We start from the raw sequence: 144,179 nt of genomic DNA on the forward strand, positions 1-144,179 counted from the left end.
ATCCAATAAATCCCCTTGCTAGGTCTTTGTCCACATATTGCTGCATCTCCTCCTTTTTAAGGGGGGACATAGCATACATTCTCGGTCGTGGGAGTTTGGCTCCTGGTAACAGTTTGATGGAGCAATCATTGGGTCAGTAGGGAGGCAGGGCATCACATTCTTTCTCACTAAATGCCTCCGCTAGGTCCTGATACTGACTGGGGATGAGTGGTTTGCCTGGTTGCGATAGGGCACCCATGTGCTCATTGGGTGGGATAAAGTCTACTGTAGCATCCATTGAAATAAGTGGGGGGGGGCGCTTGGGTCCTATAGGTAACCTCACAGTCCTCATTCCCTTCTCCTACCAGATAAATGGCTTCCATTTGTCCAACCAGGCTAATCCTAGGATTACAACCTCAGTCATTTTCGGAGCCACCAGGAAACGAATGAACTCCCAGGGCTCACCTATTTCTAAATGTAGGGTTCAGTCAATTGTGGGAGTAAAGTTCTTGCTAGGGAGCCATTGTCTTGCTCAAATGTCAAGGGTTTGGAGAGCAGCCTTGCTCGTATGCCCATTTTCATGGCAAATGACAAGCTAATAACGCACTGGGAGCATCCAGAGTCAACTAGCACTTTCAATTCTGCTTGTGCTCCCATCTTAGGGATTATGAGTTTGGCAGGTAGTGAGAAAGGTGGAACGTGTTGACTCACCATCGGGTTGTTCTCTCCTTCATCATCCCTGTCATAGGAGGTATTGTTATGTCTAGCTGGATGCTCATTCACATCCTCCCCTCCCCAGCGTGATCTAATTCTAAAAGCGAATAGAAGAAAATGGCTACATTTCCATCTGTTGTCAATGCAAAAACATCCAATGTTAGCAGCATTGACATATAGGTCCAGTTGTAAATTAGGCCTTTCCAGTATTATTATTTAAGATTGTTCAGCATAAAAGTATATCATGTTGCTTCTCACTCCCACAGAAAACAGGAGTCAACTTCTCCTTTTCCACTGCCAACAGATTATATATAAAGTTAAGTATAAAACTATAACATCTGCTAAGATTTGTTCAGTACACTTATACAAATAGCACCATTGGCAACCTTGCATATTGCACAATCATCAGAAGATAAAGTATGCAGTAACCCAGCAACATTATTAGACTTTATGGCATTTTGTACATAACAGCACAATATTTTCTGATGAATGAATGGAATGTCACCTAAGCTGGATAAAGGCATTGTTTTGGAAGACAAATGGAATTAAAGACAGGAGCAGCTACAGATATACATGTACAAGCGCAGCTTTCAATCTTAACCTTGCAATGGCAGCTGTAAAGGTAAAGGTAAAGGTTCCCCTGCACATGCGTGCTAGTCATTTCTGACTCTAGGGGCTGGTGTTCATCTCCGTTTCAAAGCTGAAGAGCCAGCGCTTGTCCGAGGATGTCTCTGTGGTCATGTGGCCAGCATGACTAGACGCCAAAGGCGCACGGAACGCTGTAGTGTTAGTGTAAAACACTGAATGCCTGCTGAAGACACTCACAAAGTTTCCGACTGCTGTTGAATCTTGAAAAGTTTTGTTTACCAAGCTAAATATTCAAAGATCTTTGTTCTATGTGAAGATTTCTAAATTAGCTAAGTCCATGGTGATTGGGTGGTTTCCACATTGCCCTTCTTCAGTGTAGCTCTGTACGTGATGTATACAACCTCTGTGTGGACATACAATTTGCATTCTTAGCTTCAAAGCCCTACATAACTTGAGGCCAGGCTATTTGAAGGATGGCCTCTCCCCTATTACATCTATCTAACCCACCAGGACAGGAAGGCAGAATATGTAATGGATCCTGTCAATTAGGTATTGTTATCTGGCGGGGCCACAGAAAAAGTGGCTTCTTCCTTATGGAACATAATTCCCCTCCTCGCAAGGTACACTGTTGCTTTTTAGAAAGGCCCTAAAATTTGGTTTTGTCAGCAGGCCTGGGGACCAGAAATGGAGATAGAGCCAATCAAGTAGTTAATTTGTATTTTTGCTGCCATGGGGTGTGGGGTGAGGTGTTTTTTAAAAAATATTTATAAGCCATCTGGAGTCACCTATTGTGAATTGGGTGCTACAGTATATACATTTCTTTAATAAATAAAATAAACAAAATCAGATAAACACCCCCACCTCCACTCCTGAAAAGCAAACAGCTTTGCCTCTGGAAGTGGATTCATGATGTTTCTCATGGCATACTATGCATAATTTTAAGTCATTAAATGTAAATTACATAAAACATGCCACCTCTTTGCTTATGTTTTCTGCTGCAGATATCTAAAGATCCTTGCTATCTCCATGGTTGAAAGACAAGCTTTGCTATTGCCAGAAGTGGAGACAGAAAATTTACCACAGTTAAATGATTATGTGGGGGGGGGATGCACTCCAGGCAACTTTGGCTGTTTCAGACTTGCATGATTTGTTTTCAGGTGATTGCTGTAAAAACTGTGAAATGATAAGTAATAACTGCATAATATTTTATTGCTGACTGGCTAAGATAATTTCCAAAATTCCAATAAGCTGTTGTGATTCAGGGTCAGCCTGTGGGTTCGGCAGTTGGGTCGGACGACTCAGAGGAGGAGGGGGGTGTTGAAGAGCTTGCTGAGGGGGTTGGAGAGCTTGCTGATAAGAGCCCTCAGCCAGGCCCCTCCCACCTGGTCACGACGCAGACTCAGCTGTGTGAGCCTGACAGCGTGGATGAAGATGACCCACAGCTGGCCCTGTTCAAGGACCCCCGACGCAGGAGGCAGTCAATCAGGAGCAAACAGAGGAAGGCAATGGGGCACCTCGGAAGGAGGCAGAGAGAAGCCACGCCCTGAACTGTATAAAAGGGGAATGCGTGGGAGGGCTGGTTTGCTGAAGGCAACCGCTTGAATAGCTCCTGTTTCATGGTTCGTGTCTTGTTTGCTTTTGTATCCATAAATTTGGTAGGCTTAGTTCCAGCCTCTTGCCTTCTTGTAAAAGGGGTTGTCCCTGCCTTTTCTGCAGGGCCGGTAGCAGGCTGGTACAGAACATAAGCATCATTTTTTCTGTATATTAGAACCTTCATTCTTTCAGTATAATGATCAAACCTCATAAAATAGCTGATTTTTTTTAGATCAAATAATGTAGTTCAAATATTTGTGCAGAGTAGGGATCCTGAGTAAAACATATTAACTCAATCATGTTCATATGTATAGGAAAATCTTTCAAGTCAACATTTTTTTTTGAAACGTTGAATTTAATTACGGCAGCAAGACTCTTAATAGGCCAATATTGGAAGAAGGAGGAACTGCCGACTGTAGAAGAATGGACTTTAAAGGTTTCTGACCTGGCAGAGATGGCAAAGATTTCGGCCTATTTGAAAGATCACTCGCAAGAACGTTATGTTATGGAGTGGAGAAAATGGATCGAGTATATCCAGAACAAATATGGGACTAAGAAGTTTCATGTAGCATTTGAATAAGTCTTCCTTTTTTTTCTCCTCTTTTTTTCTCTTTTCCTTTTTTATATATCTTATATTAATAGTGTTTGTAATTACCTTATATGAGCTAGAGAGAGATGGATTTTAGAGTTTATGGTTGTTAGCATATGAATGTTTACGATTGGTTTTTTTTTGTTCTTTATACCTTGTACTTAGCTCTGGGAAGTCGGGGGGGGATGGGGGAGGGGTAGGGAGGGAGGGATAGGGGAGGGTTAGGGGGGATTGTTAAAGATAAAATGTATGATAAAACTTTTCAATTAAAAAAAACATTTTTTTTGAAACATCACTTCTCTAATCATTTTGGCACGTATTCCATATTGGACTTCCTTTAAAAGGAAACTTGGCAAATGAATATGCCATGTACCTTGCAACATGTATTCCTCCTCAGTTCATAGGAATAGTTGTAGCCGGAGCCAGGCTTAAGAAAATCTGGGTGAATGGTGAAGGTAAGCCAACAACTCCAGCTTGTTGCTGCATGAATGTAATGCAGAGATAAGCATTTTTTCCTTTGCACCTATGGAATTTGGATAGCATGCAATGCATGGGAAATGACTGCCATGGCAGCCTTTGCTTATTTATTCACAGAATACCTGCTTCACAGCTACCTTCACCTTGGTAGACTGGGCAGTTTCTAAAACTAAGATGTTTCCTACCAATGCAGAGATATCCAACCCTTTCTGAAAATAAAGGCAATGTTAGAAGCTGATTTTCTAGCATGTCTCAAGGGAAGCTTCTGAAAGTGCATTTGTGCCCACAGCACCTGGCTGCATTTCCCCCCCGACTGAAGGGATCCTGAGGAGGCTCTTTAATAGCTCAGAGGCCACCACTGCCAACTTTTTCCTCAAGAGCTGAGAAGCAGGAATCCTTTTATTCAGGCATGATTCTCCGGAGTTTGAGGGGTCCTTGTTCCCTTGCAAATGTTTCATTACCCAAACTAGGTAACATCATCAGTGCTAGTAAGGAGTGCCGTTTGCTGTCAGTTTATATTCCGGTGGCTTGTCTGTCAGTGTAGGTGGTTTTAAAGATTCTTCGATTGGGCTGTTTATTGTTGACTCTTTGGCAGTTTCTTGATTGGTGTTTTGTTTATTTAATTGTTGGTCTGAAGGTGACCTTGGAGTTAATCTATGCTGAACTGGGTGCGGACTGTTGGTGGAGAGATGGAGAGGTCTTTTTGTTCCCTTTTGGACTGGTTGATTATCTCTTTATAGTCTATAGACGTGTTAATGTCTATGTGTCTATTGATGGCTAATTTGTCAGAGTGCCAAGCTTCTAGAAATTACTTGGCATTTTTGGACTTGGCCTGGTCTAGAATTGTCACATTTTCCCAATTAAAACTATGGTTAAATCTGTCTATATGTTTTGAAATTAAAGAATTTTTATCATACCTTCTGACTGCTACTTGGTGCTCGTGGATGCCTTCTCCCAGTCTTCTGCCTGTTTGTCCTACATAGTGGTTGCTGCAGTTCTTACATTGTATGTTGTAGATGACTCCTGTTTTTTTGGTGGGTAGGGGTTGCTGGATCTTTTGGTTTGCTTAGATGTTTTGAAGGGCTTTAGTTGGCTTGCGTGCTACGCTGATTACATATAGTTATAGTAGTCTGTTGGTGGTTTCTGAGATATTCTTCATGTATGGCAGTGTAATTCTTTTTAGGGTTTGTGTTGGTTATGCTGTATTGGGTTGAGTGGTCAGGGACTTTTTGATAAAGTTGTGTGGGTATCCATTTTGTTGGAATGTGTTGTATAAATGCTCCATTCCCTTTTTCTGCTGTTCTGGGTTGCTGCAGTGTGTTTGGGCTCATTTAAACAAAGTCCTTACACAGCTTCTCTTGTGGGAGGTGGGGTTCTTGCTTTGGTAGTGGAGTACCTGGTTAGTATGGGTGGTTTTTCTGTAGACTTGCATTTTTAGTTTGCCATTGTGGTCTCTGCTGATCAGGATGTCCAGGAAGGGTAGCGAGTTGTTGTTTTCTTCTTCTCTAGTAAACTGGGTTCTTTTGAAAATGTTATTGATGGTTCTATGAATGTTCTGTAATTGGTCCTTTTTTATTATGGTGAAGGTGTCTACATACTGATTCATATTTCCGGTTGTATTTTTGGAAGTGCTATGGCTTCTCCTGAATTTCTTTAAGAAACCTTAGCCTTAACGTGGAGAAGAACAGATTTAGAATCGTTCAAAGATGGAACAAGGTGTTCTGTACCAGCCTGCTACCGGCCCTGCAGAAAAGGCAGGGACAACCCCTTTTACAAGAAGGCAAGAGGCTGGAATTACGCCTGCCAAATTTATAGCTACAAAAACAAACAAGACACGAACCAAGAAACAGGAGCTTTAAGAAACAGGAACTATCTAAGCAGTTGCCTTCAGCAAACCAGCCCTCCCACACATTCCCCTTATATAGAGTTCAGGGCGTGGCTTCTCTCTGCCTCCTTCCGAGGAGCCCCATTGCCTTCCTCTGTTTACTCCTACTTGACTGCCTCCTGCGTTGGGCGTCCTTGAACAGGGCCAGCTGTGGGTCATCTTCATCCACGCTGTCAGGCTCACACAGCTGGGTCTCCGTGGTGACCAAGTGGGAGGGGCCTGGCTGAGGGCTCTCATCAGCAAGATCTTCAACCCCCTCAGCAAGGTCTTCAACACCCCCCTCCTCCTCCTCTGAGTCGTCCGACCCAACTGCCGAACCCACAGGCTGACCCTGAATCACAACACAAGGAACTGAAAGGTCCCCATCTGAAAAATGGACAAATCCTACTTTTGTTGTTTGGTAAATGGGGAGCTTTCAGCTCCTTGTTCCATCTTCGCACAACCTATATATTACTAAAAGCCACACTGTCCTGATCTTTAACTGGGTGAATCAATGCATCAATTTTTCAACCAAGTTATTTCAAATGGGCTAACTTATAGAATGTGTTCAAAATCTGGGACCCATGTTTCCTCATTGAATGAAATTTGGGGAAGTTGGGGCTGCTTCAGTGCTACCGGCTGCTGCTGCTTTATTGGACTGCTGCTTGGGTCATGTGATCTTCATTTTCAACATACTGTGACAGTTTCTCAGCCACTCTCGCAATCTCTCACTTTCTCTACCACCTAGTACAGAGGTCTCCAACCTTTTTGATTTGGCGGCCCGGAAAGGGAAGCAGGCACCACTACGTGTGCATATGCAAATGGGCCACATGTGTGCACATGCAAAAATGAACCCTGTGCATGTGTACACTAATGGGCCACACATGAGTGCATGCACACATTCAAATGGGGCTGTGCGGGTGCAAGTGCTGCCAATGGGGCGGTGCTAGGTAGGACGCTTGGGGGTGGAGTAGCGCTACCGTGTGCACATGCACTGGCCATCCCTTCACACGGCCTGGTGGCCAAGCGACCATGGCCCAGTAGTGGGCCGTGGCCCACAAGTTGTGGACCCCTGATGTAGCAGCAAGGAATTGACTCATACAAGATTACCATAATAACTGGAAGAATGAAAACTATCTTGATTGTTTAATGTCGAGGGAGCTTTGGTTCTCTGTAGCCACAGCTTTTCTTTCAAGGAATGGAAGCATCAAACAAGGTAGGAGGCCTCATCAAACCTACTTTATAAGCAGGAGCCAAAGTCATCTACTTTCATTCTAACTCCAAGTCCCAAGAACTGATAAAAAAGGTTCCCAAGGAAGCATCTTTACAGGATTTGAAAAATAGTCTTTGAAGCCAAAACATGGATGGAAATCATATCACCAAGAGGCTTGGAGGCATTTTTTTCTAGTGTGAGGAGTCTCTTTTATTCTATTGGGACACGCAGACACATCTACACACACCCAAACCCTTCCATTCAATCACCATGAACTAAGGGACTTCCTCTTCCCGCCATCGTAGCGGCACAAAACAGAAAGACTGGGAGAGAAGTTGTCCAGGCAAGAGCGGGGCCGGGAAAGAAAAGTTGTCCACCCTTTCCCAGTTTTCCCGGGAAAGTTCAATGGAATAGGCTTCCCCCCCTGGAGGTTTTCAAGAATAGGCTGGACAACTATTTGACCAGAATGGTATAAGGCCGTGGTGGCAAACGTATGGCATGCATGCCACAGGTGGCATGGAGAGCCCTCTCTGTGGACACTCGCGCCATCGCCTCAGTCTTATGCCTTCAGCTGGGTTTTATAAAACCTTTTCATTTTAGGCCTCCACCACCATGTGCAAAAAAAAGGTTCAATCCATCAATCAATTTCAACTTCTCTCAGGAAAAAAAAAGATCTCCCAAAGTTGGAATTGATTGAACTTTTTAGCCCCACCCAGTCTGCCATTTCCACTGCAGCCATGCTCACCCAATGGGCCACGCCCCCCCAGGCCCCCCCCCATGATACATGTGGGTTTGGGGTTGCAGTTTGGGCACTCGTTCTCTAAAAGGTTTGCCATCACTGGTATAAGGTCTCCTGCCTTGAGCTGGGGGGGGGGGGTTGGACTAGAAGACCTCCAAGATCCCTTCCAGTCCTATGAATCTCTCTGTTCATTGCCTCAGCGGTCCTCCCCTCAAGAAAGGGAAGGGGAGCTCCTTTGCGCCGCATCCCATCTTCCCAGCGCTCGCCCTCCTCACAACTGGCGGGAAAGCAGCAGCAGCAGCAAGCGGGGGTGGTGGGGGTGGGGCTGGCCGCCGCCGGGCTCTTCCGTGCCTTCCGCGAGGGCTGTTCCTGAGGGAGAGAGGAACGGGACCAAAGGCAAGGCCAGCTCCACTCAAGGCGGAGGAGCGGAGGGGAATCCACCGCAGGGCCAGGCTAGCCGGGGGTGGGGGGGCGGTCCCATCAGCAGCCTCCCCGCTCTCCTCCCTCTCCGGGCCGAGCGCTGGGGAGGTGCTCGCCGCCGCAGCCCCAGCCTCTCCGTCCGCGGCTCGCCCAGCCAGCGCTGCGAGCGGGGTAGTCGGACAGCGCGAGGTTTGCCGCCGCCGCCTCTCCTCGCCCCCCCCCCCCCGGCAGTCTCTCCGGTGCTGGCGCTCGGCGGCATGGCGGGGCTCAGGGCGGGCGCGAGCCTCCCGGGATTCCGCCGCGGGCTGCCGCTGCTCCTGCTCCTCTTGCCGCTGGCCTCCCCGCAGTCGCCGCTTCAGCGGGGGAACGTGTGGTGCCCCAGCCGCTGCCTCTGCTTCCGCACCACGGTGCGCTGCATGCACCTCATGCTGGAGAGCGTCCCGGCCGTGGCCCCGCAGACCACCATCCTGTAAGTGGGAGCGGCTCTCGGGGCGGCGGCGGCGGGGGAGGAGAAGGGCGCCGCCGATGCCGGGGTCGTCCTCGGTGAGGCCCTTTGTTCGCCGCCCGAGGGGCTGGGGGGGGGAGGGAAGCTCAAGGAGGGAATCTCAGCTGTGGGCTTTTCTTTTGTTTGCTCCGGCCGCCACTTTCGCGTTTTTTGCTCGGCGAGTTCTTTGGCCGCCATCCATCCGCTCCAAAACTTGGAAGGCGGGGAGAGACCCACGACCCGGCGACATTAAAAGTAGCCTTTCAGCGCGGTGTTAACTGTGGGAAGGAAACTCGGAAAGGATTCAAAGAGTTGGAGGCTTTCCGGATAAAATAGCCTTTTTTTTAAAAAAAAAAAAAGCTAACCGCGTTTGTAACTTGGCTTGGCTTGTTTCCACTGCGTTCGGTAATGGCAGGGGCTCCAGTTGAATTTGTGGTGGGCTTTCGCTGCATCAACTTCCATAGAAAAAGCCTTATGTGATTTCGTTTTTCTTTGTCGTTTGGCTTTCTTTTCCGAGTGTTTGACCCGTAAAGATCTTTTTTGTCTTTTTTAGGCACTTAACCGCTAAGGCAAGCTTGTGGCATCTTTTCCAAAGTCTTTGAAAAGTCTTTGTTGTCCAGTAGTGGCTTTCCACTTATCTGGAATTCAGAAGATTTGTGGAAAGGTCTGATGGGATATTCTAAAAACCTTACAGCTAGGCACCATCCTAATCGGTATGCATAGTATATATTCTCATAATGGGAATTGACCTTTGTATATATACTGGTATGGCTTGCATTTGGGCCAAGTAGATGGGAGTTTCATATCTGCCTTCAAAGTTTTTGTAAACAAAACGTCTGACATGAATATTTGTGCATTAATTTTAATTTTGCCCTCTTAGGATTGTGTGTGTGTGTTTAAAAGCATCTATATCAGACATGTCAAACACAAGGCCCGGGGGCCGGGTGCGGCCCACAAAGCCATCCTGGAAACAGTGAGGGAATGGCCCCCACTGCCTTGGCCCTGGCCCAGAGACCCTCCCTCCTTCTGCCAGAGACCCTCAGATCTGTCCCACTCCTGCCCAGGCCCCCATAGGCACCCTTGATGAGAACGATGTAGAGCTGGCCACGCCCACCCAGTAGCCCATACACACTCTAGCCACGCCCACCCAGTAGGCCACGCCTATCCTGGCCATACCCACCCGGCCCCCTGAGGGCAACTGCAATGCTGATGCAGCCCTCAATGAAATTGAGTTTGACACCCCTGATCTATATGAAACACAAGCCCATTAAAAAGGCTGCAGAAGTCTGCTGTAACATAAGTGCTTGACTTCACTCTTTGGAATCACACCCATTGGTATTCAGTTATCTGGAAGTGAGACTGTGGTCTCAAATACTGAGATTCATCTGTGTCTATTTCAGAAAAAGAAGCATAAACCACCTTCTGTTTGTATATTGTATAGATGTGAACAAGATAGTTCCACCTTTGTTACAAGCAATCTAACCTAAGTCCTAGTCACTTAAGAAACACAATCATATAGTTAACTTGGCAGCAGTACAGAAATGACTTGTCATTGCCTTGTCTAAGTCTTTTTTTTGTTGTTTCCCTGTCTAGTCTCCAGTCTTGTGATTGAAAACTAAAGACATCTGCTTTTTCATGTTGTGGTAATACTAAGCGGGCCATCACTCTCACAAAAAGGCATAGCCTGAATTGACTTTTCCCAGTTCCAATTGGGATGGACTGTAATTCCCAACATTTCCAGCACCCAGCTATATTGGCTGGGAATTTAAACTATGTTGTCCAAGTATGTCCCAGCATATTTGGACAACAATGGAGAAAGTATTTGTGTACTCCATATGGAGAATTGCTTCAAATTCACAGGAATTAAAGTCTGCAAAAGCCAGTTCTTTACAGGCTGCTATATAAATATTTTAAATTTTCTGGCAGCTAGGTATCTGAGATTTTCCAAGAATTGTCTTTTGGCATTTTCTTTTTTAAAAGTTTTTCAATTCTTTCTCTTTTTTAAAAAAATATAACATATATACAAAGCTATTGATTTTTTATTATTTGTAATGTTCATGTGTCTTGCATAGTAACAAACTGCAAGACTCCAATGTTCAATGTTTTGACTTTTCAGAAGTATTCTTGTAAGACAATGATTGTTTTTTCTTTATTTATTCAGAAATAAATCCTCTACATTTTTTGAGATATTTTTTCCAGATAAATGTGCCTGGAACTGTATTTACCTGTGAACATTATACTAATTAACTATATTGTAACATTTTATAAATCCTGGTGAAAAATTGCTTTTGAGATGTTTAAATTTCTTTAAGAATATTTTGCTTTGTTTCACAAAACCAAAAAATAAAAAGTGATATTTTTCCATTAACTGAGCCTTTGGCTTAATACATGAGCTTTTCATTGGATGTTCTTCAAAATTCTATAAAAGTTGTAAAATAACTGATTAATGTGGAAAATGGGTGTTTAATGTTTCTTGGATTGCATTGAAAAACCTCACTGGCAGACAACTTTTTTATTGCTTGAAGCATTCCTTATGACATTTCCTGTCATTCCCTTTTGTGAATGAACCTCAATGAGGCTTTATGTTGAAATTTTCTGTCAAGTCATAAGTTTACGTAGATGTATGATTAATAGTTGATTGATAAAAGTACTCATACAGATAGTGCTTGAGTTATGACCACAATTGATCCTGGAGGTTTGGTTATAAATTATTGCATTAATAAGTCTTTATGTGAGTCTTATGGCATATTCTGTAGATCAAGAATTGACAATCTGGTGTTATCTAGATGCTTTGGATAATAACTGACATAATCCTAGATTATAAATCATGTTGACTGAGAGTTGGAGTTGTAATGCAAAATATTCAGAGGGCATCATATGTTTACTCCTGGTAGAGAGACACCATTTGTTGAATAGTGAATAAGTTGTATTTGTATGCACATCTGCTCAATAAATCTGAAACACCTTCCATGTTATATTATCAAAGTCTAAATTTTTAATTATGATATGGACGTCATGATAACACTTGTGTTTCAATATTAAATTATCACCAGATTTAAAATATATGTATGTCATAAATTATGTGTAAAACAATCAGGTTTCTTCTTGTTTCCTTACTACTCAGAACAGAAGAAATTTTATTTGTTTTTAGTTCTGTCTGAAGGTTGTCCATGATATTAGATGTCATAGTTTGAAGGCAAATCACTATGACTGAGATAGGAATTAAGTATTGTATGCATTCCAGCAGAGTGTATTTTATGCAACAGCAAGAAAAAAGTGCCATCTTCAGTTGAGTTCTGGTTTAATGAAATCAAACCTTGTTTCATTACAATTTGCAGCATTCTCATTGAGACAAAACAAAATCTAACTTGGTCCCCCCTGAATTTCCTATGTTATCTAGTATAGGTTGCACCTTGCTTATTATTGTCAGATTACTAGTAGGGACTAGTTTGCAGTAGAAATTTTTGTCTTCTTTTAATCTTAGCAATTTCAGCATTTTGTTCTGACATCTTTCTTCCATTTCTTAATCTTTGGCAATGTCGTTTGATATTCGTCCTTGACGACTTCCTTAAGTTCATTCCACAGTTCCTCTGGTGCTTGATCAGTGAGGTTCAGGACTTCAAAGTGATTTGTGATGTTGTCTCTGGAAATGATGGTTGTGTGGTTAAAATCAAATCCCGGAAACTTTAGCTTAAATTTGATTTTTCCATACTCCATTTGGTGATATCTGCATATATAAGCATCGTTTTGGTTGTTTTAATTGCTAGGATAATAATATAAACAGACTTCAGTACCAGTCACAGTGTATCCTTCTGGATCAGATTAGGGAAGTAGAAGGCACATTGTTGTGGTCCACTTTTCTCCAAGATTGCTTCCAAGCTATGTTGGTGCAGGAGGAAAAGTCTAGCCCAGAGGTCCCCAATGTTTTGGGCACCGGGGACCAGTTCTGTGGAGAAAGGTTTTTCCATGGACCAGAGCGTGCGTGGTTTTGTCTGCTGCCTGCATCTCGCGGATGGAGCTTTGCTTGTTTGTGCGTACTGGTTGCTGGTATGCCGCGGCCCAATACTGGTCCATGGACTGGGGGTTGGTGACCCCTGCTCTAGCCCACAGTTTACAAGATCTCACAGGCTCCACCTTGTCCTTAGTCCTGTTTAACAACTACATGAAGTTCCTGGGTGAGGCCATCCATCGAGTTGAATAAAAATATGATATGCGATCTGAAATTTTAAGAGTGAAAATAATAGAATAAAAATAACTGCATTTGTATCACAAGATGAGCTACTCAGAGGAGTTTGGCTAAATTTGCAAGTGTTTTTCCTTGCTCTTTATCGAAAAAGGATTTGTTCAAATGTTGATGGAGAGTGGAAATGGAAAAAAAACTCCTTTATTAAGTGAAGAACAGGCAAAGCAAACGTAGAGCAACTAAAAAGGAGTAGCCTCTTTTCCTCTCTATACAAAGAGAGCTACCTCATTTTACAGAAAAGGTTATGTGTATAGGTATGTGTGAGGAGATGTTAGATGGGCTGGTGTACCCCTGTTGAGAGAAAGAAGATGGGCCAAAAAAAAAGTTAGGAAAGAAAATAGGCAAAACAACTATTGAAGGGGAACAGAATCATGTGATCCCGATGTAATTGATTTAGAACAAGTATGATCAGTGCTTAATTTCTGAAAAAGGGAATATTGAGGCTTTAACTTATATAGGAGCCATGCTTACATTATGTGAAATATGTACATTTCTGTACTATACTTCCATACTAACCTCCAAGTTTGTACATGATAAATAAATGCATTTCCACACATTTGTATTATATGACCCTGTGCCCTGGATCTTTTCAGTGATTAACAATGCTGCTGCGGCATCTTTCTCTATTCTTTCTTTATTCAGTCAAATCCTCAGGCCGCTGAGCAAACAGATCTAAGGTACAGAGCTTGTCACGTGCTTTGCAAATCTTTTTCCTCATGCAGTAAAAAAAGGAGTGTGCTCTTATTTATGTATTGATCCAGAGTAAACCAATACCAGATATCATGCCAGGCATGGCAGTATACCTCAAATACTCAAGTGGGGAGGCACTTCACCTTATATTCTGGAACTTTTAGGTTTCTTCTTCAATTCTAGGATTTTTCATGTCACCTGTTTAAAAAATGTGGCTGTTGTTTTCTTGGTGTTGAATTGGGAAACATTTTCTTTAGTATTACAATAATATAAAGATGGATCTAATGGTATATCACATCTTTTCAGCATTGTAAATGCAATTTTCTAGATGCTGCTTATTCATAACTATTGGCTAAACATTTTATCAGTATGTTTTTGCTATTTTTTCCTGATTCTTATCGTTCATGTTACATTTATTTCTGATTTCTCAAGGAGCTCCTTGTGTAAATCAAATAAATTCCTGGATAAAAAGTAAATCTAGTAATTAAGAAAAATCTAATTAATTGTAGCTTATGTGAATATAATCTATTATATCTCTCCATACCTTCTTCATATATTAGGGCATGCATGGATATATATATATATATATATATATATATATATATATATATATGTGTGTGTGTGTGTGTGTGTGTGTGTGTGTGTGTGTGTGTATATGTGTGTGTGTGTGTGTGTGTGTGTGTATTCTGCTCAAAAAAATAAAGGGAACAGAAAATAAGACATCCTACTATTAAATATAGTACATTGTGTTGCTTAAGTGTTCCCTTTATTTTTTTGAGCAGTATGTATATATGTATGTGTATGTGTGTGTGTGTGTAATATAATATACATGTGTTAATATATAATATGTATACGTTATATATGTTATAATATGTTATACACACTAAGCCATATACCGTTTGATTGTCTGCAGAGAATTTTCTAACTAACTCCTATTTAAATATAATTTGATTTTATGTCTGCACTGATGTGTTTTATTTGCAAATTTTCCCCCAAAATTTTTTTTGACATAACTTTTGAATTTTTTCCACAGTTCCATATCAGAGCACTCAGTGCTTGGACAGATATGAGCTGGAATTGGTCATGCCTCACATAAGGGGGTGTGTCCTAGTCATAAGCATTACAGGCCTAAAGTTAAGTATTCCTACTAGTCTGCAAAGTTACTTGTAGCATTATAGAGTACGTTAGCAGAGTGGAATTTTTTAATGTGAAAGATATATGTAGCTTTATGTTAGGATTTTTCTAATGTGGGATCGCATAATTTTTTCTTATCATTTAGGTGCCTGGCTCTCAATTACATCACAAGGAGCCTTGCTGACATGATCGCCATTTGCGATCTTCCTTGCCAGCTTCTACAAGCAAAAGTGGAGAAGCCGCAAGCAAAGTTGTCTCTTCCTTCAACAGCCCCCTTTCAGCAGGTCCTCTCAGGCCTCCCCCAGCTCACCTGAGCCTGCTTCAAGTCCTTCCCAGCCTCTGACACAATCTGCACTGGGCCTTCCTGGCTTCCTCAGTGGCACTCCCTCCCTTTCTTTATCTGGGACTCCCACCACTTTCCATTTAATGATTTATATGTCTTGGGGTTACAACAGCAATTAGAATTGCTGTTGCTAAGCAATGTGATCACATGTTGTCGTGCTTGGTGATCACACACAATCCCTGTCCCAATTGCACTTATAACCCGAGGATTCTCTGCTTAAAGATTGAATTTATTCTGTCGTGCTTTGGGGTTTTTTTAAACTCAGTTTTAACAGCTGCTATTTAGCTATATCTGTGTCTGTCTATAGCTATACAGCGTGTTTTTGTTTAAAATCTAAACTTCAGAGTGAGAGGGGGGAAAAGGCAAGATCTAGTCAGGATCCAAGGCTAGGAGGAAGCTTCAGATTATCCTTTTCAGGCAACAGTTACCTCAGGAAAGATCAGTTTAAAAAAAGTCTAGTTAGCAATATTGCATAAGATTAGTTTTATTCTGAAATGTGTTCTAGGCCTAATGATCTCTGATGTCTGTTGTCTCTGATATTTGTGTCTGCACATACTCAATAAATGGTGTGATGATTATGCATCTTGGCACCCTGCTTTATCAGAGAAGTTTCTTTATTAGCAGATCTATCATCTTCTGTCTGCCATGAACATTATCTTCTCCTTGGTAGTTTTCTGTGGAAAATTCCATTAAGACTCTGGCTGTGATTTCAGCAGCCCTATCCTTTTATCTCCCTTACTATTGGATATTTTACCTTTGACTACTTAAAGATGAGAAAAGATTTTTCTCTTGCCTTTTCTTTTTTAATGAAGTAATTTTATTTATTGTTTATGAGATTGCTCTATCTCCAAAAGAAAGGGGGCTGTTTTCCCTATCATATGCTGCAAAGTTAAAAATGCTAGAAGATGGTATCATAACATTTATTTCATTTTAATCATTTTTTTGGGAGACGATACTGTACTTATCTGTATGGCTATAGGCTATGGGACTCTTATTTTTTTGACGTGCTGGTGTTAGAGGAAGGACACCAGGTAAAATCATCCCTTGACAAGATAGGTAATGGCAGCAGTAAATACCCAGGTACATGGGAAAAAGGCAGGGCCAAGATGTGTAAAACCCAGAGTATTTTGGGAGAGAGGAGGACTGAGAGCTCCCACTAGTCACTCCGCTTCTACAAATGTGTATGTTCACAAACAAGTCTACCCATGCATATAGTCATAATTGTATTTACACACACTGTTTCTTCGCCTTGCATGTTTTTTCCCTGGTCATTTTTCTGTGTGAGATGAGGTAAATTGAAAAGAACATTTCTGGGTGAGTGTGAGGTATCTCTTGGTGCAAACGAAAAAGTTGTGCCAATCAACGTGCATAAATATGCTGGTAGAACCACTGTAGTAGACCCCTCCACCCAATGACAACGCTCCATTATCATGGTTTCAGTTAGACATAAGAGAAGTTGGGAATAATGTAATGATGGCCATAAATTTCAAGGTAGTCCCAAGCAAAAGCAAAATGAATCCTGGTTCAGCAGGAATGGAACTTTGGATTCTTGTTGTTCTGGGGCACTTGTTGCTAGGAGCAGTTGATTCCTTTCAAAAGAGAGCTGAGCTAAATGAAGGTCTAAGATCCAACCGGGGAGATAGAGAAAGCCTGCAGACTTCCTTTCATTTGGACAGCTGCGACACTACAGTTGTTGTAGTCACTTATTATCTTCTGCTAACATTCTTCTAATTTGAGGGAAAGTTCTTTTTCATCAAGTAGTGCATATAGCATATTACTATTAAAAAGCCTAGAATGGAAGAGAATTGTATCACGTTGAAAGGTGGGATAAAAGTTTTATTAAAGTATTAAAGGGCCACCTGCATCAGCCTTACATTGAAGGACTACTGTTAGGTTTCTATGCAAAGAACCTTTTTAGGTTACTGAGCGTGATTCCCACGTTAGAATAGCTTGCTTTGAAATTTAAAATTGGGAAAAAAGCTCAATTCACTAAGGTCTGCCCCTTGTCATGTTAGAATTAGTGCTGAAGAAAGGGTCACTTGTGCCTATTACATAAGTCTCACTTGTGCACATGCAGAACTAGAGATGCTATCAGGACAGGAGAAAGCTGCAGAGATGAGCTTCATTCTGCAGAAGGAACAGTATGGACTCCGGATGTGTCAGAGATCCCTTACGACATTAATGTGGTAAATCCCCCATATGACCATTAAATCCAGAATTAAAAATTACATAATGATACTAGTTTGCCACCTTCTTGCCTAAACAACTTCTGATTGTAGCTTTACGTACTGATGAGGTCTGTTAATAACCTTCTGTTGTCAGATCTATTAGTTAAGCTTCATTGCTAAAATACAGTGAATAATATCAACAGTACCTATCTGCTGACTGAACTTCATCTGCCAAAGAATGGATTTTTTCACCCCTTTGTTGGTGAAATCTTCAGATTTACTGTGACTCTGATGTCAGCAAAGGGAAAGCGGAGTGAGGAAAAGATTGGAAGGTCCTTTATGAAGGTAGCCTAGGGACTCCTTTACATTACTGAATGTTTGCATTGTAAATGCCCCATTTGTATCCATTCCTTTTTTTCCCCATTCTAGAGTTATCCTGTGTGGTTAGTTTCCAAATTGTAATGATGGTATAGTTAAAGTTAAGAAGATGTACCATTAGCATTTCAGGTTATGAAGTATTCTGCAAGCAAGGCGGACAACTTTTCATGAGACACCAGTGCATCAGTGCAGTTCAGGTGAACAACAACACCTGGCTAAACTTGGTTCACTTTGGGAAAACTAAACAAGGTCAGACCTGATCACTACTTGAATGGGAAACCACCAGGCTAGACTGGACTGAGAAATTGAAAAAAATATATATAGCAAACCTCTTAAGTTTTACTGCCAAGACTATTTATGATTGTGTCCATGAAGTCATCAGAACTAAGCTTGGTTTGAAGAAGACTTTCAATTGTGAAGAAGTTCAAAGTAAATGCAAAATGCAAGCTGAGTTTTCAGGTGAAAACAGTTGGAAACCCTATCCTGAAGGTGTTTTTTTTTAAAAAGGCAACTGGACTTTCTTTGTTTTTCCTTGAAGATGTTCTGAAAAAGCTTCTTGGATGAGAAGCGAAACATCTTCAAAGAAAAAGAAAGTCCAGTTACCTTTTGAAAAAGGACAACAGGGAGGGTCTTCTCAGGGTGCCACCGGTAAGAGATTGCCGGCGGGTAACACCGAGGGATAGAGCCTTCTCAGTAGGGGCGCCTGCCCTTTGGAACCAGCTGCCAGTGGAGCTGAGGACTGCCCCCGACCTCCGTTCATTCCGCCGGGGCCTGAAGACCTGGCTCTTCGAGCTCTCTGGCCCAGGCTGAGGATCAATCTTATTTTAACTGGGGTTTTATTTGACAGGGGCACATACAATTTTTTCTTTTTAAATCTGTTTTAACTTTTGTATTTTGGTTTTTTTAATTACCCTGTAAACCGCCCTGAGTCCTTCGGGAAAGGGCGGTATAGAAATGTAATAAAATAAATAAAAATAAACCATGACCTGGATGAGAATCTCCATAGACGGTTGGAAACCGTCGCTGTCTCAGAAGGTTTCCCTCCCCCCCATGCCTATGTTCTCTCTGCATTTCCTCTTTCCCAACCTTTATGGGAAAAGGGTTTTGTGGGATTTCAACTCTTGAGGATTCTAGAATTTATTCGGGAATAATTATTCCAAGACGGATGAGAGAAGTGTCTCTTTCACAATCCTTTCTCCTGTTCTGTTTCCTATTTTCCCAGGCTGCTTTGTTGGAAATCCATTCGGAAACTTTACTTAAACTGGAAAGACTGCTATAATTTTGGCTTAGTTTACTTGTTATCTTTTTCATTTCATTAAAGAGCCCTAGTTGTAGAAAGGGCATCTTAAATGTGGATGTAACAGCAGCACAGAGTTTCCCTATTGACAGTAAACCAAGCAGCGCAGCCTCAGCTCAGCAGATACTATAATTCTGAAGAAGAAAACTTCGCATTTTTAATATAAATAGCTGGTGACTCATGCACCTTAAGGACAAAAATGTTTATTATGACACTAACGTTAAAGAACCCCGTTTCATTTTATCAAACATATGAAGGCTATGCTGGCACAACACAGAAAACTCAACAATCCCTTCTTCTAGTCAGGATATTCAGTTTTCGTATCCTAGCAGCGTGCAACCCAGGATGTATGATGTATAATGTGTTAGTCATTTTTTTAAAAAATTCCCAGCTGCCCAAAAAAGACTGGGAAGCTATCACTTCCTGTTTCCTGAATTTAATTTTTTTCTTACTTTCACAAGAGAAAATAATGTTCAGAAGACCATTGTAACACAGTTATAGTTGACACCACCATTCCAGATGATACATCACACCACACACCACACCACACCTTGTGTAGCTATGAAGGATAAAAGCTATTTAAAAACAGCGATAGGAGCTTGTATAGAGGTCTCTGTAGGATATTGGCTCAATTTTAGTTGTTAGATATCCCGGCTCTGCTAAATTAATGTATTGCAGGCTAAGAAACATTTTTCAAAGTTCAAAGCTTAAATGGTAGAACTGTAAGTCTTGATGAACTCACTTCAGCAGTCTCCCTCCAAATTCCTTTGTATGAGAATGGCACCTTTATGTTCAGATGTAACATGTCTTGGAGTGAGTTGAAATGTTTGCCTATTTGATTTTTAATATTACAGTATCTGATGCCTTTTTTTTCTTTTCAAATAGATGGACATGCTTGACTTTCATAGAATGCAGAAGAATGTCATTTGAACTGAAGTGAACTGAATACCTGATGTTATAGATGAGTCCCTTTGGTCCTGTAGATATTGCTAGAGTAAATAAAGTGTAAGATTCCCATTTGATTTAATTAATGAATTTGATTTTAAAAATTTGTAAAATTAAGTTTAATTCATTTGATGAGTTTTTTGACATACGAGCCTAATGGCCAGGCTCCATTAGGTTTGTACTTCGGGGACTACCTGTATAAGTGATGTGTTTTGGCAATTTATCCTCTTAAGTCAAATCATTAGTCTTGGTATCACACTAGCGACTCTGGCTTTGTTATTTGGTGTCTCCCTACTCATTCTTAGATAGATACTGTAACCTGAAAAATGACTAATTGAATTATTTAATTGTGAATATCTGTGTTAGAATTGTAAATAGATATATGATTCAGTAAGTAGAGTCAGTGTGCTAAAGTGGTTAAAGGATTGGACTAGGACTGCAAAGTTCAAGTCCATTCTCAGCTACTGAAGCTTCCCAGATTATTTTAAGCCAATTACCTCCTCTCAACTCAACCAATTTCATAAGAATTGTGGGGGGGGGGGAAATGGAAGAGGGAATGCTATGTTTGCCAGATTTAGCTCCTGAAAGAAAGACAAATAATAAAAGTAATACCTATATCTCTATTATGTTGGTGTTGATCTTTAAAATCCAGTAGAGGGCCTATCAGGTATGGGCCGCAGAATTCCAGATGACCACAAGATAGTAGCAAAGAAGTGCTGGAAACGCTTTATTGCCACCTAGTGATCATTCACAACCCATAGTGCTTGACCATATCTGAAGTCCTGGAGGTCAGAGTATTTAAAGTGGAAATAAGAATAAGGGCCAGCAGTCATAATGAGAACATAGAACATGGTACATAGAATCATATGGCTGGAAGGAAACCTGGAGGTCGTCCAACCCAACTCCCTGCTCAAGGTAGGAGACCTGGTTAAATGGTGGTCTGGTCTATTTTTGAAAACCTTCAGTGATGGAGCAAAACGCAGGTAATTCAAGAACTATCTCCTACATAGCTGTCTACTAGCTCATCTTCATTGATTCCCTTCAGAAGTTCCCTTTCCAAATGAAATTAGACTGATAACACAAAAATGAATTTTGGGATTTCACATAACATATATTCCCCAGATTTGTCTGCTACCATGTTGCAGCAGTTATTTTTTTGGCATCAGAGAAAGACAAGTTCTAGAGATTTTAGATATTAAAGTTAGTGTAAAGTTTAAAATCCTAAAATGGTTACTAAGGTGATAGCATTTACCTACTTTATGTTATACATCTCATTATATTTAGATAAAACTAGCCACAGTTATGTTCACAATTTCAATGTACATTAGATTCCTTCCCTAAATCAACTCTCTTATCTGGGAAAATGGGTATATATCAAAACACTGTATTGTGAGTTAATTCTGTAATTTGCTATATTGTTTGTGAACATTTAACTTGCAGTTCCTTTTCTATTTGTCCAAACATATATCATCTCTAAAATATCATTACATACAACACGATGTAGCCTTTCTGTAAACAATGACACTTTTATTGTATTCTTGACATTACTGAAAGCAATAAAATCTAGAGAGTTATTTGCTCAGGCTCTTGACTAACACAACTTTTATTGAGCTACTGCATTTCAGCCATTGGGTCACAGTTCAGAGATTCTACACTCGAGTTTTGTTTTCTTTATAGCCAGAAGCTTTAGTTTTATCTTCCACTCTTCTTTTTCTGTAGCAACCATTCAGTCAGCTCTGAAGTTTTACGTCTGGCGAAACAGCTGCATCACTCTGATATATCAAGTATTCTTCTGTTCCACAAAATTAGTGACTTGCATATTTGCATTTAGTTCCAATTTTAGAATACCAAATGTTTGCATCTGTTTTTGACCTTCTTAATTGTTGCCAGGACACAAGTTGTACTCTTGAGTAGCATGTTCTAATTTGCACTCAGACACAGTGGATTAATAGGCTGTTAACAAACATATATGAGACTAAGAAAACGGTCTTGGAAATGGCAGACACAGCTGTGGAATTTGCAGGAGTCATATTTTCCCTCTGGCTTTTTCTGTGGGAGAATATTCTGCGCAGATTGGGAAAGTAATGATAGAGAAGAGGCTTTGTATAACACTGAATTGCTCATTACGTACAGTTCTAATGGAAGTGGGATATTTCTAGTGAGGGAACTTTGATCTACAATGTATTCCATCAAAATGCACCAATTAAATGACACTCTGGCCATCTTTTAGAATATCTTTAGATAGGACTAGCCACGTTTATGTTAACAATACATTAAAATGATTTGAATCTTTTTTATATAAAGCAGTGGTGAACGTTCTTATTTTTTTTAAAAAAGCTGAGCATTCTCCTTAAATTCTGTCTGAATACCACAGCAAATACTGTCCTGGAAATAAGAAAAGGGCTCATCTTGATTTTTTTTAAAAAAAATCACTAGAAGATATAAAGCAAATGTACTCTCTGGTACTGTTCATTCAACAAAGGAGACACTGTATTGAATTAAAAGCTAAACATATCAGTTTAGATGAGAAATTAATAATACAATAGTGATATAAAATTAATTTGAGAATTATTAACTGTTCTCTAAAGATTTTGACTGGTTTTTTAAAATTCTGGGACTAAAATAACTACCGGTATATCTCTTCAATCTACTGATGGCTGTTTGCCTTTTATAGAGGCCTTGTTCCTTGGATGAACTCTCTTGAGTATTATATTTATTTCTTATTTTGATTGATTTTATAATTTGATGAGATTGTAGTCCACCAAGAGTCTTTTGATTATCAGGAATTATTTAATGGATGAGTAGGCAGATGAATGAATCAGTGAGTGAATGAATGAATGAATTTATTGATTATTGTTTGTGTGCCAAAAAGTCATTTTTGACTTCTCACAACCCCATAGATTTTCTTCAAGAAATGAAAATATGGGGACAGTTGCTTGGGAAAATCCAGTGAAAAAGACAAAGGCAATGTATTTTCAAATGGTCAGATCTTTCTGCTTTTCCAAATACTTGAGGTACATAATCTAAGAAAAGTCTGGATTATTATACATACAAGATTCTTGAAAGTTTCTGCTAGTCTTGTTGCCTACATCCTATCTGCAGAATCCACGGTTGTATACCCAAAATGTCAGATAGGAGGAACAATGGAAGACGATTATTCTCAGGCTCTGCAGGTGAACTTCTTAGATGAATCTGGAGTCCTTGACATCAGGCAAAATCAAGTATGTGCAGAGGCAGTATGTTTCTGACTGTGACTTTTGAAAACAAAAATAGTGGTCTTTTGCTCAGTGTAAGACCTCCTACCAACTAGACAAGACAATGCCAGACTAACAAATGTTCTTGGTCTGGAGGTGCCAGATTCTTCTGAGTTTAGTGAAAAATAAATAGCTGTGTGTGGATGTTCCTGACAGATGTTGGTGATTATAATTATAATTATTCATGGTTCATAGTATGTGTGCAAAAGAAACATGTTAGGTTCTTATGCATGAGAGAGAAATAATGCTACACTGATTAATGTAGTCTCCCTTTGGTTCCCAATTTAAATATAGGAATGAGATTAAATCTACCTTATTTGATATTTTCTGGACTCCAGTCCTTGACAATTTAAGTTTGGATGGTACTCAGCTTTATTTCACATATTTGGGGGCTAAAAATTACAACGTCGTGGAAACCTTTTGTGAGGATATCTGTTTCTCCAGGTGATGAATACTTGGGCTAGTTAAAATTTATTTTTGTCCTTGCATTTTTCTCTGAATTAGCTATGGGCATCAGTTGGTGATGACAGAGATAATGAACATTCAAAATATCTGGAGGGACCTAGATGAGGAAAACTTGCTTTGTCTCTGGAGAAACAACACAGCTGTCCATACAGTATAATTGAACAACTTTATTTGCAGCTGATTGTGGGATATTAGCTCTTTTGTATTCTGCAGCTTGAGTTCTATGGAGTTACTAAAAGAATAAAAAGTAAAGGCTCCCCCAAACTGAGTTTGATTTCTGGTGTCTATACATAGAGGTTTATATGATCTTTTTGGCAACAATATGGAAGTGATTTCTAGTTGCCTTCTTGTGACATATTTTTCAACTTTGCAGGCTAGGGATTTGGAATTTCCTAGTAATGTTCCAAGTTGATCTAAGCTTATTTAGTTTGATATCAACCCAACCAGGTAGGCTAGATGTTGTGACATAATAATCTCTACTGGATTACAACATCTTTCTGTGCTGCCATGGCCCTGCTATAGTGTCTATTTCATTATAATTTTTGGGACTTCTAGGAACAAGTACAGGTAACAACCACAATTGGGAGTGGCAACTCGGTCAGTAAATGACACAACAGTTAAGCGAGACAACACAAGACAGTGATACACATACAACCTAATTTCTGCCATGGTCATTAAGTGAATCACTGTGGATTATTGAGACATCATATGAGTGCCACTTGTGATTTTACTGTCTTCATTGACTCCTTAGCAACAACCATTGTGTAGCATGCAAATGACCAACACGTGAGCGTGGGACACTGCAACAGTTATAAATGTCCACTGGTTGGGAAATCCTGATCTCGATTACGGTACATGACCAGAAGGATGTTGTGATGGTCATAAGTGCGAGCACCAGTTGTAAAGTTATTTTTTTCAGCACCATTGTAACTTCAAATGCTTGCTAAAAAAGGCAGTTGTCGACTACGGACTACCTGTAAAATAGCTTTTACGTTCATGGTACCTCTAGAAATTATTTGTCATAATTCAGAGTTTCTTTAAGATGCCTAGATTCTTAGTAGTGTTTAGTGCTAATCTGAAGGCTTTGAATTTTATAGACATGTTCTTTGTTCATTATCCCATTGATGTTTTAGCACCGACTGCTTATGCCAGTGGGATATGTTTAAAAGGAGTCAAGTAAATCTGCTCCAAATTTCCTTTACTGATGAACTTTTGTGCAATATTTTAGAAAAGAAGGAATAAATAAATACTGTAGTTGTAGACTGGGTCTAATTTAAATACTCTTGGAATATGGTGCTCTATGATTGTTTGCAGTATTGGCAATGTTTCTCCTCTGCATCAAATCTATGTCGCCTCAATTTTATAGGCCTATATATGTTTTTTGCACTTGTGTCCTGTTTCCATAACAGTTAAAAGAAGAGACTCTGTTGACAAGAATTATGCATTCTTTTCCCTTCCCTTGAGCATTTGGTGTATTGTTGCCCAGAATATTTTTTTTTATTTTTGTTGGTTGTGATATTTGTATGTGATCCAATAACGAATCACCTAGCTTATATAGCTTTTTGTCCACTTTTCTTTAAATTAAATTAAAATAAAATAAATTGAAGCATCAGTATTACTGGCAGAGGGAATATTTGTATGTCGAATTTATACTATTGTAGGGAAATGTCTACAGCTGAGAAAGTCTGGCATATGTTGGATTTGTGGGAGAAGTAAGACTGTTTCTTGTTATTGTAAAGAGGAAATACCTCTGTAATCAGTGAGTCAAAATAAGAGGAAGGACATCTAGTATTCTAAATAGGGATGTAAGGAACATAAGGATGCCAAGTCAGAATGACCAACAGCTGACCTCTTGAAATCCTAAAAATTCCCTGAGAAGAATTCCTAGATCCCCTCCACAACCACTTGTTTGTTAAGCACTTTCTTTAGGTGTCTCCCTTCCACCCAGCGTGATTGGAAAAGTGCTGTTTTCTGATGTTTTGTACATATAGCGTGGAATTAGAATTATTCAGAACAGGAAAACTAACAGAAGCAGGTGCAAGCTAAATTAACATTATACAAATACTTGATATATTTTAAACATTTAGTTGCTAGAAGAATTGTAAATTAATTATGCTTCAGATAAAAAGTAAAGGCACCCTTGAGTCCAGGTCTGTTCCTGTTAATGATTGCATCTGTACTGTTTTGTTTTTTTTAGAAGCATTGCAGAAGTGTTATATTATTGCCATCATCTGGGATTGATTATTGATTGATATCCATTCAATAGCCTTGGAACACCTAGGCCAGGGGTAGGGAACTATGGCCCTTTTTATGATTTGTGGACTTCAATTCCCAAAATTCCTGACCCAGCCACCTCTGACTTAGGCAATCTTCCATGCAACTATTAACCAGGGCTGATTCTATTTAGTATTTGAGAGCAGCAAAGATTGGTTAACTGCTACCATACCATATGGGCCTCCCTATTGCATTATTGTACTGTTGTGTGAAGCCACAAAAACTCAAGTCCATAAATTTAATAACATTTCCAATTGCTGGAATATTTCATATGCAAATAATTATGCAAATATTGTGTGTAGTTTCTTGAAGGTAGTAAAGTAATGCTAAAACAAACTTTTAGAAGGAATATATGAAATAAACTGAACACAGGTTTAGAAACCAGTGTTAGAACCTAACCAGAATTAATTAGACCTTTCTTGATTAATATATTGACAATAATCAAAATTGCTTGTGTTGCGAATCAGAAGCCGTGTAATTCAAGGACTGAAAAAGTAATTTACCAAGGTTGGGCAGGTTACTTTAATGGAAAAATAACTTGGATATCTACAATAAGCCTAGGAAAAAGGTAAAACCAAATGGCTGAGCTGGTAGAATATTGGCTGAAATGTATAATTTTTCAGACCATCAGAAATGATTGTCTCTTTTTCAAATGCAGAATGCAAGTTCTATGATAGTTGGTGATGAAGCTATACAGTAAAGCTATTAAATAAAGAATATTTGTAGCTCAAGGTTGACATGAGGGGTCCTTGATGCTCTGTGAGCTTGTTTTGTTTTCTTGCACACATTTCATTACCCAAACTAGGTAATATCATCAGTGCTAGTAAGGAGAAATGCCACCTTTGGTTAAGTTTCCACCAATTTTTCTTCTAATTTCTTTATAACTGTAGCCTTGTTCACTTAATAATACTATTTTACATCGCTTTCTGAGCAACCAGTCAACTCTTTGCACCATTACTTTAATTCTATTACATTTTACAAGCTCACTAAATGAAAGAACACAAAAAAGCTCAACCAACCTGATAGCTATCACATAACACATTGACAAATGTCCTCCTCTCAGCTTTAATACATGACATCAGTAACGGAATCCTACTGAGATCTGATTGGCTCATTGCTAAAACAAAGTGACACCCAGTTGTCTCTCTAAATACTCATGCTCATTGGCTATAATCAGATGAAGAAAAGCTACTTGATATCAACCTAAGCACGTTGTGCTTCCTTTTTCTGGTTATTTGGCTATACCTTTTCATAGAATACAGTACAGATAATTGAACACACTTTGTTGTATTGCATTCTTGATTAAATTATCTTTCCATTGACATATAATTTTATGGTACTACTCCAAAAAAAGTGGTGTTATTAGCCATTAAACCTCAAGAATACTTTTCCCAAAAGGTTTCCACAATTTTGGCCACTACTGTACTTTAACATATACTTTCAAAGTAGCTCACCAAATCCAGCATTGTATTAGTGACATCGTGTAGTTATGCTGACTTTGTTGTATAACTTTGTCTGGTTTTATATGTACTGTTTTGAGTCTTGTTTTTTTAATTATCCTGATGTCTGTTTTTCATTTCCTGACTCAATGTCCTTGAATAAAAGAATAAGCATACATAAGTAATGTTGACTTGCTGTCTGGGAGTTGAGGATCTTTTATCATTTACTGCAGAAACACAGGGAAGACACAGTGGGTACATTGGAAGGAGGAAGAAAACCCCTTTTTTCATGTTATTATTTTTAGTTGTTTTTTTCCTTCATTTACAAATGGCAGATTATTTAATCTTTCTTCCTAGGAAAACCATGCTGTAAGATACAATATCACTATAGTAAGTAGCTTACCCTTGAAACTTGCAGTGTTATTATTTTAGGATACTGTTTAAATTTTTTCCAGCTAAATGTATTTGTGTGTGTGTGTGTGTGTGTGTGTGTGTGTGTGTGTGTGTGTGTGTGTGAGAGAGAGAGAGAGAGAGAGAGAGAGAGAGATTGGCAAATTGGCATTTTTAATATAGGGAGAGTTGGCATTTTAATATGGTTTGTTTTGATTAAGAGATGGTGATAGTGATGGTGTTTTATTATTTCATATAAAAAGAGATGGATTTCAAAAATGCCCTTTCAGTGTAATATGCTAACATCAGCTTTATAGTTGTGTGGCAATTTTAAGGCATTGAACACCAGCTATTTTGACCGATGAGTGCCAACTTTTTCTCTGTTAAACTAGAATCAAAGTAACCAAATTGTAGTTAGAACTGTTAAAATCAGACTGTGTTAAAGAATAATTCAGTAGCATGGGGAAAGAATAATGAAAATATTGGCTGGGTGGATATTTTTGGAATGAACTACGGTCCTAATTTTTTCTGCCTTATGAAGAATTAATTTGGAGACATTTGAGAAAATAAACATTTGGGGAAAGCATGTTTGTGTACATATGTGGATTTAATACTCGTTAAATTTATACCGGGAGGAAATTTCTTGAAGGGATATTGGCAGTTTTGATATTTGGGATAAGTTAGATTCTGTCTTTGCTTTATACACAGTGCCTGGTCAGCAGGAGTGTTTACATGCCTGCTTCATAGTTATGTGAAACAGTATGCAGCAGCAAACAGTTTGGCTAAGTAAATGACTTATATATTAGATTTCTGAATGGGATATATGTTCCCAGTCTCTGTGTAAAATGTTGTTCAGTTCTAATACTGATAATTTTTGAAGTATCCTTAATTAAATGAAGTGGGAAGTCAAGATTAATTTTACATTATATATTATTTGAAAATTTTGGAGTTCGCTTTCAGAAATCCCCAGAGCTGTGATCTCAAGAATACATCATGGGGAAAAATTAAGGGATAGTCAGTCCTGAAAGAGCATTGTTCTCTTTATTTTTGGAAATAAAGTTGGTTGTCAGCTATGAAGTAGGATTGGAAAAAGACAATGACCAAAGAAGCACATATATCCAAGTTAGGTTTGTTAACTTTTATGATTTAGCACATTATATCTTATTATAATGTAGGAATGTGATGCTATGTCTTATGATCAAGATCTTTATTATAGTATCGTCCTTATTGACTTCCATCTCCTTTAATTCACCATTACATCCTCCATCATCATCATCATCATCATCAAACAATCTTTATTCTGTCACAGGCCAGCAAATATCATCAAATTCAGCACAGGAAGCAATGACAACGTTGAATGTGATCCAGAGCTTTGTTCAAGAGCTACTGCTGGATTTTACTTCTCATTGACTCAGTCCTCTTTCCCCTGAACCTGTGATGACAAGTTTATGGCAGGAAGCAGGAGAAATAGCTCAAGATGGTACACCATTAAGAAGGAAAGAAAAGGGAAAATAGATGGCTTTTAAAATAATCCAGAAGTAAGAGGTAGGAATTGCAATCTTAGTCATAGCTCTTTGGCATCCTGCAACTGGGAGGGGAATGTTTCAGTCTGGTGACATACAACAGACATAGCTGGGTACAATCTTTCGTGTAACCTTTCCTAATTTGGACAGTCTGCAGATGTGAGAATTTCAACTCTTAGCATCCTCAGCAAGGATCATGTTAGCTAGTGAATTCTGGAAGCCAAAGCCATGCGTCAGGAAGGCCCCAGCTTGAGAAGGGCTGCTCTAATTCAGCCATAGCATCTATTTCCTGCAAAGAGAAAGGAAATTAGAGAGTAGGGATCCACATGCTTCAGAATCAAAGGAAAACAGTTTGAGTAATACCTGTCAGCAGCTTCTTTCAGCAGCTGCTGATTTTTCCTGGGATCACATAAGTGCCTTCTATGGCTGCAGTACAGTGAGGAGGAATTGGTTTAAAAAGTTGCCCATACGCTTCCAAAGCACCCTTTTTCCTTTGAGTTAAAGTAGTCCACAGCCTATTTTTCAGTCAGGCAAACATACTGAGCTCAATACAGTATAGTTCTGACGTATCTTGGAGAAGCTTCACACATTCGTAAAGCGTACAATTTGACACATAAGGTCTGCAGTTGAATCCCTGGCATGTTCAAGTAAGGCTGGAGGAATTGCTACCTGTAACCCTACAGCGCTACAGGTAGTAACTATATTTTTAACATGAGGATCAAAATCTGACTTTGTGTGGTTTTTCTGCATTCTTAGTAAGTGCAGTGTTTTTAGTATACATGTGGTAATTTTCTGCCTTGCTATGTTCTCCAGGTATGCTGCTTCATTGTCACAGGGCATTTTGCCCAGCTTAGAAAATTTTAGAGGGTTTTGTAAACGTGCTGCTATTTATTTTTGATTAAAAGCATGAAGAAAAGCAAAAAGCTGTACTGTATTGCAAAATTCCAGCCTTCTGGAAAGCTATCTGAAAATTCTAGTGCAAGATTAAATTGATTTAGAAATGGGATTCCTCTGGGAATGAAGATAAAAGAGTTGAGTTTCCTTTCCCTGGTAATTCATTATAAACCTGTTTTTTAAAAGGATAAAGTTTGAGAAGTGTATTCGTTGGCTTCCTTTTTCCAAATAGGGTTTGGGTCAGTCTGTGCAGAGAAATAAAGAAGGTTAAAAAGGGAAAAGTTTGTGTTTGTAACCAGGGTATAGGTACAGTGTAGATTAAACTAGCCTTTCTCAACAAATCTTGTTAATGTGGTAGTAGAGTGGATAGGTATCAAGAGCTTATCTTTAAAATGCCTTAATGATCTTTCTTTAATTTCAGTTCTGTACAGAGATTTTACTTTTTCATTTGAAGGAAGCTTTTTTTCATGCTACTGTGACTCTTGAAAGAAATATCCTGGACTCAGTCCACTTTAAAGTAATAAAAGGCGACTAGAGTTTGTCTCACAATTTGCTCTGAGTAAAGTTAGTAAATTATTCTGGATTGCTCTTGTTCTGACCTGCCAGGGATAGAAGAATACGGGTAATCCCCCAGGTACGAATGTTTATTTAGTGAGTTTTCACAAAAACGAATTAATTCAGAAAGGGTACTTACATTAGAAATTCAAAATTGTGACCAAAAAGAGGCCTCTGTAGCCATGTGACTTGGATTCAGGCTCTGCTGCAAACAGCCGCCATTTTAACTTTGTGACTTGCCTGGGCCATTCAGTGCTATGAGAAGCTGGAAGGGTGTTTTCTTTTTTTGTGTGTGTGTCCCTGGTCACATGGCCAAACAAGAGCCCAGATGGCACCAGTTTTTGCTTTTGCTGCAATCTGCTACTGCCTGGGCTCGAATGCTAGAATTACTTCTGTAAGTATTTTAAAATATTTTTTTTGTTACTCTATAGCGGAGGTGTCAAACTGCCGGCCCGTGGGCCGGACGCGTCATCAGGAAACCGTGCCCACCCCATTGCCGGCAATGGAGAAAAAGCTCCGATACATCGCATGACGTCACGAGTTTGACATGTCTGCTCTATAGTGCTTATAAACTGTTGAGAACTGTTCTGCTTTTTAAGTGCTGTACTTTGCAAACTATTGTGTTTGCAAACTATTGAGCTTTTATTTTGGAGATTAGCATATATTAGTTTGTGGTTTTTTCCCCCACCCCCCACCAGCTGAAGACTCTAGAGCTGGCTACCAGCAGTGTTGTTTTTTTAAAAAAATAACTAATGGCTGCAAGCCCTGCTTGGAGGCAATTTAGTTCCTGAGCCAGCTCACTAGAAACAGCTAATCGGCAGTGGTTGGGTTTCAGACCAGGTTATGGGACAAAACAGCTTTGGTCACACTTGTTGATGATCTCTGGTAAGAGCAGGATGGAGATAGTGCATCCTTTTTAGCCCTTATTGACCTCTTGGCAGCTTTCAATACCATTGACGATTGTACCTTTTGGGGCCAGCTGCAGAATTTGGAACTGGGTGGCCAGTTTTCTATTGATTTGTCTCTTCTCCAAGGCTGGTCCCAATGGTATTGATAGGGAGCAAAAAGTCCATCCCGTGGCCTCTGCTTTGTGGTGTGCCACAGGGATCAGTACTCTCTCTACTCCTTTTTAAGATCTACATGAAGCTGCTAGCTAAGATCATCTGACATCACAGAACTCTACATCTCCATCCCAGGTGACTCAAGTGTTGTTGTGACTGACTTTTTGCAGGGCCTGGAGGCTGTGGGCTTTTGGATGGGGAAACAACTGGCTTCAGCTGAACCCTGGGAAGATGGAGTAGTTGTGGATCCATGGATTCATCTTTGGTCTTGGATGGGGTTTCACTACCCCAGAGAGACCCTATGCCAACCTGGGGTTTCTCCTAGATTCATGACTCATAGAGGAGCTGGTAGTCATGTCTAGGAGACCCTTCACTCAACTTTGTGTAGTGTGCCAGTTGTGATTGTGAGGCCCTGCAGTTAGTCACTTGTGCCTTGGTTATCTCTTGTTGGATTATGGCAAAGAACTCTACATGGGGCTCTCTTTGAAGCTATAGCTGGTATAGAATGCAGCTGTGCAAAGAGTTCTGAAGTCCCTAGGATGGTGCATGTAATACCGACGTTACAGGCGCTGCATTGGTTGCTGTTTGCTTCCAGGACCAATTCAAGGTGTTGGTTATTACATATAAAAAACTCTTTAGGGCATGGGACCAGGTTATCTGAGGAACTGTCTTGCACCCCAGTAGGATTGGCCAACCCTATCTGCCAAGGAATTTCAGCTAGCGGGGTTGAGGAGGAGAGCTTTTTCTGCCTTGGCTCCTGCCCTCTGGAACATCTTGCCACCAGACGTGAGAGTCATTTCCATCCCTCTGGCCTTCTGGAATCACTTTAAAACCTGGCTCTGCCATTGGGCTTGGGACCCTATGGGGGAACACTATGCTAGAGGTGGTTGGTTGAGTGAGAGACAAAACCCCACCCCCTTACCGTCTGTGACCTTGTTTTTCAACCTTTATTTAATTGTTAATTTTAATACTTTTTAATATTTATATTTTTATGCCATTGTAAACTGCCCAGAGTCACTTTGGATAGTAAGACTGGGGGTGGGAGGGAAGGAGCATATGAATTTGATAAATAATTTAATGAAATTTTTAATTTTGTTTCTCCCATTCTTTGTTTTCCTCTGTTTACTTAAAATGCGTTGTTTTCCATCTACCAAGACGGGATTGCTTTCAGCCAAATCTTTGTGAAATAGCTCCTTTTAAAACACATTGAGAAACATATGCATTCAACTCACATTTTAGAACCCCAAACAACATGTACTCACTGTATTCAAAACATTGATGGAACTCTTTGTAAGGTATATTACTATGTCACAATATAGAATAGAGTAGAATTTATTTTTTTCCATAAAACTAGTATGGATAATAAATAAGAAGAATAAATATGAAAAAAATAATTAAATATAAGAGCAAATCCATTTAAAAACTTTTAAAAATCAGCAAATCTAGAATAAAACAAAAGCAAAAATAAGTAATACCCAAATATCAAGTTCAAAGTTTAAGAGCAAAAAGCAAGACGTTAAAATCTGCCCTACTGCATTCACATTATAATGTTAGATACAAATATGTAAGTTATATAACTCGCATCACAAAATCTGTGAATAGAATCCAACATTTGACATTTATTTATTCACTTATTAATCAAAATATGTAATTCAGTAAGCAGTTAGCTTACGTCAGAACTTTGTATGCCTTTGCCTGCTGGCAGAAAAACAGGAGGAATAGAATTGGCTTAACCTCCCTTGGAAGAGAACTGTAAGCACATTAGAAGTATTCTTTAATGGTCCTGCACATTCAGTTGTAAAAGGGACAGAAAGAAAGACCTCCCTAAACACTTGGGTATAATGATCTTAAAGAAGAATTGATCTTTCAAACATACTTGTCCCAAGATTATTAGAAATGATAAAGTTATTAACCACACTCTATGACTAGAAGCTACTAGCCAAAAAATGTTGGGAAGGTACCAGCTGAAATCTCAGAAATATTTCAAAAGGCAATTTTTTAATGGCATCCTCTTGTAGAACACGGTTTTAAGAAAGATAAAGTGTTACTTGATTCATGTAGCTTTCTTGGGAATGATGGAAGTAGTACCAACATGATGTATTTAATAAAGTGTCATCATGGCCAAGCAAAAGAATTCTAGGAACAATCAAGGTTGAGTTACCAATCTTATCTGTGCAAATTTTTCCAAGCCATACAGATTTAGGACTAGATGAAAGAATACACAGAACCTGGAAACCAGGGTGTTCAAAAAGCTGTATAATCCCATCTAAGGCAGGTTGAATTCTAATTGTCTAATCCAGGGGTCGGCAACCTTAAACACTCAAAGAGCCACTTGGACCCGTTTCTCACAGAAAAGAAAATATTGGGAGCTACAAAACCCTTTTGACATCTAAAATGAAGATAACACTGCATACATCCTTTTTTACCTTTTTGCTATGTATAAAAACACTATAGTGTGTTGCATTTATGAAATCAATGAACTGCTACAAAGAAAATAATTTTTTATGCTGGAGAAAGAGGGGAAAAAAACCCTTTCTCCTTCATCCCAACAGGTGAAAACAATTTTAGTAGCTTATCTACCATCTTTAAATACAGCATAATTATCCCCATACCTCATCTCTTAATTAAAAAAAAATCAAAATATTTCATTAAACGTGCTTTACTAAAAGTCCAGTAAAGACAACATATATTCATATTTTCTCTTCCTCTCTTTTCTCTCCCTCTCTCTCTTTCTCTCTCTCTCTTCCCCCCCCCTTTCTCTCTTTCTTCTCCCTCTCTCTTTCCCTCTCTTTTTCTCTCTTTCCTCTCCCTCTCTTTTTCTCTCTCCCTCTCCCTCTCTCTTTCCTGTCCCTCTCCCTCTTTTTCTCTGTCTCTCTTTTCTCTCCCTCTCTCTCCTCTCTCTCTCTTTCTTCTCCCTCTCTTTCTCTTTCCTCTCTCTCTCTCCCTCCCCCCCTCTCTCTCCCTCTCTCGGATCTTCTGCTTACCTGGCCAGCTGGCCTCGCGCTGTTCTCTGACAAGCTGACATACATTCTCATTGGGCTGGCTCTCCTGCCCTTGGTCTTCCAGTCCTCCTCTCCCACTAAGTAAGTAAAAGTGTGTGTGTGTGTGTGTGTGTGTGTGTGTGTGAGAGAGAGAGAGAGAGAGAGAGAGAGAGAGCTGCTGCTTTCTGCTTCCTGCTGCTTCCTGTGGAGACCCAGCAAGGGCAGGTACCCCGCCCAATAAGCTTGTCAGCTTGTCGGAGAACAGCGTGATGCCAGCTGGCCAGGTGAGCAGAAGATCAGAGAGAGAGAGAAGGGAAGCACAAGTGCCTCTGTCTCTCTCTGCAAATGGCAGAGGACTGGGAGCCGCAGTAGAAGGCTGAAAGAGCCACATGCGGCTCCAGAGCCACAGGTTGCCGACCTGTGGTCTAATCTATCAATTGTCAAAGGAATACTTTTGCCATCTTTGCACTGTTTCTCTCGATTAGTTTGATAACAGCATCATGCATTGCTTTAAACTTGAGTATTTTTTTTAAATTTAGATGGAAAAGAGATATGGAATTACTGTAGGTGTCATTAGGCAGTACACAATCCCTAATGCTTCATTTATTATTTTCCCCAACAGTGTATATGTTAAGTAGTATATTCAAGATAGAAACCCCTTCTGTGGGTTGGCATCAAGAACCACAAAAACCATTGGAAATAACAGGGCATATGGAAATAAAATAGAATAATCTGGAATTCCACAGATTTATTTTTGTATACCACAGTTTCCTTTTTTTGCTTTAATTAGAGTGAAATGCCATTGAAAAGTATATAATACAGTTATTAGCCAATGTTTATTTTCAACTTGTTGAAATGTGGACCATAAAAAATATGACAGTAATCAAGAACTTTTTTCTCCCTTCCTAACAGAGATCTTCGGTTCAATCGAATTAAAGAAATCCAGCCTGGTGCATTTAGAAGGCTTAAAAATTTGAACACATTGTAAGTTTCATCCTTCTTACAACCTTTTTTTCCTTTTGTAAACTGTTAACCATTTTTATTTCCATCTCCATTTGTATTTTGTTTCATTAAGACTAGGAAGACTTGTTTCGATGTACATTAAGTTTTCATTATGTTGGCTTCTGACTAGAGTTTTAAAGCTTTTAAATTTAGTCAGTATTTTGTGGAATCCACATGAAAGAACATAAGAAATCTAGCCATCTGTAATTTTTGTTGACTTCCATATAAATTTAGCTAATTTGCAATCCATGCAACATGTAAAAGAATTGTCAGCTACTGGTCCACCAACAGATTTGCTAGGGATCCACCGTGATCTATCCATCTCTTGTCACTTTTATCTAAAACAAAAAGGGCAATGTATTTTTGAATATATTGAATTTTTGAAAATATTAATGCACTGTTTCCACCTGGACGGCTTTCTAATGATAGCAGAAATAGTTTATATTTTCATTCCTATTGATAGCTCCATGGAGACTTATCTTAGTTTGCTGATTAATTCATAGTACAGGTAGTCCTTGACTTCATTTAGTGACCATTTGAAGTGACTCATGACCATTTTTCACACAACCATTGCAGCATCCCCATGGTCATGTGATCAAAATTCAGACTTTTGGCAACTGACTCATATTTATAACAGTTGCAGTGTCTTGGGGTCAAGTGATCAACTTTTGTGACCTTCTGACAAGCAAAGTCAATGAGAAACACCAGATTCACTTAACAATATTTAACAACTGCATGATTCATCTAACAGCTGTGGCAAAAAAACATTCATTGTAGCAAAACTCACTTAAATGTCTCACTTAGCAACAAATTTTGGGCTCAATTGTGGTCATAAGTTGAGGACTACCTGTATTGATAGATTTTATTTCAGTTTTCCCTATCTGGTGTCCTCCAGATTTGTTGGGGCAGAAGTGTTACAAGTCCAAGCCACAATATATATTATAGCTGCAGTAGGAAATATTAATAGAAATCACAACAGCCAAAATACAAAGCATACTTAAGTAAAGATAGGTCAATCAAATTATTGTTAATAAGCGAGCAAGGTTTTCAATTTTCTGATATTCCATCAGATGATAATAATATTCAGGGAGCAATAGTAGCAATAGCAGTAATTTTGCCATTGAATGTAATAGCATACTTTGAATGTTGTACCTACTCTAGCTATCTTTCTGAAAAATAGGTATTGAGATTGATATTTTGGAATGAAGTATCTGTTCCATACTTCTTTTTTTTCAATAAATCATTTTAAGAAAACCCTGTTATTGTTACTTGCAATTAATCGTTCTTCAGTGGGAAAAAATACCTCTTTTTGTTTTATGTCCTAGACTCCTCAACAATAATCACATTAAAAGAATACCAACTGGAGCATTTGAAGACCTTGAAAATCTCAAATATCTGTAAGTGCAAACATATTCTCGGAGAATATGTTGATATAAAATGTGTGCTATGCACTAGGCCTGTGCATGTCGACTGTTGTTTGCTTGAGCAAGGATTCTTTGGTTACTTTTAAGCCACCCTCTTGTCTATGTCAGTTGCAAAAGCCAGAAGTACTATAGAAGGCAGCCTCTTATTCGCACTCATAAACGTTTTCCCCAAGCTGGAGGAGGCTTCTGTGTAAGAGCTGTATACATCCAAAAGTCTCTTGGCTTTTGAAACTTATTGAGATGTTGAGGAAGGTGAGCAAAGCAATACCTCTTCAGTCTTAGAAGTACCATCTATGCTGTTTTGTGAAGCAGCCTCAAGGCAGGAGTTCACCCAAATCTTCACTAAAGCAAAGTGCTTTTCAAAAAGTTCCACAAACCAATTACACAGCGTGAAAACCCCAAAGAGCTTCAGATGACAAAAAATGTCTGGGATTGCTATAGCATCTTCTTATCTTTTCTGCAGATTTTTCTGTTAATAAAGATTAGTATTTAGTATTATTTCTTAAGGGCTTAACATAATGTTTGTAGCGTAGTATTTTCAGACCATGGTAAAAACTTAATTTACATCATAGTAAAAAGTAATAGGTAAGCATACATATTAATGTTAATGTTAGCATGATATCATAGCAACCCCAAACTATGTTATGTGGGTTTCTGAGTTTTCCATGTATGGTTTTTCAATTAGGGTATGAGAGTAGTTCATTCTCCTTCAATGATCTCATTACAAAGAAGAAAATTAGAAACCAGCTCCAGGGCCAGAATATATGAAAGAAAACGTGACTTACATTTGAATGTAAATAAAATTATTTGGATGATGAGGGATGCTAATAAAATTATTTGGATGATGAGGGATGCTAAGAAAGAAGAAAGCAGCACATTGGATAAAACTTTCCATCAGATCTCCCTGCTCAGCATGGGAGATCTGGGAATGAATTAGTTGAATGAATGTGTCTGTGGGAAGTAGATTCTTCAGAAATGAAATGCCTGCACAAAAAGATAAGTTCTTATACAAAAGCTAGTAAATGCAGGTTTCCAAGCATACAGCAGAAGGCAAGAGCGTAGGAAAAGGAGAAGGAACTTTGGTTTATGACTAAAAGAGAAATCTTGGAATTAGTATGCTTAAAATCATGGCAGAGTAAAGAAGCTTTAGAGAATTTGAATGTTGCTGAGCCCCTTCCCTAGGAATATAGGAATGCTGTCCAGTATTCAGAAGATGGCCTGTAATGTGCTATTTCCGCTGACGGGACTTCTCTGAGCAGAATCAAATCAGAAATGTTACTCTGCTCGATTGACCCGCTCAGAACATGAGTACTTCTGTGGTGGTCTGAGCAAGTTATTCAAGATGTTTTCTGTTAAATACTTTGCCTACAATGTTGTCTGCTTGTCTGTATCATTTCTCTGTAATCTATCCTTCCTTTTGTTTTCAGTGATGGCTTGTTTAAATGTGGGCTGTTTAATAACCTCCTTACACAGTCACACTGATTTTGTTACTTGCATTACATTTGTCTTTCTCATTTAATAGCTTGCAGTTCCATATTTTAAAGAAACTCACATTTTGAATTTCATTTCTCCTTGAATACGTACGGGATAAAAAACCCATTAATGTCACAGCTTTTAATTTTCTTAATATCCTAAATCTCAAAGTGAAATGTTCACTTCAATTCAAAGTCTCCACCACTTTCCAACCAATTCTTCCATGTTAGTGAAGGAAATTTTGTGATAGCAGATCTTCTGGTTTAGTGGCCTACCTATAAAAAGATGGATTTGTTAGCAGATCAAATCAGAAATTTACTAGCTCTTCTATTATATAATGGAAATCTCTTGTGATTATCATGCTTTCCCATTGTAGAAATTGGTAACCTAATCTAGGAAAATATGTTAACCTTCTGTTTAGTATGCTGCTCTATGGCAAATGCATGCAATTACATAGCGATTATTATTTCTTTTTCTTTTTATTTTCATACAAATATGTAAAATTCTGTTTGCTGTTCTCTTAGCCTGATGTGACCTGGTGGTACTGTCATGACTCTAGTTCTGAATATACGTGCATTTAGAAAGTATATTCAAAATGAGTCTTTTTTTTCCTTTTCAACATCTGATTGAGTTGATAATGGTATATCATACTTTCTGTGCCATCTCTTAGAAGCAGATGACCACATCTCTTCACTGGGGTGCTTCAAGTGCATTTCTGTAGAACATTAATTGGAATGAAATGTCCCTTGGAACTGTATTTACTCCTATTATATTGTATCTAGTTTATATTTTTGTTGGTAACAGTAAGAAGTAAATTACGGTTTGACCAAAAAACCCCTGTATAATGGTAAAATATTGGCGAGATGATTTCACAATTGGCTCAATAATCTCTTCCACAGAATGCTCAGGAATGAATCAAAAGCATCTTGGAGAGAAATATCAAGACACGTAGCTCTTTCTGGGCACTGTGCAGTTCCATACCTGTATAAATTACTGAGAGAATTTGAAATGCTATCAAATCTGCAGAGTTAATATAGTTCTAAAGCTAGGTAGGAGTTGTGGCTTATACTTCAGAGGAGAGAAAATTTAAAAAGAGGTAGAACATTAGGTTGAAAAGAATGTGATTGAATTTAACAAGGATAAATATTAAGTTTCGCACCTGAGTAGGAGAAATAGAAGAGATAAGTGGAGAATGGGGAAGACAAGACTTGACAGGGTATAATCTGGATGTCCTCGTAAACCGCCAATAACATGATGCAACTGTCCAATAGATAACAGATATGTTGAAGTGCAATAACAGCCTCTTTCTCAATCATAGGAAGTACGGTAGTTGTTTCATTTGAACTCCACTTACTATAGAGAATTGTAGCCAATTCTGGGCATCCCATTTCAGAATAACAGAAGTTGGAAGGAACTTTGGAAGTTTTCTAATCCAGGGGTCCTCAGCCTTGGCAACTTTAAGACTTGTGGACTGCAACTCTCAGAATTCTTCAGCCAGCTTTGAAGTCCACAAGTCTTAAAGTTGCCAAGGTTGAGGACCCCTGTTCTAATCCAATTACTTGCTCAGGCAGGAGACCCTATTCTATCCAAAATGTACAGTAGCAAATTAGAATCAATTCAGTGGAAGGCTGTCAAGTTGATGAGTTTATGAAGATCAAGTAAAGAAACTAGGTATATCTAGTCTATAGAAGATATTATTGGTGGGAGATAGGATAGCAGTCTTCACATACCTGCGATACAAGATATGCGATATAAAAGTCATGTCACAAAGAAATTGTTGTAAAAAAATGTAGAGAGCTAGGGTAATGGTTTTTTCCCCTACAATCTTTCAAAGTATCGCACAGGTATTTTTAACTATTCAAATGCTGAATCTTAGATACAAGATTACAATCAAATTATTGTCATTAAAAGAAATGGCATACTATTTTCTTTTTTTAAACTGAACACAGTAGAATTTTCCCTTTAGAATAAATTTAGTTTTCACAAATTTAAATTCAGTTCTATGACAATAATACAAATGTTTTTATTCTAATGTTTCTAAACTTTCCTTTTCTTCTGTGAAAACCCTTCTGTTTCTACAGTGTATCTGAACCTGGTTTCCAGCAGGAGATTTGAATTAAATTGGTTGAACTGAATGTACAAAAATGTACAAAAATATTTTAAATGCCCAAAAATGTATTTCTAATCTTTCTTGGCTTATAACCCATTTCCTCAGATTTTTCATTTGTTAACCTGAGAAAGAAAGAGTTTTTCAAGTTGCAGATTAATGAATAATAACATTATAGGGAAATGAAATCAGTAAAGTATATAATGTTATATAATGACAGTAGCTATTCACAAAACATTAGGTGTGATAGTGATGATATTAGACAACTGATTAACAAATATAGTATGATGAGAATCTCTGCTTAATCTGTTTTACTTTCCAGAAACTGAACAGAACTTCATCTACCTCTCCAGTCATTCCTATTGACTGCTATTTTTATTCTAAATATACCATTAATATTAATATTTCATCATTTTATCTATCATTGTCCAAATATAGTACTAATATTTAGGAAAATGCTATAGTCTGCAGAAGTCATAAAACATGGAAATTAATCTTTCAGATAAATGTATTGAGGGCTTCAGACAGCAGAACAGTCTCAGTATGTAATTAACTATTTTGAGATAGAAATGCTTTAATATTGTTCCAGTTGTTTAATATTCTGTGAGCAGGATAGAGAAAAATTTACAATTCTATGAAAAAAACAAACATAATTACCAACATGTTTTAAAGAAGCTAGACATGATAACAAATAAATCTTTCATTTCTGGAAACCACTGTGCTGCTATATTTATTTAGCATTATTCTTAATTTATCTGTGTAAATTATTTTATTGATGTAATTGAACAATCAGTCTAGTTAATAAATACAAAAGGGTTGTGATGGTGCCCACCATTAACTGTTTTCACTGTGTTTCTTGTGATATCAATTTTATTTTTCATTTGTATTTTCATATTTTATATCATGTCAGAGGTTTGCATGTACTCCTGTGGTGAAGTTGTACTCTATTAATATCAGACTCTTATACAGTTCCATTTGTTAGTTGACTTTCTAAATTCTCCGCTATTACATTTTTTGTTCTGTGATTTCTTTAACTTTTAAAATTAAAAGTTAGTTATTTTGATAGAATATTATGCTAGATATCTGATTTATTTGAACTTTCAAATTATTAATGTTTTGAAGAGAAACAACTAACAATCCATTAGTTCAAGTAAAGTTCATTCTCCATACTGAACAGTACTAGAAACATGATTACAAGAAATTGACATAAATTATCTTAGTCCAATGAATTTGTGTATGTGCTTTTGTAATCACACAGATGGAACTTAGTTCTGTGTCAAGATAATTCCCAGGCCTGTTCTGAAATAGAATCGAGAGCTACTTGGTGATTACATTTGAAGTCCAGCATAGTTTTCTGTTTGTACCCTGAAGCTTTTGACCAATACTCTCAAGCAAAAAGTGATCTGTTGTGTATACATGTCTCGTTTTGTTGCTTTCCATTGTGCATTTGAAAAACTGTCCTCACATGTCAACTTAATTCCTTCACGCATTAATGTAACACTTGTTTGTGTATACTAATATTACTGATTATTTCTTGTTTCAGCTATTTGTACAAGAATGAAATCCAGTCAATTGACAGGCAAGCATTTAAAGGACTTGCCTCTCTAGAACAACTGTAAGTGCCTTTTCTCTACTGTGCTGTCATCTGTTTGGTTGCCTCAGAGAAAAAGTGCACGTTTTCCAGTATTTCTTGCCTGCATGCTTTGCATGATTGCACGGAATGGGTCTATGGTCCAGTGTGGTTGCAATCACTGGCATGCAGAAAGCATATTTGTCAAGTATGTCCTTTCTGTGTTTACATTTTATTTTATATATTATTTCTATTTCAAGACAATTATTTATTTATTTATTTATTTATTTATTTATTTCCATTTATATCCCGCCCTTCTCCGAAGACTCAGGGCGGCTTACAAGCTTAGCAGTAGCCTTCATTCTATGTATATGCCTGCTTATTAGGACTTTCGCCCCCCCCCAGTGGCATTATTACAAAGTCAGCTTATTGCCCCCAACAATCTGGGTCCTCATTTTACCTACCTCAGAAGGATGGAAGGCAGAGTCAACCTTGAGCCTGGTGGAATGCGAACCTGCACTAATTGCAGGCAGCTGGTGTTACTTAAGGAGGCATCAGCCCACTACTGCTCCACCAAGTGCCAATTATGTGGCAGTTTCCATAATTTTAGCACAAAATGTAAGAATTAGGGCTTCTGTTTCTACAAACAATTTATAGTTTTGGTTTACATAGAGTAATAAGGAAAATCCAGACAAATATTTCACTGTCTACAGCTTACGTATTTGGCTTATTCCATTGGTCATTCAAATGGTTGAACTGTTTCTGGATATAGAGGGAGTAGGAACTTGTGTTAAAAAGATAATTATACCCTCTAATTTTAAAATTTGATTAAAGATTCAGTCATAATATTGTGAATAATTAGCTTAGAAAAGAGGCAGGCCAACAATATTGCCTTCCTATCTCAAGATATTCACAGGTAATATGAGTAGCAGTTTGCACACATAATTCTTTAGAGTTCATTGGAAGGAACTGATAACACTTTGCTGATTTCTGTCATTTAGTGCCATCCCAATAGAAATGTTTCACTCAATAATATACAGTACATATGATGATGCTTGTTTGAATGAACTGCTGCTTCAAGGAACACTTTGCGTTTGAAGTGTCCATGTTAATGGACATAAGCAAACCATCATATATTTATTGGCTCTTATTGAAAAAAAGCAACCTGTGATTCTAGGTTTCTGGTAGAAGCTTCAGTGACATCATGAACATCATAACATTTTTGAGCAAGTCATTATATCATTTAGAAAAATGAATTTTAGAGCATGTTGAATATATTGTACCAAAATAGCCATATTTTAAAGTGATACCATTTACGTTGATTGGGACTTCTAATTCTCATCACTTTGACAAAAATTGTGTATCATAAAACTGACCAGATTTCATTCTATTCCACCCCATCACTCTGAAAATAAGCAGGAACAGAGAGAAGCGTTCCCAGGTTTTCCCTCTACCTGCCATCTTTTGGTTACTAAACCAGCCAAGGAACAATCACAGATATTTCATTTGGAAATTATACCTTAAACCATTTTTGGGGTATATTTTTTCCATTACTGTTATTTCTTAAAGCATGTGGAGTCTACATTGGAACAAAATAGGATTGTTATTATCATCGCTGTCATTGTCAAAATAGTGCATGCACTTCTGACTGTTGAAGAATTTTCATAGTTTACATAGGATTTATGTGCATTTTAATGAACTCTATTGTGGTGCATACATCCTATTTTCTCTTGCTTGGATCCATCCAGTAGCATGATCAATAAATCATCTAATGCTTAAGATATTATCCTACCTTTTAGCATACTTTTAAAGTCTTTTTGCAAGCTAAACTCATAGGGTTATTCTTTGCTGACAAACCCTGGCTTTTGGACTTGGCATATGTTAAAGCAAGCAATTTTCTTTTCCATGTGCATTCTTAGAAAGAGCCAAATAAGAATGATTCCTTGTAATACTGCATGTAAATACATCACACAATGTAAATTGAAGAAATATTCCAGTATTAAAGTCTTCCTAAGTTTTGTATAGTTCATTGATATAAAAATATATTGGTAATAGTTAATGGATTGGTCTCGAATACACTTTTAAGCACACAAGTGGATTAACTCCAATGACATTCTCATGAAGTTGATCTAAGCCCTATTAGGATCATTTTCTGTGTGATAGAATCCCGGACACTTAATTCTGCCGTGGACTGGTTGATACTTTATTCTGCTCAGTTATTACAAAACTTCCTTCCTGAGTTTATTCACTTTCATTTAGTAATCATGGAATAAATGAGGTAAACTCATAAATGAGGTTGATTAGAAAGGTAAATATTCTTCATGAATCTTTTGTTTTTAAACTTTTTGTTGCAAAACATTTTCCACAGAAGGTTGCTGTTTATTTTGACCTCTTCATCATTTCTCCCCTCCTACAATTTTCAGGTAGATATGGATGAAGAAATCAGATATATCACTTTTCTTCCCCTCTGTCATAGCACCTTCATATGGTAACATGAATTTAACAAGATATTTTGAATCTCATCCTCAGTTCAGAAATGTGCAAATATTTGATTGTTTCTAACATCTACCTCAATTTCTGGTTTCTGATCTTAGGGCCCGTTTAATAAACCCTCAATTTGCCATTACATCTTCTACACTTCAGGTGTATCTATGGTGGAACTCAAATAAGAAAACCAGTAAAAAAATCATGGTAAATCTGAATCTAGGTTGCACTGTTTCATAGAATTAGTATAGAGATGACAAAATGTGTGTCATATGGAGGACTTTATTAAGATCCCCCCACCCCCACTGTGTACGTATTTGTATTAAAATAGAGGGTGGTTCTGTTGTGGAGTTTTTGCTTGCAGCCTGCTGAAATACTTTCTCATTTTTCCAGAAAAGTAGACTGAGATGTATCCCTCATAATAGTTGAGACAGGATACGACAGGCAGAGGAGAACTGCAAGCTGAGCTTTCTTGCAAATTCTCCATCAGTAGCAAACCCTCAAGAAAAAACGATTAATAGATAATATAAATGTAAAAATTGAATGGAAGTAATTAAGCATCCTTTCTATACTTTTTTCTATCAGTATCCCTGAATTCTTATTTCAGCCACACAGATTTGGAAATAGATATTTGCCGTGGATCAGTTCACTCTTTTGCATATCTTCCCTTACTGTTAGCACATTTTCATCATATTTTTGTACTTTGGATGCACCTTTTTCACTCTTCTGAGAACAGAAACCCAATATCTACCAGACCTGCAGCCAATATTACTTAAGTGACAGTTCTAGGAAGAGATCCGTAGACTTTTGAAGGTTAAACAATGCTCCTCCTTTTACATATTCAGGTGTTCCATGGATTTTGTATGTTTATTTCAGCTTCTTTTCCTTTTGGACTTCCTGGCAGTGAGCAGAAAGATTTGGAGTTTTATTTGTGATTGCTTAAATGCAAGAAGAATCCTAAGGGGATTCTGGTTCCTACTAGTTAAGAACCTCTGATTTCTGTGGCAACCTAAGCTAAATGTGACCACGATTGCCTTTCAGACATTAGTGTTCAACCTCATGAGATTGAGAACAAGAAAAGCAGAGCTGAAAACATTGGAGGGGGTGGGTCCCCTTCCATGCTTTTTCCACATATTTTCTCATCCTGTTTGGGCATAATAACTAATACTGTCATAATAGCCACCAATTTAGGAATACAGCTCGTCATCCCATAGAACAGAACAGCAATTCATAGCTTATATTCCATATTCTTCATTATAGCAATAGCACCGGACTTATATATCGCTCCATAGTGCTTTACAACCCTCTCTGAGCGGTTTACAATGTCAGCATATTGCCCCCCAACAATCTGGCTACTCATTTTACCAATCTCAGAAGGGTGGAAGGCTGAGTCAACCTTGAGCCAGTCAGGATCGAACTCCTGGCTGTGAGCAGAGTTAACTTGCAGTACTGCATTCTAACCATTGCACCATCATGGCTCTTATTATTTTCCTATGCTTGGTTAACTTTTTGTTCTTTTGAATATATAAATCTTTCTTATCTATAATTCATGTTCTATGCAATGAAGAATTGGGTTTATATTCTACAAGCATATTCAAACTGAAGTTTTTTGACTAGAGAAGAAATGTACACCTGGTTCACAGTACTAAACCTTAGTTGCTTTTGGCTTAGCACATTGTGGCAAGACAGCCAGTTGTGATTTGAAAACCATGGTTTCGTGATTTAGCCTGTTACATTAACTCAATCAATTGGAGTTTATTCAGTAATAATTAAACAATGTGATATGGAATCCCAGTCATATGATTAAATTTCTTACTTTATCTCTTTTTTTTGGTTGATATATTCTGCCCACTGAGAGTTCTATCTCTGGCTTATTTATTAAAAAAAGAGATAAAGAAGTAAGAAATTTAATCATGTGACTGGGATTCCATATCACATTGTTTAATTATTACTGAATAAACTCCAATTGATTGAGTTAATATATATATACACATAATATACCTATATGTTATCTTTTACCATTATTTTTATTATGTATGCTTAATTCTCAAGCCATTGGTGATGTTTGTTAATTATAAATTTGTGCTGAATGACATAAATATGAGGTAATATTTATATTATATCACTGATTTTCAGGCAAAAGCTGAGGCTAGGATCTAACTTTATTTGAAGATTTTTAAAAATAGGCTTTAGTTTGCTTATTATCATGTTATTTCTTTTTCTATATCCTTTTATTTTTCTCTCTCTAACTTTTTAACAGATATCTGCACTTTAACCAGATTGAAACCTTGGAGCCAGAATCATTCACCCATCTTCCCAAACTTGAAAGATTGTAAGTGTTTTTCTTTTTTCTTTTTTTCCCCACTCATATGTTAGCTTTTTTAACCTATCAAGTAATATAACACTTGGAAACATTATTAAAATTTCTGCTCAAACTAGGCTTAGATCTAAGCTTGTAGGATCTATGCAGATCTATTTTTAATAGTAATTTTATTAATGATTATAATTAGAAAAATAAAAACATACAAGGTGTGGAAAAGAAAGAAATTAGAAAGAGAAAGAGAAAAGAAAAAAATAAGCTAAAGAAAAAGAAAAGAAATATATAAAGAAATGTCCATTTTAATCTTGATCAAATACATCAACTGTATATTCCTTCCTTTTATTTTTAACAGTCTTAATCTTTAGTATTATTATTATTTATTAAATATTTATGCCACCCATCTTTCCTATAAGGTGACTCTAGGCAGTTTACAGATTATAAAAAGATAAATAGAAAACTAATTAAAATATGATTATGCAAAAATTTTACCCTGTACAACAAAATGGGATTAAGAGTCGGACAGCACAAGGATGATGTCTCCTCAGCCAGTCAAACACCTCCAATGATAAGTGCCCCTCAGAACCCCAAGCCAACCAATAAAACCAAGATTTAATACCATTCTGGAAGACCAAAAGCATGGCAGCAGTTCTCACTTCTGGTTATATTAGAATCTCTTACTTATATGCCAAAAGTAATAACATAGATATTTCAGACTAAACCATTACACCCAATCAATGAAAATATCCATTAAACAACACTAGAAGTAACCACCTATTAACCATAATCAATTGCATTTTTTCTTCTATCCAGCAATCATTAAACCCCATATGTAGAGTTCTAACATTTGTTTTTGTCTATCTTTATCTCTTCTCTCAAAGCCCTTGTCAATTTCATCAGTCCATTTTGTAGTTTTAATACAGTCCCACCGGTAAATCTCTAGTATAAAGACATCAGCCGGTTTCTTTTGTATGTATAGTGTAACATCATTTTCCATGTCATTTTTGTAGCCTATCATTTTTAAATCCACTTTGAACTCCATTTCAATCTTATCCGGTAGAACTTGTTCCTTTTCCATAACATCTTTCAGACACAGTGTGTCTATAGAGGTAGTTGCTATTAAAATTAACTTCTACAATATCCTTCAATGTGTCCAATGTTAAAATATTTTACTTCATTCTGTAAGTCAAGTAAGTATTCTTTAACTGTAATCTTTACTTCCCTCTAGTTCCCTCCAGTTTCCAACTTTTAAATCTTACTTTTTTAAAGTTAAAAACAACAGCATTTTCCCATAGGAAACTTTCTTTATAATTAATTCCAAAATTTGATTTCAAATTTATCAGAGTGCTTAGACTGTTTGTAACTTTCTGAAATCAAAGTTTTAATCACTCTTTTGCTTATATATAAACTTTTTTTAAAGACCTTAAACTTGCATTTAAAACTTCTTTCAGTAAGGATTGAAGAAAACTCACCCAGTATTATAAAATGTATCAATCTAAAGGTTCTTAATAGCTGAAAAGCTGTAGCAAGCAATTTCCAAAAGTGATTAGAAAAGGAGGTATGTGAACTTAGTATCCTTTCAAGGAGGCTGACCACATTTTTACCACAATGGCTATTCCATTGTCTCCCAGGGCTCTAAATCTGCCAGAGACTGCTGTCTTGTGGTCTTGTCCAGAGGAGCAGCTCTCTGGAGCACTTATGGGTGATCTCAGTTCCTCTCTTTGTTCCGAGAGGAATTATTAAAGAGCTGGTCCACTTGCCATCTCTTAATTCTGCTGTAGTCCTCTGCTTTTCGCTGAACTATCTTCAGTCCTCTAGTTCTTTCCCAGAAATCCATATTCTGACTTACAAAACCCTACATGGCATGGGTCCGGATTACCTATGGCAACACCTGCGGCCGGCGTCAACTTCCCTCCGTCCAGTGCGCTCCCACAGAGAGGGCCTCCTCAGGGTGCCTCCGATCAAAGAATGTCGATTGGTGGCCCCCAGGGGGAGGGCGTTCTCTGTGGGCACGCCAGACCTGTGGAACCGCCTCCCGGTTGAGCTCCGGATGGCCCCCAACCTTCGCACCTTCCGGCGCGATCTAAAAACTTATTTATTTGAGCAATCTGACCTGGTCTGATGGATTAGGGTTGGGGTTTTAATATGTTTTTAATACTGTTTTAAACTTGGGCTAAATATTTAATCGTTTTTAACTTTTGTATTCTGTTTTTTATATTTATTGCCCTGTACACCGCCCTGAGTCCTTCGGGAGAAGGGCGGTATAAAAATATAATAAATAAATAAATAAATAAATAAATATTCTGCTTGGATCTAGATCAACACTTACCTAAGTGCAGGAGTAGTGGTATGTAACTGCAGAGTTTCACTTAAACTCAGTATAAAATATCCAGTGCTGGTTACTTCTTTCTTATGATGCCATCTGGATAGCTATATTGTTTGTATTAATTTATGTGTTAATTTATTCAGACTACCAAGTATTTATTTATTTATTTATTTATTTTATTATATTTGTATACCGCCCTTCTCCCGAAGGACTCAGGGCGGTGAACAGGGCACATATAAAATACAAAGTACAAAAGTTAAAAGAGAAATAAATAGAAGCCCGAGCTAAAACAATAAATAATAGTATAAAAAACCCACAATAAAAACCCCAACACATCCCCCATCAGGCCAGGCCGGCTTGTTCAAATAAATAGGTCTTCAGATCACGTCGGAAGGAGCGAAGGTCAGGCGCCGTCCGGAGCTCAACCGGTAACTGATTCCATAAGTCCGGGGCGCCCACAGTACCCTATTCAGTTCCTCTGGTTCTACAAGTTATGATTGTGGCCCAAGACTTACCTTACTCTCAATAGTAGACTCTATCAAACTAGTACCCAGCTTAAAGAAATACAAGCTAAGACATATAAATCGTAGCATTTATTTCCATATAAACAATCAATATTCTAATGGAGATTTCTGACTTACTGTTTATGAGATATACACTAATGCACACAGCTCATTTTTTCTCGACTGCCTCTTCCAATCAACATGTTGGAATGAACAGTTAAATTAACCTAAAACGTAGTCTTATTTCAAAGTTAGATTTCTGTAGGTTCTTACAAACCAAGGTTGGTTTTTGGTTTATGGTTCTTTTACATATAATCTTAAAATTGTTCTTTCCACTTGGTAGCTACAGTTGCTCTTGGAAGAATGCTGCCTTAGTGATCTGTATGATTAAATACAGGTAGCCCTCAAATTGCAAACACAATTGAGCCCAAAATTTATGTTGCTAAGTGAAACATTTATTAAGTGAGCTTGCCCCATTTTACAAATTTTCTTGCCATAGCTGTTAAGTGAATCATTGCATTTGTTAAGTTAGTAGCATGGTTGTTAAGTGAATCTGGATTCCCCATTGACTGTGCTTGTCAGAAGGTTGAAAAAATTGATCACATGATCCTGGGACACTGCAGCCGTCATAAATATGAACCACTTGCCAAGCATCTGAATTTTGATCATGTGACCATGAGGATGCTGCAACAGTTGTGAAAAACGGTCATAGGTCACTTTTTGCAGTGCCGTTGTAACTTTGAATGGTCACTAAATGAATTGTTGTAAGTTGAGGACTACCTGTACATTCATTTACAATTAACCAGAACATGCTACAGTTCTGATTAACTGTTCGGCGTGAATAAAAGCAATAATGTAGCTTTGTAAATCAAAGAAGTTGTTTTCTCAATTATAGCTCTCTAACCATTTATTTGTGGTGAAGCCCACTGAATTTAGTAAAAATTTAATATAATACTAAACATTCATGAGTAAGCAGCACTTTTATTTTGTATTAATAGCATTCTGCTGATCTATGTAATATGATAAGAGATTAGCAGGAATTCTTATTATTAGCACAACAGTTTAAGCAGGAAGGTAGGTTCGTTGTTTGTATGGATATGATCCAATATAATAAGAGACTTTGGTTTTCTTTAGTATTATAGGAGAAGATTGAATTTTTCATAATAAATGCAATTTTTTCAACAGATTTTTACACAACAACAGAATCTCTCATTTAATTCCTGGGACATTTAGTAATTTGGAATCCATGAAACGGCTGTGAGTAAAAAAAAATCTTTAAACTTTGCACTTGATATTTTAAACATTTGATTTATGAAATATCTCATTTTGATTTCCTTATCTTTTATTCAGTCAAAGTTCCTGATAATTTTGGAATTGGTCATGTTTAGTCTGTGGCCTCTGAGGAAGCAGTTTCTTCTGGAATTCATAATTACATGTATTTGAACTAGTTGGATTTAACAAAAGCATCGTAGCTGTAAACATGTTTCAACATTTGCTTATAACATATATGCATATTCTCCTTTTTTTTGTTTAGGATGATATGTTTAAAATTTTCCAACAAAGAAGACATTTCCAATCTTCAAAGCTTATTTTGAACTTGCTGGAAGTGTTTCAAAAATGGACGGAGCATTTCAATTTTATTTCAAATTTGTTTTGTTTGCATTTTTACAAGAAAACTGTTCTGATCATGAAACAGTGGTAAAAACTCTTGGGTTGGAATAGGATGGAATGTTCTAGCCTCAATAGGATTTTCACAGCTCTGATTATGAAATGTAAATGGTAGGGATGAGATTATTTTATTTATTTCATTTTTTCAGTATGATTCAATTCATTTTCGGTTCTGCCTGATTCCAGACAGACTTTGGGCAGCCCACAATAAACAGGTATCAAGAAGACGAGTAAACAAAGGGAGGTCTGGCCACTTGACATCAAACCATATGCCTAGTACATCCACCATCCTAACACAAATCCTTGAAAAAGAGCCAGCTCTTCAAGGCCTTCTGGAATATCATCCTGATGGGAGCCAGATGGTCTCCAGAGGGATCTTATTCCAGAGGGCATATGCCACAACGGAAATGGCACATTTCCTAGGTTCTTTCTCTCTTTTACTGAAGTTTAGAAAGTGAGTGAAATTTTCCTTGGAGTAGTATTTACCACCTTACACACATATTTCAATATGGCACATGGTTTGCTTTCTAATATCCCAAATTCTAATTCAGAAAAAAAAGTCACAACCAAGGGATTTGGATTCCATTTTCACATACATCTATTTGTAAGCTGATGTGAGTCTTTTGGGATTTGGCAGCACACAAACCCAATAAAGTAAATATATTTTGTATGTCCTGGCTTTCAGGTTTTTCTCTTCTTCAGTGACTAGGAGGTATTGTAATATGGTTAATAATATGACTGCATCTCATACTTTTCTAAACAAGAGACTTGGAATAAGCCCATGTAGTGCTGAGCCTTGTAAGTGGAAACAGTGATAATTTCTTGTTTTATCCAGACGCCTGGATTCCAACGCACTTCACTGTGACTGTGAAATATTATGGCTGGCAGAGCTGTTGAAAACATATGCTGAATCTGGTCATGCGCAGGCTGCAGCCACGTGTGAATATCCAAGGAGGATCCAGGGAAGGTCTGTGGCCACAATAACACCAGAAGAACTTAACTGTGGTGAGATTGCTTTAAAGTTATAAATATACTTTCTCCATATTTTAGTACAGATATTATACATTTTAGAGCCTGTCTTCACTGTAAAATGCAAATTATACATATATAATGTGTGTGTGTGTGTGTGTGTGTGTGTGTGTGTGTGTGTGTGTGTGTGAATAAATAAATATAAAAATCAAGAACTCATTAAGTCTTTTGATGCAAGAGGGGAGAAGACTACTGAATGTCTTTTGGGCAAGGTAATTCCTTGCTTAGTGACCACAATTGAGACCAGCAGCTCTGTTACTAAGTGGACCGTGGTGGGCTTACAACATCGTTTCCTATTCAGTTGTTAAACAAATCTCACAGTCGTTAAGTGAGACATCACGTGATCAAATTTTACTGCCAACTTCTCCATTGACTCTGCTTGTGGGAAGCTGGTTGTGAAGTATGCAATTGCAGACATTGCAACAGCCATAAAGGCTTTTTTATTTTTACACTGTTATAACTTTGAATGGTAAGTGAGGATAACCAGTATAAAGGCTATAATGGACTGGATGGAATTTTTCTAGAGGAGGTTTCCTAGTTGGTGAGGGATCTTGGTGTTTTACTCCATTTATGACACAATAACTTCTATTTTAATTTCTGACAACAGCTTCACTTTAATTTCTGCTTTACAAATATGATAGCCATTTTCAGCAGTCATAAAAATTCTGATGCTCTTAAATTCCAAGCATACTGGTTGTCATTTTGGCATTAAGGGGCTGATGGTAGAGTTTGGTGGTAGAAAAATTACGTTTTCTGTTTCTGTTCTTCTTTAACTTCTGAACAATATTTTTATGTTATAAAAGTGTTCCATTGCGTGTTGAACAAAAACTCCTCGGCATCATTAAAAATAAAACAGTGTAATGCAAAATTGAGAATCGTTGAATTGTCCTTTTTTCCACCCTATAACACTGAAAAATAAGCATTTTGTTACAATGGGTGAGGGGATCTTAAAGAAAACTTGGAAGTGTAATCATATATAGTTATATTATACTCATCTAGGGCCAGAAACTCTAATAATATTCACTGGCAAAGAATGCAAAAAAAATCAGAAAATCTGAAATTGGACAGTTGGACACTTTTCTATGAAATGATATAAACTTGCATGTTCCAATGTTTATATAATTATTGCACCAATGAGAAACAGTGATTTATACCCTACTTTAAAATTAAGAACTAAACTGTTTTTAAATTCCAATTTTATAGAGCTTTCTTTTCATATGCTTTGTTGATAATCCAGAGAGGCCAAGAATTACATCAGAGCCTCAGGATGTGGACGTAACCTCAGGGAATACCGTCTACTTCACTTGCAGAGCTGAAGGAAATCCCAAACCAGAAATCATTTGGCTTCGCAACAAGTAAGATTGTTTTAAATAGCTTGTGTAAAGAATGGTTCTGATAATGAATCTGTGTGTGCCTTCTGGACAAAACTGTTTTTCACCTCCTTTTCTTGGTTTGAACATATTTGTTATTGAAAAGTGGCAATTCTACTCTCACGTTTCTTTCTCCATAGCAATGAACTCAGTATGAAAGCAGATTCTCGTTTAAATTTGCTTGATGATGGGACGCTAATGATTCAGAATACTCAAGAGACAGATCAAGGCATTTACCAGTGCATGGCAAAAAATATAGCTGGAGAAGTTAAAACTCAAGAAGTAACTCTGCGCTACTTTGGTTCACCAGGTGGGAAGATTTACTAATGCCAACCTTTTGTTTGGTTTTGTTTTAATTCTCTGCTTCTGTGCAAATAGCTTCAGGAGAGCTATTTGCTACTATTGCATTTATTTAGACTTTTCTCCCACCTTTTTTTTTTTTAAAAAAAGTTTGGTCAACTCAAATCAGTGTGCACAATTTTCCTCACATAACAGCTGTGGGGGTGGATTATGCTGAGAGAAAGTGACTGTCCCAAGTCAGCCAGGTGGTTTTCGTGCCCAAGATTAGAACTCAGATTTCCAGTTTCTATCTAAGCACTTTAGCTGTGACACAATGCTGTCATAGTATATACTGGTATAATGGACCTACAGATAAATTATCAAATGGTTCAAAATATTGTAGCAAAAAAATCTTGTATCATAATTTCCTTATGAATCATAAAAGCCCTCTAATACTTAGGACTAATTAAATATGGCTAATTTTTTTGATGTAAGATACAAGGAGAAACAAATTGCTTTAATTGTGAGATAAGCCCCTTTCCCTTTTTTACTGTTATACTCCTTTTACTGGATTTGAGTCAGCTAGAAAGGAATACTTTTAAGAGAAAATTGTAACAGAAGTAAGAGTTCATCCTATTTTTTCTGCCCAACTATATTACACTGCTGAGTTCTTTGTACATGATAAGTGCACTTAATATGCATTCCATATTGTAGCAAATGCAGCTCTTATTTAAAAAAAACATTTCCTCTTTTTGGTGTACTAGTGCAGTGTTTCCTAAGCTTGGGAACTAATAATTATACTAGTGCAGTGTTTCCTAACCTTGGGAACTTTAAGAAGTCCCAGAATTCCCCAGCCATCCTAAGTTTGAGAAATACCATATTGATGAAAACGTATTATAGATATGCTATCTTTTTAACAGCTCGGCCAAGTTTTGTGATTCATCCACAAAACACAGAGGTTCTGGTTGGAGAAAGTGTCACCCTGGAATGTAGTGCAACTGGGCATCCCCAACCACGTATCACATGGACAAAAGGTGACAGAACACCTCTGCCAAATGATTCACGGATCGCCATCACTCCATCAGGAGGACTTTATATCCAGAATGTGGAGCAGGAAGAGGGTGGTGAATATACATGCTTCGCAACCAACAGTCTAGATAGCATCCATGCGACTGCCTTCATTATTGTGCAAGGTAGGCAACACTTTCAAAGGTGGTTTGGGTTTGACATTTATTCCAACCTGTAAATCAATTAACATTTTGAAAAGATGCAAAAGGATTTTCCCCTAATGGAATGCATATTTTCAATGCAATCTCATATTAACCGGCTAATATTTGGAAAGTAAAATTGCATATTGAAAGCTTCGATATTGTCCTGATGCTTCTTTGAGTGTTTGATTGGTATTTCACGTACTGTTATTGTTACCTTACAAATATATATTGTATAGTTGTGACTATGTTGTTTTCTTCACAATATAATTTGTCTTTACAAAAAGGAAAGAAAGCAAGGTATTATGAATCCAAAGACTCGGTTAAATCATTGCTAAGATGCCTTTACTGTGGATTTTTGTTTTCATTTATTTTTCATCCAAAGTCTCAAGTGGTCTAATAATCCTGGATGGTTCCAAGTCTGCATGTGTTTAGCCAGGTACCAAAGATCTGTAATGGAAGTGGTTCTCACTCTATAGTTCAAAGAATACAAAATAAAATATATTTGTGGTGTGTGTGTGTGTGTGTGTATGTATGTATGTATGTATGTATGTGTGTGTGTGTGTATATATATATATATATATATATATATATATATATATATATATATATATGTATATATGTCAAATGTTAACTATTTAGATTACCTTGCTAGGCCCCAAACATGGGGCAAATCTTTATTTCCTGTTTTCAGCCTTATCTCAAAGACCATCGAACAGGCTGTAGTCACACCAGACAGTTCATATATTTGTGTAAATTACTAACAAAGAATTAAGGGAGACTAAGATGCATTTCTGACTCTATATATACACACACATACTAAACTGCTTTCATTATTTGTCTTCCTTTTACACAGCTGTACCTCAGTTTACTGTGACCCCTCAAGACAGAAGCGTGATTGAAGGACAGACTGTTGATTTCCCTTGTGAGGCACAAGGTTATCCACAACCAGTCATTGCATGGACTAAAGGAGGTCAGAATTTAGTTTAAAATAATATACCAAGCTAATATACTATGAACACTCATGATGCTACCTACTTAGGATAATGAAACGTTTTCAAGAAAACAAGCAAGCTCAGAGAGCACCAAGGAGCCCTCATGTCAACCCTGAGCTACAAATATTCTCCTTCATTGAAACTACAGAGTAATTTATTACAGCATGGAAATGTTGAAGAGATTTCTCCGATAGAGCAAAGTTATGAATATTTATTCCCTTGCTATTGCTATTACTTTGGTGTGACTGAATTTAACCAAAATATTCACCATTACTGTCGGTGAATAAGTGAGAGAAAACCCAGTTTTGATTAGTAAGGGAGGTTCGGAGGTTCACATTTCTTTTGAAGTCTCTGAAGAGCCTTTGGAATCCCACCTTTTTCTCAGGAGAATATTGCTGCCCACTACATTTACTCTTAGAGGTGAATAGTTTTGCTCCAAGATTATGTCACATGTTCTCTTTGTCCCACATTTTGTTCCTGTCTTCAGGTTCACCATGAGAATTTCTGACAGGAATAGAAGAAAAATGAGCCCATGTAGCGTTTCATTGGATCTCAGTTTACCAACACTTACCGCACATGCTATATTATGCTGCACATGAAATAGATTTTATTTAAGTACTATCTGTGTTGCTTACTTTGCACGGATTCTTGGCAACATATCTGCGTATTATTAACTTGATGGCATCAATTTTCAACAAGCCTGCATTTCATGCTCACAAATCAGGAGACTAGAGGATACCCATCCTTTCATATGCAGATGATACTCTGGTCCACCTCAGGAGAGCATGAATCTGTCATCCTGTGTAGGAAAACTCTCCTGCCCAATTATAAAATATCCAAAATCATGATTTAGAGTACAAATATGAACAGAAAATCTAGGTTTCAAAGGACCTGTAAGTACCTTGAAGTATAAAAGGAAACACATTATGCCTTTGCGGCAGCATAATGATATTTTAACATTACACACTTCTTTTTCCTCAGGGGCAGATGGTCTTTGCCAGTCTCTTAAAATATTTTTTTAAGCCCAAACACTTATTTCTGATCTTATAAGGAATCCAGGTGGAATCTGTGTCACAGATTAGCATTATGGAAATAGTACTCATGAAATTTTGAAAGCTGTTCTTACTGCCCCAAGAAGTATAGCTAACATTTTTCTGAGGTGTGGATGTCTAAAAAGATGTTATATCTCATATATCTGAAGATCTTGTTGTTTTTTAACCAGCTTATTAACCTTTGTATTGGCAGAGGACCATTGTTCAAGCTTCCAGCTCTGGGCCAGTTAGAATTACTCTGCCACTTTTAGGACACCCACCCATCTCCACACAACTCAGATGCCTTGATTGATTTATCACTGGTTGATGCGATAACCATCATTCTATATTAGATATGTGCAAATATATTGTAGGAAAATAATACCAGAATGTGTGTGTGTATATATAAGGGGGCCTGAGAGAGAGGGAATATCAGTAACACCTCCTTCAGAAAGTATTCAAAAGTTAATAGAGGAGAGAGATATTCACTTGGGTTTATAATTGCTTTAGATCTATAGGTAACTTGGAGAGGATGGGGGAAGAAATTCTTAATCTCTTCCTTGTCAGCCATGTCAGTTTTCAGCTGTTTTACAGACTTTCCAACTGTCTTTATCTTTATTAACTTCTTTGATGTTTGAAGCATGGCATTTTTAGAAGTTTTGCCAGCTCCCAACCACATTTTAAGATAAGCCCTTGAGATGAACAGCAGCTTCTCTCTGTGGGCCTCTCTTCCAATTGAGATAGAGAGAGCTTCCTATTTATCACAAGTTTCCTACTTACGTCATATAGAAAATGGGGGAAATCCTTGAGTCCTTGGAGCACTGCTATTGACTTGTAGCCAGTGGTAGCCAGTGGTGGCAGAACCAGTAGCTAATCTTTTGTTGACTTTGACGAACCAGATAGCCCTTTTCCTCAAGGCGCAGAACGGACCGCTGTAAATGTGTGGAGGCCACTTCTGGAAGTCCATTTTCAGCTGGGGAGGCCTCCTCCCAGGCCTCCGAGGCTTGGAATGGACTTCCGGAAGTGGCGTCCACGCAGAGAACTGGTTGTTCATATATCCGAATCCCACCACTGACTGTAGCTATTTACAAAGTCAGAAGTCTCCGCATGGAAGCAGGCTTCTCTATTTGCTCTGTCTCGGAGCAGGAGTTGTGAAGGTTGATCTTTAAAAAATGTATTTAAAAGTAATAAGTTGGCCAAGTAAACTTCCCTATGCTGTAGCATTAGTGGAATAAGTTGTCCGAAAATAAGGAGAATCGGTTTTCTGAAGCAGGTCATTAGGAAGCTAAGTTATTGTTCTCAGATCCATAGTTTCCTGATTAAAGATTCTTAGGGAATTATTTGTCTTCTGCCTAGTCAGTGATCTTTACTGATGGAATTAGGTTTGGTACGTGAACAGACATGAATGGGTTGGATGCAGCATTTATTGGGGCATGGGAACAGAGGACATAATCCCAGGCTGATTTCACCAGTGATAACATTGCTGGCACCTTTCTCAGAAAGTAATTGAATGTTAACAAGGGAAGGGGTATTCCTCCATATCCTCGTAGAAAAAAACTTAAACAAAGTCTTGTGAATATTAATAGGACTTTTTTCCATCACCTCTTAATTTATTTTCTTTTTTCCTCTTTCTTTGTTGTAAACAAAAGAATATGAATCCGGGTTTGTCTGTCTGTTACATGTGCGGTTCATGATTTAATTTTAAAAATTCTTCTTTCAGGTAGTCAGTTGTCGGTAGATAGAAGACACTTAGTTTTGTCTTCTGGAACCCTGAGAATTTCTGCAGTGGCTTTACATGATCAAGGACAATACGAATGTCAAGCGGTCAACATTGTAGGATCTCAAAGAGTTGCTGTCCATCTGAGTGTACAGCCAAGAGGTAAGCTTGTGTAAGCGAATTTGCATGCAATTCTTTTTTTCTTTTACGTTTTTAAATATTTAAATTTTAAACTGTTTTTAAAAGTTTTTTCCCCTCTTTTGCTAGGGCAGTGATGTCATTTTATTTTAAAAAGTATTTTTAAGCTTTGCTTTCTGTGGCTAACTTACATTTGCCATATTGTAACTATGTTGATTGTATGGTAGTTCAAAGATCTAGCACATGACTTTTTCTTAACTTGTCAATACAACTGGACTTTGTTTTCTGGCAAAAACCCCATTTTGTTTACTGAAATGAATTGACAAAACTAAATGTGCTCTAGGTAAGGGTCCCCTGAAATGGATGAGGACAATTGTGGAGGGGCAACAAGAGGATTAATACTTCAACCCCATACATTTCTTATTAGTACTCTGATCTGAGCCAGGTCCCCAAGCTTCCTTTTGAATGCAGTAATGATATCTTTGCTAATTATATGTTTAAATAACTGAAATCCAAAATGCAGCTATTACTGGGTAGATAGAGAGCTGAGGAGCAGAGAAGATTATATGTGGAAAAATAGGAGAAAAATAGGAACTTCATACCTATTAAATCATAACAATGCATTATTCCTTGTACTAGGAAAGGAATGTTAGCATGGAGAGTTGAAAAAATGGCCAAGAAACTAAATAAAGTCCCTATCCTGAACCAAGTCTTTGGAATGAGCTTACATTCATGTTTTATATAATTATAAAATATAATTATTATTCAGACGATAGACCTAAAAGAAATGTACTCAATCCTTAATTTTAGATAAATTCTATTCTGCACTAAATAATAATAGGATTTTGTTAGATTGAAAACTAGGTGATTATGATTTGAATAAAATTGTTTATTTTTTAAAAAAATCTGCTTGATATTTCGTTCTGGGAATCTTTATTTTAGTAACCCCTGTGTTTGCTAATGTTCCAAGTGACATGACAGTGGAAGTGGGTACAAATGTACAGATTCCATGCAGTTCTCAAGGAGAGCCAGAACCAGTAATAACATGGAATAAGGTACTGCATGCCAGTTTCATATTTCCTAACTTCTTGCAGAGTTCAGTCTGTAAGAAGAATATGTTTGCTTCTTCTCTGTGTAATGTGTTTGCCTTTCCTTTGTCTGAAACCATCTGTTGTAGAGGCTACTCAAAAGGCAGTGAGATTTTAATTGACAGGCTACTTTGATAAGAGTTTGAACTGCTACACTGATCATCTAATCCCTTCTGATTATAGGTAGTCCTTAACTACGACCACTATTGAGGCCAAAATTTCTTTTGCTAAGTGAGAGTTGTTAAGTGAGTTTTGCCTCGTTTTACGACCTTTCTTTTCACAAATGTTAAGTGGTTCACTGCAGTTAAGTTAGTAACACAATTTTTAAGGGAATCTGTTTTCCCCATTAGCTTTGCTTCTAAGGAAGGTCGCGAAAGGGACCTGCATACCGCAACCATCCTAAATATGAGTCAGTTGCCAAGCATCCAAATTTTGAGCGTATAACCATGGGGATGCTGCCACTGTCATAAGTGTGAAAAACAGTCATTAAGTCACTTTTCAGAGCCCTTGTAAATTTGAACAGTCACTAAATAAATGGTTGTAAGTCGAGGACTGCCTGTTCACGTGGTGTATATACACAGTTCATTTCAAATATTGGGAAAGACTATGTGTATTCCCAGGTAGAGCTGGGGAAAAAAATGTCCAGATAAATACAACCACTAAAATACAGTTTTAATTCTATGGCGATTATGGTGGAAATCTTGAAGCCATTTTTTTTCTACGCAAAGCATATATGCCTTGCAAATTACACACGGATAGTCCTGGGTTGTGACAGCCTTGGAAAGGGCGCTTCCAGCTATTATAAAACATGCCATTCCCCTTTCCCCGTGGTCACATGACCACATTTTGGTTGCTTGGCAACTAGCTCACATTTATGATTGGCTGCTGAGAGCCCCGCTGTCACATGGTTGCCATTTGCAATCCTCTCTGCCTGCTTCTTCCCAAAGTCCGTGGTAGCAGGGAAGGTTACAAGCAGAGTGGAAGGGAGCAGGAGCGGAGCTCCTTCCACAGCCCCCTGAAGGATTTCATCTCTATGCATGAAGGGGAGTTGAAATTGTTCGGTGGGCTGAAGGAACCGAACTGGAATTTTTAGGATTTCAGCTCCATTCATTCAGCTGAATGTTCCTGAAGCCCGCCAAAGGATTTCCCCTCCAAGCATGGGGGAGAAATCCCTCAGTGGGCTGCAGGAACAGAGCTGAAATCCTGAAATGCATGGGGGAAATCCTTGGGTGGGATGGAGAAACAATTGAAAGTGAAAGGGCTATCGGACTCGTCCCAACAGGCAGCTCTTTTGCTCTCTCTCCACTTCAGGACCCAAGAGATCACTTAACAATTGAAACAGAGGAGTGCTGGGATTGTGGTCCTTGAGCAAAGCAGTCGTGTGTTTCTTAACCACTTTGTTCAAAGTCCGAAATTCAAGTCAAAGACTGCCTACATTACATCTCAAATAGCCAGATCATAAATCTGTAAGGCCGAGGTGAACTTGTATTTCTAGTCCATGGCAACAACTTAAATCAACTTTTCTAAGGCCAGACCTGCATAACTTAATAACCAGCAAGTCAAATGTACGTTTTCAGCAACTTTTGAGGCTCTCGATAAACTCTCTAAGCTGAGTCCAAACTTAGTTCTGCCTAGGATAAATCTCCTAGAGGCAATCGGATTCAGTCAGAGCTAATTTTGACCATTAACTTAAATGAGTCTCCTCTAAGCGTGATTAAATCTGGATCCAAAGCACAGAGTAGAAACCAAAAGGTCTACTCATATGATGGTACTTTTTCTTTTCTCTCCTACCTCCACCATTCTCTTGTGTATGTTGCATCTGCTATAGAACATTTTCTCCTAAAGGAGCATATTGGGAGGGCATATTCTGGGATGCAGGAAGAAGTGAGGGAATTACACTTTCCTGTTCTGCAGAAGAGGTATTCCCATCAGTGGTGTTTGCTATTTTCCTGGGTGACTTTACAATAATGCTTCTTAGACAGTTTAACCCAATTACAACTTTTCCAGTCTTGAATAATATAATTATAAACACCCCCCCCAAAAAAAAACTCAGATTTTTTTCCCTCACAAACTTCTCAGCAGTAGCAGTCCCAAACTGGATCCTAAATAACAATTTCAAATTGCTCCATTAACTGCAGGATATAACCAAATTACCCCAAGTTTAAAAACCACTGCCTTAGAACATGGCTAGGCTTTCAAAATGCAGATTATGCATATGAATCGAGAATTCCTTATCTGTCAGGTTTGGAAATTTAAATTTTATGTTTTCCTTTGGCCAAATCAAAAAAAAAACCCACAAACACCTTCAAACGATTTAGTTCTTCTAAAACACTGCCTAAGTTATGGAATATCTTGGCCTTTTGATTGCTACAGGATGGTGTTCAGGTGACGGAAAGTGGGAAATTCCATGTTAGCTCTGAAGGATTTCTTACTATTCGAGATGTTGGGCCGGCAGATCAAGGCCGTTATGAATGCGTAGCAAGGAATACAATTGGATATTCCTCAGTTAGCATGGTACTAACTGTGAACGGTAAGATTTATACATTAGAATAGACAACTGCAGATATAATTATTGTGCACAATCATTGAATTATTAAAAATGTTCAGTGTAATGCTTAAGAATTTTGGAGGAATTATTAAATTTGACTTTAATAATCACCTCTCCTTCAGTAACTTTTATTTAGTAAAACTCATAAAGTGGCACTAAGTAACATGTTTGTTGGTTGTGAGTTTAAATCAAGGATAGATAGTCTAATACTTAAATAATTGTTTAATGGAGAATTCTTTAATGTTCAGTGTAATAGTTTATTTCAAAAACTTTGGGGAAATTAGTTACCAGTGGACACAAAAATACGAAAAGAAGATTTGTTGGCAGAAAAAGTTTCGGATGTCTCATATTCATCATATTCCTTTATCTTTTCCACTTTTTTGTACTTTCCTTTGTCTAGAGCAGGGGTTTATTAAACTTCATGGATAGATTTCATGGAATCCATGAATATGAATGGGAGAAATGTCCCAGCTTTATTTTCACTACTTCACTAAGTGAAATTTAGATTGTCTTGTTATTGTTTTAAAGTTTTTTTTTTAAAAAAACAACAACAACCCACATATATTACCGTATTGCATATTTATCGTTTTTAAGAATAATTAGTTTCTTTTATAGTTCGGTCTAGGTCAATGTATTTTATGTTTTGAATATATTTTTATGAGAAGGAATTGGTGGGTTTAATCAGATACTCAGAGGTGGCATGACACAAAAAGCTTTTCTAGACATAAAATCTATAAGTTCTTGTCACGTTTAGGGCATGATGGGATAATGAGTGCAATTATTTTTCTTTTTTAATAATGGCAGCAAATTACAAAGGGAGAAAAACAAGGACATTATACTATTGAATAACATATATTATTTTTCTAATAGTATATTAGATAATAATAGTGTTGCCATGCAACAAAAGGTTGTGCTTTATACTTGCACCTAAAATGAGCACTCCTGTTCAGCACTCCTGATCAATCATTCTTTTCAAGGGCATTCCAGCCTCAATTCTCCACATTGCATATTCTGTAGCTAGAGAGCTTGCTCACTCATTTTGATTGTGCTGAAGAATTTTTTCCTGAACAAGAAATTAAAAGTATATTTTTAAGTTATGGTTGTGAAAGAGTACAGTATTTTTCCGTCTATAAGACAAACCCTTGTATAAGACGCTCTCCATGCCAAACAGCTGAGCTGGCAAATCCGCAAGTTCGGCCGGCCAAAGATCTTGCCCCCGTCGCCCCTCCCATCAGTGGCAAGCCCACAGGGGCTTGACACCTGCACCAGGCGGCATAGCAATGCACACAGGCATGCCCTGGGCTACGGAAGTAACCATTATTGTTCCATGTGTAAGACACACCTGATTTTTGAAGAGGGTGCTTGCAGGAAAAAATAACGTCTGATACACGGAAAAATACAGTAATATTTTTCTCCTAGAAAATTTTGTAGTTTTATAACATTCCCACTACATGATTAATTTTATAGAAAATTGTAAATAGAATTTTATTTTTACTACAAAAAAAATGTTATGTCTAGACTTTAACTGTGTAACTCTGAAAAAATGTTTAATTTCCCCTTTTTCTTTTTAGTTCCTGATGTGAGTCGAACTGGAGATCCATTTGTAGCAAGCTCTATTGTTGAAGCTATTGCTACTGTTGACAGAGCAATAAACTCCACACGCACACATTTGTTTGACAGGTATTGCATATACTGTATAATTGGAAGGATTTGTTTACATCATAATAATATATTGGTTTATCTCTTATTTACTTGATTACTTTACTTGATCTTGACTTGGCATCACTATATTCTAATTCTTACAATTATTGTTTTTTTCCCCAGTTTCCTATCCTTTCACAAATAGACCAGTTCACGTCTTTGTGTAAAAGACTAGATGACAGTAGTCTTTTTTCCCATTGGGTGCTGGAACTTTCCTCCTTTATGTCTTGTGGGTATTTCCATTGGGTCATACCAACTGAAGGGGAGGCCAGTTTAAAGTGAAGGCTGCTAAACATGTGGAAAAGAAAGTTCTTGAAACTTAATATTATAGTCCTTGATGGCTTAGCAAAAGATTCCTCTTGCAGATGTCAGATGCTAATTTTTTAAAAATCTTTTTTTTTATTGGCTTGCAGTACTGGATAATTACTTGAGGTATGTACTGTAAATTGTTTAGAGATGTGTAATATAAGCATTATTACTAATCTTGAATAGCATTAGGATTAAAACTAGAGTTACTTAATCTTATGCTTCCAGACACTATGTTTATTTTTTGTCTTTTTCTTGTTAATTTATTAGTCGCCCTCGATCTCCAAATGATTTACTAGCCCTATTTCGATACCCAAGAGATCCTTACACTGTTGAACAAGCAAGAGCTGGAGAAATATTTGAAAGGACACTACAACTAATTCAGGAACACGTACAAGACGGTTTAATGGTTGACCTTAATGGAACAAGTCAGTGTTTTTCTTTTGCATACTGTAAGAGTATATGACATGAGGCCAGAGTATTTAACTTTTTACCACATCTTCTCTCATCCTGAATTGTGGCTTTTCTGTTGTGAATGTATATATAAGGTTTCATTTCCTGTGATCAGAGCCAGATTCCAATATATTCTTTTTATAATATTTTATTGGTTTTCCAGTTTTAAGTATTTAAAAAGTAATAAACAATAATTCAGTAACAAAATCTTTAGTACAAATCTCAGGTTACATCATCAAATATTTCTTCTCTTTTCCCCCTAACATTTATTATCTCATATTCAAGCTAGTAACAGCGTTCCGTGCGCCTTGGCGTCTAGTCATGCCGGCCACATGACCACGGAGACGTCCTCGGACAAGCGCTGGCTCTTCAGCTTTGAAACGGAAATGAGCACCGGCCCCTAGAGTTGGAAACGACTAGCACACATGTGCGGGGGAACCTTTACCTCTACCTATTCAAGCTAGTATACTTCTAATTATATCAACTCATTGAAAACATCATTATTACATTTATCAATACATTTTTAGCTTATACATGTTTTAATTAATCTTCGTAAAACAATCCATGTCCTGTTAATTTTTACTTATTTTTTAATTTTTAATTTCATCAATATTCCAATCAACCTTTAATATCTATAATTTTCAAACTTTGGGTAACCAAGGTTTCCCTTATTTTACTTCATAAGAAACTGTAATATCCAAAATACAGATTTTACCTTTTTAAATGTAATCTTGCTCTATTTCCTAAAAAATTTCTATTTCCCACCATATTCTACTTAATAATTAAAAAATTCCCTTTTAATAGATCAGAACCATTATATATATTGTCTGGGTTAGTCAATAAATCAAACATATTTCTGATAGTTAATTTTCATTTCCCTTTTAAACCTAATTTTTCAATATTAAACAAATCAAATCCTTATTTTCCACTAATTTAAAACTATTTTGAATTTAATAACTCAAATTCCCCTTGTCTCAGCATCTCCTTTTAACCCTGTAATTGACAATATAAAGTCCCCTCTAATAAATAAAAACCCCAATTTTCAACCTTATTCTGCATTGTTGATTCTTTAGTTGCAATTAAAATTTGGCTTTGTGCATCTAGGTTGATGTCTTGGTCTTTTATTTTAGGTCTCATTTTGTCACAAGCTGCAAGGACAGTTTCATGTATTATTTTTAGCATAGAGAAGATTTTTTGCTGATCTTCATCCATCTTTTGTGTATTTGTAAACAGTCTTTCTAGTAGAAGTTGTTTGTTAAGCAAAAATCAGTAAGGGTTTACGCTCACAGTTTAGGTAGGCCAGTTTCACTGCTCAGCTGTTCTCTTACAGTTGGATAGTGCCAAGGTCAAGACAGTCTTATCTAGGTCTGGGCTGTGATCCAAGTCTCTTTTTAGGAAATAACAAATTACCATACCAAGCTTCACCACAAGATGTCATTGGTACCATTTAAAGTTTTTTAAATCCCAGATTTTACTGAGTTCTTTTCCAATTTTATTTCTTTTTTGCAGATAATAAGAATTTCCAGTAAGAATAGGACACTTTAGGGTCCCCAGGTTTCAAAGGCATATAGATCCAATTCGATTAAAATTGTTCTTTTTGATGCTTAATTCCCTTGGGTAGTCAGATGCCGCTATTCTTGGATTGTGGGGTAGAAATTCCCTTCCTTCTCTCTTCACAGGGGGATAGTACTTCAAGGAGATTTTACCGGAAAGTACATAGGGTAGAGAGAAGATAAGATCTCACCCGGCTTTGTCTGTGTTGCTTTCAGTGTGCTTGGTAGTAAGTTTGACTTTGGCTGTCAGCAGCAGAGTGACGGGCCCTATTGCTATGGCCGATCTTTTTGCTGTCAATTTGAAGAGCTGCCCCAGATCAAGCGGAAGGGCTGCTGCCCTTCCGCAATCAAGCAGGCGTCCTCTCCTTGCTCATCGCCCCTACAGGGTGACTTCCGACCCTTTCCAGGGTCCCCCAGCAGGAGAAAACTGGACGCTGGAGAGGGAGCTCACCTCCATACGTCCGGCTACACCGCGATGGCAAACCGGAAGTCAGATTCCAATATATTCTGTTGCCCATTATGTGACAACGGGTATGTATGTAATCTAATGTCTTTTTTTCTCCTCTCTACTGAATACAGTGAGAGAAATATGTTATCCAGAAGTGCTTTTCTCATAAAATTCTGCCATCAGATGCATAGTCACAAGTGAATGGGATACATGGTGTGGCCAACTTTTTCCTTTTCCATTCTTGTCTCTTCTCATTTTTATATGAGTTTACTGTGTCATCTTTAAATTTTTGAAACATGTCCAGGCTCCTCTGTTAGCATCTGTCAAATAGCCATTTTCTGCTCCATGTTCCATTGCATCTGCACCATGTCTCTAATGTCATTCAGCAGATCTTGAGTACAGAATTGTTCTGTAAAATAAGTAAAAGTCAAAATAGATTTCTAAAAAGAGGAGTGAATCATGAGATTTTCTGTGATTAAAAAGACTGAGTAAACTATAAAAAAGTATGGGCCAGCTGGGGGATTAAATTATAAATACCAGTGCAGTGAGAAACACAAGGGAAGTGAGAGGGGGGAGAGCAAGATGAAACTATAGAAAATAACCAGAAGCAAGGATCATGGTCTTCAAGATTAAGTTCACACAATTGATAGCAAAGTTAATCTCAAATGAAAGAAAATAAATTGGCCTTTCTTAGATTTGTCATATTATTTTATTGGGAAAGTCCCCCCCCCCCAAAAAAATAGATGCTTTGGTATTTATAAAAGCATCCGGTTGCCCTCCGGGTGAGATTCAAGGTGCTGGTGATGACCTATAAAGCCCTAAATGGCTTGGGTCCTGGATATTTGAGGGAACACCTGCTGCCAGCATCAAGTTCCCTTCGTCCAGTGCGCTCCCACAGGGAGGGTCTCCTCAGGGTGCCGCCGGTAAAAGATTGCCGGCGGATAACACCCAGGGAGAGGGCCTTTTCTGTGGGTGCGCCTACCCTCTGGAACCAGCTGCCCGTGGAGCTCAGGACTGCCCCTGACCTACGCTCATTCCGCCAGGACCTGAAGACTTGGCTCTTTGAGCTCTCTGACCCAGGCTGAGAATTTTAACTGGGGTTTTTATTTTCAAGGATAATTTAATCTTTTAATTCTCTTTTAACTTTGTATTTTATATTGATGTGATTTTAAAATGCCCTGTAAACCGCCCTGAGTCCTTCGGGAAAGGGTGGTATATAAATCTAATAAAATCTAAATCTAAAATCTAAATATCAGTTTTTGTTTTGGTACAAACACCCAGTGTTTAAAAAACTAGACCTAAATATTTAGTATATGTCAAATAAAATCTCTGGGATGAGCCAAATTTGGATTTTTCTGCTTAAATCCTAGAAGCAGCAGAAGTTAAAATTTAAAAGCAATTATTTAGTCATTCTTCCATTATCTGCTTCTGAGACAAGTTGCAAAGTATTTGATTTAGACTAAAATGTTAGAGAAGCAAAATGAAAGGGACTTAATTAACAGTCTAGTGTTATTAATCAGATTTAGCATGTGAAAAGAAGTATCTTTTGCTTAGCACACTTCCTGTGTTTTGATTGTTTCTACAACTTTATTTCTAGAAACTGTTTAAAACTTAACTTCAGATTCTAGATTAGGAAATGTGCAAGATTTGTGAGCATCTGCTTTGTCAGTTTGGAACTTCATCCGATTGAGTGACATAAGCTTCCCAAAGATGTCTGCAGCTGAACAGATCATTTATGCAGTTATTTACCACATGGCTGCAAATGAAAATACCAAAGCCAAATTGGTTAGAATAGATTTAACTTGCTAAAACAAAATAAATGCATTTGTAGCAGCACTATTCAACAGCTTTAAAAAAAATTATGAATTAATACAATTTCCTTATTAAATAATTTTTATTTATAATTTTTTTAAAACTGCTTTTTAATAGCATTTATTGATTAATTTGATTTTTACCCTGCATTTATTACTTTTATGAGTAATTTATTTTTCTCTCTTTTATCTGTTTCAGGCTATCACTACAATGATCTGGTATCTCCACAGTATTTGAATCTGATTGCCAACCTGTCAGGTTGCACTGCCCACAGGCGTGTGAATAACTGTTCGGACATGTGCTACCATCAGAAATACAGGACACATGATGGCACATGCAATAATCTGCAGCATCCAATGTGGGGAGCCTCTCTAACAGCCTTTGAACGAATGCTGAAATCAGTCTATGAAAATGGTTTTAATTTGCCAAGGGGCATTGGACCTAATCGACATTACAATGGATATACGCTCCCAATGCCACGTTTGGTATCAACTACATTAATAGGGACGGAAACAATAACTCCAGATGACCAGTTCAGTCATATGTTAATGCAGTGGGGCCAATTCCTAGATCATGACCTTGACTCCACGGTGGCTGCCCTAAGCGAAGCCAGATTTTCAGACGGTCAGCATTGCAGTTCGGTTTGTACCAATGACCCTCCATGTTTCTCTATCATGATCCCACCTAATGATCCTCGGGTCAGAAATGGAGCACGGTGCATGTTTTTTGTACGTTCCAGTCCCGTGTGCGGGAGTGGTATGACCTCCCTCCTCATGAACTCCGTCTACCCACGAGAACAAATCAATCAGTTGACCTCGTACATTGACGCGTCCAATGTATATGGCAGCTCAGAGCACGAAGCGCAAGAGATCAGGGACTTGGCAAGTCACAGGGGCCTCTTGAGACAGGGTATTGTGCAGAGGTCGGGAAAACCTCTCCTTCCATTTGCAACTGGCCCTCCAACAGAGTGTATGAGGGATGAGAACGAGAGCCCAATTCCCTGCTTCTTTGCTGGAGACCATCGAGCCAATGAACAGCTAGGACTCACCAGTATGCATACCCTGTGGTTTCGGGAACACAACAGAATTGCTACTGAACTGCTGAAGCTCAACCCACACTGGGATGGTGATACGATATATCACGAAACCCGTAAAATTGTTGGTGCAGAGATGCAGCATATAACCTACAGCCACTGGCTGCCTAAAATCCTGGGAGTGGTAGGCTTGAAGATGCTTGGTGAATACAAAGGTTATGATCCCAATGTTAACTCTGGCATAACGAATGAATTTGCAACTGCAGCGTTCAGGTTTGGGCACACCTTGATCAACCCCATCCTCTATCGGTTGGACGAGAATTTCGAAACTATTCCTCAGGGCCACATACCTCTACATAAAGCTTTCTTTTCCCCATTCCGGATTGTAAACGAAGGAGGCATCGATCCGCTCCTTAGAGGGTTATTTGGCACTGCTGGTAAGATGAGGGTGACTTCTCAGTTGTTGAACACTGAACTGACGGAGAGACTTTTCTCCATGGCCCGAGCGGTAGCTTTAGACTTGGCTGCGATGAATATTCAGAGAGGGAGAGATCATGGAATCCCACCATACCACGAATTTAGAGTTTACTGTAATCTTTCTTCGGCACACACATTTGAAGATCTAAGAAATGAAATAAAGCATCCTGAAATCAGAGAAAAACTCGCACGGTAAGCTCCCGGTGCTGTTTTTGTTGGTAGGTTATTGAGATACAGAAAGGAGAAGCTGTTTGTGCAGAACTGTATACTGTATACTTGAAACTTCCCACATATTGGTTTCATACACATTTCAGAAGGAGACCCAAATCCATTTTTTTATTATATTAGGTGGAGGTTTTAATCTTCTCATATTTATTTATTTATTTTTATTTATTAATTTAATTTGTATACCGCCCTTCTCCCGAAGGACTCAGGGCGGTGAACAGGGCAATACATAATAAAAAACAAGATACAAAAATTAAAAAATAATTAAACAGCAATGCCCGTAATAAATTAGTACAGATTAAAAAGTTAAGACCGATTTATAAAACCAACCCCATCCTATCAGGCCAGGCCAGCTTGTTCAAAAAGGTAGGTTTTAAGATCGCGCCGGAAGGAGCGGAGATCAGGCGCCATCCGGAGCTCGACCGGAAGATGGTTCCATAAATCCGGCGCGCCCACAGAGAACGCCCTCCCCCTGGGGGCCACCAGTCGGCATTCTTTGACCGGTGGCACCCTGAGGAGGCCCTCTCTGTGGGAGCGTACTGGGCGGAGGGAAGGTGACGCCGGCTGCAGGTGCTCCCCAAGGTATTCCGGACCCATGCCATGTAGGGCTTTGTAGGTCATTACTAACACCTTGAATCTCACCCGGAAGTCAACTGGTAGCCAATGCAGCTCGCGGAGCAGAGGTGTGACATGGGAGTGTCGGGAAACTCCCAACACAACTCTCGCGGCTGCATTCTGTACCAGTTGGAGCCTCCGAGTGGTCTTCAAGGGTAGCCCCATGTAGAGAGCGTTGCAGTAGTCCAGACGAGAGGTCACGAGCGCGTGAGTGACCGTACGTAAGGCATCCCGGTCTAGATAGGGCCGCAACTGGCGCACCAGGCGAACCTGGGCGAAGGCCCCTCTAGTCACAGCTACTATATGGTCTTCTAGGGAAAGCTGTGAATCTAGGAGGACTCCCAAGTTGCGAGCCCTATCTACAGGGGGTAATAGCTCACCCCCCATAGAGAGGGGTGGAATATCCTGAATCTCCCGAGATGCCGGCACGCACAGCCACTCAGTCTTGTCAGGGTTGAGTCGAAGCCTGTTCCTCCCCATCCAGACCCGAACCGCCTCCAGGCAACGGGACATCACGTCGAGGGCATCACTGGGGTGGTTTGGGGTCGAAATGAAAAGCTGTCAACTCCAAAACCACGAATGATCTCACCCAGCGGTTTCATGTAGAGAGGACCGATATACAGGTGATCCTTGACTTACGATCACAAATGAGCCCCAAATTTCCATTGCTAAGCTAGACAGTTGCTCAGTGAGTTTTGCCCCATTTTATGTCCTTTCTTCCCACCGTTGTTAGGCAAATCGCAGCAGTTGTTAAGTTAGTAGCACAGTGAGTTGAGGGAATCTGACTTGCCCACTGACTTTGCTTGTCAGAAGGTTGCAAAAGATTATGGCATGATCCGGGGACACTGCAATCGTCATAAATACATGCCAGTTTCCAAGAGTCCGAATTTTGATCACATGACCATGGGGATGCTACAATGGTTGTAAGTGTGAAAAACAGTCATAAGTTACTTTTTTTCAATGCCATTGTAAGTCAGCCATTAAATGAATGGTTGTAAATCAAGGATTATCCGTACTATAAAAGTGAAGAGCTAACTACTTTGCTTTCTGAGCTGCATTGTTTACCAGAAAATTTCTGGGTTCTAGATTGGTTATTACCTATAAATCCTTACATTGTTTGACCTAATTCTTTGCAGGACTGTCTGTTTCCTGTAGTATTTGCCTATCCTATATAAGACAAACTTGGTCCCAGTGATTAAACACATCACCTAGAGCACGGGGTCGGCAACCCGTGGCTCTGGAGCCGCATACAGCTCAGTCTTCTCCTGCGGCTCCCAGTCATCCTCCGCCATTTGCAGAGAGAGACAAGAGACAGAGAGAGACACTTGCACTTGCCTTCCCTTCCCTCTCCCTCCCTCTCTCTCTCGTGTGTGTGTGTGTGTGTGTGTGTAAAAAAGAGAGTGGCCTAATGCTGTTCTCCGACAAGCTGACAAGCTTATTGGGCAGGACTCCTGCCTTTGCTGCGTCTCCGCAGGAAGCAGCAGAAAGCATCTCTCTCTCTCTCTCTCTCTCTCTCTCTCTCTCTCTCTCTCTCTCTCTCTCTCTCTCTCTCTCTCTCTCTCTCTCTCTCTCTCACACACACACACACACACACACACACACACACAAACACAGAGAGAGAGAGAGTATGGGAAGAGAACTGGCAGACCAAGGGCAGGAGAGCCAGCCCAATAAGAATGTGTGTCAGCTTGTCGGAGAACAGCGTGAAGCCAGCTTGCCAGGTGAGCAGAAGATCGGAGAGAGGGGGGGGAGAGAGAGGGAGGAAAGAAAGAGAGGGAGAGAGAGGGAGAGGGAACCCATGCACAGCAGCCTCTATTTCTTTTTAATTAAACTCTTCAATCAAGCTCCCCTCGCACGCGTGCAAGAGAGAGAGTGCGCATTTTGCAGCTCCCAGTGTTTCCTTTTCTCTGGGAAACAGGTCCAAGTGGCTCTTTGAGCGTTTAAGGTTGCCGACTCCTGACCTAGAGAGACCCAGGGAGCAGGTCTGCAGTGCCTGTCCCCTGGACAGCATCCCCATCCAGGGATTAATTTGGCCCTACCCGGCCCTTCTTCAAGTGAACACTAAAAACATGGCTCTTTCCTCAGGCCTTGGGTAGCATGTCTGGTGGATCCCTCTAGGTTGGCAGTGATGTGGGAAGGGGGGATTGCCAATTTCATTGTTCCCTTGGACAGTTTTCCTTCTTATATAACATTTTTCCTGTTTTGGGTTTAATGAAGATGTTTGTTGTGATTCAGGGTCAGCCTGTGGGTTCGGCAGTTGGGTCGGACGACTCAGAGGAGGAGGGGGGTGTTGAAGACCTTGCTGAGGGGGTTGAAGATCTTGCTGATGAGAGCCCTAAGCCAGGCCCCTCCCACTTGGTCACTACGGAGACCCAGCTGTGTGAGCCTGACAGCGTGGATGAAGATGACCCACAGCTGGCCCTGTTCATGGACGCCCAACGCAGGAGGCAGTCAATTAGGAGTAAACAGAGGAAGGCAATGGGGCTTCTCGGAAGGAGGCAGAGAGAAGCCACGCCCTGAACTCTATATAAGGGGAATGTCTGGGAGGGCTGGTTTGCTGAAGGCAACCGCTCGGATAGTTCATGTTTCTTAAAGCTCCTGTTTCTTGGTTTGTCTTGTTCCGTTTGTTTTTGTAGTAATAAATTTGGCAGGCGTAATTCCAGCCTCTTGCCTTCTTGTAAAAGGGGTTGTCCCTGCCTTTTCTGCAGGGCCGGTAGCAGGCTGGTACAGAACAATGTTCAGAGTCATTTTTGAAGTTGGGTGGCCTAGAAACCGGACAGATAAATAAACCATGTGATGCCTGAAGAGGAGGCTGCATTGCTGGTCTCCTCACCCACCATCCCTGCATGTCCTTGACCTTTCCAAGGGATCTAGGAAATATTAACATTTGAAGTTGGAAGGCCTATAAATGTAAATATCTCTCTGCAAGCTGACAGTTTGCTTCAGAAGGCTGAATACAAACATTTAAGTCACCCAGAAATCCATGAAGTTATGTTAAGTAGAATTTATTACTGAGCAGCTAAGAAGTCATGATGAAAAAATTCTAATAACTGCCACATGTCCAATGCAAATTTGTTTCTTATAGAAATGGTCAAATTCCTTGTGCCTGTTTCTTCTGCTCCCTTTGTGGAGAGGATTATCCGACATTTATCTTATTTAAACATCTCTGAGACAAAGACTCTCTTCTCTTTTGGACATAAGTGTTTGTTTTGGTAACAGCAACATCTAGCCATCCAATTGTTTACTTTTAACCATGTGAGAACTAAATTTCACGTAAGCTTTCATACAACAAATGTTTACCCTTAATTCATGGTCAGTTGGAGATGTATATACTCAACTCATTCTTCATTGTAGCTGTTTTCTCTAGTTTTCATAATTATACCCTGGATTTGAAGGTATTCAGTTTGTATGTCAAAGTAGAGTATTTATTTATTGTCGTATATGAAAACTCCTCACATCTTATATATTATTATAAAGTTATTTTTGAAAGTTTTTTTTAAAAAATCAAATGATTTCCTGCCATTCTAAATGGAAAATAGTATACATTTCACAGTGTGTTCACAAATTTGATGGCTATATAGTATGCAAGCTTTACATACAGAGAATGGTAGTGCACAGATTTTGCCAGATGTTTTCTAGAAAGTTCCTGGAACCAACCAAAGTTTATTATGTTGGATATCATATTCTGTACCAGCAATTCAGGTGTACAGAACCTTGTTTTGCAAATCAGCTTATACTGTATAAGGTCGATGCTTCTTTACCTTTTTAAAAACATTTTTAAAAAGCTAGAGAGCATACTATTTTTTTTCTACCATATGAAGTTAATTTTCATCTCTGAAGGCAGTTGCATTCTACACAGGTTCAAATATTAGTCTTTCTGTAATATGTGCAGAAAACAGAGACTGCTTGTTTTGAACTTTGTAGATTCAGAACTAAATCTAGTGAGCACTGTTTCAAATTAACACATATTCAGAGTAAATGTGTCAAGCAATAATTGAGCAAAAAGATATAAGAAATCCAGAATAATATCTTTTAATTGTAGTTTTTAAAATTCAATATAATACTGAATTCATACTTTGGGTCATCTACAATCATTTATTTTTCTTGAATAGATTATATGGTTCACCACTGAACATAGATTTATTTCCTGCTCTTATGCTAGAAGATCTAGTTCCTGGAAGCAGGTTGGGACCTACACTGATGTGTCTCTTGAGCACACAGTTTAAACGTCTCCGAGATGGAGACAGGTAAGTTTGGTATAAAACTGTTCATTTTTACACTTTGAAGCATTCCAGTGAGAACTAAACATGTAACAACAGTCAGCAATCCTTCTCTTTGCAACTGACTCTTATCATTTGTGAAGAGCCATTTCTTCACAAGTATGCCACAGGAATCGGCAGCAGAGAAGACTTTATTGTGTGAAGTGAATAGCAATAGCATTTAGACTTATATACCGCTCCACAGTGCTTTACAGCCCTCTCTAAGCGGTTTACAGAGTCAGCATAATTGTCCCCAACAGTCTGGGTCCTCATTTTACCTTGGAAGGATGGAAGGCTGAGCCAACCTTGAGCCTGTCAGGATCAAACTGCTGGCAGTAGGTAGAGTTAGCCTGCAATACTTCATTCTGACCACTGCACCACCACACAGTATGTGCAGGATTTAGGATCACAAGGAAACTTTTGCAGGCAAAGCTCCTCTTGTCACGGATTCCTTGTTGCATACCATTATATTGTCATTGTGGACATTAATCCTTTGCTGAGTCAAAGCATGACAGAAGGAATTGTGAGGCCTTGCAACTCATTTTGAGTTATCCATGATGAGTTTGTATTTATTCAGATAATGCCAAAACATATACCTCAACTAGAAACATAGGTATGTGTTTTTAACAATCTAAAAAACCTTTTCAAGAACTATCAGTAAAAGTAACAACGTAGAGAGAAAAGAATCCATGTAGTGCCATTAAGTATACTTTAAACATTCTATTAATGTGAATATATTCCTTACTTTTCTTAGTACTGAATCCTTTACACTGAATACTGACTAAGAATTTATTCTTACTTCCTGTGAGACTACAGGTTATGGTATGAGAACCCAGGTGTGTTTACTCCAGCGCAGTTGACTCAGATCAAACAGTCCTCCCTTGCCAGAGTTCTCTGTGACAATGGGGACAACATAACCAGAGTACAACGTGATGTTTTTAGAGTGGCTGAGTTCCCACATGGTTATGGAAGCTGTGCTGAAATTCCTAAAGTGGATCTCAGGATGTGGCAAGACTGCTGTGAAGGTATAGCCATATGTATTCCCCTGCTCCTTCTTTTTTTCTTTCTTTGAAGAAGCAGGACTTACAGTTTTCAAGTAAAATAACACAGTGAAAGACTTAAACATCCTGAGGAGGCGAGTCTAATAAAGTTAGTTATAAGATTACTTTTCCCATTAACGGTCAGGCTTCTAATCCCCATTCACAGATCTAATTGAATGTTCCGGTCTTAGATGAAGGGGACCTGATTTCATATCTCTCTTAACCCCTTGAAGGTCCCTGGGAGACTTCCTGAATGGTGTGTTATAATTCCTATGTAAACCACTCATTGTATGAGATAAACATTTCCTAAACGTTGCGCAAGAGCTGCCCATATTTTGTAAACAACGCCATTTTCATCTGAGGCAGCTTGTTAGTTCCCATCGTCTTGCTCTTTAAGCTTCAGCAAGTTTACATTTCTGAGCGAGAAATGTCTAGGGTACGGTAGATTATATCAGCCAAACCTAGTAATAGATACCTCAAAGAATCTAGCAGGAGTCTTGGGCCGATCAGCTAACTTCTCGAAATGAAAACTTTAAAAGCCTTTATCTTTTAAGAAATTAAAGGGTAACCAGTGAGGAGTATCCAGTCGAGATAGGAGAGTAGACTATGGCTGTTTGTTAACAGACAAATGAAGTTCTTGATCCAAAAATGATACTTAATGTGCACAGAAATTGTCCTCTTTTCTGCCTCTCCAGTTCCTGAGGTAGAAGGGACTTTAAATCCCATGTGATTCCACAACTTCTCAACATTTCTCATGAGCCTCATTTCCTAGAAAAGATTGACCAATCTTGTTGCTTGCTTCATCTCTAGCAAGCATTCCCCATAATTATGGAGGAGGTATGTTTTGATGTTCCTTAGGTGGGATAAAGTTATGGGAAATGGAGTAGAACAGGGGTGTCAAACTCAATTTCATGGAGGGCCGCATCAGCATTGCGGTTGCCCTCAAGGGGCCGGGTGGGTGTGGCCAGGGTGGGCGTGGCCTAATGGGTGGGCGTGGCTAGAGTGCATATGGCCTACTGGGTGGGCATGGCCAGCTCTACATCGTTGGCATCAAGGGTGCCTATGGGGGCCTGGGCAGGAGTTGGACAGATCTGAGGGTCTCTGGGCCAGGGCCAAGGCAGTGGGGGCCGTTCCCTCACTGTTTCCAGGATGGCTTCTCGGGCCGCATGAGACCACTTCGCGGGCCGGATCTGGCCCCCGGGCCTTGTGTTTGACATGCCTGGAGTAGAATAATAGCACAGGTAACGACAAATTCCCCCACCACCACCTTTTGAATGAAGTCTGATTTAGAAGAAGTGTGAACTCAGTTTAAAAAGCAGCCAGGTTCCTTGTACTGGGAAAGTTTTAGAGTGCTCCTGGTTTTAAATTTGGTAATTAGATTTGTTTGGTTTGTTCTTTAGCGATAAGTAAAAACTACTCACCCTTATGAGATGAAGCAAATATACTCCAATGAACAGCTAGCTGTTGTGTAAATGACCAGCACTTGGTTTCAGAGTGTGTATGTGTGTCTATAGTTATGACTATCTAATAACTATATATCTTTACCCTATTGGAACAATAAATTTATTGATGAAAATTGCTAAGTATTGTTCTAGATTATTTGTGCATGAAAATATACTACAGTACACATTTCTGTAAACAAGCATTCCCTAGTTTGGTATAATTCAAATCCCACAGTTTATTTAATTATTCAGTATTTATACTTGGGCTTGTGTTTTTATGCTTTTACTATTTTTCCTATTTTTTTACTCTTATATATTTTTCCAGTGTTAAAGTATGGGGTGTCCCCCCCCCCAAACATTATGTCTTCTGGAACATTTAAACAAGCGCCAGATTAATCATAGCAACACACATACCAACACACACCCAGCAACTTTTCTTCTGCATAATCACAAAATCAGAAAATGGTCAGCAAATGTATTTCACTGTGTGAGAGTTGCTCAGTATTCCAGATTGGTCTTATTTTCATCTGTGACCACTGACAAGTACTCCCTATCTTCAGCCTTCCCTAAATAAGCTGCTGAAAGCCTTAAAGCTCTGCTTTCACAGATCTACCTAGTTAGACATCCTTGATGTTTGTTCAGACATCACACGACCCAGAACAGTGGAGCATTTTGATGAACAAATCTCCCATTAGTAAGGGATAACAGATTTTCTTACAAAAAGCCATTTCACCATCAACATACCGTACCTCTCAGTATGCCTGGTATGTGACTTTGAAACCTTACTTTCAGATGTTTTAACATTTTTACTGAGTTAGGAATGTTTATTTCTGGTGATTTTAGTGCTTTTATGCTCTGAGCTACCCGGAGTCGCTTCAAAAGGAGATGGGTGACAGATAAATATATAAATAAAGAAATAAATGGAAGGTGCCTATTTATTCTTGCAACTCTGCTCCACCCACGCCTTCATAAGATAAATGCAATAACCTGTGGCAGAATTTATTAGGATTAAATTTAGCTTCTGAACTGAATAAGCCTGTGCCAGAGAAGGTGGAGAGGAATGCTGTTTTGCAGAATTTGAATAAGTTTAAGTTTATTAGATTTATATACTGCCCTTTCCCGTAGGACTCAGGGCGGTTTACAAGGTGTTTAAAACATCAATACAATACAAAAATTAAAAAACAATTAAAAATGAATTAAGTTCGATCCCTGAAAAATGTAAAAATCCCAATTAAAAAACTCTCAGCCTGGGCCGGAAAGCTCAAAGAGCAGGTCCCGGTGAAATGAATGAAGGTCGGGGGCAGTCCTAAGCTCCACGGGCAGCTGGTTCCAAAGATTGGGGTGTACAGAGTTTCGGACAAGTGACCTGAGGGAGGCTGCTTAACATTTAGCTTCTCACCCAAGAAGCTTCTTCAGTTCCAGAACTGAAGAAGCTTCTTGAATGAGAAGTGAAATATTTTCAAGGAGAAAACCAAGAAAGTCTCGTGCCTTGGGAAAAGCACCTTTGGGACTGTGGAATCATAGCTACAATAGGATGAAGAAAATGACATCCAATCCTAACTTTTGAACCCAATCCCATTGGTAAAAATCAAGCCATTATACTACAGTGCCTTCAACCTACAAGTTGTTTTTCCTATAAACATTGTTGATCCTGTAAAAGGCAATCCAAGATGATTCCGTTGCAGAGCTATGTCTGAACTAGTGGTGGAATGTGTCCATTTCTTCCAATATCTTCCTGAGCATCTTCACTAGGAAGGAATATTAGCAGCTAAATTATGGTTATTAATATCAAACGGATCCAGAAAATGTTTTGTAAAGTATCCTATGCTACCATCTTCTACAAGATGTCTTAAAACACCTTTCCTCATTCAATAATGCATTTACCATACTCTGAACCCATACTTTCCTTCCTTTCTTGCTTTCCTGCATCAGCAAGTAGTTTAGCTTGTGAAGCTATGAAAAGAAATGCAGTATATATTATCTAGACTAAATGATTACATGTATTATTAACATGGCAGATTCTTCTCAAAGATGCATGAAGTTTTGCTGAAAAAATGGAAAGGATATATTTCAATGTTCCAATACAGTAGCTTCTATTCTGGAAGAAACATTATTTGTTCATGTTTTTAAAAACTGAAGTCTTAACAAAGTTTGGGATCTTCTGTTTAATTTCAGATTGCAGAACTAGAGGACAATTCAATGTATTTTCTTACCACTTCCGAGGAAGGCGCTCACTTGATTACAGTTTCCGGGAAGATAAGCCTTCAAAGCAACTAAAAACACCAAGAGCATCAAGGTACATATTGAATTTTTTTTTACTTGCTACTTTTAACATTTATTGTACTACTTGTGATTTAGTTGCCTGAAGCATAAAACCCAAAACATCTCAGCAAGTGTTTTTTTTTAATGTGATCTATGTCCAGGTTTTTACTTCGATCAACTTGAGTTGGTTTTTTTTTCTTGCATTGTGTCAATTTTGGGGAAATGTCCATAGTTTGCCAAGTAAGAGGTCAACTTGTTTGATAACTTGTTGGATAACTCAAAAAATATTTCAAAAACTATTCTTAGTTAGGCGCAACATTACAACAATTTTTCAAGATTCCAGTGAGAGAGTCAGGGGGTAATTTTAAGAACTGCATACAGCCTTTTTGGGAAAGGGGCAAACGGGCTATTATGTATTTCACAATGTACAAATCGGGTTTGCTTCCCAAATACAGCCTAGACTAGAGTTCTGTTAATTATTCTTTTTTTTACTTAGTATCAGTTTGAATCCATTTAGGATTAGGGCTAGATTTGGATTAAGCAGTCTAGGGTTGACTGTCAGCCTTCTCTTGATTACGCTCAACACATCATGTCCAGTAGGAGTTGTGATTTTGTGACTCCGCCCTCACATGGGAGGGAGTATGCATGTCATTATCCCTTCAGGGTAATGACCTGGTGATGGCTGCATCCCATGGGGTTGTTTACATTGATGACATCACTGACCGCATTGCACTCCTATCAGAAGAACCAAGACGCTTCCCGGTTGAAGGGATTAGCAGGTGACATCACCATTGCTCAGGTGATGCCAGTTGGGGGTTCCTTTCATGTCCCTGGCAGGAGCTGGAGTGAAGGGTGGGAGGTCACCTCACCCCACGGAAGCACTCGGGTCTTGAATGCAGGCCTGCTAACCTCCAGCCTAGCATCTCAACCATGGTGAGCCACTGTGCTCCCACATCACTGATTAAGCAAACAGATAAGGCACCCCAAAGTTAGCATACAGGTAGTCCTCAACTTACGGCCCCAGTTCAGCTCAAAATTTCCATTCCTAAACAAATAGTTGCTAAATGAGTTTTGCCCCATTTTATGAGGGTTGCAATTCACAGTTGTTAAATGAAACATTGCAGTTGTTAAGTTAGTAAAATTAAACGTGGCATTGATGGATTTTTTGCAACCCAGTTTCCTAACTCTATGCCCCAGGCCCTATCCTCATCATTTCCAAATTTATTCCAGGAAATATCAGAATTCCCAAGAAGAGATTTTGAGATAATCAGCAAACCTACAATAAAAGAAAAGGACAAGGCCATTTCAGTCGGATACAAACCACTGTTTTTTAGACTGAAAAAAGTCTCAGGAATAAGAATTTATTCTGCACAATGGGAGTCTATTTCGGGGAGGGAGATTCAGAAGCAGTGAGCTGTACTAGATTAAACAGTATCCCAAGACAAAATACAAGGGCAATTCGGAAATAAACCTCCCTTTGGTTATCAATGACAGACACTCGCAGATACAGAACTTTTATTATACACATTAGAAAACTATAGCATTACATTACTTTTCAACATAATCGCCATTCAAATTGAGGCGCTTGTCATAATGTCATACAAGATGTGAAATTCTTTAATAGTAGACCCTCGGCACCAAATCTGGACTATGGGAGGGGGGATTGATCAAAAACATCCCAACGGAACTGCTTCAAAAGCTCTTGGGTGCCTCTAGCGGTGTGCGGGTGAGCATTATCGTGAACCAACACCACACCGGAAGTCAGCATGCCCCTACAATTGTTATGGATGACTCGTCTGAGTTTTTGTAACATTTCACAGTAGACTTCTGAATTGATGGTCGAACCACACCATTTCTATGGCACCACTTCCAGTGTGCTGTTGGTTCACGATAAGACGTTGTGACAAATGCCTCAATCTGAATGGTGAGTACTGTATGTCGAAAAATAATGTAATGTTGTAGTTTTCTAATGTGTATAACAAAAGTTCTGTATCTGCAAGTGTCTGTCATTGATAACAAAATGGAGGTCTATTTCTGAATTGCCCTCGTATTTGAGTTCATTCTGATAATTTAAAGAGCTTTGATGTACTTCATTAATCCTGACCTAGGTCCCGCAAGCAAGATCTCTCCTTTTCCAGTCCTGTAAGATATACTTTTCTAGTTCAGGTAGTCCTCGAGTTACGAATGTAATGGAGCCTGCCAATTACATTCGTAATCAGAATTCGTAGTAGTGAATTGCGTAACTTGAAAGCGATCACTCCCTGCTTTTGCCCACGCATCATTAAGTGCACACGAGGTATCTCAGGGTGGGAAAGGCAATGGGGGAGCCTAATGCAGGGACAAGGCCACTGCATCCAGCCACCCCCTACCCATTGAGAAACTTCATGCTCCTCTTTCCACATTTTGGGGGCCCAAGCTGCTTGGCTTTTTCGTCCCCACCCCATTACTGACTGCTAATTTACCCTTGGTGCCATGTTTGAAAGACCCACACTCCCATGCTCACCTCCTGAGTGGCCTTGAGTGACGGAGCTCTTGTCCAGCCAGGTGGAGAAGTGCCAGACCAGTCTCTCTCCTTCCCCATCAAGCCCCAGCCTCTCTCACAAAGGGCTACGCCCCTGCCCTGCCACTTGCTGGAGTGCCGAACCTACCCAGGTTTCACAAATTGCACCGCTGGAGAGCTTCAAACTTCACAAGATTTTTTTTTCCCCATAAGAACTTGGAAGGTCTGACTTAACTTTTTTTTTTAGTCCCACAAACTTCTTTTGTTTCCCTGCACGTTTCTTCCATTTGCAACGCAGCGTTTTGTAAGCGGCACAGCCAAGAGCAGCGGTCAGGCAATGGAAGGTATTCTCCATTCCATTCTTGCTTGGAGGGGAACCAAGGTTACCTGGTATTTCCTTATCTAACCGTCACAAAGCAATGGAGCGCAAAGAACATCTTCACCCAGACATTTGAGGTCAGCCTCCCACCCTCCCTCAGGCTGCCTCCAGTTCCACGTTAGAGGCCAAGGCCATGAATGGGATCCCACACTGGCGTAGTCATGCTTGCAACAAGGAGTGAGCTGGTTCCACCAACCTGCGCTATGCAAAGCTGCAGTTCTGGACTCTCAGGTGTGGCACCAAAGTAGCATGCTGTAGCATCTCTGCGGTTGTTCGTATGAATGACCATTGTGATGCTGCAACATATGTAACTTTGGGGCCTGTTCATAAGTACTTTTGGTGGGGATGTCATAACTTTGAACATTTGCTAAATGAAGTTTGAAACTCAAGGATTACCTGTATTCAGGAGGAAGCATGATGAGATTTACTGCTGGCAACATATTTTCTACAATTAATAGTCTACATGCTCTCATAACACTGAAGATCCATTGTCATATGTCTGTCTTCCTTTTCTTTTCTTTTCTTTTCTTTTCTTTTTTTTTTTTGTCTTGGCTTGGCTGATCACCTACATTCAGCATATGCAGCCAGAGTCAATGCATATTTTTTGGTTGCCATTGTGTTAAAAAAAGTTCATTGCATGTATTGCATGTAACACATAAACTTTCATGAATAAATATAATATACTAATTTTTTAAACTTGTGATTTAAACTGCATGTATTCACATTTCTCACCCAGCAAATTGGGTCCTCAGGTCATCTCCATGGGCTAGTGATAACGCATTAAGGGTAGTCTGTTTGATAACAAGGTAGACAACCAGACGTTTTAAAAAAAACATCGAAGTCTCTTCTGTGCAACATATGTAACTTACTTTTCTTCTTGTTCCAGTTTTACAAGAACAAACGCATTCTTTAACAGCACAACTTCCTCTTTTGATGAGCACAAGAGAACCCCCATAATGAATGATTTCAAAGAATTTGTTGGAGATATGCAAAAAACAATTACAGACCTCAGAAGACAGGTAAGTGCGAACAGTTCCTCAAATAACATTAAATACTAAAATATTTTTGCAGTCAACTTAAAGAGTTAAAAGGATACCTCCTGCCAGAGTAGGAGGGCGGCAATTTTTACTTATTCCCCACGATACCAAAACCCTGCTTGGGACAATTGGTGGGCACACTAGGGTTCCTTAAAGGTGGTGTCAGGGACTGTAGAATTGTGAAAATCAGTAGAAATGTCTGTTGTATCACCATCTCCTCATGGAGGAATTCTGATGAAAGTTTGCATGCTTTAGGACAGGGGTAGGCAACCTCGTCTCTTTTAGGACTCATGGACTTCAACTCCCAGAATTCCTGAGTCAGCTATGCTGACTCAGGAATTCTGGGAGTTGAAGTCCATGAGTCCTAAAAGAGCCAAGGTTGCCTACTACCCCTGCTTTAGGAAAACGTATTTGTGTAATATACAATTGCTTAATGTTTTTCATTCAAGCAAGGTATTCTTTTGAAATATACTAAGATCAAATATTATCCTAGATTAGGTGTTGGATTAGGATTTGGGATTCTTAGGTTCAAGTTTACCTCATTCAGGAAAGCTCACTTTCTCATAACACACTCTAACCTACAGGGTTGTATGGGGAAAAGTTGGAAGAAGGACTATTATATATATACTGACTTGAGTTCCCAGGAGAGACACGTTAGCAAACACATTACTATGGTGCCGAAACTACAATTTGGTTTGAATCTGGAATGAAAATCCAGATTCATATTAGCTTTGTAAAGTTCTGGGAGTGATCTTTAGATCAGTCGCTTTCCAAACAGAATTGTGTAAAGATAAAAGTTGAGGGACAAATTGCACTACAAAGGAGAAGAAAAAATAACCAAGAAAGTCTTTGTCTTTTCTTCCCCATTGTGTTTTTGTTCTACAGCCTTCTTACACTTTGAATCCAAGATACACTTATGACATGCAGAACTGAATCTGGCCAATAGTTCTTACGTGATTAAATGTACTTATGACTGGAGTATCACTGTGTGTCTCCATCACATCCTTCTGGTTCTCTTCTAACTCCTTCTTTAATTAATGGAGAAGCAAAATTTCCCAAATCAGCCTGGTTTAAATCTGTTATTTCTTCTTTTTAAGGATGGAGTGGCGAAACGGGTTTATATCCTAAATGACATTTTTCCCCAGGAGAGGAACAGAATTAAAATACATACTTTAATGCACAAAATGTCAAGGAAATTCCAAAGGGAGCCTGTGATTTTTTTTAGCTACTGAATGCCTCCCATTCCTTATTTATTGTCATGCAAAGTAACTTTACCATCTCATGTATCTTGTGTTGCCATCTTAGTACAGAATTTCTCAGTAAACTGCATATGACTTTACCATGAGAATTTTGAAGGGTGTTCTATGGCTTTGTTGCATTGCACATAAACGGAAACAGAAGTCCTTTTGGCACTAATGCAGGGGTGTCAAACTCAGTTTCACTGAGGGCCGCATCAGCATTGCGGTTGCCCTCAGGGGGCCGGGTGGGTATGGCCAGGGTGGGCGTGGCCTACTGGGTGGGCATGGCTAGAGTGCGTATGGCCTACTGGGTGGGCATGGCCAGCTCTACATTGTTCACATCAAGGGTGCCTATGGGGGCCCGGGCAGGAGTGGGACAGATCTGAGGGTCTCTGGCAGAAGGAGGGTCTCTGGGCCAGGGCCAAGGCAGTGGGGGCCGTTCCCTCACTGTTTCCAGGATGGCTTCGCGGGCCGCATGAAACCACTTTGCGGGCCGCATCCGGCCCCCGGGCCTTGTGTTTGACATGTCTGCACTAATGGATAAACAACATTTCCCCCATTCAGATAAAGAAACTTGAGTCACGGCTCAGTAGAAACGAATGTACTGATGAAAATGGCAAATCTTACTCCAGTAATGAAACGTGGAAAAAAGACCCCTGTACCACATGTGAATGCAAGGTGAGTTTAACATGCTTTTAGGCACACATGAATGCATGTGTTCTTGGCCATGTGTCTCCTGGCATGTAGTGAATCTTCCTGATAAATTTGTAGAGGACTTGCAACTTTCCACATTTATATTCAGGAGCTTCTTTTTGCTTGTATGAAAATGTTAATGTTATCATAGTTTCACAGTGTTTGGGTCTGCCGCTTTGACTGCCAAGGAAACAAGCTATTGCTTTTCAACTGACTGGATTGTTTCCTTGCCAAAAGAATTGCTGCCAGAGAATGTAGAATTGGCAAATTGGGCTTCCTTGAAAATCTAAACTGTTGCTACTTTTTAAAAATTTTCTTAGAAAACAAGGTTTCTAGCCCATTTGGCTATGAAGCTACGTAGTTAATCTTTTAAAAAAGAGAAAGAAAGAAAGGAGAGAGAGAGACAGAGAGAGAGAGAGAGAGAGAGAAAGAGAGAGAGAGAAAGAGAGAGAGAGAAAGAAAGAAAGAAAGAAAGAAAGAAAGAAAGAAAGAAAGAAAGAAAGAAAGAAAGAAAGAAAGAAAGAAAGAAAAGGATTGTATAGTTCACAGTATTCTGGCCTGGGGTTACCACACACTTCAGTACCTGGATTTTCTCTTGTCCTCTTAGTGGTGAGTAAAACCAAAATATATGGTATTGAGTCAGAATAAAGTCAGGCAGTTTGCAGAACTTCTGCATATTAAATTTAACAAGTCTTGAAGACAAACTAATTCTGAATTACTGCCGCTATATTTTCTGTACCCACTTGAGCTTGTTTATTTGAAGGGGAAATCTCTTAAGATTGCAGCAGCCCTGCTCAGAACGACTTGGAAGTAAGTCATTACTGGTGTGACTCGCTTGTAAGAAGACCCTCATAACAATGCATGTTACTCTATTATTGCACAGTCATATTTGAAAATTTGAGACAATGCAGCTGTGGTCTGTATAAAGCTCCTGTCAATGTTTATCTTTCTTATTTATCAGAACCATGACAGCTCCCTTCTCTGTGTGTTTAACGAGGAGGCTTGTGATCCATAAAAGTTTATGCATTTTGAAATTCGTTTCAAGTTTTTACAACGCCCTAGGTCTTGGAGGCAGAGTAGTGTGTGTGCTGTTGCAAGATACTGAAACAACTAGTCCATGGAAACTTTCTGCAGCCCTGACATCAATAACATTTAATAACATAATGTTGTATCTAGGACTTAATGTCCTTTCACAACATATAGACAGATTTAACCATAGTTTTAATTGGGAAAATGTGACATTCCTAGACCAGGCCAGGGAATATCTAGAAGCCTGGCACCCTGACAAATCAGCCATCAATAGACACATAGACATTAGCAACATCTGTAGACCAATCAAAAGAGACAAATCAACTAGCCCCAAAGAGAAAAAGACTCCAGTCTTTAGATTAACTCCAAGGTCACCTTCAGACCAACAACCAAGTAAGCAATACCCCAATCAAGAAACTGCCACAGAGCCATTAGTAAACAGCCCAACTGAAGAATCCCTAAGACCCCCCCCCCCCCACACACACACACACACCCACAGGCAGGCAAGACACCAGAATATAAACTGACAGCAAACAGCATTCCTTGATGTTACCTAGTTAGGGTAACAAAACGTCTGCAAGTAAACAAGCAAGCTCAGAGAGCACCAAGGACCCCTCACTTAATGATGTAAATATTTCAACTTATTCATTTTGTTTTGGGGGGAAGCTGCTAAATGTATATATGTCACTGCATTCAGAATGTCATCATGCTTCCATGGTGCTTCCATTCATGCAAATTACTGAAAACTTGGAAGAACCCTCCTAGTTCAGAGCAAAGCCCATGGAATTAAATATTTTGCCTCACAGAGCTTACCAAAATCATTGGGGAAAAATCCAAGCATAAGAGCATGAAAGTCTTCAAATAAAAGTGCAAAATATATTTTAATAGATTCCTGACTTTTATAAAACCACGAAGTACCCAATGATACTTCAAGAGATGGCTAGCAGTCATTGAACAACTTGTGCATAATAATATTTGTTAGGTTTACAGTTTTATTATCATTGTCACTCCAGTTTATACCTTACCTTCCTGGATAATGGCATTTAAGGAACAGAGGTCTGCATAAATGGAGTAAGATCTCTTTCTCTTTAGAGATTCTCTTTGATCCAAAAATTGACTAATTTCAAGAAAACAAATGATCCAGTCTAGTTACAATTACTTCATGCAAAGATTTCTCCCAATTTTATCAAGCAATCTGAAGCTTTCTCCACTCTTCGTTTGTCCATTGATTTGTGCATAATATTTTCATTCAGAATGCAGCAAGCAGCTTAGTGTTAAAATATTTACATAGCCTATACTGTATGAGCAATACAGGCCCAAATCTGAAATGCATGTGCTTCAGTAACGTACATGTTAATCTTATCTTTTCTTCTTTTTTATTTTAAAGAAGTAACTAAACTGTCACTCTCTACCTTTTAAAATGCAGGTTGGTCAGGTTACCTGTTACGTGGAATCGTGTCCATCACTTGATTGTGCTACACCTGTGAAGCTGAAGGGCATTTGCTGTCCTGTGTGCCTAAAACAAACCGTTAGCAAGGGAAACGCACCCTAAGTCTCAATTGTCACATATTAAGTCATATTGATATCTGCCAATGGCAAATACAGGTAACAGTAGGCTTTAAACCACCATAGAGAACCAAGAGGTAAAAGAAGAATAGCATTCAGATGATGGGGTAATAGTGTAAGAAAATCTATTTTACTTCCTTATCCATTGGAAAACCACAAGGTGAAAAGTATTGAAAGGGAATACACAGTGTTAGTCAAGATAATTTTATGTCGAAACTTCTCAGGTTCAAGAAATTAAAAACTGGTGCTATTTTTTTGAGAAGCATTTGTTTAGTTTTTTAGGCTCCCAGGTTGATTTTTCTTTCTTTGTACACTGGTAGGAAATCAGGTGCCATTAAAGGAAATAAGGTCCACATAACATAACGCCTGGGTTTACATATTGTATTATGTGGCTTTGTAAACCATGGCTTAGTGCTTGGTGTACTTACAGCCATTATAGCTTAGTGAATGCACCATGGTAAAAATCAAGACTTAGTGCAATATATAAACACAGATATTGCCTGGAGTCGTACGTCATCCCACTCATACTTAACCACGTCATAGTGAATAAACCACAATTGGCTGAATTCAGACAATGTTAGGTCTGCCATGTCTGGGCTACAGAACTCTGCAGTACCAGTAGATGTTAGCAAAGGATGTATGAGAAAATAATATCTGGACTTTTGGATTCCAGTTCTGTGGCACTGAATAACATGCTAAGCTATAAACAAAGTTTTTTCAAAGACCAGGGTGGCTGGTTTCACACAAGTCAGTAAGCAAAACTAAACAAAGCAAATGTTTTAGTATGATACAACAATTGGGTCAATATCTTTCTAACCTGAAAGATACAGATATTTGACTTAGAAAGCTAATCATGCTAGAAAGTCATTGCTACAATAACACAATCATACTCTGTCTTGCAGTATTAATTCTAATTGAGTTTAAGGATGAAAAATCTTAATTTGGGCATCTGTTTACACACCAGTTGTATTAAATCTTGCCCTATCCAATGCCTGTTTCTATCATCATTTAACTTCCAGTGTAATACAATGTTTCCCAAGTTTGAAAACTTCCATATTTTTATGGGTTTCAGTGCTGGAATTCCTTGGCCAGATTGGCCTTTGCTGACCATTCTTGGAGATGTAGTCCAGACCAATGGAAGTTGACAGGTTTGGAAAACTCAGATAAAATATTCATAATTTTGTGGTACAACAAACTTCTGACTCTCCACCACATCTTACTAGAGGAATGGCTGTAACATAAGAATCAATAACTTAATTCACAAATCTTATGTATGCATGAGAAAAAGGATACAGAAAATAAAAATCATATCACATTCTCACACTTTTAGACTTTTGAAAATATGTACTTCTTGGTTTAAAGGGCAACTGCCCAGCTGCTTTACATTTTTCACCTGTGTTATGTTTTCCTGTTTGTTGTCATTCTTGTCTCAGCTGAGATGTGTAGGCTGCCTGTACTTCCATTTCCTATGTACATTAATTCATCTTTCTTACCTATAGTACTGCAAACTTGCTCAAGTGGTCCAAGAAATCTGCCACATCAGAACTATATAGATGTGAAATAATCCCAGAATTCAAATATGTCTGGGAACTCTCATCCTTATGATGTGGATATTGTCTGTATTCATTCAATGATAATATTTGACCCTGCCCAGAACCATTATTATCATATCTTCCGAGGCTGAGCCTGCTAAAAGGATGTGAGGATTGTTTCATAGTGACTCTTGCCACAAATTAATTCTGGCTCCCATAAATATTCAGCTGTTTTAGGCATCCATTTTTCATTATTCACTTACCAGCTTATATGCACTCATATTTTCCTACTTTATATCTTAGCGATTGCAAATAACGCACATTTTTGCTGAGAAATAAACCATTATGGAAGACTCCTTTATCATAATAAACCTTAGGCACAGAATGATGACTGAAGGGGTAGGAGGCATTACGCTGTTCTGGAAAATATGTAATAATAGAGAAATTAATCAAACAGTTATTAAAACAATGGAAGACTTAAGAACCCTCTTGGGAATATTGTGTTTGCACATGCCACAATAATTTCTGAAATCTCTTATCTCTTCTAGCACTTTTCTGACATTTAATGTACTTTCACTGCTGAGTACATTCTGACCTCCCAGCATCTATTTTTCCAAATAGGTGGGTTTACCAGATCAGCATTTCTTTGCTACCATTTAATAGTTATCTGGATTTTAGCATCTCAGATCTGGTAGCTTTAAATATACTCATGTCATCTTAAAAAATGCTCCAAGACCATGTTTTTCAAACTTGGCAAATTTAAGATTTGTGGGCTTCAACTCCCAGAATTCCCCAGCAAGCATTAGTTACACACATCTTAACATTGTTAAGATTGTCCCAGAGGTGCTTTGGCAAACGGCAACTGGAAGATGTTTCACTTTTCATCCAAGAAAATTCTTCAACTCTGAAAGTCCAGTTGCCTTTTGAAAAAGCACCTTTGACCAAGAATCTCCATAGGTAGTTGTTAAGATTGAAAACACTTTCATAGAACATTCCTTAATCACTTGTTTCAGAAATGACCTAAGTCAGGTTCAACAAATTGCTCTTTGTATGGCTTGGATCCCATAGTTTTAAATACAGATACAACTAGAGATATAGATAGCAGCATTTTTGGCCTGAGGGCCAGGAAGGTTTAAACTATGATTCTCCAATGAGCTTCTCCCCTGATACACTAACTCAGAAGGTATCTTGAAAATGTGAACATAAAAACCAGTAGGTGAAGGTTTCAGGAAAAGATTATTTGAATGTAGATACTAGCATCATACTGGTTAAGTGTACAGTTTTCTACGAAAAGACATCTTCAAAATTACATTTGCCTTCTGACCTGAATTATTGTGTAGCCTGAAAACAAATGTCATGCATTCATCTGTATATAAAAGGTGCCAACCTTTAATGAAAATTGCTGCTAAAGCTTCTCTAAAATAGTTTGTGAACAAATGAGTTGTACTGAAGCAGTGTGCATAGAATAGCACCTAAAATCTATTGATCCTAGATGGATTGTTGCATGATTTTGCAATAAAATCTGTTAGTATGAAGGAACAAAACATTTCAAAGTCTTTGGTTACATGGCGCCTGTTTTCTCTACTTAGTACTTGTGTCAAAATCATGTTAAACATTACTATTTGTGAATCTGTATGCCCACATATGTGTTTTAAGGACTATTATTATTATGTCTACATTAATTTAGCATTGTTTACCTGTATTTTCAATATTGCCTTTTTTATAACCAGCCATATATTATTACAGTCAGCAAAGAAAAGCTCTCATACCTCATTTGACCGATGTGTTTGCCTTCATGACTGGTACTTCAGCAAATCATTAATTTGTAGAATTTAGCCATCTTCTGAAGTGACATTAATCAATTTTCATATAGTTTCAAAAAGAGAAATTAACCATGGGATTTGTTCAGTGTGTATACCACCAGCATCTGTTACTATCTGCTTTAGGAAAGTATTTTGAGAATACATATCAATTGATAAACAAATTTTACAGAATTTTTTAAAGACTACTATCTTAAACATCTTTACTTAAAAGTAAGCTCAAGCTCAGTAGGACTTATAACCAGATAAACAGGCACAGGATTGAACTCAAAAGCAAATTCCTAGATAAAGATTTGACTTGGAGGCCCATGACGCGAAGACATACTTTAAAAATTGTACTTAATTTTAAGGATTACCTCTTAGGCCTTTCATTACCTCAGTAAATCCTGTATTTTCACAATCCAGATCACATTTTTTGTAGGGGTTTTCTCTAGAATTGTTTCATATTTGGGCAAATTCACAAATTATGATATATAACCATAACTGAAGCACATTACTGCAGATATACAACATGTTGAAATCTTAACAAGTTACTAATGACAATTTATTTTGATGTTGCAGATACACTACAAAAACCCTGCTCAGGTATTTTGCAAAACAGGCTTATGCAAATCTACTCAAATTAAGTCATATTAAATGTCTCTCTGTGTGTGGGGGGGTTCTGTACCCAAATAAAGGGGTACAGGGTTGCACCATGGTCACTGAAGAGTATCTTTTCCAAGAATCAGTAACCAAACAACTCTGGCTTCCTATATTGAAATAAAATATTTGATCAGTAGGCTATCAGATCTCCGTGCAAAAATCCAATGAGTCATTGAAAAGAGGGTTTGTAGCCCATTTCTGTTAACACTATAATCAATATTGTTCAAATAATGTGTAAAATGATGTAACTTCCAGCATTTATAGCTAAACAAATAGCAGGAAATGTTTGGTGTTAAACAAATAGACCTAATTCTATAATTATCACGTAAGTCAAATATTATAAAATGATTTTTTTTACATTTTTTGCCAATTAAAAATTCATGTAGCATTTTTGAGACAGTGGCCAATGGCTGAATAATCGTTTTTCTCAGTATTTTGTTGGTGGCAATTGTTCCATATTTATTTACTTTGTTAAAATTCCTACCGAAAATAAAAATTTACTTGCTTTCTTGTACTTAATAAATCTACCAAAGAATTGTTTGCACTGTTATGAATGCTTTTCATTTACAATAAACAGTTCACATTTTTTAAGCTGGAGTCACGATAAATTATTTCTGATGATTTAGTCACACCATGAGCTGCACTGATGAAATACATAGACAGTAACGGAAGCATTGTGGGGAATTCAAATGGCAGGTAGTTGCTAAGACTTTACCATCCAACCCTGCCTTTTCTAAGTACTGCCCTTCTCTACTGTCTTTAAAAAGAAGTCACCACATCAGGGCAGTGCAGACTTCCAGGCTGAGAACAGAAAGATAGGTCACTAGGAGAAAAAAGCTTTTCTGAAATTCAGGCCATTTCTAGAAATTGCTAGTGTGACATCTACATAGCTGCACATTTACAATTTTGACCAGCAGTGTTTGCAGCAAACCACAGAGACCCCAAAATCACCACACTGACACAAGGAAAAGGTAAAGTTTCCCCTGTCCAGCTGTGTCCAAATCTAGGGGGCGGTGCTCATCTTAGGCCAGGGAGCCTGCATTATTGGAAGGCATTTCTGTGACTATATGCCAAAGGTGCACGGAGTGCTGTTACCTGCCCACCAAAGTGGTACCTATTTATCTACTCAAATGTGCATGCTTTTGAATTGCTTAGGTGGGGGCAAGTTAACGGGAGCTCACCCTGTTGCCCAGTGCTCAGGTCTTGAACCCAGGCTTTCAGCTTTCCAGCTGACAAGCTCAACATCTTTAATTGCTGTACCTTCACGTCTCCCCCACACACACACACGATACCATCGCATAAATGCCACCACTACAAAACTTGTGTTCTGACATCTGATGTTAATGTGTACATTGCAACAATGGTGTAGTATCACTATGCATACATAATATCATTTGCTCTCCCTTCCTATGCCTAGGCACCCATGATTGTGAGCCGATGTAGTGAGAGTCTGTTTTGTAGCCTCAAGATATACATGTAAATATAATTTTCCTGATCAGCTGCCAGATCATATGAAAGGATAAGTCTTTATTCCATGGGCTTTTCACCATCTTTCTGATTGTGGACTCCTGTTTGGGTGACTGTGTTGCCCTACGGGAGCTCGGGTTGAATGGATATTTGGGTCTTCATCTATGGATATGCCCATGTTGTTTCTCCACTAGAGCAATTTTTCTCTTTTTACCTTCCCACTCTAGCCTATGAAGTTCGCAACCTTGGTTTTTCATGTTTTCTCATCCAAATATTAAGCAGCTCTAGTAGTAATATTTGCACTGACTATGAGAAGATGGGGTAAAAAGACTTGATCAGGTTACAAGACTGGATTGTGGTTTTATAACTATTGGAAAAAAAGAATTCTTTAATATCTAACTCTAATATCATAATTGCTCTATGCACAATCAGTCAGCTTCATCTCAATTTAGAATCTATAAAGGCAGATGATCTCTGCTAGCTGGTGGCTGCGCAATTTTATTTCACATTCCAAATGTTGACTACCCATTTTTGTATTTTCAACTAATATTATTTATTACAAAGCTCTGGTGAGCCGGTTGTTTTGCACCATTTTTCAAACTAGAAATTGGGATTTTTCTGAATTACAGTACTGAATGCCTCTTAGATGCTATTGGGGAAGACAAGTATCTGCCCTGTTTTGTCTGTACTCTTTAAGTCAGTTAACTCTTTCCCACCCTTTCTCTCTCTTTCCTTCCTGTTTTCTTAAATGCTCAAGGCAGTGAACACAAGAATGTTTCTTGATTTTTACCCCTATAGCAAACAGCCAATCAACCAGTGACTTCTATTTTTTAAAAAAGTATGTGGTTTGCTGTATGTGCTGGGATTTGCTATAGATCTGGCTAAAAAAAAATAGCTTCAAAGCTTCACTTCTGGCTACCTTCAGGACCTGCTCTGACCTTTGGGTATTAGTGCTTTTGCTTTGTTTTCTTAGCTTCTAAGCTTTCCAAAAAGAACCTGGTTATCATCATCTACCTTGTGTTCAACATCCTGTCTATTTCAAGGGCATTCTTGGACATTCATGTTCTCCCTCAAACTAAAAAAGTACTAACTACTAATTTTAAATATTTGTATTAGACTTCAAAACAGCTTTCCTAGGGTGGCTTACAGCTCTAAAGTTTTACCATTAAAATTTTAAAAATACAGGCAGCAGAACCTCAACGTATAAGTGTTATATATCATAGCATCAGTCCCTCAGCGAGGAACAGTTCAGAAAATCAATTCCACAAGAAGACTAAAACTCATTTTATTAAGATCGACTACAATAACAGATTTTTGCAAATCTGATTTAATTTAGTAAATTAGGGAGGTGCTTCTGAAGTTATTGCTCTGGAAAAAAAAATATTTCCACCATTTTTGCCTAGGTAACAGTTTATGCATGCCTCTGTCCAAGTCATGTTTGTACTCTCTTCATCTAGTTAACACAGAAATATGGCAAAGGCTTGAGAGAATAAACACCTATTTGTCCAGTGCCACAAAGGGGGTGAAGAAGATGTCAGATTGGCCTCAAGTGGGGAGACACTCAGTCAAATACTGTTTCGAGTTGTGGAGGAGGAAATCCAAGGAAAATTCTCAGTGACCTGGTACTTTAAAAGTATGAAATATTACTGGTCTTACCCATTGAACAAAAAGAGGGAAAAATAAAAAAGATACACTAAAGAATCAAAATATGGAAATACCCAATGAAAACCTATGTAGAATAACTTCTGTCAGAGCTAAGAACAAATATAGAATGTCAATTACACCTATAATTAAACCAATAGTTAAGATAACAGCATTTAAACAGTACAAGAGTGTTTATTAATTATTAATTCATCTCATCCAACATCCCATTCAATGCATAAAAGTCACAGATAAGTCACTGTGGTGTGGGAAAGTCCAGCAGCATCAAAATAGGTAGAAGTGGGTAATAAACTTGGTAAAACGTGATGAGGCTTCAGTTGCCCTGGTTGCACCCATCATTTTAATGCTACTGACCCCCTCTACCTGCATGCCGCTGGATGGAGAATCCCAGTAGTCCAGCCTCTGTTTAAAAGATTTCCAATAATGGAAGAGCTGAGAGATCTTGATCCACTACTTATCTGCTTGACCATTCAGAAATGTAGTGCAGTTTGACTTGAAATATTATATGCACACTACATATCTCACAATCTTATTTAGATTTTGATTGCTGCAGTGCTTAAAGAGAAACCTATTAAGGCTGAAGTTGCTTATATATGATTATTAACATCACCCCAAAAGTCAATCCACTGCATAAAGAAGTCCCCTTTATTGAATATCACAATCCATAGTCTACCACATCTGTCCAGAATGCATTGGTGATTATATGCCACAAAGTTGATGTTGACTCAGCAACTGCATACAACTGTACCAATCTGGCCCTTCAGATCTTCCAGTAGTGCACCTATCACTGCTGTAATCGAGTCCATTTACCTCAGGGGTGTTAAACTCTATTTCATTGAGGGCCACATCAGCATTATGATTGCCCTCGGGGGTGCCGGGGGGGCAGGGGTGTGTGTGGCTCGGTGGGCATGGATGGCTTGATGTTGCTGGCATCAGGAGATGCTGTGGGGGGGTGCTGTGGGGGTGCAGGCAGGGCTGTGGGAGGGATCTGGGGGTCTCTGGTGGAGGGGGAACCTGGTCCAACAGAGGAGCCTTGCCGTCTCTCTTGGGCTGCACAGGGCCCCCCCAGATGGTGGTGTGGGCTGCTCAGGCCCTGGTTGGTGGGTGCCCGGCCACTGGGCCTCCATGACCCGAACCTGGCACCACTTCCTAGGGGACGCCCCACTGGGATGCCTCCTGTGCGCACGCCCATCATGGTCCACAGGCCTTGAGTTTGACACATCTGATTTACCTTGTTGCTAGTCATCCATTTTTCTTTTCATCTTCCCAGAATTATAAACTTCTCACCAAAGTATATTCTGCTTCCTCAAGTTAGAAAGTGTCACAAGAAAATTGCTTGCATGATTCTCATCTTTGTAGCATCTGGATATCTTTTCCAAGGCCTTCATTGCTATATGACCAAGCACTAGTTTGTCATGGGGATGTGGCTTGTGGTGTGTGCATATTTTTCGATTTCCAGGCTAGGCTGAGATAGGCAAGGCTGGCTCATGGTTACCCAGCTGGCTTCTGTACTGAAGGAAAGCCTAGAACCACTACATCACATTGGATCTAGATGCGTGCCCAACAATTATGTATCTTGTTATGAAGCAGAAACAAGTGGTGGGAATTTTCTATTATCTTGCTGGATTTTACTTTGGAAACATTGATAGGCAAGGAAAGGAAAGGCCTAAGATTTGCTTGCCCTGGATCCCTAACACACACATATACACACACCATAAAACACACTGTTAAATCAGTGCTAGGTGGTACTTACCAAGAGAACATTTAATTTGGTTCTGAGATATCACTTGCATGCACATTTCTTCACATTTACTTTTACTATAGATGAATAAAATGGCTCTTCCATTATCGTGTCTAAATCACCCCTTGTTCACTCTCATTTCTCTTTGTGTTCCTTGGCTGCCCTTCTAAATGGTCCTCATGAAAGCTTCAGCTTCCTATGCGACTGTTCAGCTTCATAATTCCTTTTCCTCTGCCTCTCTATGGAAGCTTTTTGCTTTAGCTATTGCCATGGGGGTATTATTGTGTCTTTGGGTTCTCCATAACTGTGAAAGGAAGTGTGTTGTTCAAAGTGTTGCCTCTGGTACCCATTTGGATGCTTTGCCAAACTTGACCAATGATGGATATCCTTCTCTGGCTTGTTCTTTGCAGAGTTGGTTGAGGTGTTCTGAAGAAATACAGCTATCCTGTCATTCCTTTTCCTGCAGATCTGGATGGAGAATCCCAACAGCAGAATTTCTCTTGTCAGCATCCTCTTTCATGCTGAGCTGCCTCAGATCTGCCAGATGTATTCCATTTTAATGCAAGTGAACCCGGAACGTTACTCATGTGGGTGTCTGGAGGAGAAAGGCTAGCTAAAAGCCATTAAATCAGAATTATAGAATTGGAGAACACAAACACATGGTTTTTGCTCACCTTTCTGCTGGGTTATTAGCTTAAGCGGAACCACACCTTCAAACAGAAAGACTCCCGTTTGAATACATTTATGCATTTGGAGCTCTTTGTCAAATGACCAAAAAAAATCATGTTTCTATCTTAATTCTTTGATGCTTAATTCCCAAATGATTTACTGATTCCAAACATGGTAGCTTATTGTTTGAAATGCTTGTGTTAAAGAAGGAGAAGAAAAAAGATTTAAAGCATTGTACATGCCATTGCAGAGGAAGATAATTTATTTTTGAGGAAGTAGGAGCAGACGTTCTTCTTACTTAAAAAGTACTTACTTTTCTGCCAAAGCAGAAAGCATGAAGCAGAAAACAAAGGAGAGTTGACAGAATTCATTTTTATATTATTTATTTTAAAAATTGGCTGCTCATCTTAAGCAACTCTGGGCAGCTTATTTGTTTGTTTATTTAAAAGATTTACAAGACCGCCCCTCTTACTGAAGACGTTTTATTCCAACTGCAGCCTGGAGGTGTTTATAAATACAATGGAAGGCATCACTGCAATGAGTGAAAGGTCAAGGAAGTTTAGGCAAAAGAAAGAAAATGAAGGAAAATTGTATTTTAAAACTTTTCAATAAAAAAAAAGAAAAGAAAATGAGGGGAAATGCAGCTTTCTAGGAAAAGACAAGAAACATTCATTTAAAACAGGGGTCTTCAAACTTGGCCCTTTTATGACTTGTGGACTTCAACTCCCAGAATTCCTCAGCCAGCATGCCTGGCTGAGGAATTCTGGGAGTTGAAGTCCACAAGTCATAAAAGGGCCAAGTTTGAAGACCCCTGATTTAAAAACTTCCCACATAGTGGCCCATTCCTTACATTGGGAGGTTTATATTACCTGAATTAATATACCACCATTTATCCATGTAAGCAATAAACAATAAACCAATATGTCCAAAATGGTATAGGGTCTCCTGCTCAAGGATGGAATTGGACTAGATGACCTCTAAGATCCCTTCCAAGCCTGTTATTTTATGCTGTATTTATTCCTGCTAATTTAATAATATAGGCTTTCCCCCCCTCCAAAATTTGGTGAAGCTGTCAAGAGTAACAGAGAAGGAAGAGGAGGAGATTGGCTAATTGACCTGTTCTGATACTGTAATAATTATTGAGAGAGAGATGCAAAAATAAGTAAATGATAAGTATTATTTACTTATTTACTATACTTGTAGACAGTCCAGTAGCTGGCTGCCACGTTCTGTCCCACTGACTGCCTTGAAGTCATTTCCAAAAGCAACCCCATGGGTTAAATTGTGGAGCGCAGTCTTGGGGAGGCCGCAGGGATTGTCAACAGAATGGGAATCATCTGAAGGGAAGTGGTGCATAGCAGATCCTAGGTAGACCTGGGCTGTGTGGGGTCAACTGTGTTGTTCCCAGGGCTTACAAATCTTAGGGAATGGTGAGAGGCAATCTTTTTGAGGGGCAATAGTGGCACTAGATGTGAGGTCAAGGCCTAGCTTCCACTCTGCTGTGTGTTCATGGTGGCCTAAGGGGGCGGGGTAGGGGAGAGATGAGGTAATTTCTTCTCTTTTGTTCACAGGGGCGTATGACATGCCAAATTATAGGCTCCTTGGTGCTTTCTGAGCTTGGTTGTTTTCTTGCAGATGTTTTATTACCAAATTAGGTAACCTCATCAGCACTGATATTACCTAGTTGGGTAATGAAATGTCTGCAAGCAAACGTCCAAGCTCAGAGAACACAATCACCCTGCAATTCTACCTGAACTCCACACATTCTCTTCTATCAGTGTCAGATTAGGCATTTTCTGAATTTTGGACATGCCAAGCCCAAAAGGTTCACCATCACTGGTCCAAAGGGACAAGGGCCTTGCTGCTGAAGTACAAAGTAGAGCCACTGCATTGTTTTTGGAAATGTGTCTTGGGCAGACTTAAGAGCAACTAGCCTCTTTCAAGCAAGAACTCAACTTCCACCTCATCACATGCTTACACCAACATGCTTCCATTTCTTTTCTTAGTGGACCATTCAATTTCCCAATCTTGCCCTCTTCAGCTCTAAAAATATTTAGAACCATTGATCTGTCTTTCTAAGCGATGTTTAACTGAGGAATGGGAGGACTTGATGCCACTGGCTCAGTGCAGCCAGCAGGGGGCAGCCTTCTCGCCCCCACCAAGCCCTCACTGCCAACTTACTGCTGTCACCTCTTTGTTGTGAGAATAACTCGCTATGGGAGCTGGATAGAGAGCTGGGTATGTGAGTGAGCTTTTTTCCCTGGCTTTGAGGAAAAGCACTCCGCATGTGACCAGAAGCACCATGAAGTCATCCACCTGCCTTTGGGCAGAAAGCAGTCAGCACATGACCAGAAATACTATGATTTCATTCTGAAAGCCCGCTTGCTTGCTCACTCGCCTGCCCCCTGCTGGCCACATCAAGCTAGGGGTGTTGGGTCACCATAGAATTGTTTAACTAATAGATTTCTTGTTCTAGTAGTTGTTTTCTCCATTGGGCTGAATAAGCAAAATTATACCTGAAGAATCATAGTGAACATCTGAGAAGGACATAAATATTTTCCTTTTGCCTTTCGTGATTTTCCTTTTTTAAAAAAAATCTATATCTGAATGAATAATACTTTAATTCAGGACCAATTAAATGACCCAACAACATGCAAACTTCTCCAAAATTCTTCATTAAGAAAGATTTTTTAAAAAAGAAAGAAAGAAAGAAAGAAAGAAAGAAAGAAAGAAAGGAAAGAAAGAAAGAAAGAAAGAAAGAAAGAAAGAAAGAAAGAAAGAAAGAAAGAAAGAAAGAGTGGGGGAAAGTTCCCAAATCAGGCCAGATGTTCTCAAAATAAATGCCAAAAATAATATACTTACACTCTACAGTCATCTTTTGAGTGCCTTTAAAAAAAAACCTCCAGTACTGGTGCTTATCTTGCATAATTTTATCAAGTGTATGCATGAGGATGGCGGTTTGGCACAAAATAAATGATTCATTAGAATTTCACTTAATTGCTACTGAAGGACTGAAAAAGAGAATTGTAAAATACTGCTAGGGTGTTTTTAAAAAAAACAAAAATTGTCGGTAGATTTCTGAAACCTAGATCTAGGACAAGTTTTGTTCTCAGGTTTCTTGCTGAAGGTTTATAAAAAGGATTTCCAAGTTTGGTCTCCTTGAGGACTTTCCAGAAACATCAAGGAGAGATCGTAACAGCATTGGTGTTTATGGAAACCAAAGATTGCCAGGACAAATATCTTTGAAGATAAGAAAATAATTATGCGGGAAATACTTGCAGCATTTGGGAAGTGTAATGGTTAGTCTTTGCTCCAGCTACTCCACATTCAATGTTTGAACATTTGTCACTTAAGAACATACAGAGAGAGAGAGAGGGGGGGAGGGAGGGAGGGAGGGAGGGAGGAGAGAGAGAGAGAGAGAGAGAGAGAGAGAGAGAGAGAGAGAGAGAGAGAGAGAGAGAGAGAGAGAGAGAGAGAGAGAGAAGACTTTTTATAACTTTTGCCTACTGTACTGTAAAGCTAATCCAGATGGTCAAAGGCTAGCAAGAGAGTGAATTGTTTGTATGTTTTTGTCAATAAATGTGAAAATAGAATCAAGAGGGAGAATACCATATATTCTAGACTCATTCTGGAAATATCCAGTTAGAGAAGAGACAATATTTTATTTTTTTATTTTATTTTTATCCAAACTTTATTATTTTTATAAATAACTCAAGGCAGAAAACATGTCCAATACACTTTCCTCCTCCTGTTTCCTCCCCAAAAACAACCCTGTGAGGTGGGTGGGCCTGAGAAAGCAACTGGCACAAGGTCACCCAGCCGCCTTTCATTGGCTAAGCCTGGACTTGAACTCATGGTCTCCTGCTTTCTAGCCTGGTATCTTAACCATTAGACCAAACGAGCTACATTTACTGATGACTAGAAACCTGTTATGAACTTTGGGGAAAAAATGAATTTATGATCTATGGTTCTGAGAGGATAGATTTATGCAAAGGAAAGAGCCACTATGTAACTTTAAAGGAAGAGGTAAATTTATAACTGTATTAGTAACAGCTGCAAAGAAGATTGTACACTATTTTTTAATATCTCTTTTCTTTCTTTTCTATTTTTTCTTCCACTTTTTTTTGCACCTTAGTTTTCTTTTTTATTTCCTCCTTTCTCCTTTTCCTTTCTTATTTGGTTTTGGTTTGTGTTAATTTTTCTGTTGTTTTTAAAGCTTTCAATAACGTTCTATTAAAAAAATCAAAGACTGACTGGCATTATAGGAACAGAATGCTGGATTAGATATGTTTTTGTCCCACTTCCACACATTATTACATTTTTCTTGAAAGTCTTAGGTTGATTTTTAGAAATATGGGATATTTCTGTAGCCTTCTGTAACAAATTTGCAAGTTAAAAATCACAATTATTGGGATACTGTCTTTAATCACAGATATTTGACTGCATTGACTGGGGAAGGTTGTCCGTGTGCCGCTGCTGTCAAAAAGCAATCAAAACATCAGCTGTTGGACGTTTTCTGCATAAGTTGATTCCAGTTAAAGAAAAGTATGTTCTGGGAAGGGACTAACGTAAGTCTATCCACCCACACCAAGTTATATCACAGACTGCAAAGGAAGCATTGAGAATATTTATTCTCTGTAGATGGGGAAGATAGCCTGGAATGTTATGAGTCAGGGCTACTGTTAAACAAATTTGCCCCCCAGGAAATGCATTCTTTCTTATACAATGAGAACCTTGGCAGATAAGAGCAATTAAAGACTGGGATAAGGCTAGATCACTGGAAAGGGCGCCTAAAATATGCTGCCTTTTTATCTTTCTAAAAATGCATTACAGAAGAAATATGGCATCACAAACTCGAACCATGGGCCTTAACAATGGGATACATCTTTTGTGATTGTAACAGATTGATTTAAAATGGCATAAAGTAAGCTAAATTAATAGACACAGTATGATTTCATTACCACAAAACACACACACACACCAGAGACTATAAGACTGCGGTTAATGAGTGAATAGCATATTTCCCTGTCTATGTTACATGAACTGAGTACATGTGGATTTCTGGGTCCATAAAAGTGCAGACAAAAGCAGAGTGTGTCCAGCTGGAACTCGGTGCTGTGAGGAACTATGAAACTTTAGAGGAACTTTGTGTGCAATTTTCAAACTCCAGTCTTGGGGTAAGTGCTTGGAGTTAATTTTTGGAAAATCCTCTTGTTCATATCAATTTTTTCAATGCTTTTGAGGATATGAACAAGTTATATGGAAAAAAATGTAGGTCACATGACCCTTGCCCCTCCTGGCTAGTTAAATCAACCGGGTCAATATTGGCTCCATAGTGGAAGGAGATGAATGCCATGTTGCATGAAAACGTGTTCCCACTTGCTTAAATAAGGTGAACTTTATAACAAAAACCCTTCCTGGCCCCAGAAGATATGTGTAATCTCTGGTTACTAAACTTCAGTGTCTGGGTAAAGTGATTGAAAAAGTGGAAGCCTCCAGATGTTTCTAGATTATCTAGACCAAAGGTGTCAAACTCGCAACGTCATGTGACGTGTCGTGATGTATCACAACTTTTTAGCCATTGCCGGCAATGGGGTGGGCGCAGTTTCACTATGATGCATCCAGCCCACAGGCCAGCAGTTTGACACCCCTGATCTAGACTGAGGTCGATTTTATTAGGATATGGGACTAGGAGTCTTTTGGTCATCTTGGTGGATGGCCTATGCCAGGTATTAGGCAAAGTGTGACCTTATTAGTTCTCCTGGTTCTATTGGTGATCTTTAGTTCCATTGATCTCAGCATCCTCCTAGGCCAGTGGTGGCGAACCTATGGCACGGGTGTCAGAATCGGCACTCAGAGCTCTCTCTGTGGGCACCCGTGCCATGCCCCAGAGGTGGCAACTGTCCCTCTTCAACCAGCCACCTGCTAATTTGCCGAGGTCCCACGTAGCTGAATGCATCCCATCCCTCCTGGCCTCGCATGCTCTCCTTTCCCCAGGCACAACCCACTGCATCACCTCCTCTGTTGGCCAACCATCCATCTTGGAGGCGGCTTCTTTGAACTGCTGGCGATGGGCTCCGGAGCCCCAGAGTGCACCTGTCAAGAGGCCAGCAGGCTTTGACTACTGACGGACACCGTTGGCCTTCATGCACTCGCTGGTCTCTGTGTGCGGGGGCCAATGGTGTCAGGCAGCAGCTGCCCCAGCCCTTGCCTTGCCCCATGGCAATGGCATCCCCAACCTGTCTTGCTTCAGCCCACAGGATGAGTCTCCTGCCTACCACCCCACCTGCCAGAGACCTCCTGGAGCTCCCCCAACCCTACCCACCCCCCACAGGTGTCCCTCTCCACAAGCAACATTGAGGTGACCACACCCACCCAATCTTCCATGACCACCACAGCCACACCCACCCAGTGGGCCATGCCCACCTGGCACCCAGTGATAAATAACTGGGTTTTGGGTTGCACTTTGGGCACTCGGTCTCTAAAAGGTTCGCCACCACTGTCCTAGGCTATTTGTTAGAATTAACCTGGGGGATCCTGTCCCTTCCTATTGGGATGTATACAGAAGGTGGTGCTGAGGGACCACCCTGACCACTTGGTCATTGGGTATCTAATGTAGCTTTATTCTGTGCAGTTCAACACATATGCAAAATTGCTCAATATTGTTATTTGGAACCTCATTGCTTCTTATTATCTAATTTCAAGAAAGCAATGAATACCCCTGAAAGTTGCTTAAATCTGATAATGTGCTGGAGGAAAGTAAACTGAAATTACATCTGGACAAGACAGAGATATGTTCAAAAGAAGAAGAAGCTGGGCTTGGGGAGCATTATTTATATAGGGTTACACTCCCCAGAAAGAGCAAGTTCACTATTTGGAAGTGTTTCTTGACTCACAGCTGCCATTTGATGTAGAGATGATGGCTGTGGTGAAGAGCTTACTTGTACAATGATGCTAGAGACCCAGCTAAATCCTGGTTCCAGCTGGATTTAGTGACAGTTATCAATGTCATGATTACATTCTGCTTTATCTACTGCAGTGTGCTGTTTGTAAGGCTGCTTCTGAAAAATATCTAGAACCTGGAACTTATGCAAATGTGGCAGCTAGTTTGATAATGAGATAATGAGTCATATGAAAGATCTGCATTGGCTGCTAATTGTCTACCTGATAGTTTAGGGTCCTGTGAACTAACCTTTAAATGGCTTAAGGGTCATAAGTTATAAATGGCTTATAACTTAATGATCTAAGGCAAGGGTGTCCAGCCTTGGCAACTTTCAGACTTGCTGGCTGAGGAATTCTGGGAGTTGAAGTCCACAAATCTGAAAGTTGCCAGGGTTGGACGCCCCCGATCTTAAGGGGCCACCTGATTTGCTAGGAAACTTACCCAATTACTTAGAGAAATGTGACAGGGCCTTCTGGTTTAAAAGATGCATAGTGTCCTTCCTTGAGTGTCTCTCTCTAAACCCAAGCAATGACAAACCTTCCTCAAGAAAATGTATTTCCCCATCCCACTCCATGCCAGTATTGGGAACATGGGGAAAAACATTTTCTTTCTCCATGCTTTTGTTAGGTGGATCGGTTTTGATGTTCAGGATGTTGATGCAACTTTTTATTTTTTATTATTTTTATTATTTATTCTTATAATCACCATTTTTAATTGCTGTAAACTACCTTGAAGGTTGAGATATCCACAAAGCTGGGACACAAGTAACATCCATCCATTACAGATCAGCAGTTTACCCAGAAAGAAAAGATTATTTTTTACTTTATTTATTTATATCCTGGCTTTATTGTTTTTATAAGTAATTCAAGGTGGCAAACATACTTAACACTCCTTCCTCCTCCTTCTTTCTTTTTTACCCACAACAAAAACCCTGTGAGGTGAGTTTGACTGAGACAGAGTGACTGGTCCAAGGTTCCCCAGCCGGCTTTCCCCCAAAAGCGGGAGTAGAATTTATGATTTCCTGGTTTCTAGCTTGGTGTACTAACCACTAGATCAGGAGTGTCAAACTCAATTTCATTGAGGGCCGCATCAGCATTGCGGTTGCCCTCAAGGGGCCGGGTGGGTATGGCCAGGGTGGGTGTGGCCTACTGGGTGGGCGTGGCTAGAGTGCATATGGCCTACTGGGTGGGCGTGGCCAGCTCTACATCGTTCGCATCAAGGGTGCCTATGGAGGCCTGGGCAGGAGTGGGACAGATCTGGGGTCTCTGGTAGAAGGAGAGTCTCTGGGTCAGGGCCAAGGCAGTGGGGGCCGGTCCCTCACTGTTTCCAGGATGGCTTCGCGGGCCACATGAAACCACTTAGCGGGCCGGATCCGGCCCCCAGGCCTTGTGTTTGACATATCTGCACTAGATCAAACTAGCCTACTTAAAATTAAACTAAATGAAAGAGATACTGATAATTATGCTCAAATATTATTTCTCTTGCTCCAATAATCTAGAAGTAGATGGGCATGGCATTGCATCAAATTCAGGTGGCATACTAGCTAAACTCTAGAAATCCTGGTCTCCACCCATTCGGAGAACACCAGATTTGGAAAAAATAGTTTAGATAAAATCCAAAAGCTACGTATCCTGATTCAGTCTTTTCCCCCCCAGAATTCTATCACTGGGATGGCCCATGCAAAAGGTTTGGCATGCAATGAACATTTTAGATCTTATGTTTTATTTTTATGTATTACAACTGACAAACCATCAAATAAAGCTGCATCAGAAACGATAATTTTATTATTTTGGGCAAAAGCAGCAAACAAGAGTTGCAATGGAGCAAGAGCAAATGAAGTGCTCCTAGGTCAGTTTCCCAGGTCTCCAGAAAACAAACGTGTAAGGAATTCTTTAGTGGTATGGAAGAACTGCCTGTCTGTCTTGTCCTTGCCTTTATGATTCAATCATGATCCAAAAGGATGATGCTGAGAAACAAAATGAAAAGCCACTTTTGGACAAATCCTAGGTCTTTTATTTTAAATTTAAATATTGCATGAGGGATTACCTTTTTCCCCAAAAGAACAGAAGGTCCACTCACTATTTCATGAGCCTAAGTGCAGCAAAATAAAAATAATATAAGCTGCAACACACTCTGAGCTTGTAACCTTTGTGATCTCCAGCCTGAAATGGGACACTTCTTAAAGTGACCCCTTTCTCTGCCCTAAACTGAAAAGCATCCTCATGCACAACCTGAATAAAAGAGTTGCAAGTGTTTAGAACTAATATAGTGTGATTATAATGTAGGTGTGCATATGCACATATCATGGGACATGTGATAGTATTACTATTGCAGTGTGTTTTTCAGTGCTGTGCACTTAATTAGCTGCAGATGGGGAACTGGGGCACCTCAAAGGAGGAGAAAGCAACGCTTCCCTTTGAAGCCTCAGTTCAGAGTCATTGCAATGCTTTGATCCAGACTCTGAAAGTGGCTTCTGCACATGCGCTTTATATTCATGGAATGGACCACCTGACTGAACAATCGTTTCCCATTGAGTCATTGGTGGACCAATTTAATTTTCTAAGTCGGAATGCCTTGAATTGGTTCATTGCGATGGCCTGGGTTTAAGCAATGCCTTGATGTGGAAAAGTGAGCTTTGTGCAGTCTTTAAACAGTCAACAATAAGGTAATTTGTTTCTTTAGAACCCACAGTCATACAGAGGGTTATGTTGGGCTTACATGTCTTTCAAGCAATGCCTGCTCTGTGTCAGATAATGACCAATGCATTTCAACGAAAGAGCAAACTTTGTATGGGTCGGCTAGACTTGCAAACTAAGTCTGACTCTGGTTCTTTTCATTATTGTTATATTTCTACTCGCTCCCTTGGGAGCTCTATGTGCTGAATGTGAAGGACTGTCTTGGGCTACCATTTCTAGGCTGCAAACACTCAGAACATCTCTCATTGCAGCAAAGAGATAAGGACTGTCTAACTCTTTGCTGTCATCATGATTTTTGTAGCCTAAATCTGAGAATCCTAGATCTCCCCTCATTTTACTTTCCAAACTACAAACATTATCCAATGAGCATCATCCAAACAGAGGAGACGTGCACCTGGTTTCTCTTAAGTACATCCCAACATTTTAACCAATAAATTGCAGTATGTTGGATTGCTTGAATGAACTTGACTTCCTGGGTTCCTGGGACTAGCACTGCTGATGTTACCTAGTTAGGGTAATGAAACGCCTGCAAGAAAACAAGCAAGCTTAGAGAGCACCAAGGATTCCTCATTTCAACACTGAGCTACAAATATTCTATTTCATTGGTTTCCTGGGTTAATTCAACCCATTGAACCATAATAAATGAACTGCAGAGGCCGGTTTTGTGCAATATAGTAGATTAAAATGGGACTGGTAGTTTTTGGCTAGGTCTGTCCTATGATTATGGCTGGCAATATCTCCCCACACCTTGGAAAAAAGATTACTGGCTACAGGTTTAATGTGGAACAGTCCTGGGGGATTCTTGGCAGGGGAATCTGTTGAAATTAGAAGAGTGAAATGCTAAAGCTCTAAACTCTGAAAGGAACTTCAAGAGGTTTCTCCTAAGATCTGATGCTGCTAATAGCAGTGTTGAACTTCATGACTGCAAAATATAAAAATAAGCATAAACATTATAACATTAAACGCACTGCAGCAACCCAGAACACCAGATAAAAGAAACAAGTCAGCTATAATATTTCCCTGGCTTGCTCCGCATCTGGGGTTTCCTCCCTTGCGAGGAGACCGGCAAGATTTCCTGCTTGCAAAAAGGCGATCACTTCTGCCTCTCTTGCCAAGAAAGGGATTTCTCCAGCGGAGGATGCCAGCAATCCAGGGTGGGGCAGTGGGCAAGGAAGGGAAACTCCCTCTCAGAGCATCCAGGATGGGGAAACCCCCTGCCCCAATGCTTGCCTTCTTTTTTTCTGCAAGGGAGGGGAAAGGAGGAAGTGCAGAAGCAGGGGGTGAGATTGCAGCCCAGCCCAGAGAAGGGGAAGGAAGAGCCGGTTGGAGAATGCATCTTTCTCCCCCCACCCCTGTAGGGAGAAGCCCCCCTTGCCTGGCAGCCACCCCAGCAGCACCATGCAAAGCTGCCAGCCACGCGACATACCCGCCTGCTTGCTGCTTGCTATGTGAAGCCCCAGGATCAGCAGGCTACCCAGGCAGCACCTGTCAAGCCCCGTGGGCCCGACACTCAAAGGAGGGGGGGAAATACAGCACTGGGCCGTTGACTCCCTGTCCATTCTTCTCCAGCTCTCCGCAGCCAGAACGTCTTCACCTGGTGTTGGGGCCAGTGCCAGAGGCCATCAGCTGTTCAGCGCCGGAGATGCCGGGAGGCCTGAGGCAGTACTCTGCGGCCAGAGTATCTTCAGCTGGTGTTGGGGCCTGTGCCGGAGGCCATCAGCTGTTCAGCGCCAGAGATGCCGGGAGGCCTGACGCAGTGCTCTGCAGCCAGAGTGTTTTCAGCTGGTGTTGGGGCCTGTGCCAGAGGCCGTCAGCTGTTCAGCACCAGAGACCGCAATGCTGCCATGAGGAACACAGCTCTGGGTCGGGGTTCGGAGCAGCTCTGGGTGGCAGCTCATCATGGGCTGTGGTGTGGCAACTGTGGGGAGGGGAATCCCCATGGCGGCTGTGGGGAGGGGAATCCCCATGGCCTGTGGCTCCGAGTTGCAGGGGCGGGGTGCAAAGGATGGGTGGCAATGCAGTAGCAAGAGGAGGTTCTTACAGACATCAGCATCGCTCCCAGTGACAGCACCTCTGCCTCACACAGCTCTCCCATTTCCATGTGCGATTGTCCTCCAACCCTGCCGGCACCAGCAAACTGCCCGGCTCCCCCTCCACCTGCTTTACGCAGCTCCTCCTGGGTCCATGCCCGCCATTAACCCACCACCATGTAGGGTAAGGTTGCCGCCCCCACCCCTGCCCAGATGCCCTGCTTTCAGCTGCATTCCATTTCTCTACTTCTCAGCCTTCGCCATGTGTTTGTGGGACTATCGGTAAAAAAGGAAAAAAAGTTCCATGAAACTTTTTTTTTTGTCCCACAAACACTCGGCTGAGAAGCAAATAGAGAAACGGAATGCAGCTGAAAGCAGGTTAGTAAAAAAACAGTTTTTACTATTTTTTTTTTACAGTGCTGTTCAACCCGTCCTACGTGTACCACCAGGCAGGTGCTCGCATACCACTAGTGGTACGCGTACCACTGGTTGAAAAGCCCTGATCTACTCCATTGATGTAGAAACATTTCTGATTGGATTGAAATTGGAGGTTCTGCCTATAATTTGCAATTCAAGCTTCGTATCTATTGAGTTTCCTGGCTATAGCTGTTATTTGCTGCTTTATTATTTCCAATGCTTCCTTGATCTTCCTTGTTTCTAAGTGGTATTTCTTGATTAGGTATTCTTTGGTCTTCTTGTTCTTCAGCTTCTTTTCTTTCATCTGTTCTAGCTTGCTTGCATGTGATCTTAACTTGCTGATCTTATTTTCTAGTCTAACCTTCCATTTTTGTGGTGCACTGCTTGTTTGTTTTTCTTCTTTGTTGATATTGCATCCCAGGTATTCAGTTATAACTGCAGCTGTGCTGTACATTAGTTGGTTTGTTTCTTGCAGTGAATTGGTGCTTATACTTGATATTGCAGCATTTGCATCTTTTAATGCTTGTGCTAGCTGTTTCTTTGGAACAAGCTTCAATGCAGGCAGCCTTATTCTCTTGTTTTTGTGCTGTTCTAGATGCTCAGTTATTCTTTGTTTCAATTCTTTTATTTCTTTAGTTAGAGGGCTTTGTTCTTCCTGAGGAAGAGGTGCCTGGTTTCTGAATGAGAATAGTTGTATATCTCTGCTGGATTCCTTCACTGCCAACTCCCCCTGGCTTGCCTCTACATTCTGAATTACTTCTGGCAAGGCTTTCATTTCTTTGCCCTGGGTAAACCTTTGCAGTTAGTCCAATTCTGTTTCTTTGAATACTTTATTTCGTATTATAAATCGGCGTTGATCTGCTAGTCTTTGTTCTGTTATTTCTGATTCTGGATTTTGTTCTTTCCAGAACTGGTGCATTCATTTTAGATATCCTCTTCTTGTTGGACTTGGTCTATAATAACAGATAATTATTTCTTTGTTTTCAATCACTGTGTATTTGCGATGGGTAAACACCGTTTCTTCCTGTAGTTCTGCAGCTGCTGGCCCTGGTTGCTCAGCCAACAGTCCTGAGTCCTGTAACCCATTTTTCACTAGATATCCAGGGACTCCAAAATCTTGCGGGGACCTTGTTAACCCGGGTGACATCTGAGTCAGTATGGCATTCTGAAATTTACCTCTCACTATATTTTTTTTATGGGAGAGACAGTTTGTCTGACTCTTCTGATGAGACCTTTACAGTATGGTTGAACCTCTGGCATAGCTCCCATCTCCCTCAGAGTACACAAACCCCACAACCATGTCAAGGTAGTGCCTTACTATCTTATAATTATTAATAATAAAAATAATAATTAAATAATAATAATAATAATAATAATAATAATAATAATAATAATAAAAATAAAAATAATAATAATATTGAAAGGAGGAAGACTAGCAGATTGCATCCATGAACAACAACTAGCAGTCAGAAGTCATTATGAAAACTTCTTAATTTCACAACAGATGGACAGATTTAACTACAATTTCAACTTGGAAACTTTAAGCATCCTAGACCAAGCTAAATCCAAAAAAGCTAGGGAATTTCTAGAACCTTGGCACCTAGACAAATCAGGTATCAACAGGCACATAGAGCTAAACTGCATTTACATACCATTCAAAAGAGACAATAAAAGAGCTAAAAGGGAAACAAAAAGATCAGAACACAGTTTTGCAAGCAATCAAAACCCATAAAATCAGGAATTAACATTAGGAGCAACATCAGACAAACAACTGAGCAGTGAACTAGTCAAGGAGAAAAGCCATACCCCCATTAACACTGACAGGCAAGTTACTGTATATAAACAGAGGGCAAACCCCACTCCCTTGTAACGTTTAAGATGTTACCAAAAGTCTGCATGAAAACAACTAGGCTCAGAGAGCACCAAGAACTCCACATGCCAGAAACCCTTTATGAACCTCTCCTTCAAAAATAATAAGAACCAGGTTATGTGTTACATATTTCTTGCTCAAGGAAGTTGCATTTTATTCAAGGAACTTTTTACACCCACAATGGCAAAATATGATATATATGTCAGAGAAGGTGAGTAGCATATTGAAAGCAACTAAATGCTTGAAATCAGGTTCCATTTCAGCCATTAACTCAATACTGCACTGAAGTTGCACTTCTGTATTAGAAAGACTTATCTTGGAATGATCTGGTTAATTCAGTATTTTTTCAAAAGCTTCTGAATTCTTCATTTCTCTTTCCAAATGCTCATCGCTGAGAGTTGTTTTTCTCTTTTGAATCCAGGGCAGGCTAAATCAGAATTCCTATTCATGTTCCTGGCAATCCATTCCCAACTGGCTGCACTTGTGGTGGTGGGCGGTGGAGGATTATACAAGAGGAAATACCCTTCTTCTGGTGATTTATTCCTGCTCAAATGTCTGAGAATGAACTTTAGCAATCTCATTCTTCCAGATGAACACCAATAACTCCAAAACCAACCCAAACAAAACTGGTAGTTGTACATTGTTACAGTAAAAAATGCCAAGTATCTTAAGAATTAATCTAATCCTATTCTACCAGCTACCCCCATGTCCCCCAGCATCTTTAATAAATCACTAGACATATGTTATGGTTCCTCCTTGCTTCAAGTGCTTTACTATCATCCCATTGTCTAAGAAACCTTTCATCAAGGAGCTGAATGACTACAGACCGGTTGCTCTGATATCCATAGTTACGAAAATTTTTAAAAGCTTAGTGCTGGCCCACCTGAAAACCATCACAGATCCACTGTTCGACACCTTGCAATTTACCTACTGAGCAAATAGATAGGTAGATGATGCTGTTAATATGACACTGCATAACATCTTGCAACATCTTGAATCTCCAAGGACCTATGCAAGGGTCCTTTATGTAGACTTCAGCTCGGCATTCAATACCATCATTCCAGATATTCTTCTCCTTAAAGTGACTCAGCTAGCTATGTCTGACCATATTTGTAAGTGGATCATAAGTTTTCCCTCTGTTAAAGTTCTGACGTTTCCAGATGATACAACAGTGATTGGTCTCATTCATGACAATGACAAATCTGCATAAAGATGGGAAGTTGAACAACTGGCCTTGTAGTGCGGCCAGAACAATCTTCAAGCAAACACACTCAAAACTGTAGAGATCATAGTAGATTTTATGAGAACTCTTCCTATTCTACAACCTCTTACAATACTAGGCAACACAGTAACTACAGTAGAGACCTTCATGTTTCTAGTTTCTATAATATTACAAGACTTAAAATGAACATCTAATGTCAAATATGTCATCAAAAAGCACGACAAAGAATGTTCTTCCTGCACCATCTCAGAAAGCTCAGACTGCCCAAGGAGCTGCTGATGCAGTTCTATAGAGGAATTACTGAGTCTGTCATTTGCACCTGTATAACTGTCTGGTTTGGCACTGCAACCAAACAAGGCAGACACAGACTTCACCGGATAGTTAGGACTGTAGAAAAAACAATTGCAACCAGCCTGCCTTCCACTGAGGACCTGTATACTGCGCAAGCTACAAAGAGGGCTGTGAAAATATATACAGACCCCACACATCCTAGACATAATCTGTTTCAACTTCTTCCCTCAAGATAACACTACAGGGCACTGCACACCAAAACAACTATACATATAAGGATCGTTTCCCTGCCCCCCCCCCCACGCCATCACTCTGCTAAACATCTAATTTCTACAACACTGTCTATGGCCTTGGATGTCAAACCACCCAGCAGGACTGTATTACTGTTATCCTTCTCATCTTTCCTATTACCGATTTCCTTAATTTCTTACAAATATAACTTTGTTGTATGTATCTATAATTTATGTTGATTGCTTATTTAGTATCTTATGATTGTCATCGTATCTTATGATTTATGATGATTGTATTTTATGATTATAATCATGGTTTATCACTTGTTGCTTGTATGTATACTCAGAGCTTATGCACTGGAGACAAATTTCTTGTGTGTGTCCAACTACACTTGGCAATAAAGAATTCTATTCTGTTCTGTTCTGTCACTGATTTAGCATGGTATGGACTTTTATTCAGAGCAGTCCCTTTGTTGGTGGTCTAAATTAGCATATGCACATGTGCTTTTATTTATTCATGCCGGGGCAGCAGCATTGTGCCCACAGAGGCAAGGAGTTCAACAGTGTCATCTAATTATACTGGTACTGCCCCCAAAGTTAAAAACAGCAAAAAAATAATTAAAAATAAATAATTAATAATTAAATAATAATTAAAAACGATATAGGAAAAATGGCTATTATCTCACAAACCCACCAAATTGTATTTTTTAAAAAAATGTTTTATTAATTTTTTTTAACATAATCACCTTAATATTAGGTAAACAGTGTGTTGTCTGGGTTTACATTTAAGAAACATTCACTAACAGTTGATTTCTATAATCTATAATCCACATAATAACTTTACTTGATTTCCTCTTTTTCCCATAATGTTCTCTTTTACCAATGTTAAGTTAATACAATTGTTGTTGTTTTAATGAATGACGATTGAGTATAAAAGTTTTCTAATATTTCTACAGATAATCATCATATCAATATAATATTCCTTTTCTACCTAGTCATTCTGGTTGTCTCATCATAGATCCTGTTTACAGTTCTTGTTTACATTTGTTTTTCCCACAATGTTCAAAACATTCTTACTGGTTAAGATTTTCTCAAAGTTAATTACATTTAAATATTTAAGTCTATTTTTTCTCATGTAAGTCAACTCAATACTTTTACCTTTCTTAAGGGATAAATAAGACTAAAAAAAGAAAAGTCAATCACCTTTAGATATCTAAAACATTTCCTTTATATAAGCCATTTCAACTCTTTTATATTACTCATATCAAGAAATAAAATTTAAAAAAGAAGAAAAAGAAAGTACTATGTTACTTGAGAGGTTCTTCCCTCTTAAAGTCAAATTCACATCCAAATTTTTTCTATATCTTTAACCATATTTGAACACGTGTTTCTTTTTTAAATATTCTCTCTGATAGGTCCCATTGTCTATTTTCTTAATTTTCACTTTATCCTTTTTTCTTTTGCCCAGTATCTTTCTTAATCAATATGTTCTCCTGAATAAAAGAATCTTTCCATATTCTTGTAGGTGTTACTATAGATATAAAAGGTAAGTCAAGTACAATATCTTTGTGAGAGTCATTTGCCCATTCATTTTTGTTGAAAATCTTTTTCTTTCTTTTTCTCTCTGCTTCTCTTGTCATTTTTTTGTCTTTCCAGTTCTACTGTTTTTCCTGGCATCTCTGCAGTCCATTTTGTCCATTCTTTTTTCTGATCCTCAATTTTGTTTTGTGGTGTTAAAGTATAAGTTGTCTTTTCCATATCCAGTATTTCTTGTAATTTTCTTCCACTTGGGTTAAATCATACTTTTTTGTTTTGTTAGGTTTCATCTTTAAGTCTCTATCCTCAAATTTGTATTCAGTTGTCTGTTTTATCTGTTCCTTCTCTCTTGTTGTTTCATGGGGGTTTTTTTGTTATAAAGTTAAATTGGAGATTTATATTTTCAAAGTTATTTTGGATTTCTTTGTGGTTTGAAATCATTGTTATTTGAAGTAGTTGCAACATATCATATCATATGTCTCCTCTTGAAAAGTATTTTTTATAGGTTGTTTCTGTAAATCTCTGATTTTCCATGATGACCAAGAATTCAAAATTTCTTTTTTCTGCAAATAGCTTTGGGGTCAGAGTTAAATAGATAATTGTAATCCAGAAAGTTCAAAAAAGGGTTGTTTTTGGTTCCCTGAAGTTTGTAAGTCTCACTTTGTCTGCAGCCCAGATTGTTTTCTTTTTTGTCACAGGTGTTCTCTATTGTTAGAGCTTTGAAGGTCATAAGTAGAGATTAGTTTTTTCCAGATTTTGTTAAGTCCTGCATGAAAGCCATAGCTGTCGTAGCCTTCATCCACCACTAGATGTCAGCACTGGTTTATTTTTCAAATTTTCAAAATGAACAAATTGCCTTTAAAATGAGAATCTTAACCATTCGGTAATTTCAAACTTATCCAAATTTAGGTTTTATAGTAATTTCATTTAATTACAATATGTTTTGGTCCTCCATAAAAGGGTTAATTCCCTGCTTCTGTTAGTAAAAGGATGGGGCAAAAATCCCCCTCCTTCACTTTTGGAGGTTTTTTGCTTCTTGGGATTTTTTTTTCAGGAAAGTTGATAAGTAGGATAGAGAAAATCGATGTTCTTACCCAGATTCAAATGCACTGTTTACAATCAGCTTAAAATAGTGCTTTTGACTTCAGTTGCTTGCAGCTTGGGCTAGACTCCGAAGTTAGGTTAGCCTTTCTCCTGTTGGTTTCTGGAAGGCTTCTCCTGGACCAGTCGGGTTGACCGCCATCTCTCCGAGATCCCCAGGACTTCCTTCCTTTTTTGCTGCCTCTTTGGGGTGGCTTCTGGCCCATTTAGGGTCCCCTAACAGGAACTCAGCCAAAGGGCACAGAGTCCCAAACCACTAGACTGCTACTCTGCTGTGCAGGGCTGGAAGTCCCAAATCATTTATATTCTTGCTGACTTTAGCTTTCTCATATGAAATTAAGGATTTTGGTATTCTCCTGTGACATCTCAGGCAACTCATAATGGAGAAGGTTTATCTATGTCATTGCTAAGAGCTGACACCAACTTGAAGGCACATAATCAATCTCAAGGTCAAGGGAGGAAACATGCCCATGGTATCTGAAAAAACTACTCATGTAAATCCCTTAAGGCTACCGGATCATGGCTGCACAAATCCAGTTAGAAATTTTTGAATCAACACAATGTCTGGGCAGGACAAATAGGGCAAAATTGGTGGGGTGTCTCTCCTTTCTCCATCCTGCAACTTCCAGTATAGTATATCCTGACCAGCTGTGCAACCCTCCCTCCCTCCCTCCCTCCCTTCCTTCCTTCCTTCCTTCCTTCCTTCCTTCCTTCCTTCTTCAGCTACCATTCCTGACCCTAAACAGTATATCTGTCAAGTGCAAAAGATAATATCAATACAATTCAAGATGTTGGACTTGGATCATTTATGGAAAAATAATGACTCTCAGGCAGCATGCCTGGCTGAGGAATTCTGGGAGCTGAAGTCCACAAGTCATAAAAGGGCCAAGTTTGAAGACCCCTGCTCTAAGGTAATTTATTTATTTATTTATTTATTTTATTTAATTTCTATACCGCCCTTCTCCCTAAGGGACTCAGGGCGGTTCACAGGGCATATATAAATAAGTATACAAAAATTAAAAGAAAATTAAACCATGCCCAAATTAAAATATAACAATAGTGAAATAAAAACCAATTAAAAACCCAAATACCCCTTCAGGCCAGACCAGCTAACTCAAAGAAATGGGTCTTCAACCCGCGACGGAAGGATCAGAGGTCCGATGCCATCCGGAGCTCAACCGGCAGTTGGTTCCATAGTGCCGGGGCACCCACAGAGAAGGCCCTCCCCCTGGGGGCCACCAGTCAACATTCCCTGACTGGAGGCACCCTGGGGAGGCCCTCTCTGTGGGCACGCACAGGGCGGAGGGGAGTTGACGCCGGCAGCAGGTGGTCCTCGAGGTATCCCGGACCCATGCCATGTAAGGACTTAAAGATCATAACCAAGACCTTGAACCTCACCTGGAAGACAACTGGCAACCAATGCAGCTCGCGGAGCAAAGGTGTAACATGGGAGTACCGGGAAACTCCCAAGACAACTCTCGCGGCCGCATTCTGTACCAGTTGGAGCCTCCGAGTGGTCTTCAAGGGAAGCCCCATGTGGAGAGCATTACAGTAGTCTAGGCGAGAGGTCACGAGCGCATGAGTGACCGTACACAGGGCATCCCGGTCCAGATAGGGCCGCAACTGGCGCACCAGGTGAACCTGGGCGAAAGCCCCCCTAGTCACGGCTACTACATGATCTTCCAGGGTAAGTCGTGAATCTAGGAGGACTCCCAAGTTGCGAGCCCTATCCACGGGGGGTAACAGCTCACCCCCCATAGAAAGGGAAGTGCTTAATTCCACCCCTCCCCAGTTCTACCTCCTTTTCTCCTACAATAACTCACTGGTTCCAATATTCCTACCACTGTTTCTTCTCTCCCTCCTTTGCCTCCCCCAGCAATGAACATCCTTGTTCTTTGCTCTCTCCCCACCATTCAGCCTATCACTTCATCTTCGAACAGAGCAGCCCTGTTTCATTCTGTGCATCAATCGAAACAAGAGGAACAGGTGTATGCTTGGGTTCAGGCATGACCCACCAGAAATCAATATAATCTCCTACTGTACAAGAGAGAGAGAGAGAGAGAGAGAGAGAGAGAGAGAGAGAGAGAGAGAGAGAGAGAGAGAGAGAGGGAGAGGGGGAGAGAGAGAGAGAGAGCACAAGACTGAAGGATAAATTGGGTAGGGCCCATTATTGGCCCTTCCAGACTACTAAGGTTGACAAGATTGATATACTTTAATAAGAATCCTGCTTTGAAAGGCTGAAACACCAGCCATAGCACTGATGGAAGCAATGTGGCTGAGTTCTAATACTGCAGAGATAGCCTGCCATATCATTCTCTGGAAAAATGCAGGTCCTTATCTCAGATTCAAAGCAGGGAACAGGGAAATTGCCCAGTGTCAAAACATAATTACTAATCAGGAATCTGGACTAATGCTACAGAGCAGCCAAATAAGTAAATTAAATCTTGTGGTTTGAGACTCTGATGTCTTCTGTTAGCTCAGAAGCAAAATATTCCTGACAGCAGCAAAACAGTTAAGTTTTGGATTACAAACTAAACAATTACCTTTTAGCCTAGCATGCTGTGTGAACACATCCTGTGTGGTTAGTTTATGGTTTATTGCATTGGACAATCCTCCCCTCCCACCCTTGAAAATCCTGAGTCAACTAAGACAAGTGTGGTTAAATTAACAAGAGAGATGTGGTGTGAACACAGTCCCTGGATACATCACAACATACACAATACAGATCCCTTGGAAAACTGGCAGCTCCTCCAGTTGCTAAGCAACATCCAGACTCCACTTGGATCTTTCTCTGGTTGGTCCAGTTAATATATTTTTAAGGCAGAAGAAAAGTTAATCATTGGCTTGTATTCTGTTAATATCTAGTGCTTCCACAATCCCAGTAAGGGTCCCCAGGCCCTGACTTCTTCATCAGCCCTTTGAAGTCTGAGGAGCTTTATTTGGCTACTTCCTTCTTAGTGGATAAATGTCCATCCATGTAGGTTCATTGTGGGTGTTGGGGATTTTGTTAGTCACATTTACCAAAATAATGAAAAGAGAAATACCCTTGGTTTTTATTGTTAAGTTGATTCTGAATTAGCTCTACTAATAGGCAGATGAGGCAGCTGTGTACCAGGTAATACCAAAGATGCTGTGCTATGGGGTCCACTAAGCCTCCCTCCAAAAGCCTTTTCCATCATTGCCAAAGCTGGTCTAGGATCAGGTGGCCAATTCAGTCATCTTATAGCGGACCCATCTGATTCTTAACTTTAGGCAGCCAAAAACTTTAGGCTTAGTCTGAAATTAGAAATATACTCTTTGTTTTTTATAAAGAGGAATGTGATTTTATGAAGCATGTACTTGACAGTATTAAGTAGCCCAAATAGTCTTTCCAGCAGGAAATAGAGCAGTTACTTGAACATAGGTTTTATTTCAGTTTGACCCTTACAGGCATTGCTTTAAGGCATCACTTCGGAAAGCACAGCAGGTCCAGCTGCATATTTTATTTTTATGGTTGTCATAAAACATTCCTTGTGAAGATTCCCTTGCTTTTCCACTCCTAAATCTCTTTAGAGATTGGCAATGGCATCTGAAAACCCAGTTCCACCCAAATTACATCCTTTATGCCTGGCTGAAAATAAAAGGAGACCTTTACTGAATTGATTTCTATCTGGCTTTTGAAGCCAAGGATCCTCAAAACTGCACATTTAAAACTTTACAATACAATTGAAGATGATATCAAATACCACTGTCAATGGTTTTTACATAGCTTGAGGTAGGACAAAATCTCCAAATCTTTTTATTACTAAAGAAAATCTGGGAGGAGAATTTAGTCTCGGGAAAGTTGCTTAGATGACATCTGTTCTATCTTTGTTGCTTGTCTTTTATTTCTCTGGTCCTTTCTATCATCTAGGTGCATTGTTAGTAGGTAGGGGAATAAAAGCCTGCAAGATGGTGGACATGTCATGATTCAAGCCATGGCCCTTTTATACACCAGGGAACTTTAATGCATGTACAGAAGGGGAAGTCCTGGGACCATACTGCCATGCCCATCATTGCAAATCTGTGAAATCTCCCACCTCAGGATGTCACTGCTCTTATTTATCCAGGAAGATAACCTAAAAGTGTCTAAGGTGGGGGGGGATTGTACTTTAAGGAACAAGCAAAGTTCATCTTCAAGAGGCTTACACAAATGAAATGTTCTTGGCAACTGTCCAAAATGGTTGTCAAGAAATGAATGGCTGGCTGGAGAAATCTGGGAAGTAAAGTCAACAGGTCTTAAAGTTGCCAAGATTGTACACCCCTGGTCTATAGCCTTGGGATTTAGCACTGGTTTGTAAATCATTTCATTCAGGTCCTTTTATTATTGGTGACCATGTTTTTGATGAAATTATTATAATTATTTTAATTATTGTATTTCTGGATTCACCTTATTTTATTACTTTGGGCCACTGTTCCAAAATTAGTTTAACATTTGTATTTGTTGAACCGTTCTGCAGCAAATTGTCCCACGTCGAGTTGGCTGTGCTGAGTTGTCCCATTCTAGTGGAGATACACTATAATTGTATCAACTTAAATACAATCTCCAAACGAAATGAATAAATTGTATGGAGGCCTTCTGCTTTGAGTTTAGCCATATCCCATCCATATGCGACTTTTGAAGTAATTGCATCATTACTAATATGTTGCATATGAAATATTTAACACACATACACAAAGAGAACAAAATTAGAATGGAAGGGAAGTGCAGAAATAGTTCAGATAAAATGTGCATGACAGGTTTAAACTGCCTTGATGTCCTATTGTCCTTGGCAGTGTTGGCACCCTCTGTTCCTAACTTGCATTAAATCAGGAGATTTAATTTGAAAACACAGAGATTAGCCCGGGCAGTTACCAGAAGCCAAGCAGACTCAGAAGGCACAAACAAACAAATCTGGAGACGGAGAATAGTTTACACAAGGCTGCAATAAGCTTTGCAGCCTTTCCTCTAGTATAAAAATGTTCCCTTTGTGTGTGTGTGTGTGTGTGTGTGTGTGTGTGTGTATATGTATATATATACACACACACACACATCAATCAAAGCATTCTCTATGTTCCATAATGTTGGATTGATTGAACTAAGCAAGGTTTAGTTTTTAAGAAATAATAATAACTTAGTGCATATGAAGGTAAACACCAGCTAAAGAACCATAGCTGGGATTTCACATTATTGTATACATGATCATTATTAAACCTATATGCTACTCAACAATCTATGACATTGGGTGGCTCATAACAATTAAAGACACTACAGTAAAACAAGAAAAGGAATGAAGGAAAAAAAGAGAAAAGGAAGGAAGGAAAAGGAAGGAAGGAAGGAAGGAAGATCCTATGATTGACTTCTAAGTAAGGATGGGTTTTCAAAAAAAAAGTCTAAACTAATTTTACCAACTTCCACGCTTGGAGTAAAGTTAAATAGTGAAACACTGAAGGCATTCTACTCAGGGCTTTTTTTCTCATAGAACGCTCAGAACTGCGTTCCGGCACCTCTTTTTTGCAAAAAAAAACAAAAAACCCCAACAACCCAGCTCCCTTATTGGTTTTCCTAAGCCTATTGCAGGGCTAGCAATCTTGGCTCTTTTTTATGACTCATAGACTTCAACTCCCAGAAATCCTGAGCCAGCCATGCTGAGGGGAAAGGGAGAGGTTTCCAAGCTGAGCCATGCTGGCTCAGGAATTCTGGGAGTTGAAGTCCTTGAGTCATAAAAAAGAGCCAAGATTGCTAGCCTGCACTAGAGGAGGTCGTTAAAATTATTTACAGGATTACTTCTTTAGGAACTAAAATTTTAGAATCTAAAACAGCTAATTCAGAAAAGCCAGCAGGAAAGAACCTTACATTTTTCATCTGCTTCTGTCTTTTGGAAGGTAAAATTAGATAACAAAATAATATATTTCTTATGTTAACATCTCTGCAATGAAATCATAAGTAACAGGAAAGAAATGAGAAACATTTTTCTCAATGTAATATGTCTAATTTAGCTGATTCTAGAAAAAAATAGTATCTTTTGTACACTCTTGAAAACTATTTTGAATCTAAACAATTCTTAAGAATGAAATATTCCTAATTTGGACTTTACTTTTACTGTTTGGACTGTTGTGTGTTTTGAAAAATAGATTATTTAGAATCTAGTTATGTTGCACTTCAGTCTTTAAATAATTAACCTAGTATATACATAACAATATATGATGTTTTCCCTGGTGAGCTTAACATCAATAACAACATTTATTAAAAAGGCTAAAATAATTTCTGGGGGTATTATCTGTATAGTAAAATTTTGGACAAGCAGTGATCATGTTACATATGTGCATAAGCGTAGACAGTAGCATATGCCTTTTTAAAAATATCAAACATGCAAAGAAAGAAAAATACGGTAAGTCCAAAATATCTATATTACATCCAGAAATGCCAACTTTGCAACCAATATTTCTCATGCATAACTATGGCACCCTAAGGATACCTGCATACATGTAAATGTTTCTCAGTAACGCAACAGGGATTGCTTTTTCCTTCCAGTAACATATACCTAAAACCAGTTTATTGCATTTGGCAATTTTACTAAAAAAAACCCTCATTCATTTAATTTGAAATCAAGTGAAAAATTGATTTAAATTATTTTATTAAAACAAATTAATGGCAATTCTTTTATAAAAGGTTGCCTCAAACAAAATGAGTTTGACATGCCTGCTCTAGATAGTTGAATGCTCCAAAATAAATTCTAGACCAGGCCTGTACATGCAGCCTACCAAGCAACCTTGGACAGAGCACAGACTTTTTTTTTAAAGTAATAAAATCACCACCACTGCCCTGAAAGTCATGTGGCCTAGTGCCTCCATGGCTTACCATGACCACAAGCTCCAACACTGTAGATGCTCCTCTAGTCACCAAATCATTGATTAGCCCACCAGCATTCCTTTGCAGACCACAAAGATTTTTAATTTATCAGTGTGGGCCTTTCCTTTCTACAAGATAATAATAATAATAATAATAATAATAATAATAATAATAATAATAATAATAATAATAATAATAATAATAATAATATAATGTTGGAAGGTACCTTGCAGGTCTAGTCCAACCCCCTGCTCAGGCAGGAAACCCTATACTATTTCAGACAAATGGCTGGCCAGTCTCTTCTTGAAAACTTCCAGTGTTGGAGTATTCACCACTTCTGGAGGCAGGTTGTTCCACTGGTTAATTGTTCTAACTGTCAGGAAATTTCTCCTTAGTTCTAGGTTGCTTCCCTCCTTGACTAGTTTCCATCCGTTGCTTCTTGTCCTGCTTTCAGGTGCTTTGGAGAATAGCTTGACTCCCTCTTCTTTGTGGCAGCCCCTGAGATATTGGAACACTGCTATCATGTCACCCCTCACCCTTCTCTTCATTAAACTACACATACCCAATTCCAGCAACCGTTCCCTATATGTTTTAGCCTCCAGTCCCCCAATCATCTTTGTTGCTCTTCTCTGTAATCTTTCTAGAGCAGACATGTCAAACACAAGGCCCGGGGGCCAGATCCGGCCCGCGAAGTGGTTTCATGTGGCCCACGAAGCCATCCTGGAAACAGTGAGGGAACGGCCCCCACTGCCTTGGCCCTGGCCCAGAGACCCTCTTTCTGCCAGAGACCCTCAGATCTGTCCCTCTCCTGCCCAGGCCCCCATAGGCACCCTTGATGCGAATGATGTAGAGCTGGCCATGCCCACCCAGTAGGCCATATGCACTCTAGCCACGCCCACCCAGTAGGCCACACCCACCCAGGCCACACCCACCCGGCCCCTTGAGGGCAACCGCAATGCTGATGCGGCCCTCAATGAAATTGAGTTTGACACCCCTGTTCTAGAGTCTCGACATCTTTTTTACATCGTGGTGACCAAAACTGGATGCAATATTCCAGGTGTGGCCTTACCAAGGCATTGTAAAGTGGTATTAGTACTTCACGTGATCTTGATTCTATCCCTCTGTTAATGCAGCCTAGCACTGTGTTGGCTTTTTTGGCAGCTGCAGCACACTGCTGGCTCATATTTAAGTGATTGTCTACTAGGACTCCGAGATCTCTTTCACAGTTACTACTATCGAGCAAGGTACCACCTATACTATACCTGTGCATTTGATTTTTCCTGCCTAAATGCAGAACCTTACTTTTTTCACCATTGAATTTCATTTTGTTAGATAGTGCCCAGTGTTCAAGTCTGTCCAGATCCTCCTGTATCTTAAGCCTATCTTCTGGAGTATTGGCTATTCCTGCCAGCTTGGTATTGTCTGCAAATTTGATGAGTTCCCCATCTATCCCCTCATCCAAATCGTTGATGAAGATGTTGAAGAGCTGCACAAACCTCTTCTAGATTTTCCCCTTGCCTTTCCGAGTTAACTCCTTGGTCTGTCATTGAGCAAGAATTGACTTTGTAGGGAAGCATATTATCATTTGATGTATATTTAACATATGTTCTACCTTTATTTACCAATTATATAATATTTGTATGCAATCCAGATGGCGAGGTTTGGGGAAACTTACAATCGAAAAAATATATTTTTAAAATCATAAGATTAAAACATCGCCTGGCCTGTACCGCCTCCCCTGCCCGCATTGTGCAGCCCCGCCATATAGACTGGGCTCTGCTGCTCCCACAGCACCAGCTGTGCCGGCTCCAGCCCCAGGGAGGGGAGCCCGCTGCCAACACCCTTCCCACCTGTGACTGCAGCAGCACTGCGCCCCCACCCACCCCGCCTCCTGCACCCACCAAGATGAGAGTTCCGGCACCTTTTTTTTTTTTTTTTTAGAAAAAAAGCACTGATTCTACTTAACAAGTGACTTTAATCATGACAGTCTTTTGCCCTTTTATGAACTTCCTGTGTTTTCTTGCAAACCAAGATCAGTTCTTCTAGCAAATCTGGGTAGGATTACTGGATCACTGGTGTATTAAGTCAGTTTCTGGATACTTTCAAGTAGTATAGTCTTCTGAGGTCTCATGAAAGCCTGTCAATTTTGGAAAGCCTACAGGTACATGAATTTATTTCTATGTAAAATTGTTATTTCTAATATTTTTGATCTATATTCTGATCCACTGTATTCTTGTTCTAATTATACACCGCTTAGAATCATTCCAGCTGAAGCAGTATATAATAATAACCATAAGAAATATGTAATATAACAGTATGGGGCAATTACTGGAAAGCTAGGGAAGAATGACATGCTAATCCTCTCTGTCTCCAAAGGATAAGGGTAGAGAAGGGTGGAGATGTTATTGATCTCCAGATATTGCTGGATTACAATACTCAACACTCTTTATCTTTGTATATGCCAAGTGGCAATTCAAGTTTAAGAGGCAGTTTGGTGCAATGGTTAAGATACAAGGCTGGAAACTGGGGGACTATGAATTCTAGGTGCATCCTTAGGAAGGACTAAAAGCAGAGGGATGACTTTGGGCCAGTCATTCTCTCTCAGCCCTAGGAAGGAGGCAAGGGCAAACCAGCCCTGACAATATTGCCCAGAGAACTGCACAGACTGGTCAAGGGAGTTGACACACTGAAGTTCTTTACAGAATAAAAAGTAGCACTTTATTTTCCTATGAAAGTGACCGTGTACTTTTGTGATTCAGTTGCTGCCTTGTACTCAGCCTAAGCATGTATCTCGGCTCCTCCCCCTCTCCCCCTCCCCATCTTCAGTGATTCACTAACTTCCCTTAACTCTTCATTCCTCCCCCACAAGTATTTTGGGATTCGTCCTAATAATGAAATACAGTAACTGTAATTAAAATGGTTGTTTTCCGTGTTAAAAGAATCTGACGGTAAAAGGAATTGCAATTCTACTCCCTAAATCCCAAAGAAGAGTGGGGCAAATTGTTTGCAGACTTCAGATGAAACAGGAATGACTCACCTGAATTTAGGGGATTGCTTTGGTGAAAACAGTCAGCCGGCCAAAAAGTAATACTATACTTTTTTAAAAACAGTGGCTTTTCACCTTCTTCACAAAACAGCTTGTGTAGATACGTGTGGGGGCTGAATGAAAAGTAGTGTCTCCACTCCATATTTTTGCTTTAAATAGGAATAATTTAATACATGATATAGAAAAACAGTCATTGAAATGTTTGTTACTTTTATTTACAAAGCACAGATTTCTTAAAACTGTTTCAAAAGAAATCCAAGCTTGGCCTCTTCAACCAGGTCTTGGCTGGCCCTTTCTATTCTTTTCATCTGTTTGCAACAAAGCTCATAAAAGTTTTCAAATTTTGGACAAAGATGGAAATCACAGGGTGCCAATGCTGGGCTGTATGGTGAGTTGGGAATTGGGTAAAATGGCGAGAAGGAAGTTTGCAGCTGTTTCTTGGGTGACTTTTGAGGTGTGGGATCTAATACAACATTGTAGCTGAGTTAATTCTTACCACCTCAAAGTCTGGAGCATTGACTTGAAAAGCAATGCCAGATATTCCATGGACCAGCACCTCTTTCTGAGTCATAATCATGACCCCATGTGATTGTCACAATGCTGGGAAGAAATTCCATATCTTTGTACTGATAGTATGACAACAACGGTAAGGAGACCACTTTACACAAACTTTCCAATATTGAAGAACATCAAAAAATGTGACCCACACACCCTTCAACATTATGAACAATGCCTTGAGTTGGGGCAAAATAAGATGGTATATAAATCTCATCAATAAATAAACCTGTTAGAGCAGGGGTGTCAAACTGCCGGCCCACGGGCCGGTTTTATCATAGAGAAGCTGCGCCCACCCCATTACTGGCAATGCAACAAGAGTTGTGATACATCGTGACACGTCACGTGACGTGGCGAGTTTGACACCTGTGTGTTAGAGTTATTACCTAGCACATACAAGATGCCCTGCAAATGACAGAAAAATAGGCTTTTTAGGATCCCAGAGAAGAGTCAACAATAACTGTATCTCGAGAGAAAACAAATCTAATTCATCTTATTGAAATATTACTTACAGTATATACTATCAGTACTTTTGTCTTAAAGAAATTCAAGACATGTGTTATGTTTGCGATATCTCCCCATCTCTCCTGGAAGCAAGAAGTACAATCCATGAGTTGTAGCTCAGAGAGAATTGAAATTGCTTCCCAAATGTTGTAAAATAAAAGTATCTAGTGAGCCTATTAAATGAAAGTTAATGTGGTCTGGAAATAATCTTCTGCTATTAAGAGCCTATTCTAACTTACTGCAAAGTGCCCACTGAGGGGTGTATTCAGCCCAGGGTTAATGATGTTCCTTGACTTAGAACAAATAGTTCAGATCTGTCTTGCATAACAGGACCGAGTGGAATTGAGGGAATTACACAAAGATCATGTATGTTAGGGCAGTTTTGAACCAAGAGTTCCAAGGGAATTTTGCCCAGGACAAAAGGAAAAACTCTGCTGCAGCTGTGCTTCATTTAGTTTGAAGAATGTAGGAATTAGGGAAGCACAGAGTTCAGTCTTAAATCCATTTCAAGGGCGCTTTGCAGGTTTTTGTCTCTGATTCAATTCTGTCAGTTATTTTGCTGTTTTCTTGATCCCAGTTGCTCTCCTACACAATGTTCTCCTAATGTAGGGAGCTTAAAGCTTTGTGCATAATTTTTTTTTAGTTCAGCTTTAGAATATGAAGCTACCTGAAGCTGTGGTTTTTTTTGTTTCTTGTTTTAAAAGCATTGTTATCCAAATCTCTCTTTTTTAATGGTTCCAAGTCACATTTAGTAGAATGTTTTTTTATCCAACAATACTCTTCCTCAAAGCCTAGGAACCTCTCTGGTAAAGCAATACGTGTTTTTGTAAGACAGGAAATGATCATTGCCATACACTTGGCAAGGATCATATCATGTATTACAAACATATGTAATGCTTTGGTAAGAGAGAGAGAATTAGCTGAATTAGCGTCTTGAGTACTGAGACCGCAAGACACCTCTCAGTCTGACAGTGCAATCAATCCCCACAGCACAACAAACGTACAAGAACAGATACTGATTATGCATGTTGACTATCAAAATAGATTGGGGCTCCTTTGGGCCCCCGTTTCACACTCTCCCCTCCCTTATTTCTGGCGAGTGTAATCAGCACTATATCATTGCTAGAGAACTGTGCCATCATCACCACCATCCGCAACAAATAACAGTATCAATAAGATTATATATTATTTTGCCATCTGTATGGGGGATGTCAGCATGGTTGTAGACACGAATGGGGACTAGTTAACTACAGGTAGACCTCGACTTAAAACCACAACTGAACCCAAAATTTATGTTGATAAGCCAGAGAGAGAATTTTGCTCCATTTTATGACCATTCTTGCCACAGTTGTTAAGTGAATCACTGCAGTTGTTAAGTTAGTTGTACGGTTGTTAAGTGAATCTGCCTTCCTCACTGACTTTGCTTGTCAGAAGGTCACAGGGTGATCACATGACCCCGGGGACACTGCAGCCGTCATAAATGTGAGTCAGTTCCAAAGTAGCTGAATTTTGATCATGTGACCATGGGGATTCTGCAATGGTTGTGTGACATGAGTCACATTTTTCAGCGCCATTGTAAATTCAAATTGTCACTAAATGAACTGCTATAAGTTGGCGACTATCTGTATTCCCCATCTCTGTTGCAATAGACTCAGATTTACCTTATTTCAGTATGAGCAAAATCTGTAGGTTTGTTTTACATCCCCAGGAAATATTTAGGGCAGGGGTGTCAAATTGCCAGCCCATGGGCCGGACGTGTCATCTGGAAGCTGCGCCCACCCCATTGCTGTCAATGGCAAAACAATCCTGATACATCTCGTGATGTCACATGAGGTTGCAAGTTTGACATGTCTGATTTATTTTTTATTTATTTTATTTTAATTCCATTTATATCCCGCCCTTCTCCGAAGACTCAGGGCGGCTTACAAGCTTAGCAGTAGCCTTCATTCTATGTATTTAGGGTTTAAAGTTAGAAAAATCAAAATCTTATAAACAAATCCCTACTGAATTCAATGGAACCAGTTCCCACATACATCTTGTCCTTTAATGCCATAGATGCATAATGCCATAGATGCATTATGTAGCCTTGGGTTAGAAATGTCAACCCAGAATTGAAGGACACCAAGTTATCTACTGCTTCCTCTCTTTATCAAGTTTATTGGGAGAACAGATATGAAGAGGTGTGCATGTTCCACTCTTGCTAAGAGTTCTTAAAGGGAGTCAAATATCTTAAAGAGGCAGTGCACTTTTGAGCCTTAAATAATGACCATTTTCAGTGGAATTGGATCTATCATAAATACTATATAGCACACTTAATTGGAATGTCCTCTGGGATCTTCTGATACAAGACATCTGGTGCGTGGGTTCCACTAAGTTTTTTTTTTTTCACAGGAGCTTTTCTGTAAATATTCTGCTGATGTTTGGCATTAGTTTGCAGTTTCTCTCTCTCATTCTCACCAGATGCAATTTCTTTTTCTCTGGGAGTTAGTGTGCCTCTATGTCTGTAGAAGAGCAACAACGTCTCTTTGTTTGTGCTATCAGACTAAATAGCTTCTGGCTGTGCTGTCATTTAATCTCAAGAGAAAACTCTTCTGAGAGATATGAAAAGCCTCTTAGGATAAGCAGACAAAATAAATACCTTCATTTAGCAAAGCAGGTATGAGAGCCAAGAATTTGCCCTCTTGATTCTCTAAAGTAATATCATAGTTTTAATGCTGTTCTCCTAATATCTGTTACTGTCAGCCAGCATTACCAAACTAATGTCTTTATGGGATGTTAGACAGAATATTCCTACCTGTTTCCTGAGCTTCGATTATCAAGTTGTTTCCTTGTAATCATTAGTATGTTCCAAATTGTGTTGGATTCCATTGGAAGACCAAGTTTGATACAACTGATCTTTGAAAAATGTCAAAGTCTGGGTTTCAAAAATTTGGATGACCATTAGGTAAATGTTCCCCTGCACATGCGTGCTAGTCTTTTTCAACTCTAGGGGCCAGTGCTCATCTCCGTTTCAAAGCCGAAGAGCCAGCGCTTGTCCGAGGACATCTCCGTGGTCATGTGGGCGGCATGACTAGATGCCAAAGGCGCACTGAACGCTGTTACCTTCCCACCGTAGTGGTCCCTATTTTTCTACTTGCATTTTTACGTGCTTTCGAACTGCTAGGTTGGCAGAAGCTGGGACAAGTAACAGGCACTCACTCTGTTACGCGGCACTCGGGATTCGACCTGCCAAACTGCCAACCTTCTGATCGACAAGCTCAGCATCCTAACCCACTGAGCCACCACGTCCCTTCTTGGATGACCATTAGATGCCAACAATTTATTTCTCTTATATCTCTTTCCTGCCATTGAGGCGTTTAGGTTTTGAGATCCAGATATGGTAGCTCTTTTACTTTTATAATCATATGAATGTGCACTGAAGAAAAGTGTAACAGACTGGACTGGACTGCAGTGATGATGTTAAAGTCCCTTGGCCTTGTCTAGCACTAGCAATAGACTTAGACATATATACTGCTTCAAAATGCTTTACAGCCCTCTCCAAGCTGTTTACAGAGTCACATATTGCCCCCAACAATCTGGTTCCTCATTTATATGTTGAGGTCTTGGTAACAATTCATTGTAACAAATGCTGTATGCATGCCAACTAGTAATTTTATTATATTTTCATACTACCCAATAACAAGGGTCAGCTACCAGTTTAATTTATAAGCTGAGATTAAGACAAAACTTGTGCAAGCCATGTTATCTTTTGACTTTACAACTCAAAACCATTGTTACATACTACTGTTCCTTTCCTTTCCCCTTTCCTTCCCTGTTTGGCTTTCTACAAATTGCTAAAGGCTGTTTTTCCAGACCCCAGAGCTAGTATGATGGTTGAACCTTTGGGTGTTTTGATTTTATCCTCCTGTCTAGCTGCGTTCCTGTTCTCTGATCTATGTGGTTTTCTTTTTCATTTTTAATTGTAAGCCATGCAGAGTCACTTTAGAGTTGGGTGACTACAAAATTGAAAAAAAAATAGAAAAAAAGAAATAATACTTATTATTTCTATGAATTGTAAGAACTCTAGGCAGCTTTTAATGCATGCTTGCAGGAGACCCAGAAATATACGTGAAAGGAAAGTATCAATTTCATATATTGCAAACAGGCATGGATTTAGTGAAAGAAACAGGATTAACTGACCTGATCCCTTGACCATAAAGATCACACATAGACCATAAAGATCGCTCCAGATTGTCCAGAAATACCAGCCTCTTCATTTAATCCCCCTGATATTTCAGAGATTCTAGATATTGTTGGTTGACCTTCAGAATATATTTGTGCTATCTTTGCCATTTCACTCTTCCCAGTAAGAATAGCATTGTGAGAAAATGAAATTATAAGCACAGTTGGAAAACAGCTTGGTTAGCAAGAATGTCCACAACACAATTTAATTTCTCTTGCCACTCTTCGCACAGCCCCTGAATGATAGTCTGCTGCTTTCTGCAGCTAAGTGTCAAAGTTTGCAGCTTGTCCAAACCCAAGTAACTGCCATTTCTGATTAGCAGACCTCAGAATTTAGAATTCAGTTTCAAATTTTGGATTGTGTTAATTAAAAATGGCAGTCACCCTGGAATCAGGAGATAGAAAAGCTCTGGGCCTTGGCTGCACTGTCTTGATCTGATCCAATCCAAGTGTGTGGAATCAAAATGGATAACTGAGGCAGAACAGATCCACAAAGCACTTGGCCACACTGAAATAGAATAATTTTCTAGCAAGAGACAAAACTTCATAGTGGGTTACAGCTGATTCACAGTGGCTAATTATTTTCTAATACCTGGACGTTTGCATTGTAGTGTTGGCTGGTTTATCCCATAGCCTCTTGTTAATTTAATTGATTTTATTAAGTTCATTTAACAATCAGAAGGTAATCTCTCTCTCTCTCTCTCTCTCTCATGAATTAAAGTGGGATTTCTATTATAAACTAGTTTATAGAAAGATTATTATATCTAGTCCTCAAATACATAGCAGGAATTTGGAGTATAAAGCTAAAGACTGACTTGTGATTGAGTTTAATTTCCTTCGCAGTTCAAAGGAATTGATGGGACCTAGTTTTTTTTAAATTAATACTTCCAGTTTATTCAGCTCAGTGTACTGACTTCCAACAGTAGGCAGATTTAGATACATTATTTGGCAGTTTATCTTGGAGGGAGAGAGCACCAAAACTCCATATTTTGGAGGCGAATATTGTTTATCTAATATTCCTTGCTGGCAGTGATCCTGCTTTGCCAGGATGTCATGAATTTCTTTGGGTCTAAGTATTTTTTTTACCAGTTTGTGCTGTCTTTGATGAGAGAGAAAGAGAGATGGAAGCTATTCCATTAGCGTAGCAATTATTCAGTAAGTTTAATACTCTTATTATTGTGGGATGCCCTTGGGTTGTAAATCCAACCTAGACAGTACTGTGCTGCAATATTCTAGATAACCATTTAACTTCTGCTACTATATTGTTTATTAAAACTATAATGCTGCCAAAGGGTTGTCTATAGTAGCAGCGTAAATGACATCATCTAAGCTAAGCTTGTAAGCCGCCCTGAGTCTTCGGAGAAGGGCGGGATATAAATGGAATTAAAATAAAAATAAATAAATAAATCATCAAAACATTAAACATCCATGGTGAACACTCCCACTAAATTCTTTATAACATCCAGCACCGAAGCATGCACAGTAAGACAAAAAGATGGCCACATTCATTTAAGAAATATCATAACTGAATAATAATCTCAGTCCTAAAGTTCATTCCAAACTCCCATCTAAGATATGGGCATAAGATGAGTTACTGTTGCAGGATGCTCTCATGAGGAGAGGGTGAGTTCTAGTCCTGCCTTAGCCATAAAAGTCGGGTGGGTGACTTTGGGCCAGTCACTCTCTCTCGGCCCAAATCACTTCACAGGGTTGTTGTTGTGGGTAAAATAGAAAGAGGAAAGTGCACTGGATAAGTTAGCTGTCTTGGGTTATTTATAAAGATAATAAAGGTGAGATAAAATATCTATTAATAAATGGCCACAGCTGACAAAGGCCCACAATGGCTTCTACTTGTCCTTCCATCAGAAGCCAAAAGTGCAGAATCCAGTTGGTCACTCTGCTCTTTCAGGACTGGTGCTTCCTTTTTGTGAGACAAGATTAGAGCTGATGAATAGAGGACCAAATCTGTCCATCTTGATTGTGATCTCCAGCTCTTCTGAAATATTCTGCTGTTGTCTTCTCCTTCTTTCCCTCTCCTCAACTTTTCTAAGCATTGTGATTCCCACCCCCCCCAATCCATCATTGGTTAATGTCACATGTTAGTTTTTGTTTGCTGATAATTTCATTTCATTTCCTTCATTCATTTTAATTTGTCCCACTCCACAAGACTCTGGCTCTTTACAAAATCCCTCGCCCTTTCTTGGTGTCCAGTTTTCATAGCTGGACTTGAAAGATTGTTGCTTTAACTATTCAAAGCTTTGTTTTCCTAGAAATATTCTTATCTTTCATGATTTGTCATTCTCTTCCTCCTTAGGGTTAATCTCTTTGCTTCTCTGCCTAATCCCTCTTTTTATGCATTCTTGAGCCCAAGAAAATAAAACTGTTTACTGCCTTCACTTATTCACCTTAATCTCTGATGGTATTTTAACAGGAAACTTGCTTGTCAGTCCCATTTGTTTTCTTCTGCTTGCAAACCAAAACAATTCTGTTTGAAAAGATAGAAAGCAGCTAGTTTGGCATACATCCTAGGAGCTGATTTGAAACTAATGCTGTAAAAATGGGTGAGCATTCTCACTTTGAGGAGAACTTTTCCAAACGTTTATACTTGGGACTCCCCTACTTTCCTCCTAATGAATCAATCCCAGCCCCTCTGAATGTGGTGTTTTGACAAGTGCCTAATATTTGCATTGATTAGAGAAGAAAGCCTCCAAAACAGCATGGGAAATTTGCTTCGGTAACCTCATCATGTCCTTACCCTAGTCAGCCAAATCCATTCACTTATAGCCCCCTCCTGGCTTCCTCATTTTCCTCCATCTTGTCACTCCAATAAACATTGGTGGCGGATTTACAGCAGAGAAGGCACTCTTTCATTGTCAGTGATTAAAGGCAACAGGGGTTGAGCTGAGCCAACCGGGAGGAATTAAATCTCGGAGTCTGCCACCCACATGATCTTTAAAGCCTCTTAGGAAAGCTTTTATTTGCCATCTGGGGATACAAAGGAGTCATGGATTCAAACTCATTCAGCCGTTTGAAAGGAAGAAAATCCCTAGAAGAATCAAATGTTACGTTTATGTGTCAGACAAAGGATTGTTTTAGAAGGTGAAAAATTAAGCTGGTTGCTGAAACCAGTTGCCACTGATTCCTTTCACCACCCTGATTCACGGTTAGGTTAAAAAAAAGGCAATGGAGCTTTCAGTAATTCTCAAACAATATTGGCAAGAAATTCAGGGGTAGGCAACCTTTTTTATAGCAGCTTTCACTTATTATAGGATGAACCCGTCCTTCCTGCTAACTTGAGAAGAAAAAGAAAAGAAATTCAATTTAATTCAGAATAGAGCTGGAAGGGACCTTGGAGGTCTTCTAGTCCAACCCCCTGTTACAGCAGGACACCCTATAGTATTTCAGACAAATAACTGTCCAGTCTCTTCTTAAAAGCCTCCAGCGATGAAGCAGTCACAACTTCTGGAGGCAAAGCTGTTCCACTGGTAAATTGTTCTCACTTGTTATGAAGTTTCTCCTTAATTCCAGGTTGCTTCTCTCCTTGATTAGTTTCCATCCATTGTTTCTTTTCTTGCCTTCTGGTGCTTTGGAAAATAAGAAAAATAACCCTAAACCCCTCCTCTTTGTGGCAGCCCCTCAATACTGGAATACTGCTATCATTTCCCCCTTAGTTCTTCTTTTCTCTAGACTGGCCATACCCAAATCCTGCAACCGTTATTCATATGTTTTAGTCTCCAGACCTTTAATCTTCTTAGTTGCTCTTCTCTGCACTTTTTCCAAACTGCAGACAACTTAAAGTAGGAAGTTAATCTAAGGAGCACATTCTTTTGTAAAGGGGCATCACAAAATGTAGCATCAAGTGGAGAAATATCTGAAAATACTTCTTGCCACAAATGAAGCTTCTGTAGACTAAAAGATTCAGATACATCCATTCACAGTCTTCTATAGCAGCCCCAAGAGGATCTTCACACAGCAGCACTTAAATCTGGTGCTGTTATTGTTTGCCATTTTTCCTAAAATAAGGGACATTTCCCCTTTTAAAACACCTTAAACAGGTCAACTATTTCCAATTTCCTTTCTCTAGAAGCATTGACCAGAGCAATAGAAACAGAGATGTAAACACTCTTCATTTTTTACAGCTATAAGATAGTATTTTAAATGGCTCTTAGCTCATGTCTTTATAGCATAAAGGTATATAGGTATTATATTATTATATATTATATTATATAGGGACGCGGTGGCTCAGTGGGTTAGGATGCTGAGCTTGTCGATCAGAAGATTGGCAGTTTGGCAGGTCGAATTCCGAGTGCCACGTAGCAGAGTGAGCGCCTGTTACTCGCCCCAGCTTCTGCCAACCTAGCAATTTGAAAGCACGTAAAAATGCAAGTAGAAAAATAGGGACCACTATGGTGGGAAGGTAACAGAGTTCCGTGCACCTTTGGCATCTAGTCATGCCAACCACATGACCATGGAGACGTCCTCGGACAAGAGCTGGCTCTTCAGCTTTGAAATGGAGATGAGCACCGGCCCCTAGAGTTGGAAACGACTAGCACGCATGTGCAGGAGAATGCGTGCTAGTCATTTCCAACTCTAGGGGCCGGTGCTCATCTCCGTTTCAAAGCCGAAGAGCCAGTGCTTGTCTGAGGACGTCTCTGTGCTTGTCTGAGGACGTCTCTGTGGTCTTGTGGCTGGCATGACTGGACGCCAAAGGCACACAGAACGCTGTTACCTTCCCACCGTAGTGGTCCCTATTTTTCTACTTGCATTTTTATGTGCTTTCAAACTGCTAGGTTGGCAGAAGCTGGGACAAGTAACAAGTGCTCACTCTGTTACGCGGCACTCGGGATTCGACCCGCCAAACTGCTGACCTTCTGATCGACAGGCTCAGCGTCCTAACCCACTGAGCCACCACATCTCTTTTTACCTTTACCTATATAGGTATATATTACAACCTTGGCCTTCAAAGTCTACTTTGTACTTGCTGACCTGACTCATCCTTTTGCCATTGACTTCTTTCCCCACCCTAATTCACAGTTGGGTAGAAAAGGTTAATGGAGCTTTTGATCATTGTCAAACAATATTGGCAAGAAATTCAGGGGTAGGCAACTTTCACTTATTATAGAATACAGAATACCAGAACTGGAAGACCTTGGAGATTTTCTAGTCTGACTCCCTGCCTAAGCATGAGACCCTATTATACCACTCTGGACAAATGGCTGTCCAATCTTTTCTTTAAACCTCCAGTTGTTGGAGTACCCACAACTTCTGGGTAAGCCGTTCATATTTATTTATTCAGAATAAATTTATTTTTAAGGCCATGGGGATTGTGGTCAATCTAGCTGGATAGAGAGATAGATACAGAGACAGACAGACAGGCAGACAGACAACTCTATATGATAATCTATCCTTAACCGATCTTTCAGGGCTTCAAATGCTACACCCATAAACCTCTGTAATTGAGCCCTTGTGCCTGGCTGTCCTTTTCTCTTCCATTTTCCCCACCATTACAATCTTCTTCAGAGAGCTAGGTATTCAGATCATGTATCTGAACATGCCTTGACTGAGAATTGGAGATTGCTTGAAGATCCACTTCTTGGTTTTCTTGGCTACCCATGGTGTTCTCTTGAGTCTTTTTCAACAATGAAGTACAAAAGCATAAATATTCTTCCTGGGCTGCTTCCTTAAAGGTCAACTTTCACCTCTATAGAATGTCACCATTGTATGCACGATTCTGATCTTTGTAGGTATAGACATACCATGGCATCTGAGTATGTTTTCTATGGTCTTCATGGCTTCTCTATCAAGCATTAGACTGTGGCATATTTCTTAATGACTTGTTTCTTTACTGTTCATGGTTGATCCTAAAAGGCAGAGGCTATCCACCACTTGGTATTTACACTAATGCTGATTGTTCTACCTTTTGTCATTAGTTGTCTTCATATTTAATTTTTTATCCCATTTTTCACTGTGCTCCTTGACTTTTATTACTAGAGCTTGTAGATCCTTTGCATTTTCAGCTGTTTCTTCCTCCAATTTAAAAACCACACACGTCTTCCAGCAATTCAGTTTCCCTCGATATATATTCAGCACATAGATTGAATGAAGAGAATTAAATGAAATTAAATCCAGAAGATTTGCTGTATTGGAATGATTTTTGATCCTTACTGTCCTAGGTTTTACAGGTTATGGCCACAGCAAGGAGAACTTCCATATGATTAAGTTTCACAATATGACTGAGCTAGTCATATTGGGTAACATTTCTTTGTGCCTTGATTACATCTTCTCTTGACTGCTACAATACCTTCTATTATACCTTACTGTATTTACTGTTTGATTGCTTATCTGAGTTGTTCCTTGATTGGGGTAATAATTTACTGTATGATTGCGACAGTAAACAACAGGACTGAGGGAAGTTGCCCCCCCAAGTGCCCTTTTGCTATAGAGTCCAAGAACTGATACATTTTCAAAACTTTTCAAATCAAATTTTCATCATCATCCTCTAAAGGGGGGGTGGGAAGCCTCAATAATGAATATTATAAAATCTTGTTGGTCTGAAGGACCTTAATCTTGCCAATATGCAATAAAATAATATCACTAAAAAGTGATTAGGAAACGAGGCTTGGTTGAGCTCAGTGTATGTAAGCTTTGTGAGTATGAGCTTAATGAAATCCCAACTCCCAGCTACCACACTCCTAGGCTAATCACAAAATGGCAGTTTCCAAGGTCTACTCATGAGGAGCAGCTATCCAGAGTAATGTGGATAATCTCTACCATCGCTCTTTCTTCTAGAGTGGCTTTGATGGTTGGGATCCAATCTCCAGTTGCAATTTTCACCACAAATGCTGCCCTGCTAATGAGCAGGACATTGGCTCACTATGGCTGTCCCAGGAAGTGTCCTCTGAACAGCTCTAGTTTTATGATACGTGTCCATTCACATTGCCATAGTGAAAGAGCATACAGGGCCACAGAATGGTGGACGTACCCCAACACGCATTTCCTTGACTTTGCATGCATCTATCCATTTGTGTGTGTGTGTGTGTGTGTGTGTGTGTGTGTGTGATTGAGAGCTAGCATTGTCTGTGAAAAGAACTTCACATCGTTGTTGTGGGATACACGTATTGGGTCCCATGAATGGCATGGCTTTTTAACTGAGACTCCCAGAGACAAAACTCCAGCAGCTTTACTGCCAGGACCACCAAAACACTGTAAGCCCACCCAATTGAGAAAAGGCATGTATAAAGCCCAGGTAGGTTGCATTATCATCCTGTCAGATTGTCAAGTCAACTGACTTCAAAAGTTAGTCTTCTAGCATAGATGGACCAGTTATGGTTTTTCATTCCTGGAGGTTGTAGCTCAGCAAAATTTGGAGGACATACATTTTTTTAATTCTATGTTAGATCCCAGATTCATATAGAACAGTGTGTGTGCTTTTGTTTCTTTAAATGTGTAAAAGAACACTGAAAAGCTCCTGCTCCTTTACAATGTATCTTGATATCTTCCTGAGATCTCTTTCTGATCTCAGAAAATGACTTTTTAATTGTCTTGAGAGACTGTTCAGATGTTGTAAAAAGATGCCACATGACCAAGGGCAGGTCACTCCAGATGTTCCTAAATTACAGCTTCTGCATCTATCATAATTGACCATGCTTCCCAGGGGTGCAAAATCATAATTCAGGAACAGCTGGACAGCTGCATTTTGCCCACTTTTACCTACAATGTTAACAGCATGCACATTATTAATGCAGAATGGTTAGCCACGAGAAATGTATTTCTATTTGTAGAGATGTTAGCTGAAGAAGCCATTACCCTATCATACTCGAGCGTTTTCTTCCCTAAACTTTAACTTTTTAATCAAATACGCAACTCTGACAGCAAATTTCATTCACTGCTCAAATGGCATGACAGGCTGTGGCAGCAGAAGGCAGGAACATATCTGGAAAAGCAATAAATAGAAATGGCGTGGGAAATATTGTGATCCTTCATGCAGAGATAAAGCAAGCAGCAGGCTGAGCTTGTTCAAAGAACTACCTATAAAATTTTAAACAGTTTTTACAGTTGCAGCTACTTGTGCCGTATGACAGAACTTTTTAATTGAAAGCTAAAGGGTGTCTGATCGTAATACTTTGTAGATGCTCATTCTATATATGCAAGCTCTTCCTAGTTCTTCTGGAGCACTTGACAGGCCTCTGCAAAGGCCTTTAATTCATTTGAAGCCGAGATAAATCTTGCTGAGAGATTGGTGACACATTTATTCTAATACATTTTCTCTCTCTCTTTTACACACAAACACTCTCTCTGTCTTTCTCTCTCTCTCTCTTGCTCTCTCTGTCTCTGTCACACACACACACAGACTTAATATGTCAATGAAGACTCAATCATTCAGGCCAAAGGTGTCTAAAGGTCGAATCATGGCAACTGGACCAAATTTTGTTAACCTGAGATGTTTCATTGCTTATCCAAGCAACTTCATCAGTCAGAACAAAATTAGGCAGAGTCAGAGAGTCATTGGAATGTACCAACTCTTGCCACACCAACTTCCCCAAATGGCCTGCAATATGTCAATGAAGACTCAATCATCCAGGCCAAACATGTCTAGGCATATGAATGCAGTGTGTGGGCACACTCAAATATATATGTCAAGGTGACCTTTATCCCCAGGTGAATGATGAAAATCTGAACAGAATCGTCAATCATATTCTGCTTCCTGTGTTTGTAGGGTTTCTGTCACTAAGTTCAGCCTCTCAGGGAGTGATGCATCCAGAAGGATTGCCCAGGTCCAGATAAGTCCTCTGTGGCTATAGTTGCCCCTATAGTTTGAATGATGGATTGCAATTCTATATTGTTATGTCTTTCATGTTTCTAATATAATGAACTATTGGTAAGAGGAAACTATAACTGGTTACTAAAATAGTTTATCCCAGGGACTGTCAATTAATTTTCTCAAAGGTCCACACAAAAAACTGGGACAGTTGTGAAGGGTCAAACCAATAGGCTGAACTTAATTCTACTCAATATTAATTTTATCGCTTTATAAAAAGCAATACATTACATGGCTTTGAATAGCTACTACTGGTAAGAATACATGTTACATATTATTTATATTTTATTTCTAATTTCCAATTGACCTCAATCAATACCCAGGCCAGTTGACATAGGAAGGACAGGGACAGCCAAAGGGCAGGAAGTGACCTGGAGGCCATAAAGTGTCCAGATCTAGTTTATCCTGTGATTTGGTTAGCTTTTGTGATGCCTTGACTGAAAATGGCTTATTGGTGAAAATGTCGAGGAAGAGGGAGGATTAAGTTAGTGGCAATGACAGTTTAGGGGTGGGCAGTGAATGATAAAAGGAATGATTATTAATGGGCACCGAATGCAATCGAACTAATGCAATCAATCCATTCCAGTCTGGCTGTCAACTGTCAGCTTCACAGTGGCCAACCTGATAACTCTGTGGAGTCCATGATGGACATCAAGAGAGTGCCACTCAACTATTTGGTTTTTTCAGCAATTTGTCTTCAGATGAAACAGCCAAGAGTAACGTGTATGTGTGACTGTGGCTCATTGTGGTTTAGGAATTGATTGATAATGTAAGCATCTATCATATTATATTATCAAAACAGAGGTGGATGCAAAAAAGTGAAGGACATAACTATGGATTAAGACATTATTTTGACAACTTGGTGAAGGTTACATTCATGTTTAATTCCTCACTTTTAATGGAATGGTGTTTTCAGGTATGATTTTTTTTAAAGCATCAAAGCAATACATCTTGTGGTACCTACTTAAGTTGGATTACAATTCCCAAAATTCAAAGTTAGTTCAGCCTTTAATTCTGGCAGGAATTGGGAAGAGTGTATTAAGTAAATCAGACTGCTGAAACATCATAGGGAAGCCAAATCAAGCTATGACTGATAGCCTGCTTGTGCCTCTTTGTTTTCACCAGGTGGTGCTGTTTGACAAGAATGTGTGTGTGTGTGTTTGTGGCATGCAAAGATAGGTGTAGCAGAAATCCTGATCTGTGTGCACACATTGAGAACAAGAAGCAGCAAAGAAAACACTCTGGAGGAAAAAGGAAATATCCTTGCTACTATCTGGCTGTAATAATTTAATTGCCAAATAATTTATGACATTAGGTAGGTAAGTAGGTAGATAGGTAAGCAAATAGTTTTGTACGTACTATATACCTCTGAGAGAGAGAGAGAGAGAGAGAGAGAGAGAGAGAGAGAGAGAGAGAGAGAGAGAGAGAGAGAGAGAGAGAGAGAGAGAGAGAGAGATATTCTGAAGTCAGTTTCTGGCAATTATCTTGACATTAATTGACAATTATCATCTATTAGAGAGAGCTGTGATGGTGCAGTGGTTAGAATGCAGTATTGCAGGCTAATTCTGCTGACTGCCAGCAGTTCGATCCTGACCGGCTCAAGGTTGACTCAGCCTTTTGTCCCTCTGAGGTCAGTAAAATGAGTACCCAGATTGTTGGGGGCAATATGCTGACTCTGTAAACCACAAAGAGAGGGCTGTGAAATGGTATATAAGTCTAAGTGCTATGATCTCTCTCACCCTTCCTCTCTGAGAGAACCATGGGAGAGAGGCTGCCCTATTAACTGACATCTTTTTTGGCCCTAGTTATCAAATATGTCAATGTGTTTTGTTTTGTTTTTTATAATTTGCCTTTTTAAAATTTCCAGAACAGAAAGGTAAATTTCCCCAAACATAACCCCAGGGCTATAAAAAGCTTCCAAGTTAACTGAACAAAGTTTGATATTTGTATTTAATCCTGCATCCCTCCTGATCACATGACCCAGAAAGGAAGCTGTTATTAAGGAGTTGGAAAGAATTTCAAGGTCATGTTTTCCTTACCCCATTAATGCAAGTTTTATTGAATATTATTGTGCTCTGTTTTTATATGTATGATTGTTTTTATTGTAAATTGCTTCAGGGTGCTTTGGTATGTGAAGCAATATAGACATATGTTAAATAAAAAAGTTCTTTTGCTTTAAAAAAACAATGCAGATATTATTTAGAATAATACTGCATTATCAAGACAATGTATGTTTTGCCTTACAAATAATATATTAATATCAATAGTCATTTTTCATCAAAGTACAATTTTATTTTTCGACCAAATGTTCAATTAAGCTTCCATCATCCTTAGCCAGCAAATGAGGATAAGTGAACCAGGGAGAATTGTACTAAACTGACTGATAGTCATTTGCAGCTGTTCTTTTCCAATTGCTATGGAAAGGAAGAAGCGTGAAGAAGTACCTTCTAAGAAATTGGAAACTTACTCAAGGTAGTTTTAATTAATAAAGAATGAAAAAAGAAAACAGGAGAAAACTTAAGTGCAGTAACCTACAGTAAATGGTACTATAATAATAATGAAGCTCATCTAGTCCAACCCCCTGCTCAGGCAAGAAACCCTATACCATTTCAGACAAAAGGCTGTCCAGTCTCTTCTTAAAAACTTCCAGTGTTGGAGCATTCACTGCTTCTGGAGGCAGGTTGTTCCACTGGTTAATTGTGCTAACTGTCAGGAAGCTTCTCCTTAGTTCTAGGTCGCTTCTCTCCTTGATCAGTTTCCATCTGTTGCTTCTTGTCCTGCCTTCAGGCGCTTTAGAGAATAGTTTGACTCCCTCTTCTTTGTGGCAGCCCCTGAGATATTGGAACACTGCTATCATGTCACCCCTGGTCCTTCTCTTCATTAAACTAGTAAAGGTAAAGGTTCCCCCGCGCATGCGTGCTAGTAGTTTCCAACTCTAGGGGCCGGTGCTCATCTCCGTTTCAAAGCCGAAGAGCCAGCGCTTGTGCGAGGACGTCTCCGTGGTCATGTGGCCGGCATGAATAGATGCCAAAGGTGCATGGAATGCTGTTACCTTCCCACCGTAGTGATCCCTATTTTTCTACTTGCATTTTTTACGTGCTTTCAAACTGCTAGGTGGGCAGAAGGTGGGATGAGTAACAGGTGCTCACTCTGTTACGTGGCACTTGGGATTCGACCCGTCAAACTGCCGACCATCTGATCAACCAGCTCAGCGTCCTAACACACTGAGCCACCGTATCCCTTTCATTAAACTAGACATACCCAATTCCAGCAACCT

General features: G+C 39.2%; 1 protein-coding gene across 1 annotated transcript; it reads left to right on the plus strand.

Annotated features, from left to right (window-relative positions):
• The first annotated feature begins 8,326 nt into the window (after window positions 1-8,326).
• Window positions 8,327-93,567, plus strand: PXDN (peroxidasin). Its single transcript, XM_083356549.1, has 23 exons — window positions 8,327-8,645; window positions 35,607-35,678; window positions 37,022-37,093; window positions 42,244-42,315; window positions 47,015-47,086; window positions 51,086-51,157; window positions 52,404-52,573; window positions 53,835-53,952; window positions 54,108-54,277; window positions 55,167-55,439; window positions 56,311-56,427; window positions 59,201-59,359; window positions 60,278-60,390; window positions 62,797-62,953; window positions 64,543-64,651; window positions 65,249-65,406; window positions 69,443-70,946; window positions 75,707-75,841; window positions 76,670-76,878; window positions 80,511-80,631; window positions 84,363-84,495; window positions 86,316-86,429; window positions 88,900-93,567. Exons 1-23 carry the CDS (start codon window positions 8,434-8,436, stop codon window positions 89,023-89,025), a joined length of 4,458 nt encoding a protein of 1,485 aa, XP_083212675.1. The 5' UTR covers window positions 8,327-8,433; the 3' UTR covers window positions 89,026-93,567.
• The last annotated feature ends 50,612 nt before the right edge of the window (window positions 93,568-144,179 follow it).

This window comes from Vipera ursinii (genome assembly GCF_947247035.1).
Source record: "Vipera ursinii genome assembly, chromosome: 1".
Lineage (NCBI taxonomy): Eukaryota > Metazoa > Chordata > Lepidosauria > Squamata > Viperidae > Vipera > Vipera ursinii.

What these genes read in the sequence shown, in the direction of transcription:
- PXDN (XM_083356549.1), top strand. Translation starts at nt 8,434, where the DNA reads ATGGCGGGGCTCAGGGCGGGCGCGAGCCTCCCGGGATTCCGCCGCGGG. An exon ending in CTTGAAAATCTCAAATATCT is followed by an intron (nt 37,094 to 42,243) that starts GTAAGTGCAAAC and finishes TTCTTGTTTCAG; the next exon opens with CTATTTGTACAAGAATGAAA. An exon ending in TCTGAGTGTACAGCCAAGAG is followed by an intron (nt 59,360 to 60,277) that starts GTAAGCTTGTGT and finishes TCTTTATTTTAG; the next exon opens with TAACCCCTGTGTTTGCTAAT.